General features: G+C 43.4%; 1 protein-coding gene across 2 annotated transcripts; it reads left to right on the top strand.

The window, feature by feature from the left end:
• Positions 1 to 35,082: 35,082 nt before the first annotated feature.
• FHL3 (four and a half LIM domains 3) lies at positions 35,083 to 143,333 on the top strand. 2 transcript variants are annotated; one of them, XM_073562409.1, is made up of 7 exons: positions 35,138 to 35,232; positions 43,516 to 43,605; positions 112,958 to 113,131; positions 116,215 to 116,389; positions 131,852 to 132,021; positions 132,168 to 132,354; positions 142,846 to 143,333. In XM_073562409.1, exons 2-7 carry the CDS (start codon positions 43,558 to 43,560, stop codon positions 142,995 to 142,997), a joined length of 906 nt encoding a protein of 301 aa, XP_073418510.1. In that variant the 5' UTR covers positions 35,138 to 35,232; positions 43,516 to 43,557; the 3' UTR covers positions 142,998 to 143,333. The 2 variants fall into 2 exon arrangements, with proteins under 2 accessions (XP_073418511.1, XP_073418510.1); XM_073562410.1 differs by lacking the exon at positions 43,516 to 43,605 and having other exon boundaries at positions 35,083 to 35,232.
• Positions 143,334 to 144,179: the final 846 nt, after the last annotated feature.

Here is a 144,179-nt window from a genome sequence, read left to right as displayed (position 1 = left end):
TCTGCTGGGCCAAAGGTGTTCCAGTCCGACGCTGATACCAAACATTAGTGTGTGAACAGACTCACTCCTGTTTCTGGCAGAGTTGGTCACACCCTGGCTAGTGTTTTCCTGATTGGAGGAAAGGTTAATTCTGCTTCTACTGTGCAAGTGCTGGAAGTGATTCCAAGACAGGTTCTCCTGCTGCTGTGGTGTGAGGCAGTGCTGGAGATGTCTCTCTTATCAGCTCAGTTCAATCAGCTGTCTTGACTTTAGTGCACTTTTACTGACTCTTTCGTTTTTCCAATGTTTTCATCTCGCTGTACTTCCATCAGGGGGCAAGGCTTGCATCTCTTTGCTAATACTTACAATACACTGAATTTGTAAACTTGAAGATGCAGTGCAGGCTCCGAACCTAGTGTCTGTTGAGCCCTAGTGCAGGATATATATATATATATATATATATATACACACACACATATATATATATATATACATATATATACACACACACACATACAGTGGGGCAAAAAAGTATTTAGTCAGTCAGCAATAGTGCAAGTTCCACCACTTAAAAAGATGAGAGGCGTCTGTAATTTACATCATAGGTAGACCTCAACTATGGGAGACAAACTGAGAAAAAAAAATCCAGAAAATCACATTGTCTGTTTTTTTTTCATTTTATTTACATATTATGGTGGAAAATAAGTATTTGGTCAGAAACAAGCAATCAAGATTTCTGGCTCTCACAGACCTGTAACTTCTTCTTTAAGAGTCTTCTCTTTCCTCCACTCATTACCTGTAGTAATGGCACCTGTTTAAACTTGTTATCAGTATAAAAAGACACCTGTGCACACCCTCAAACAGTCTGACTCCAAACTCCCCTATGGTGAAGACCAAAGAGCTGTCAAAGGACACCAGAAACAAAATTGTAGCCCTGCACCAGGCTGGGAAGACTGAATCTGCAATAGCCAACCAGCTTGGAGTGAAGAAATCAACTGTGGGAGCAATAATTAGAAAATGGAAGACATACAAGACCACTGATAATCTCCCTCGATCTGGTGCTCCACGCAAAATCCCACCCCGTGGGGTCAGAATGATCACAAGAACGGTGAGCAAAAATCCCAGAACCACGCGGGGGGACCTAGTGAATGAACTGCAGAGAGCTGGGACCAATGTAACAAGGCCTACCATAAGTAACACACTACGCCACCATGGACTCAGATCCTGCAGTGCCAGACGTGTCCCACTGCTTAAGCCTGTACATGTCCGGGCCCGTCTGAAGTTTGCTAGAGAGCATTTGGATGATCCAGAGGAGTTTTGGGAGAATGTCCTATGGTCTGATGAAACCAAACTGGAACTGTTTGGTAGAAACACAACTTGTCGTGTTTGGAGGAAAAAGAATACTGAGTTGCATCCATCAAACACCATACCTACTGTAAAGCATGGTGGTGGAAACATCATGCTTTGGGGCTGTTTCTCTGCAAAGGGGCCAGGACGACTGATCCGGGTACATGAAAGAATGAATGGGGCCATGTATCGTGAGATTTTGAGTGCAAACCTCCTTCCATCAGCAAGGGCATTGAAGATGAAACGTGGCTGGGTCTTTCAACATGACAATGATCCAAAGCACACCGCCAGGGCAACGAAGGAGTGGCTTCGTAAGAAGCATTTCAAGGTCCTGGAGTGGCCTAGCCAGTCTCCAGATCTCAACCCTATAGAAAACCTTTGGAGGGAGTTGAAAGTCCGTGTTGCCAAGCGAAAAGCCAAAAACATCACTGCTCTAGAGGAGATCTGCATGGAGGAATGGGCCAACATACCAACAACAGTGTGTGGCAACCTTGTGAAGACTTACAGAAAACGTTTGACCTCTGTCATTGCCAACAAAGGATATATCACAAAGTATTGAGATGAAATTTTGTTTCTGACCAAATACTTATTTTCCACCATAATATGCAAATAAAATAAAAAAAAACAGACAATGTGATTTTCTGGATTTTTTTTTCTCAGTTTGTCTCCCATAGTTGAGGTCTACCTATGATGTAAATTACAGACGCCTCTCATCTTTTTAAGTGGTGGAACTTGCACTATTGCTGACTGACTAAATACTTTTTTGCCCCACTGTATATATATATATATATATATATATACATATATATACAGAGAGAGAGATTGAAAAAGCAGCACGAAAAAAGACATTCCGGTGCATGCACCGAACCTCTAAATAGTCCTTCAAAGACGAAAGCAGCACACCATAAGAGTTTCAATAAAGTGCTATTTAATAGCCCATCAGGCTATGTGCCCATGCAGCAACATTTCAGTCCAGTAAGTGCGGACCTTTCTCAAGCATTACAATGGTGATAAGTGAATGCCTTTTAAAGCACACAAATTACAATAGTATTTTACAACAATTAGACAATAATCACTGTGCGTAATATAATCACAAGGACTATGTGATATAATCAAAAAGTGCAAAAATAGTGCAATGTGCAAAAATGCGGATCATAATAAAATTATTTACAGTCAGCATAAATCCTGTTAATGGACAGTAATTAATAATCAGCGGCAGCTGTAAATATAAAGGCAGATGTGACGCACCCCATTGATATCAATAGAAAACACGCCGAATGTCATCATTCCTAATGGCTCAGAGCGCAGGACCGGAAGTACCACATGAAAACACCGGTGTCCTGTCGCTCATGCGCAATGGCACTTCCACTACATCAACCCCATCTTGGATAAGGGAAGGTTTCAATGCGCATGTGCACATGCGCAATGCACAGCATACAGAAATACGTCATTACAAATACAGAAAAACTTACAGCGCTGCATCTCAATGATATAAATAAAGATAAATAAATACATGAAGTGCTTATTTAACCACTTATAGCGAAACAAGGGGAAAGGGTGGCAGAGTGTATCCAGAATATAGGAACACCTCCCATTAGCTGGGACAGGTAACCCATATCCAAATGGAGAAAAGCGTGGTGCACAACACACAAAATCTCACAAAGCTGGACATATACTCCAAGTCACCACAAGTTCAAACCCCAATATTAGCATATCCATAAAAAGCTTTTAATTTTTTAGAAAAAGTAAAAGAAAGAAAGCTGCGCATATAATCTTGTTTATTGAGCCATATAAATGTCAAAAAATGTATAGAAATAATACATTTCAAATAGATGGGGGAGTCATGTATTCCAAATTGTCTGCTGCCGCCGAAAAATCTGGAAAAATAAAAAATATTAATATTAATATCTTAATATTACACCAAAGGTAGGATGAAAAGACAAAAATCGCATCAAAAAAATAGACACCACAAAATTGATTTATAAAGTGATCTGTAATTTGTATTCAACATTCAATCCAAAAGGTTTCAATCTGTTCAACTTTTTCATCCACTCTAATTCCCTAATGTTTAGTAATTTTACTCGATCACTCCCTCTTCTCAGAGGAGGGATCTGATCTATAGTCATTAACCCTTTCTGTATGCTTAAGATCAAAAAAATATTTTCCAACTGGTAAATCTTGTCTCTTTTTTCTAATACTGTGTCTATGTTGATTCATCCTGACTTTTAATTCACACGTAGTTTCTCCTACTTAGTATAAATTGCATGGGCATCTTAGAAGATAGATGACAAACTCAGAAGAGCAAGTTAAAAAACGATTAATTTTAAACAATCTTTGGTTATGCGGATGCTGAAAGGAACTACCTTTGTCCATATTAGTACAATTTACACAATTCAAACAGGGAAAGGAACCAACCCTCAATTTACCTGTCAATGTAGTCTGAATGTCTTCCTTCTTAGGGCCTATATCAGAGTGGACTAAGATATCTTGAAAATTTCTGGCACGCTTGTAAGAAATCAATGGAGGGGATTCAAGTTCTCTAATTTCCGGATGGCACTTACCCAGCATCTGCCAATGCTTTTTAACAATGGCCACAATGTGACTACTTTCTTCACAAAATGTAGTGAATCATAGAATCATAGAATCGTAGAGTTGGAAGGGACCTCCTGAGCCATCTGGTCCAACCCCCTGCTCAAAGCAGGATTCACTAAATCATCCCAGTCAGATGTCTGTCCAGCCTCTGTTTGAAGACTTCCATTGAAGGAGAACTCACCACTTCTCGTGGCAGCTTGTTCCACTCATTGATCACTCTAACTGTCAAAAAGTTTTTTCTAATATCTAATCTGTGTCTCCTCCCCTTCAGTTTCATCCCATTGCTTCTAGTGATAAAAGGGATTCTATGTCTTTGTTCACTATTCCTCTTCTCACGACTTTTTTGGACAAGGAGATCACTACGTGTCAACCCCTTAGCCCTTAATTTACAACTCTCCAGTAAATTAGCAGGATATATATTTTTTCACCAAAAATGAAATTGGTGGATATATATATATATACAAACACACACACATACACAGTAGCATGTAACAGTTTGGGTATCCCTGGTCAAAATTACTGTTATTGTGAACAGTTTAGCAAGTTAAAGATGATATTATCTCTAAAAGGCCTAACATTGAAGATGATACAGTGTCATTTTTTTTCTTTTCTTTTCATTACAAAAAGGAAAATGGGCTGATGTTAAAGTTTGGGCACCCTTGGAGATAAATTTGAACAACGTTTCAGACCTTAATTAGCCTGGTAAGGTTATGGCTTGTTCACGATCATTGGTAGGAAAGGCCAGGAGATGCATATTTACCAGCTTTATAAAAACCTAGTCTCCTCTAACCTTGTGCCAAAAAATAGCAGCCATGGGTTCTTCTTAGCCGCTGCCTAGCACTCTAAAAGTGAAATTGGTGGATGTCCACAAAGCAGGAGAAGGCTGTAAGAAGGTAGTAAAGAGTTTTTAAGTTGCCCTTTCCTCAGTTCAAATTGCCATTAAGAAATTACAGTTAACAGGAACAATGGAGGTCAAGATAAGGTCTGGAAGACTAAGCAAAATTTCAGTGAGAGCTGCTCGCAGGATTGCTAGAAAGGCAACTCAGAGCAACCACTTCACTGCAAAAGACCTTCAGAAAGATTTAGCAGACTGTGGAGTTGTGGTACATTGTTCTACTGTTCAGAGCCACATGCATAAATATGGCCTTCCTGCAAGAGTCATTAGAAGAAAACCTCTCCATAAAAGAGTCAGAAGTATGCAAAAGAAGATCTAAACAAGCCTGTTGTATTTTGGAATCCCGTGAAATGATAAGATTAAAATAGAACTCTTTGGACATAATAATCAAAGGTACAGTATGTGTGGAGATAAAAGGTCATAGAATTTCAGGAAAAAAACATCTCAGAGTCTGGCTCAACAGGAATGGATTTTTCTTTTCTTTTTATTTTTCAAAAGAAAATATAGTGCGTACAAAAGAAAATTTTCATGGTCGACATGATCCAGTCACCACATTTCGACTGCACTAAGCAGTCTTACACATGACTAGTGGTCAAATAACATGCAGTCATTTATATATTCTTTTCCAAAGTATAACACAGATGTTCTTAATTCACTTAACATTGTTACATATGGCAAGCGATGTAACAAATACTAGAATAACATTACAAAACTGCAAATTTTTAGTGTCCATGAATTTATCCACAGTGCAAGTGAAAAAATTGTTATATATAAATAAAATCACACACAAAATTTTCTTATTTTAACATTTCACTATTGTATATGTTTTTCATAATTGTGGTGTGTGATTTTATTTATATATAACAATTTTTTCACTTGCACAGTTCAGGGAATGAAATGGTGATATTCTGTGAAGAATCTTCTGCTGTTTCTGCGACTAAACTGGACGAGCTGAGTAAGGCTACTTTCACACATCAGTTTTTTGCCGTCAGACAGGATCCGGCTATTTTTAGAAAAAACGGATCCGGCATAAATTTTGGAGAACTGTAGAAACGGATCCGTTTTTCTGCCGGATCCGTCTAGCAGGTTATATCTGTTTCCTGGGGGCTGGCCAATTGGATCTGAGCATGCGCAGACTTAAAAAAAACGGATCCGGTGGCTGGATCCGTCTTTTTCTGGATCCGGCGTATTCCGGCGCCCATAGACTTTCATTGTGGCAAAAAGCCGGAAGCGTCGGATCCGGCGCTTCCGGCTTTTTCGCCGGAGACAAAAAACGTTACAGTAGCCGTTTTTTCCAGACGCCGGAATGAGACAAGTAGCCGGATCCGGCAAAAAACGGATGAAACGCAATGCCATCCGGCGCGATCCGGCGCTAATGCAAGTCAATGGGGAAAAACTGGATCCGGCATTGCATTTTGCCGGATCCGGTTTTACAAAAAAAAGCCGGATCGCGCCTGACGGCAAAAAACTGATGTGTGAAAGAGGCCTTAAATTGTTTTGTTGAAGAGGAACCTGGCCTCTGACTGTCATTGTGTGGTGTTAAAGGAGGACTCCTGTCAGTGTGGAATGGATCCTGACTTGCAAGTGAGTGAACAAACGTGTGTTAATAGAGCAGAGAGCCAGGTTGTGCCAGTACTGCCACCCGCTGCCACTACTACCCCCCTGGCCTCCTCAAGAATTTGTCAAAATTTCATTGAATCCATTCTTCCCTCTACTTGTGAAATGATCCCCTTGCCATTGGGTGCAACACAACCCCAAAAAATGTTTGTTCTACCCCTATGCTTAATAGTTGGCGAGATGTTCTTTTAACAGAAACTTGATTCCAGCTCACCCAGTTGCTCTATGCTCATCCACCTGGGGCTCAGACACCACACGCTCCGCTCCCGAGTGCCGGTGGCAGTGCCGGATATTAAGATGCAAGACTTGCCCGAGTTTCTCGCATTTGTGATCCCGACCTCAGACTGTATACCCTTCCCCCACCCAGGGAAGACTGGAGTAGTAGTGTACCGTAATACACCAACCAGACTAACAAGGTAATATGAAGAGGAGTAATGAAAAATACCAACCGTACAAATATACTCACACTTACAACAGAGGAATGGAGGATGGGGTTAAACCAAAGTAGGAGAAGGAAGGGAATTGTCACTCATTCAAAATCTAGCAACAGTCACAGATATATCTACCAAACGCCTTCTCCAGCAACAACCACCAACAACCTCCAGCCATGCAGCATAAGCTCTGACAATCAGTGCTAGCCAGGGCCCAGATTATATAGGAGATGGGAGTGGCTAACAGTGCACAGCTGAGAGCCTTAAAGAAGGAGCTCTCAACCGAGCAGATTAACCTCCGCACTGCTAAAAGAAACGTACACCATTTAATATGAAGGTGAAGTGCTTCTAATCAGTGCAGCAGTAGGAGAAATCAGATGCTGTAGTCTTCTGTCTCTTCTCTATCATGGTAAACCCGTGACAGCTTCCTGTGGTATCAGCGTCGGAGAGCTCTTAGCTTGGGCTAGCGGCTGCTGGTACAAACTGTCAATCTTCAAGCGCTCACCACCCTCAATCACCAAAAAGCCAGGAGGGTGTGGAGACTGTATTCCATGAGAAAATCCCATATCTGACGGACAGAACTTGAGATACACAAACCATATCTGATGGCCCAGTCCTGGGAAATATTCCACAGTTTATCCTGCTCGATCTATTGCTGAGATGCTAGATTGGGAATCAACTATAGATGTTCCAGCAGTGAAAGGTTTAAGCTTAATTGCTTCTGACTGGATTACACAAACTGTACATCCTCTCACAAAGGCAAGTGACAAGAGCAGTTAAGAGATTTATGTAGGTTTAATGGAGCATAAGCAGGAGCTGAGTCATATCATTGAAAGAACCATTCTCACACATTTTATTACATATTAAGTAAGTCACAATTTACTCTTTAAATTACAACAGACATTAGTTAATCTGAAATCTATAGTCAATTACTATTTTACCAGTGTGATTGTTAATTGCACTTTTCCCAGAGCTCACACATAAGACATGTCAGACATCTTAGACAGAACAGGCAGACCTTTATGACACTCAGAAGTTTGGCAATAAGAGTCAAAGTCGATATTTTCATAGAAGAATTACCTATTCTTGCACTGAGCATACAGTACGCCTCTGCATAATCAATGAGAGTTGCAAGTGAGAGCAGTTAATGCTTTTCTTAAAGATGTTTTCCAGGCTTGGGATATCGATGACCTACCCTTAGGTCATCACCCAGCAACCTCATTGATCAGTTGTTGTCAGCTCTGGTGGCTGCCAGATGTAAAAAGTGAATAGAGTCAAACAACACAGCTTCAGTCAGTGTGCTGTTTTCGAGTACTGCTGCTATTCACTTTATTAGGAGCTGAGCAACAGAACCCGAGAATGGCCACTACGCAGGGGAAATGGAGCTGTGGTGTTTGGCTCTGTTCACTGTTTACATTCGGCCACCGCCTGGGTTAGCAGTGGTTAAATCCCACTTATCTTATATCGATGACTTATGCCATAGAGTCAGGAAATAACTTTTAACTTCTATTAATGTTTATGGCAAAGAACTCACCATGGGTTATGATTTTTTACCTTCCTCATTTTCATTAGGAGGAAATGAAGTTCTAACTTTTCCCTTCTCTCCTTTATATATTTTATAATAATAATCTTTATTTTTATATAGCACTAACATATTCCACAGCGCTTTACAGTTTGCACACATTATCATCACTGTCCCCGATGGGGCTCACAATCTACATTCCCTATCAGTATGTCTTTGGAATGTGGGAGGAAACCGGAGTACCCGGAGGAAACCCACGCAAACACAGGGAGAACATACAAACTCCTTGCAGATGTTGTCCTCCTTGGTGGTATTCGAACCCAGGACTCCAGCGCTGCAAGGCTGTAGTGCTATCCACTGAGCCACTTTTCCACTGTAATTATGATGTAACTGTACAAACTGTACATGTTCTATAATTTTTACATAGAATACAAGAATTGACACCCCACCCTCCAATCTATTTGATACCAGTCTCTTTTGGCTATTACAGGATTTAACAACCAGGACGAGTTATATCTAATCATAACCCTTACAGCAGATGCTACATCTGGGGTGCGTAACAGGGGAAGCTCCTGTAATAGAACTTTGATTTGTGTTAACTATTACACATGAGCAAACATGTTCGGAAAAGATTTGTCAATCTCAAATTTGACATGAACGTAGCACAATCGGATTTGTGTTTCCCGGTATTTTTCCTCAAAGCAGGCAAAATTCGGCCGCAGTTTGTTAAATTATCGCGTTTCCACTAATGGTTTTGATAGGGCTTTAGGCCCTTTTACATTTAGCGATGCACCAGCGATCCGACCAGCGATACGACCCGGTCAGGATCGCTGGTGCATCGCTAAATGATCGCTAGTGAGCTTTCACACAGAAAGATCTCACAGCGATGCAGCAGCGATGCAGCGCACGATACTCACCTTTCACACACAGCGATGAAGACGTCCTCCCGCACGTGTCGCTCGTCTCACACAGCAGGAAGCCCAGCAGGAAGCTGACGACAAGAAATGGAGCCGCCCGATCTCGCGCGATCAGCGATGGACAGCGGGGGAGCCGGTCGGAGGTAAGTATCACACATAGCGATATCGCTAGCAATATCGCTATAATGTCACAAAACCGGTGACGTTTTAGCGATATTGCTAGCGATATCGCTTAGTGTAAAACCCCCTTTAGGCTAGGATAGTTCTGCTGTATGATGAGCAGGGAGGATGTGTTTAATGAGGGGAGGGTGTGGGGAGAGGTGGGAGATTGAGATTAGCGGTAGACTGTAATTTTTTTTTTTTTTTAACTTAATGGGTGGAGAGTCCGGCAGCCAGTCAGGGCACAAAAACCATCCACAACATCAAGACACAAGAACTTATGTCATTAGCTGCTGAAGTCACATGTCCCTCTCCATATTAAAAGCAGACATGTTTTTTGGCGCCATTTTGTCAGTGTAACAGCATAGAGACACTTCTCCTGCTGCTGCTGCAAGTAGTCAGATAGTTAGATAAGCGGTTAATTGTCTGTTAGTTCAGCTAGATAGGATCCTGTGTGAAATCGAACTTCTAGCATCTAACTCGTTTTGCTAATAGTGTCGTGCAGGCAGGAGGCCACATTTCATAATCTAAATTGTTTGTGCTTTCTGCTAATAGTGTGGTCCAGACATCAGGCAACATTTCAGAATCTAAATTCTTTCTGCTAATAGTGTGGGCCAGCTAGGAGTCCACATTTCAGAATCTAAATCCTTTCTGCTAATAGTGTGGTCCAGGCACCATGCCACATTTCAGAATCAATATCCTTTCTGCTAGTAGTGTGGTCCAGACACCAGGCCACATTTCTGACTCTAAATAGTTTGTGTTAATAGCGTGGTCCAGCCAGGAGTCCACCTTTTAAAATATAAATAGTTTGTGGTAATAGTGTGGTCCAGCCACAAGTCTACATTTAAGAATCTAATATGTAGATGATCAGAATAGTGATGCTGATGATGGCATCATTAGCACTAACCATATTAGTAGCCATTTCAAAACTGTGCAGGAGGGTACAGTAAGGGTAGAGTTCCTTCATCTGTGCCCACTCTGCAAGCGTGATTTGCACCACGTCCGTACTGTGTTGGCTCAAGCTATGCAAAATGACATACTGTGATCCTACAAACAAATGGAGCAATTCGCTCAATAAATAAATATACTTTGACAAAAATTAGTATAAATAATCAATTGAAAGCTTTATTACCTCACAAATTTATAAATGGGTAACCATGACCCTAAACACAATACACAGGATGAGTGAAGAGGGGGAAGGAAAAGAACCAGATGCACCAGCAGGTTCACATAACACTCAAATGCACCAAAAGACAGGCACCAAGTAATATAACATCTAGTAAATGGTGATGTCACCACTAACAATGTATAAAGTCAAAAAGGATGGCATCCTGAATATGTAAAGACAGATGTTAGTACCATTCACCTGACATTTAATGTGCTAGTCATAGTACAGCAAGAGAGGAAAGATTTATCTTGCCCATGTGAGAAGGAGTGATGTGTGCGGCCATGTGCATCAGTTTGCCCCGATGTGCGTTTCGCGTGGCAGGCTTCTTCGGGGGGCAGTCATGACAAACTGCACCAGGGCTCGTTGCTGCTGCCACAGTCGCTGCATCTTGTGCAGAGTTGAATTCCACCATGTTGGCATATTGCCTATCAACTGGTTAACCTGTAGACCAAAAGACCTCTGTAGTGATGCAAGTCGATGACCCGTGGGGTGCAAATGGCGAAAGTGAGCACACAGCGACTGTGCTTTCTGCGGCAGCACATCCAAGCCATGATAGTGGAGGAGAAATTGCTGTACCACCAGGTTGAGAACGTGAGACATGCAAAGCACCTGTGTGATTTCGCCAGCATAGATCCACCACCAGGTTCACACTATTATCGCACATGGCTTTCTCTGCCTCCAGGTTCAGGAGACAGCTACTGCTCACACTCAGCCTGGATGGCTGTCCACAACTTTTGAGCTGTTTGACTGTGATTTCCAAGTCATATTAATTTAAACACCACCTGATTTTGGTGAGTCCTGGCTGTGCAGTACAGAGGTGGGCGGATTCTCTCTGCAGTGTGGGAAAGCGTGTCACATTAAGGAAGAGGTTGAGGGCACAAGTGGAGGCCCTGGAGGAGGTGGAGGAGGCAGAAGGGGTGGAAGACGTGTTAGATACAGAGGTTTGTCAAGGCGTAGATGAGGGCATCCCGCAAGCTTGCTACCATGGGGTAATGTTGGACTCTGATCTTGCCTTCAAAACACATATTCATGCCCTTTCTACTTCCTGCTGCCTACAGCTCAAAAATATTTCCCAGATTTGTACATTCCTTAATCAAGAGTCTGCAAAAAGCCTAGTCCATGTACTCATCATCTCCTGCCACAACTACTGCAAACTCCTACTTTGTGGCCTCCTCTCTAACAGTCTTGCACTCCCCTAATCTATCCTAAACTCTGCTGCCAGCCTAATCCACCTATACCCTGTAGTAGATCACCTCACTCTTATGTACACGGAGGTAGACACGGGAATGCTGTCTCTTTAAGATCTTCATTGGTTTATTATATGTGCCATAAACCAAGGTGAAGTAAAAATTAACACAGCCCTCTTGGCAAAACAGGAAAACAAAACAAAGTGGTCACACAAAGCACAGTCCTGGTGGTAGCTGGATTCCTCCCTCTCTTCGTTAGCAAAACATACAGTTAAGGATTAGCACAAACCCGAACACTTCTCTGGAGTGTTCATCTCCAGTCACACTGAACGCTGAACACCTCAGGAGGCCTTGAATTAAAACCCCAGACCACACCCTGTGGTGTAGATAAGGTGGACAACCTCCCACCCGCTCTATAGTTTTCCACAAAAACCAAGCCCTTAGGCTGGTTTCACACTTGTGTTTTTTTTGCGCTGTTTTTTAGCGCAAAAAAACGCATGCGTTTTTTTCCCCTATCTTTTACATGGGTGCGCATACACATGCGTTTGTACGCGTTTGTATGCGCATGCGTTTTTTTGTAGTGTGCGCTCGGGTGCATAAAAGGCATCCTGTTGCATTTTTTGTGCATCCGACTTGCCCCCCAAAAAACGCATGCGCACGCAATGCGTTTTTTTTATAGCAAAACACCCATTATAGTCTATGGGTGCGCATACATGCACATTGTAATGCGCACGTATGCGCAAAAAACGCATGCTTTTTTTAAAAAAAACGCACCAAAACACACAAAAAACACACACAAATGCATGATGCGTTTTTTTCATGCGTTTGTGTGCGCAAAAAACGCACAGCAAAAAACGCAAGTGTGAAAGTAGCCTTAAAATGGCCAATTAACCCCTCACAACACATAATGTGCTGGAGGAAACTTCTGGGTTCAAATCACTGAAGCTAATAGCCTCAGTGAAACATATCTCCCCTCCAGCACTTTGACTGTGATTTTGTCATAACCCCCACAATTCCCCAGCCTTTCCTCTCTGTCAATCCCTTCACTGGCCCTCCATTACTCAGAGACTCCAGTTCAAAACCCTAACCATGGCATACAAAGCCTTCCTCAAACTGTCAACCTCCAATCATCACAAGATCTTCTACTTTACTTTCCTCTTCGCTCCTCTTCCCACAGTCACATGCAAGATTTCTCCCAGTCATCCCCTCTACTCTGGAACGCTTTATCCTAACATATCAGACTCTCGCCTACCATGGAAACCTTCAAAAGGAACCTAAAGAACCACCTCTTCTGACAAGCCTACAACCTACAGCAACCAGAGTTCTACCATACCGCTGCATGACCAGCTCTACCCTCACCTATTGTATCCTCACCCATCCATTGTAGACAGTGAGCCTTCACATGCAGGGTCTTCTTTCCTCCTGTATCAGTCAGTGACAAGTATTGTTTAAGATTATTGTACTTGTTTTTATTATGAATACCCCTTTTCACACGTAAAGAACCATGGAAAAAATGGTGCTATAACAATAAATAATAATAATACCACTGTGCGGCTACCAAACAAAGAGAGTCGAGTTGCCTGTTCAAAAAAAGAAGTTGTTAAAATGCTGCATAATTATATTATTTCTACTCTGGGGAAATTGCTGCCACTTTAGTGGTGTGTGGCAATATTATTTTTCAATGAGGAGACTCTAAGTTGGGGCTCCATCTGGTGTGTTGCCTGTAGTGGAAGGGGTGTTGGAGTCCTCCTACGCCACTCTGCCTGCTTGACTGCTGCATATGGGTGACAGGGCGACTATGACTCCCTACTAACTGGACTGGTCTGCGGTGATGTATCACTCTGCCTGACTGTTTGCAGACATAAGAATGGTTTTGTGTACCGTGCTATTCTTTTATCCAGCGCTTAGAAGCCCATTATATATTAGGTCCTGATTTGGGGGTTGGTTATTATTATAATTTTTTTACCCTGTTAAGAAATGTGGCTTTACCTCTGATATTAGGGGGCCTATATTAGCAGCATACTTGCAGTATTACATATCTGCTTCTGTGATATTTTATTATCAGCAGCTAGTGGCTTTATTATTATCATGACCATCTTATATTGTGGGGACTACATTTGTTTCAGTCCCTTGGACTTTTTTAAGTGTTTTTAAACTGTGTGTTGAGTTTTTGGCTCTGTAAACAATAAACTATATTTTGCTATATATATTGGTATTCTGTGTCGTGATCCTAAAAAACTTTTTGCATTGTTCTTTCTACTGCGCTCTCGTGTATTTTCTACATGCAATTTAGTGATCCCAGTGGGGTTTATTTCCCCTGTCATTTAATGATGGTGCCCGCTTAATTACCTTATAAATCTGGGGAAATTGATGACACTTCAGTGGTGTCTGCCCCTAATTTTTGGAAATGTTTGGACTCCAAGTTGGGTCTCCTTTTTGTATGTTGCCTGAATTTGGCAGGGCTTTCAGAGCACCAGGCCTACACCTGTCACTCATCCACCTGTTACTGATCAATGTTGATAAACCATGGTATATTCTCCTCCATGCTGCCATGTCCTGATCTATCTGCTTTCATCCACAGGTACGTCTGAACCCGCTTAATCCAGAATACCCACTGCACCCCTGAATCGCGATGCATTCCTCACCCTCTGTTTTTTAACTGGTACATCTGTACTCTGTTTTTTCCCCTGACTTTAATTCCATGTATCATACTTCAAGCTTACTGTTTGCATATTGATATGCCCATGTGCCTCACACCTAGTATTATCCTTCCATCTTATTCTGCCTCTTTCTCCAGCTTTGATGCTAGTCAAATGTCCTATCAACTGCAATCTGTTAATTACTCCCTGCTGTGACCTGTCCTCCAGCCCCCTTCTCCTCCTCCCTCTCTCCGTCACCTGGCTTCATTTCATGGACATTTGAATGGTATAAGTTGAACCGAGCAGGTCAGATATGACCTTGGTCAGATGTGACATCATTTGAAGTGACATCTTTAAAGTGTTACATCAGAAATATACCAGATTGATAAACCATGGTATATTCTCCTTCATGCTGCCATGCCCTGATCCTTCTGCTTTCATCCATAGGTACAGTTGTGGCAAAAAGTATTGACACCCCTGCAATTCTGTCAGATAATACTCAGTTTCTTCCTGAAAATGATTGCAAACACAAATTCTTTGGTATTATTATCTTCATTTAATTTGTCTTAAATGAAAAAAACACAAAAGGGAATGAAGCAAAACATTGATCATTTCACAGAAAACTCCAAAAATGGGCCAGACAAAAGTATTGGCACCCTCTGCCTAATACTTGGTTGCACAACCTTTAGCCAAAATAACTGCGACCAACCGCTTCCCGTAACTATCAATGAGTTTCTTACAATGCTCTGCTGGAATTTTAGACCATTCTTCCTTGGCAAACTGCTCCAGGTCCCTGATATTTGAAGGGTGCCTTCTCCAAACTGCCATTTTTAGTTCTCTCCACAGGTGTTCTATGGGATTCAGGTCTGGACTCATTGCTGGCCACCTTAGAAGTCTCCAGTGCTTTCTCTCAAACCATTTTCTAGTGCTTTTTGAAGTGTGTTTTGGGTCATTGTCCTGCTGGAAGACCCATGACCTCTGAGGGAGACCCAACTTTCTCATACTGGGCCCTACATTATGCTGCAAAATTTGTTGGCAGTCTTCAGACTTCATAATGCCATGCACACGGTCAAGCAGTCCAGTGCCAGAGGCAGCAAAGCAACCCCAAAACATCAGGGAACCTCCGCCATGTTTAACTGTAGGGACCGTGTTTTTTTCTTTGAATGACTCCTTTTTTCTAGTGTAAACTCTATGTTGATGCCTTTGCCCAAAAAGCTCTACTTTTGTCTCATCTGACCAGAGAACATTCTTCCAAAACGTTTTAGGCTTTTTCAGGTAAGTTTTGGCAATCTCCAGCCTGGCTTTTTTATGTCTCGGGGTAAGAAGTGAGGTCTTCCTGGGTCTCCTACCATACAGTCCCTTTTCATTCAAAAGCCGACGGATAGTACGGGTTGACACTGTTGTACCCTTGGACTGCAGGGCAGCTTGAACTTGTTTGGATGTTAGTCGAGGTTCTTTATCCAACATCCGCACAATCTTGCGTTGAAATCTCTTGTCAATTTTTCTTTTCCGTCCACATCTAGGGAGGTTAGCCACAGTGCCATGGGCTTTAAACTTCTTGATGACACTGCGCACGATAGACACAGGAACATTCAGGTCTTTGGAGATGGACTTGTAGCCTTGAGGTAGCTCATGCTTCCTCACAATTTGGTTTCTCAAGTCCTCAGACAGTTCTTTGGTCTTCTTTCTTTTCTCCATGCTCAATGTGGTACACACAAGGACACAGGACAGAGGTTGAGTCAACTTTAATCCCTGTCAACTGGCTGCAAGTGTGATTTAGTTATTGCCAACACCTGTTAGGTGCCACAGGTAAATTACAGGTGCTGTTAATTACACAAATTAGAGAAGCATCACATGATTTTTCGAACAGTGCCAACACTTTTGTCCACCCTCTTTTTTATGTTTGGTGTGGAATTATATCCAATTTGGCTTTAGAACAATTCTTTTTGTGTTTTTTCATTTAAGACAAATTAAATGAAGATAATAATACCAAAGAATTTGTGTTTGCAATCATTTTCAGGAAGAAACTGAGTATTATCTGACAGAATTGCAGGGGTGTCAAAACTTTTGGCCACAACTGTACGTCTGAACCCGCTTAATCCAGAATACCCACTCCACCCCTGAGCCCCCATGCATTCCTCACCCTCTGTTTTTTAACTGGTACGTCTGAACCCGCTTAATCCAGAATACCCACTGCACCCCTGAACCCCCATGCATTCCTCACCGTCTGTATTTTAACTGGGACGTCTGTACTCTGTTTTTTCCCCTGACTTTAATTCCATGTATCATACTTCAAACTTACTGTATGCGTATTGATATGCCCATGTGTTATGAATGAGTCACCGAGGAGGAAAAAAACAAAAAGCAAGCTAAGCCCAGAAAACCGGAGAGGTTGGTAACTAGCGGATTGCAGACCCCTGATCCTATCCACAACAACTAGCAGTAGCCGTGGAGTGTGCCTACGGTGGTCCTAGACGCCTCGTCACGGCCGGAGAACTAAATAAGCCTAAAGAAAGAAAGGGAAAATCTAAACTGCCTCAGAGCAGACCCCAAAGCAATAGACAGTCCCCAACATGTATTGTCGGTGAAACAAGATGAAAACACAGACACAGATAGAAAGATAGGCTGAGCAAACGATGGGGCCCTCACTAACTAGAAAGGACAGGAAAGAAAAGTTGCTGTCTGCAATCATGCAAAAAACCCTGCCAAAAAAAAGTCCAACACATCTGATAGAAAAAGGCCCTGAAGTCGCTAGACTTCAAATCACTATATCAGCACTCAGGTATATTCTGAAGACAGAGCAAAAGAGAACAACTGATCAGAGACAAAATGGGGATTCAGCCCAGTCCCAGCCAGGGCTGGCTGAACACAAAAACTATGTAAACCAGACAAAAACTCATATGAACAATAGCAGAGAAAACTTAGCTTTAGGAAGGCAGGAGCCAAACTGGAAACCAGAAGCCACAGTCAGGAAAAATCACCAGCAAGAAACTAGGGAGTCGGCTGCCTTAAATCCAATCAGAAACTCCTGATGTCCAATCGCAGTCCTCTTCCTCAGGTGGCCGGTCTCTGCCATTTAGACCAGCTTCATTACCTCCCTTCACCAACAGAGGGAGTCCAGATAGAGAACTCACTACTCCTCTGTCAGCACAGCCAGCTCCATAACCCTCACCAGAAGCCAGAGGCAAACCCGAAAAATGAGCTTACCACACCCATGCTCCTCACACCTAGTATTATCCTTCCATCTTATTCTGCTTTTTTCTCCAGCTTTGATGCTAGTCAAATGTCCTAATAACTGCAATCTGTTAATTGCTTCCTGCTGTGAACTGTCCTCCAGCCCCCTTCTCCTCCTCCCTCTCTCCCTCACCTGGCTTCATTTCATGGACATTTGAATGGTATAAGTTGAACAGAGCAGGTCAGATATGACCTTGGTCAGATGTGACATCATTTGAAGTGACATCTTTAAAGTGTTACATGAGAAATATACCAGAAATAGTCCAGAAATCAGTCAGAAGGTAAGAAAAACCACTGCTTTCTAATTTGAATTGCCTTTCTTTTCTTACCCTGCTCTTTAACCATGCTCACATTTGCCATCACCGTTTTTGCTCCACTAATCTTCACTCTCCTTCGCTATCCCCAAACCCCTGCACCCTTGAACCAAATAACGATCTCCCCCTTTCTTACCCCCCATCTCGCTTCATCTGCAGACATAGTCCTTAACCTCAGACCTCTCCTACTAAAATACAATACAAGATGATCACTCTTCTTCACCCACCTGCTTTCCTTTTCTCTGCTTCTTCTCACTGCTGGTGACATATCCCGAAATCCTGGCCCCCCCCGCCTCATACATCCAACTAATCTTCACCCCTATCTTTCTCACATAAAGAGAAACTACCGCAATCCCTCACACTTAAAACCTGTGCCACTGACCCCCACCCTCCAGCACCCTTTCTCTGGAGCACTTTGGAATGCCCGCTCCGTCTGCAACAAGCTCCACATGATCCATGATCTCTTTACCTCCTGCAACCTTTCCTTCCTGGTCCTCACTGAGACCTGGCTGACATCCCCTGTCACAGCTTCCCCTGGCGCACTGAGTTATGGTGGCCTCCACTTTACCCATACTCCTCGTCCTGGCAACAGACATAGTGGAGGAGTGAGTTTCCTCTTTTCTAAAAACTGCTCCTTCAACACTATCCAGCCCCCACCCTCCCTTATCCTCCCTTCTTTCGAGGTTCACTCTGTCCATATCTACTCTCCCTCTAATCTCCAAATGACTGTCATATACCGACCACTGGGCTCAGCCACTGCCTTCATTGACCAATTCTCCACCTGGCTCCTCCACTTTCTCTCTGCTGACATCCCAACCATCATCATGGGGGACTTTAACATCCCCATTGACACCCACCAGCCAGCAGCCTCCAAACTCCTGTCACTTACCTCATCCTTTGGACTTACTCAGTGGTCCTCTTCACCCACCTCTGTTCCCTACCCAATCTCACAACCTCTCCCTTCCCGCTATCTGACCACCATCTACTCACCTCATCCTTGTCCTCCTCACCTGCCCCCATGTCCAGCCACAAGCACATCCTTGCAGAAACCTTGCACACCTAGACATTCACAGACTCTCAGACTCTCTCCTACCTCTTTCCTACATATCTTCACTCCCCAACACAGACAATGCCACCATTTTCTACAACGCCACCCTCACATCAGCCATAGACTCAGTCGCCCCTCTCATGCATGGCAAAAACACTTCGACAAGCATCCAGGATCGCGAAGCAGCGTTGGAAGAAAACACGCCTGCCAGACGACATCACTGCTTTCAAACAAGCTACACATGCATTCAAATCAGCCCTCAGACCTATTTCACAAACCTTGTATCGCCATTATCCCACAACCCAAAACAACTATTCAGCTCATTTATCTCTCTCCTCTGCCCACTGCCACCTCCAACTCACCTCATCTCTGCTGAGGACTTTGCCACCTACTTCAAAAACAAGATCGAACAAACAAGGCAAACCTTTACTGTCCCACTACCCCAACCACTCCACATACCAGACATCTGCCCTTCCCTAATAACCTCCCTCTCCAGCATCACTGAAGGAGAGCTTACTCATCTCCTTTCCAAATCACACCTCACAACCTGTGCACTTGACCCCATCCCTTCCCACCAGGTTCCTCAGCCTCACTAACATGATCTTTCCAGCCCTAACCCATCTCTTCAACTTATCCCTATCTTCTGGTACCTTCCCCTCTGCATTCAAACATGCCAGCATAACACCCATCCTCAAAAAATCAAACTTTGACCCAACTGCTATGCCCAGCTATCGCCCCATATCACTGCTCCCGTTTGCTTCCAAACTCCTTGAACAGCATGTCCATGCTCAACTTTCCTCCCACCTCTCCCTCCTTGACATCCTCCAATCTGGCTTCCACCCCCACCACTCCACTGACAGTTCCCTGAGCAAAATTACTAATGACTTACTCACAGCCAAAGCTAACAGACAGTTCTCCATCTTCCTCCTTCTCGACCTGTCCTCTGCCTTCGACACCGTCGACCACTGCCTACTGCTACAGATTCTTTCTTCCCTTGGCATCAAAGACCTTGTCCTGTCCTGGATTGCCTCATACCTTTCTGACCTCACATTCAATGTTTCCCACTCCCACACTACCTCCTCATCCCACCCTCTCTCTGTTGGAGTCCCCCAAGGCTCTGTCCTGGGGCCCCTACTTTTTTCCATCTATACTCTTGGCCTAGGACAACTCATAAAGTCCCATGGCTTCCAGTGCCATCTGTATGCAGACGACACTCAGATCTACCTTTCTGGCCCAGATGTCACCTCTCTGCTGTCCAGAATCTCGGCGTGTCTATCAGCCATATCCTCCTTTTTCACCTCTCGCTTCCTAAAACTCAATGTAGACAAAAGTGAACTCATTTTCTTTCCTCCATCTCGCATATGTTCCCTACCCGATCTATCTATTAGGGTAAACAGCATCACGCTCTCCCCCACACCTGAAATCCGCTGCCTCGGAGTAACTCTCGACTCTGCCCTGTCCTTCAAACCACACGTCCAAACTCTTGCCACCTCCTGTCGCCTCCAACTCAAAATTATTTCCAGAATCCGTCCCTTCCTCAGCCCTCAATCTACTAAAACTCTTGTACATGTCCTCATTATCTCACGCCTTGACTACTGCAACACTCTCCTCTGTGGCTTCCCTGCTAACTCTCTTGCACCACTCCAGTCTGTTCTCAACTCTGCTGCCTGACTAATCCACCTCTCTCCTCGCTACTCCCCTGTCTCTCCCCTCTGCAAGTCCCTCCACTGGCTCCCAATTCACCAACGAATCCAGTTCAAACTACTAACACTGACCTACAAAGCCATCCACAGCCTATCCCCTCCCTATATCTCTGAACTAATCTCCTAACATCTTCCCTCACGTAATCTTTGATCCTTCCAAGACCTCCTACTCTCCTCCACACTTATTCGTTTCTCACACAACCACCTCCAAGATTTCTCCCGAATATCTCCTATCCTCTGGAATTCCATGCCTCAACACGTCCGATTATCCACCACCCTCGGATCCTTCAAACGAAACCTGAAAACCCATCTCTTCAGGAAAGCTTACAGCGTGCAATAACCATTCTGCCGCTTCATCTTCACCCGAGCCGCCGCTTCAAAACCACCAGAGCCGCTGCACCCCCGACCTTCTGTCTCTTCCCCACTATCCCAAAGAATGTAAGTCCGCAAGGACAGGATTCTCTCCCCTGTGTACCAGTCTGTCATTATAAATTTGTTTACTGTTAACGATATCTATAACTTTGTATGTAACCCCCCTTCTCATGTACAGCACCATGGAATTAATGGCGCTATATAAATAATAATGTTTAAGCTAGAAATGTTGGTCCAAGGCCTGTCCCAGGCACCCATGCTGCGCAAATATACTATTTGTTACCTGGGTCAATTGATGGGTCACTTTTCCTGATGTCTGCCCCTAATCTGAATAGTTTTGTCAGCTTTTTGGCCGCCCCTGAAGGTGTTGTCTATGCATTTGGTTTTGCTACACACTGAATTCAATGGGTTTGGGTATGCTTGACGAACTGTTCAGCGAACATATTCGCCAAACATTGGGACGTTCGCCTAACCTGATCCGAACCATGAAAGGTTTACTTATCTCTAGTAACTATATGCTCACATCAGTGTACTTTTATGTAGGAAATGGAAAATGCCTTCTTTCTGCAATACCTGAAATTTGTTGCTACTGACTAGCGAATCCCCTGGCAAGTCCACATTTTCCATGAAGCTTTGATTATTCCAGTTTAATCCATCTTCTAATAAGCCATGTTACACAGATATTGTCTAATTAACTTTAAAGGAAAATATTTAGAATTGAGAGTCCTCAGTGGTTGATACCTTTTAATGGCTAACTGAAAAGATGGTAACAAATTGCAAGCTTTTGAGACTACTCAGGTCTCTTCATCAGGCATTGACTAATACAAAATCCAGAGAATCACATATTTTTGCACAACACAGCACAGAAAAAATGCAATAGATAAGACAAGTGATGTGAAGCAGAACTGTCATTATGGAGGAGTAATAGACAGTTATGGCCATAAATATTGGACCAGTCCATAGATAAGGAGTGAAAGTTTTATTGTCCTCTGATTGGGGTCTGGTAATTTGTTGTGTAATGCCCCCATAAGGTCTGAGGAGCAAATTCCTTAATTGATGTAAAAAAACATAAATCCATGCGACACATTCATTCCTGCATTAAGAGTGTCAAAGTTCGTCATGAGTTTGTACTCCCAGACTTTTCTGTCTCTCTGAGATGTGAAGTCACCTTTCAATGCCAGTAATTTTATGTCCATGGTGCTGTGATCAGGCATACAAAAATGTTTTGCCACAGGTAGATCCATTCTTTTTTCTCTTATTGTTTGGCGATGAGAATTCATCCTTGTTCTCAGTTGTTGCCCGGTCTCCCCCACATACAGACCCCAGTTGGACATTTAGTACAAATAATTAAGTACACCACATTAAATGTGATGCAGCTGAAAGTACCTGAGAACTTGTAGTCCTAATGTAAATTGGTACAAAAAGGGTGGGGGAACAAGAGGCGCAATAGTGCCCTATCACTAGTGACACTACGATGTGAGTGGTGTAATGCAGTTCCACTCACCTATTCCAGTTGTGTGACCCACAACTGGCTTGAAGACATAACACAGTATCAGCTGCTGCAGGACCTCCACCGACCACTCCAACGTGGAAAAACTGCCAGAGAATATGGGAAGCAAGGTGTGCCACAGTCCGCGCTGCTGAGTCCACAAAATCACCTGGGATGCAAGATGTTGTAACAAAGTACTTCTTTATTCCTTCCTACGCGTTTCGGTGCCCTTCCTGGCACCTTCCGCCGAAACGCGTAGGAAGGAATAAAGAAGTACTTTGTTACAACATCTTGCATCCCAGGTGATTTTGTGGACTCAGCAGCGCGGACTGTGGCACACCTTGCTTCCCATATTCTCTGGCAGTAATGTAAATTGGGGATCTTTATCTTGTCCGTGGTCATTATAAATGGACAGGTTTTGTATTCTTTCTGGTTGCAAGGAATGGTTCCTGCAGCTGTTGGAGAGGACAGGGAGCTTCTGAAAATGATGCTTCTTAGATTCGGGGGCTGCCTAAAACACAGTAGTGGGGGATCTGGAAAAATGGATTGTAATTGTGCATCTTTTTGTAGTAAAGGTTGTAATTTCCGTGCAGCTCCCCTTAGCACTTCCAGATTTGGACTGTAGGTGACTACTAGAGGCACCCGGTCATTTTCTTATTTAGCTTTGTAATGTAGCAGGTGATTCCATGACATGCTGGTGGCTCTTGTAATTTGGTTTTCAATTGTTCTTGGATGGTAACCCTGATTCAAAAAGGTCTTTTTGAGGCGACCAAGGTGTTAATTTCTATCCATGGGGTTGGAACATATGCGATTGTATCTGATGGCTTGGCGGTAGGTAATAGAGTTCTTTAAAAAAATATAAAACCTGGACAATAAAACTTTCACTCCTTAACTATGAACTGGTCCAATATTTATGGCCATAACTGTCTATCACTCCCCCATTATAATACTTCTGCTTCACGTCACTTGTCTTATCTATTGCATTTTTTCTGTGCTGTGTTGTGCATAAATATGTGATTCTTCGGATTTTGTGTTAGTCAATGCCTGATGAAGAGACCTGAGTAGTCTCGAAAGCTTGCAATGTGTCACCATCTTTTCAGTTAACCATTAAAAGGTATCAACCACTGAGGACTCTCAATTCTAAATATTTTTCTATCTACTGGCTAACATGGTACAAAGATATACATCTTTCCTGTCACTTTAAAGGAACACTCTAGGCAAAACGAATGCAATGTTTTACACCTACTGCAGAGCCTTGGGGAGGCAGTGCATGACACAGACTACAGAGAATACCAAGGATGGAATCCCTGCGTCACACATCGCCTGTGCACATCCTGGACAATTTATGACACAGCGCATTATTTTTGCCTCAAGCATTTTTTACTGAACATTTTCTTTGACTGTTGCAGAGTTTCACTAGGCTTATGCTAATGTAATGGTGACTATACTCTGAGATTTTGCAGGCGATGACAGTAATGTTTCTAATGTCATGTATACACTTGCATTCAGAGATCAGCATTTGTTTTTGCTTTCTATTTACTTTGGTAGAATGGAAAATAGTTTCAAAGGCTCCTTTCCAAGTTTTACGCCTTCCTATAAGAAAAGAAATGGGTTGAGTTTAAACTTGGCCCTACATGTGCACATATATGTATTGACAAATCATTTCTAAGTTGTTGGTTTCTCTTTATCACATAGCTATGTCATAGTTTCTTTGAGAAGGACTCATTCAGAAGTCAGTTATTTTCTAATATGAGAAAAGCTGTCTGAGTTTCATCACTGATTTGAACAAAGATTCATTGAAATGTTATCATTATCAGTAGAGTTGAGCAAAACAGGTCGGTCAAATTCATAAGTCGCCGACTTTCGCCGAAGTCGGGTTTCATGATACGAACCTTTTTCAGCCAATGATGGAGGACGCACACTGTGGGCAATGCGATGACATGGGCATCAGTCACCACCATCTTTGAGAAGGGCATAAAAGTGATTGGTTTGCTTTGTGTGGCGTCACAGGGACTATAAAAGGGTGTGCACGCCGACCGCCATCTTACTTCTGCCGATATTAGCATTAGGGATAGGTTGCAGCTGCTGATTCTGAATAAGGGAGAGCGTTAGGCTGGGAAGAAGAACCAAAAAACTGCTTCTGCTGTTAGCGATTTCCACTGTACAACACAACAGTTTGTGTGCAGTGACAGGGGAGGATATATTTTAGTGCATCAGCTCTGTTGGTTATTAGGCTGCCTTGTACTTTGTCATACACCAGCCAATTTCAGCCTGTTAAATTGAGGTGTAATCTATAGTGGGCCTGAGATAATAGTTCAGCCTCCTAAAATCTCTAGGGAGATTCAAATTCTCCACAATACTATATACACCTTGTACCTTGCTTTACAGTACCATATAGCTGGTGGTAATTTGGGTACATTTTTCCAAAAATGAGGAAGTATGGTGGAAGTGGGCGGGGGTTGCCAGCTGGTACTGATGGTGGTGGGGGTGGTGGTGCATCTGCTGGTAGTGGCAAAAGCACAACAGCACCTAAGGCAGGAGGTGTTGAGCCTGCATCATCGTCTGGCTCCACAAGGCCTCGAAGGCTCCCTTTTCTGGGAGTAGGTAAACCGCTTTTAAAGCCGGAGCTTCAGGAACAAGTTTTGGCTTACATTGCTGACACAGCCTCCAGCCCTATCGCCTCCTCTTCTGAAGTTTCAAAAAATAAAAGCACTGATTCGTCAGTGGAGGCTCCTGGTCAGGAACAACACCTTTCCTTGTGTCCTTCACCCCTATCAAAAGTGAAGGATGCGGCAGGCCACACTACAGATTACTCCATGGAGCTCTTTTCACATACAATGCCTGGGTTATCAAGTCAAATCGTGAATTCCCCAGTCCAAGTTGAATCGGACATAGAGTGCACTGATGCACAGCCACTGCAAGATTTTTCTGCTGGTACATTCACTCAGAGCGCTACATTGTCCTCGCAGTGTACTGAGTGAGAATCTGACCCTGATGAAACTCAGGTGCCCCTTCCCGCATACTATATCACCTTACACGGTGACACAGAGAAAGGTGCACATGAAATTGAAGAGGAGGTGATGGATGACCCAGGTGTTGACCCAGATTGGCATCCACTGGGGGAAGAGGGTGCCACAGGGGTTTCATGACCTTGTTGTGGACTGATTTTTCAAGTACCGCTCACACGACTGGTAATACTGCATCGATTGAAAGTGACAGGAGACAGCAGTTGTCAACTATGGTTACAAACTACTTCTCCTCCCATATCGATGTTCTCCCTCACAGGTCATTCCCCTTTGACTATTGGGCCTGTAAACTGGACACCTGGCCTGAATTGGCACAATATGCCTTACAGGAGCTCACTTGCCCTGCTGCTAGTGTGCTATCCGAAAGAGTCTTCAGTGCTGCTGGATCAATCCTGACAGAAAAAAGGACCCGTCTGTAGACCCAAAATGTTGATGATCTAACCTTCATTAAAATGAACCATGCATGGGTTTCAAAGGATTTTGTCCCACCTTCCCCTGCTGACACGTAGGTTGTCAGAAAAATGGCTCGCTTTTGTCCTCCTCTTCCTCGAACTTCTCCAATTCCTCCATTTGCAGCTGCTGAATGTCCAACATCAACATATGCCATTTTTGCAACCTCCCTAACTGGGCTGCCTCCCCCCCCAGGGCCGGGGTCACCACCTGGGGCATGCACCCGTGCAAGTGCCGTTGCCCTGGACAGGTGGGTGGGCCCACTCTTGGGCGACTGCACTGGCACAGGGTCCCTCATAGTACAATCAAGTGTCTCTGACGTTGGGGGTGCACACCCGCCATCAGACACACCGGCGTACTATGAGAGGCCCTGTGCCAGTACCGCAGCCCACGAGTGGGTCCCCCCGCTTGCTCAGGATCACAGCACTTGCAAAGTTGAAATACTTACCTCTCCCTGCTCCACCACCGTGACGTCTTCCGCGTTTCCTGACAGTGACATTCTGGTCAGAGAGAGCGATGACATCACGTCTGTACGCCCTCTGCCTAAACAGTCCAAGTGCAGAGAGATGGAAGATGGGGATGTCGAGGAGTCCAGACTAGTACAGGGATTCCCTAGCGAGGAGACTTATTTAATTGTTTTAAAGGTTGGGAGCAATTTTTGGGGAGCACTATATTCTGGAGAATGATATATGGGGCCCACCACACACTGGAGCATTCCAAAGGTGGACATCAGACACTGGAGCAGCATTTACAGGGCCCATTATACACTGGAGCATTAGAAATGGGGCCCATTATATATGGAGCATTATTTGGGCCCATAAGACAGTGGAGCTTCATCCATGGGGACCAACATATACTGTAGCAGTATGTGGAGCTCATCATATACTGTATCGAACATTATATGGGACCAATGATTCTGTATGGAGAAATATATGGGCCTTATTACTCTGTATAGCGCACTATACGGTGGCCATAATACTGTATGGAGTAATATACTGTCTGCTTTTGGAGCTATGGGCAGAGACACACTGGCAAATTTTTTGTCCTAGAATCGGATCGTAAAACTTGCCCTGGCCGGCACCTCTCCTGACCTGAACTTGACAGCTGCATAGTAATCCATCACGCTGTCATGCTCAGGTCAGGAGAGGTGCCGGCCAGGGCAAGTTTTACGATCCGATTCTTGGACAAAAAATTCGCCAGTGTGTCTCTGCCCTATTGGAGAATTTAAAATGGATATCAGTCATGTGATGTAAGAAGTGAAGTATTTTCATTGTACTATACCACTATTTCTCTGCCGTATCAGAGGATCATGAATTGTGGCATGTGTAAAAGGAGCCCATTGACACTCTTTGGCCCTGGGCTCACGAAAATCTGGAGCCAGCCCTACCCCCCAACCACAACTTAAGCCAAATAACCCCCAGTTTTCAATGCCTAACTATTATAAAGTAAATTAAGGTTGACAAGCTTAAGTAATAAGAATTGATGTTTTTGGCATTAAAATGGGCACTGTAGGTGTGTTTCCTGTCCTCCACTCACTGCCGACTTTTCTTCCCCATTGACTTGCATTGGGTTTCGTGTTTCAGTCGGCCTTCGACTTTTCACGATAATCTGCCGATTTCGTTTGACCCGACTTTTGCGAAAGTCGGGTTTCATGAAACCCGACTTGACCCGAAAAAAAGGCAAAGTCGCTCATCTCTAGTTATCTGAGTTTCATGGGAGATTAGTCCAAGTTTCATCACCTTTTCATTGGATGGGAAAAAAAAAAGTTTCTCCTGCTTCTCGTACCAAACAGTCTCGTACCATGCTGTCTGATTTTTTGAAGAACACATAGACTTTAATTGGCAATTTTGAACTGACGTTCTGATCAAAAAGGCTAGTTTCACACTAGCGTATGGAGGAGCTGTGGAGGGATGCGGACTTCCTCCGTGAAGCTCCGCCCCCTGCCACGCCTCCTCCATTCAGCTCCGCCTTCTTCGGCATGCGGCCTGCATACCCTATCTTTAGCATTGGGTACGCAAGTCATGACGATGTATGCAGATGCCTCCGCATGCATCGTTTTGACGGTGCAGTGACCTGCGCCGAACGCAACATATTGGATTTTGTTGCGGTCGCTGCACCGTCAAAACGACGCATGTGGAGGCATCCACATACATCGGCATGCATGCGTACCCTATGCTAAAGATAGGGTACGCAGGTCGCAGGCCAACGAAGGCGGAGCTGAACGGAGGAAGTGCGCATCCCTCCCCAGCTCCTCCATACGCTCCCCGAAGAAGCGGTATCTACACCGTGAAACGCGCGTTGGTGTACACAAGCCAGTGCCTCACTTACACCAGGACATAATGGGTATGTTCACATGAAGATATTTTCCCTCCTTTTTCTTATGGGCTTTGTGCAATATGTATGCAACATGTAACATGTGGAGTTAGTGGCTTCTTTGCCCTGATTGTTCAGCACTTGTTACTATGATTTGACAGCACTGGTCCTGTGGTGGTGTCTATTGCCTCAGCTGACATAATTTTATTCATAGACAACTGTGCATGATACTGGACTTTGGGCCAGCGGGGGCTGTACTCTGCACCATAGCACCATTGATTTACACTATTTGGGCTTAGTGCAATATGTTACAGGACTGATCATCATGGTCTAAAATTCCAGCAGAGCATTGTAAGAAACTCATTGATGGTTACCGGAAGCGGTTGGTCGCAGTTATTTTGGCTAAAGGTTGTGCAACCAAGTATTAGGCTGAGGGTACGAATACCTTTGTCTGGCCCATTTTTGGAATTTTGTGTGAAATGATCAATGTTTTGCTTTTTCCTTCATTCTCTTTTGTGTTTTTTCATTTAAGACAAATTAAATGAAGATAGTAATACCAAAGAATTTGTGTTTGCAATCATTTTCAGGAAGAAACTGAGTATTATCTGACAGAATTGCAGGGGTGTCAATACTTTTGGCCACAACTGTAATAAAGTTCTCTCCACATTATATTTGTGACTTCAGTTTGAGGTATATGTAGAATTGCAGGAACCGGGATGTCTTCACAGACAGAAGGCAGATCAAGAGTTAACAAATTTATTAACAGGGTTAAACTCCACGCAGGGAGAGGGGGAGTATGGGAGGTAAGGTATAGAGCAATGTGGGAATGGAAGGAATGAATGGGGAGAACAAGTATAAGGCGAATGTTCAAGGGAGCGTAAACTTATGAGTCTGTCTGCTTCTTGACTGCAGCGTCTCGGTCTCCAACGGTGGGCGCCGACACCAGCGGCACGTGACGTCCCGGAGTTGTCCTGAGTAGCCGAAGGTCCGGTTCTCGATGCAAGTGGGGAGTCACTGTTGTCCTAGGTGGGCTTCTGCTCCCACGGTTTACTCATATAGGGATCACTTCAATGGGTGATACTTCAAGAGCGTAGCTCTGCTCCGCGGTGTATGCGGGTGAGGAGTCGGGCAGTTCTGGCCTAGTCACCTGTCCTTGGCGGGATTGCACACACGCCGCAGTCACTGGTCTCGAGTGTGAGTCACCTCCAGGAACAGGAGACAGTGGAAGCTTAGCAGTCTGTCGTACCTGAACAGTGGACATGGTCACAGAGGATATGACAGGTGGGCCTGCGCTCACGCGATGCTCCACTGACAAGGCCTGCACCTCACCCTGCTGCGCGCTCAGTCTTCCCGCCCGGTCTCCTGTCCTTTTCCTGCGCACAGTCCTTTTTTTGATAGACCTGCCCCCTATGGTCCAGTGCAAAGGTCGGTCCGGGTCTGAAAGCTCTCCCCTGTGCAACACAGGTGACAGTCCCGACAGTTCTGGAACCAGCACAAGAGAGGTACACATGGTCAGGTTCATCTTCTTACATATACATCAATGGTACTTCTTGATGTACACCTCCATAGTAATTGTCTGATGTGCTGAATACCTCCAACCTGTACAGTGTAATACAATGGTTATAGAATTCCATTGTGAAACACCTACTCTAGCTTTACTAGTCCATACACCAAAATTATTGTTCAAAAGCAATGTGAACACACTCACACAGTGTGCAAGTCATTTCATAACCCATTAGTTTGAAATTCTTTATCAATTCTAAAAATGTGGAGAAAGGGTGGTTCTACTGTATATTGTTATGCGTATATTTTCAGACTTGTCCATTAATCATAATAAACCAAGACTCACAAAGAAAATTGACAGTACTGTGTCCAAATATACTTGGGGGACATGCCTAGCGTCACGGCTCAAATATACTCACCCTGTGGGCCATATTTGGTCTACGGGCCAGAGTTTGGCATATGTGTTCTAGGCCATGCAATGCTCTCTGGGAAATCAAACATGCAAATAGCCTCTTCACATAACTAAAGAATAGAGTGACTAGAGCTATCAGCTTTAAGTAACAGTCCTTTTAGGCTGGTTTCACACTAGCATTTTTTAGCGCTGCGCTTCGTGCGCGTCCATGCGCATGCGGCCTGCGCCCCTATCTTTAACATGGGTGCGCATGGTCTAGCGTATGCACGCATTTGTATGCGTTTTCGCATGCATTTTAAGAGTTAACATGGCTAGAAACTGGTTAAAACGCATGTGCATAAAGAAAGCAAACGCATACAAAACACATGATGCATTTTTTGTATGCGATTCTATTGCGCACGAAGCGCAGCACTAAAAAACGCTAATGTGAAACTAGCCTTAGTCAATATTAACTTCAAATCCTTAAAAGGGACAATCCCCATGTTTCCCTCCAGTAAAATAAAACACATACTCACATTCGGGGTGGTGATGCCATTTAGGCAGTGCTGGTACTAATCTCACCAAGGGCTCGCGTTACATAACAATCCCTGCAGCCAATCATTGTTGACTTCTTTCTCCCCTCCTTTGGACAAATTAAGACATTCAGATGTCATCCGGATGTCAATTGTCAGTTGGAGAGGAGAGTTACGGCAGTACTGTTTGACCGCTAGGATTGCATAACACTGTCACGCGAATCCTGGGGAGAGCAAGTGCTGACGCAGCTGGAACGGCACTAGACGTAAGTATAAGTTAATATTTTACTGGGGGAAACATAGGGATTGAGAAGGGGTTATCCAAGTAGTGGACAACTCCTTTAAAACTTGACTTGATATAGGACCAAACCATAATCCTATCTAATGTCATTTGAATTTACACCTACAAATAATACCAGTAAAGATTCAAGAACCGTCCTCCTCTGCATAAAGGCAATACATCAGCAAACAGTATAGAAGAATATTTTATTTTAAAGGAATTGTGAACGGTTCATTAAATCATAGGACGTACTGTATGTATGGGGATATAAATAATAGGTCACAGCATGCCATGTTTTGGGTTCTTCTTTTCCTCCAGATGGGCATTCAGCGTCAGCATTTCTATTAAAGAATAACTTATTTAATCTGGAAAAGCTTTTTTCACTGTACCATTACTAGCTGCCAGTGACATCAGTTGGATATTATGCAGGATCTGATTCATAGTAGCTGACTTTCTTGTAAAATAAGGAATTTTACTGAAGAGATCCTTCATTTCATCTTTTGCCCATAAAGTGCACTAAAATAATAAGTTTTTGGCCCAATTCATTATTGCATGTGCTCTGTTTTTGTCCAGTTTTTGCCTGTTTTTCATTTGCAGTTATTTCTTTTAATTTGTTTCTTTTTTTAGTCTATTTTATATTTTTCTTCTTTTTTTAGGCTTTCCAGATGTTTTTGCATGATTCATCATTTGGGATTTTTCCTAAAAGTTACAACATTTATTGCAAATGGAGTAATTTTATGTACTCCAGATATTCAGCCACAATTTGATAGCCAGTTTCCTAAACGTACGACTTTTTTTTCCACTTAAATGTCACAAAATTGGGAAAAGGTAAAAGCAAAAACCACTTTTGATTTTGTGATATGAATCTTCCCAGGGCATGCACTAAGTCTGCAGTCACACAGAGTAAATATTACATGCCGCTTGGAAAAAGGCAAGCGCCGAACGCGCGTAGGGACCCGGCAGCACGGCTTTGATCCTGGTAAATTGTGCTCCTCTAATATTTATGTATATAATTTTTATTGTAGCACCTTTCACTTTAGTTTTATGCGCTGCAGCACTTTCTGTAGTGTTTTGGCTAACTAGGTCTTTAGTATTAACCTCTTTTGCACAATAGCACTTTGTGCTTTGATTTATGCACTTCAGCACTTTTTCACATGGATGATATATCTATATATTTTATAAATAAGTTGACATTTTTGTGCATATCATTGCATACGTAATTTTAGCACTCCGTCACTTTATTCACACTTTTGTATTTTAAAAGGTGTTTGCAATAATTAATTCATTTATATATGAAATATTCCTTGGGCTTATTTACTTTATTACTCTGTCGTTGGACTTTATGCTAATATTTTTCAAACGTGCTCCATTTTATTCAGCCAATTTTATCCATGTTGCTTAAAATATTTTGTGTACTTTAATAAAACTTTGATACATTATATTTTATTTTGTCTTTATTGCACAACATTTTTATAGGATCTAGTCACACAGCGTAAATGCAGACTTTTCATTTTAGACTGAACGATCCCTTTAAAGGAGTTATCAGGGACTATTTTGTTTTTTCTCATGGGGCTAAAAGAACTGACAGGCATAGAATGGCTAACTACCTGCCTGTTCTGCATGTTGCCAACTGAGGATGACCACAGACTGCTGCGGCCAGTGACTCTGCTGATTCCCATCAGCAAAGCAGTTCTTCCTCTTCCGGACTATGACTGTATACGGCACGCTGATTGACAGTCGGCTTCCCTCAATTAGGCACAAGGGAGTCGGCTGTCAATCACCATGACATTGGCAGACATGCCCCGTCAACAGAGCAGGGCGAAAGAGAAGCAGCTGCTCCGTTAACATGATGTCATAGGAGGTTGCCGACTCACCGGCAGGAACAATCTGTGACCGCTCTGACCCTACAGAGCTTGGCGCTGGGCACAAGAGGCAGGTAATTAGTAGCTACTTGCCTGGAAATTCTTAGGTTCAAAGAAAATAACCCAAATTACCCCTTTAAGACTGTGTGCCCACGTAGCGATTTTTAAGCGTTTTTGCCGTGATTTTCGGCGCGAAAACGTTTAAAAATCGTGTACAGAACGCCCCCCAAGCATTCCTATGGCATTCCGCACATGCTGTGCTAATGCTGCGCTTTTTTCCGCGGCGGAATCGCATCGCGGAAAAAATCACAGCATGGTCATTCTTTTGTGCGGAATCGCAAAGAATTGCCGCGATTCCGCACCCTTAGGAATGCATGAGAATCGCTTACTTTCCGCATGTGGCTATGCCCACCATGCGGGAAGTTAAGCGTCTCATGTGCGGTTGGTACCCATGGTGTGGAGAAGAGGAGACTGTCCTCCAGGCCCTGGGTACCATACCCCTGTAAAAAAAGAATAAAAAATAAAAAATCGGGGTATATTTACCTTCCGGCATCCCGCGCTGCCATCCCGGGCCACAGCGTTCCCAGTAATGCCTTGCGGCAAGGCCCTGTGATGACGAGGTCTCGCGAGATCGCTATAGCAACGCGAGACTACGTCATCACAGGTCTCGCAAGATTTTTTATTCTTTTTTTACAGGGGTATGGTACCCAGGGCCTGGAGGACAGTCTCCTCTCTTCCACACCTTTTTTAGCATTTTAACATTCTATCTTTTACTACTGATGCCGCATAGGCGGCCTGAATAGTAAAAACCTGGTCACACTTGTCAAACACTATGTTTGACGAGTGTGACCAACCTGTCAATCACTTTCCAAGCGATGCTTCAAATCGCTTGGAAAGTGCTTGAATATTGCACGCGAAAATCGCGGCAAAATCGCGATCATAATCGCGATAATATCGCAGAGAAATCGCATGGAAAAAAACGCACGATTTCTGGGAAGGAGTCCGGTTTTTAGTGTCCGGAATATAACGCTACGTGGGCACATAGCCTAAAGGCATGTAAAACGTTCAAACAAACATCCATTTTTGTAAAAACACAGAGTGATTACACAGACAAGTTCCGATCTGTGCAGATTCACCTGTTTGCAAGTATTTCTATGCAGCCGCACATTCCGGTCCCGCGTGCCGGCGGCAGTGCCGGGTATTGATGCGAGTTTCTCGCATTGCACTCGCAAGTGTGACTCCGGCCTTAGACCGTATTAGAGTTGAGCAAAACACGTCGGTCAGATTCAAAAGTCGCCGACTTTCGCCAAAGTCGGGTTTCATGAAACGAAACCCCACCACAGTGTGAAGTCGGCCATGCGGTCGGCGACCCAAGCGCCAAAGTCGGGTTTCTCCGAATGCTTGCACGTGACTCTTTTCAGCCAATGAGAGAAGCGGAGCGGAGCTGGAGTGGGAGTGAGATGGAGAGGAAGAGAAGAGAGAGAGAAGAGAGAGATTTCGCCGCCTCTAGGGTTACATTTCATGCCAGGTGTGTTTACTGTCCTCCACTCACTGCCGACTTTTCTCCCCATTGACTTGCATTGGGTTTCGTGTTTCACAACTTTTCCCTACAGTCGGCTGATTTCGTTCGACTCGACTTTTGAGAAAGTGGGGTTTCATGAAACCCGACTCGACCCTAAAAAGGCAAAGTCGCTCATCTCTAGACCGTATTCATATCTGTGATGGAGGCTGCGCGCAGTAATATACGGGCGCTATATATCATACAATTCTGAACGCCATGACGGTAATCTGTCAGACGTTAGTCTGTGCTCACACCGGCTGCCATGTTGCTGTTTTACCTCAATGACAAAAAATAAAGCATGGCCACAAGTCGTCCCTACAGTAGTGGATAGGAGAGAAAACATCACACTTGTGTTTACTACTAGAACAACATGTAATCGCAATGTCGGAAAACTGCGGAACTCCAAGAGAAACCGCTGACCAGAAAGTGAGAAAAAGCCGCACTGTTTATAAAGCCGGCGGCGCTGTGTGTGGACAGGTAACAGACGGCAGGCTGCAGTCACCGCAGGAGCCAGGTACCAGGCCGCCCCGTGTCACTGCCCCGCCCCGGTCACTGGTGGGTGCGGCCTATGCTAATGAGCCGTACCTCAGGAATGAGGCCAGTCCTCCTCTGCTGTTAGTCATTTCCTCTGAGTGGCCGCTGCATTACACGCGTGTCTGGCTCCGGAGTCGCTCCACTTTCCTCACAGCCAGGAGAAGAGGTGAGTGCCAGTGCCTCAGACACAATGGAGTCTGCCTCACATTCCAGGGAGAGCCTACCTGGCTGGTGTGGGGGCCATTAGTCAGGGAGCTGCAGAACCTCTTTGTGTGTGGACTGATGGGGAGACATGTCTGTCCTCTGTCACAGTTCTGGGCTACTATTAGTCCAGATGATTTGTGTTGTCACCTGTGTTCTCTTTTCTTCTGCCTATATAGCGACAACCTATTCCGCAGCGCTGTACAGAGACTGTGATCACCACTGACCCGAGTTGCGATATTCACCTGTACCTGCCCTAACATGGACGGTGTGCTAGATGAGGGTCCCTGTATGTGCACCCTAAGTGGTGATGTAGCAGAGCTGGGTGGACTTGTTGTCGCTCTCCTGCCCAATGTGACATATGGCGGGTACAGACGTGCCTTCCTAGGTATCTGGCACGATGACCTTGGCATCCAGCAGCCAACGTGCTGTCGCATCTGCGCTGTTGGCTCTAATGATTCTGAGGTTCTGTGCCTCCCTGCAAACTCTGCTGTACTAGGCTGCCAGCTCCAGTTTCCCTCATTAAAGGGGTTCTCCCTCATTGCATGTGCCATAAATCTGATAAATGGGGGTCCCATCCTCTGCCATCTTGTCTCTAGCAATGGCCACTAATAGGATAGGCGACGGCTCGGGTGTGCTTGCTGTTTGTGACTTATATTGCCCAGTGAAGGTGGGCTAGTGTGATGCTGCCTCTGGCTTGTAGAATGGGTCAGGGGACCCCTGATCTCCCAGATTAGGAACCCCACCTATCAGACACTTATGGCATATGTAATTGACATTAAAAAGCTTCTTCTTTGCAAAGAAGTGATCTATTCTTGGGATAGGTAATAGCTTCATGATCAATAGGGGTCTGACCACTGGGACCCGCCTCAATCCACAGATCTTATCCCTGTTATAATGGAATCGTGTGCTCGTCCTGCACTGCATTCATTCTCTATGGGGCTGGTGAGCGCTGCTGGTCACTTTCTCTGGCAAGCCCCGTGGAGAATGAATGGCGCAGGAGTTGGGCATTCGAAGTGCCACGCCATTTTGTAAAAGGGTTAAAAGAGCCTTGTCTTGGATACAAATTCCCCAGGTCCCGGCGATCCAATCTCCACAGATCAGCCACCGATCACCTATTCTGTGGGTAGCTGATATTTTGTTTTAACCCAACAACCCCTTTACTGATGAATATCATTGTGTCACTATACCACTTTTACCTCCAGGGACTCTGCAATGAAAATTTTTATAGATCTCAAAGACAAGCAGCAGTAGTGAGTCGGATTTGTACAGCCAGGTGTATATTCTCATAGAAAGCCCTATACAAAGCTTCTTAATATTAACAAACGGGCAATCCCTGCATGTGTTTTCGTTGTCGAATATCCGCGAGACATGCAGCCACGTGGACTCGAACATACTTTTCGAGCACGCTGATGACACTTGGTTAGCACCCGAGCATGCACTGATAACACCTTATCCCAGCACATTCGCTCATCATAGTCCTCCTTACTACATAGAGAAGGAAAAGAAAGGGTGTAGACGTTGGCACTGCGTCTCCAGCATAAGCAGCCTGATGTGCCAGATGCTGGAAAAGTTTGAAGGTAATTGTAGGACTGAGTCATGTTGTAGATGTTGTATGCCCACAGGGGGAGCTCTTCGTAATGGAACTAAATGCTAAAGTCACTGCTCTTGCTGCCAAGACAATCACTTTAATGCTTTATTTCTTTTTCTTCTCTGTTGCTACTGACAAGTATAAACCAATCTGACAAGGATGACTAAGACAATTTCACAAAATGATCACACAGTAACTGTCCCATCCATAATAACCTCTGGTGGATGTGCCAATATCCGGGGTTCAGAGACGCAGCTCTGGCTGTTCTGCACTGAGAGGTTATTTCATGTAAATATTTGTAAGGTTTGTTTGTAATCTGATATAAATCTATTATTTCCTTTTTATTTTTTTATAGAGGTGACCTAAGTGTGATATCATCGTATGGCTGATTGAGGAAGAGTAACTTTTTTTTTTTTCTAGTTTCTTATGTCTATATCGGTTAACAATCCGTTTCCTCTCTTGTATATAACCTGTAGCTTTCAGGTCTATGGGCAGGAAATTGGCTGGCGCAGGAAGTGTATGTGGCCCTGTCTGTAATGTTTATCTCCACAGCACAAGTGGAGGAGTTGTGAGAGCTCGTTCCTCCAGGAGACAGAATGTATAATCCAAGCCATGTGTTCTAGCTCAATATTTGTATCATTACAGTATGTGGAGTTTTGTGTTAGAAACAAATGGACTACAGAACATAAGATTGTTATATCCGAAAAAACAAGTCCTTTTGGGGAGCGGAAACCTCAGACTCAAGGTTGGCTTACTGTATCGGTGTGGGTGAACACATCCATTACATGATTAGACATTTACAAGTTACGTTCAGCAGATCAGAAGACCATCCACCTTTTGTGGTCCCTGGATGTCAAGTTTTGGATGAACTGGTCAGAGGTAATGTCTTGTTTTAATGTATCTGAGGAAGGAGTTGGATCCACTCCGAAACGCGTAATACAAAAAAGAAAATCTCTTCATCTACCTGACTTTGGACATCTATCACTCACAGGCAGCCTCCAAAATATCTTGTTTTTTTTATCCCCGATTGTCAAACGTTAATTTCAATTCCAGCAGTATATATATGCGTACGACCAGCGGTAGCAGCTGTCTCTAGTGGACTTGCGCATCCTCTCCAGTGCTGTGACTGCTATGTTCAGGCTGCAGCTGTCTCTAGTGGACTCGTGCATCCTCTCCAGTGCTGTGACTGCTATGTTCAGGCTGCAGCTGTCTCTAGTGGACTCACGCATCCTCTCCAGTGCTGTGACTATGTTCAGGTCGCAGTTGCAGCTGTCTCTAGTGGACTCGCGCATCCTCTCCAGTGCTGTGACTGCTATGTTCAGGTCGCAGCTGCAGCTGTCTCTAGTGGACTCGCGCATCCTCTCCAGTGCTGTGACTGCTATGTTCAGGTCGCAGCTGTCTCTAGTGGACTCGCGCATCCTCTCCAGTGCTGTGCCTGCTATGTTCAGGTAGCAGCTGTCTCTAGTGGACTTGCGCATCTTCTCCAGTGCTGTGCCTGCTATGTTCAGGTAGCAGCTGTCTCTAGTGGACTCGCGCATCTTCTCCAGTGCTGTGACAGCTGCAACCTGAACATAGCAGTCTCTAGTGGACTCGCGCATCCTCTCCAGTGCTGTGACTGCTATGTTCAGGTTGCAGCTGTCTCTAGTGGATTCGCGCATCCTCTCCAGTGCTGTGACTGCTATGTTCAGGTCGCAGCTGCAGCTGTCTCTAGTGGACTCGCGCATCCTCTCCAGTGCTGTGACTGCTATGTTCAGGTCGCAGCTGTCTCTAGTGGACTCGCGCATCCTCTCCAGTGCTGTGCCTGCTATGTTCAGGTAGCAGCTGTCTCTAGTGGACTTGCGCATCTTCTCCAGTGCTGTGCCTGCTATGTTCAGGTAGCAGCTGTCTCTAGTGGACTCGCGCATCTTCTCCAGTGCTGTGACTGCTATGTTCAGGTCGCATCTGTAGCTGTCTCTAGTGGACTCACGCATCCTCTCCAGTGCTATGACTGCTATGTTCAGGTCGCAGCTGTCTCTAGTGGACTCACGCATCCTCTCCAGTGCTATGACTGCTATGTTCAGGTCGCAGCTGTTTCTAGTGGACTTGCGCATCTTCTCCAGTGCTGTGCCTGCTATGTTCAGGTAGCAGCTGTCTCTAGTGGACTCGCGCATCTTCTCCAGTGCTGTGACTGCTATGTTCAGGTCGCAGCTGCAGCTGTCTCTAGTGGACTCACGCATCCTCTCCAGTGCTATGACTGCTATGTTCAGGTCGCAGCTGTCTCTAGTGGACTCACGCATCCTCTCCAGTGCTATGACTGCTATGTTCAGGTCGCAGCTGTTTCTAGTGGACTTGCGCATCTTCTCCAGTGCTGTGACTGCTATGCACAGGTCGCAGCTGTCTCTAGTGTACTCACGCATCCTCTCCAGTGCTGTGACTGCTATGCACAGGTTGCAGCTGTTTCTAGTGGACTTGCGCATCCTCTCCAGTGCTGTGACTATGTTCAGGTCGCAGCTTCAGCTGTCTCTAGTGGACTCACGCATCCTCTCCAGTGCTATGACTGCTATGTTCAGGTCGCAGCTGTCTCTAGTGGACTCACGCATCCTCTCTATTTTTGTTTTACTATTTATTCTTCTGGCATTTTCCACTCAAAAGATGCCTTGTACTTTACAATACAGGTCAATAAAAAAGTTCAGAAGACACCCAGATGTTTTTTGGTTTCTTCATTATTCTATAGAGTAAAAAAAAAAAATTGACTGGAAAACAAAAGTAAAAAATACGAGAAAAACCTTCTGGAGAAAAAAAAACGATCATGAGAATGCTGGGAGCAGACGTACCAGTGACTTGCCTGCACAGTAGGAACATGAAGCCCATGCCCAGAGAAGGGTGAAATACTGAAGAGGAACGACTGCACTGGGACCGCGCAGGCGCGAGATTGCAGGCTGAAAACCCAACGTCACAGACACAGTGACACTGTGGGAGTGGGATGCGATTCACAGGATAATGAAGTATGGAGGTAGAGGTAGCCCTACCTGGAATAACTCATTTACATAAACTGATAAAAGATGATTTCTCAATAACACATTTGAGACATACAGCAAAGACTTTTTTCTGCAGTTTATGACCTATATACCCATAGTTTACATAGCTCAAAAGTGGTTACAGATTCCCTTTAAAAGATGTCCTGTGCACATACCCTTTTAGTAACTTCCTCTGGAGGTCTTTTTTTTCACACCGTGCGTATTTGCTGCGGAAAATTCTGAAACTGTGGGATTGTCATCTCTGTTAAAACATACTACTGTATTTGGCTTTCTCTGGCATTCTTATAGAAGTTAAATGGAGCGTAGGTTGAGCATGCGCACCTCCTCTCCGTTTAAGATGCCTGTTCCTGGAATCGCTGGCTGTCCCACAGTTGGACATCTAGTGTTCAGTAATTTATCCACTATTTGATGGATAGGGAATAACTCTAAGGGGAGTGTGTCACCAAGCTTTTCTAGCCTAGTCTAAGGGCAGTATAATGTAGGGGCAGATGTCATGTTGACCCCGAGATTCATGAGTTCCGTTTATCCCCACCACTGATTGGCAGCTTTCTGTGTACACTGTGCATAGGCAGATGGATGCCAATCAGTGATATGGACATTGTTATACAGAGCTCAACATTCAGAGAACTAAGGGTATGTGCACACGCTGCGGATTCCGCTGCGATTCCGCAGCGGTTTTGGCCGCTGCGGACCCGCAGCAGTTTTAGCTGTGGTGTACAGTACCATTCAAATGAATGGTAAAAAAAAAACGCTGTGTAGACGTTGCGGAAAAATCCGCGCGGATTTGCTGCGATTTTGAAACCGCAGAAACAATTGACATGTCAATTCTTCGGAATCCGCAGCAGGATCCTATCTCCACCATTGTGGAGATGGTGAATCCGCAGGACCAAACCGCAGATAATCCGCAGGTCTTTTGACCTGCGGTTTATCTGCGTTTTTTTGCAAAATCCGTGCGGATTGATCCGCAGCGTCTGCACACACCCTTATAGACCTGCAGCAGATAAAACAGTGGGGGGTTTTTGGGTGGGGGTGGGTTAATAAAACTATAGCAAGAAGTCAAGGATCTTTGGGATCGGGTTCTCTAGAATTGGGGTCTTTGTTCCTGCACTATGATACAGATAAGGCTGCAAAAATCTTGTGACAAATTCTCTTTTAGGGTGGTATATATTTGGGCAACTGGAACATTAATTCAAATTAACACCATTAATTCTGTGATTCTTTAGTGTTAAAACTTTCCCGTTCCTTATGTATGAAACGGGAATATGCACTGCAAAATACAGAATAGTATAAGGGCTCTTTATCTGCTCCCTTGTTTTTCATGATATGGGAAAGGTGATAAAGCAAGGAAGTGGATTATAGCTGACTAGAGAATTACATGGAGGAAACGTCATGACATCCATTATTTGCATTGTCCCATTTCCTTGTCAGTCAGGACTAATGTTTTTTCAGTGATGTCCTGTGCTTTTCTCAGCAGTTCTATACATGGCTTGTGTCAGCATCCAGGCCACCCAGGTATATTATAACGAGGTCAACCAGATCCCAGCATGGCCTCCATAGTATTGCCAGTATTTCATTGTGTGGCAGTCTGTTTTAGGTATTTAGTGAAAGTAAATATTTCTCTTCTCCATGAAATAACAATGCTTTACTTAGTCCGCATTGCGCCATTCCACTATCATTCTTCCTAGTAATTAATAAACAAGTTGACAACCGAGTTATTCCGTTCCTCTTGTCCATAGTCTGTTGCTTGCACACTCTATAGATTGCCATATCATGTCAGTCCAACCAACTAACTATTTGGTGTGCATGGGGCTCATGAGACACTTCTGCAATGGCAAATGTCAGGGAAAAGAATAATCAGGCTTGTTGGATTTCGCCATGAGTGATGATCTGGTGTTAGAGGAGTCTGGCAGTGACTTGTCTCCTTAACATCGGTTGGGATTAAAGAAAAAAAAAAACAAAAACTCTCCTTTCTAATGTTCTTCTGTGCCCAAAGTGATGCCTAATATAAGAACATACAAAAATGGGTGCACAGCCTAGGTAGCCACTACAGGGTGCTGCATCATGTATCAAAGAGCATGACATGAGGGAGAAAAAAGAAATGTACATATGATGCACACACCTAAAACCAGCTTTTATTGGTGTACAAGTATGTGTATACCAAAAGGTAGACATAATACATCATCTTTTATAATTATTGCTAGCAATGGCACATAGAATTAGTATAAGCCATGCATATAAAGGACACCATATAATACTCCATATAATCCTAAGGGATAAAGAAATGGTATGCTGTATGCCACGCCAGTGAGAGCAAGGCATACTCGAGATGAGCTAAAGAAAGATTGAAATCTACTATTAGGCCGGAGTTGCACTACCGTATAACACAGCCAAGTGCCAGGGGCGGGCTGGGCCGGGTGGCAGGAGGGCATATGCCCCCCGGGCCTGTGCCTAAGCAGCACAGCTGCACAGGGCCGCAGGAGGACCTGCAATGATTTTAATACATAGCGCACCTGTAGTGCGCTGTCATGTCATCCCGCCCGACATGCAGGCTGGGGAATGGGGCTGTACATGATGGAGGGGGTAAGTGGGGCTGTACATGATGGAAGGGGGAATGGGGCTGTACATGATGGAGGGGGGTGTGGGGCTGTACATGATGGCTGGGGGGTAAGGGGGACTGCACATGAATTGAATGGATAAGGGGGACTGCACATGAATTGAATGGATAAGGGGGACTGCACATGAATTGAATGGATAAGGGGGACTGCACATGATGAAGTGGGGGGGTAAGGGGGACTGCACATGATGAAGTGGGGGGGTAAGGGGGACTGCACATGATGAAGTGGGGGGGTAAGGGGGACTGCACATGATGAAGTGGGGGGTAAGGGGGACTGCACATGATGAAGTGGGGGGTAAGGGGGACTGCACATGATGAAGTGGAAGGGGGATAGGGGGCTGCAAATGATGAAGGGGCACTGCAGATGAAGTGAGGGGGTAATAGTGGACTGCAATGGATGAAGTAAGGGGACTTCAAATTAAAGTGGGGGGACTGCAAATGATGAAGTGGGGGAAGTACGGGGACTGCAAATGATAAATTCAGTGTTAGGGACGGGGCACAGCAATTTAATTGAAGGTGGGGGTGAGGAGAGAAAATGATGAATTGAAGGTGTGGCTGGGGAGAGCAAATGATGATCTATGGGGAGAACAAATAATGAATTTTGAGAGTGGGGGAGTAAATGATGTATTGAATGTGGGGTAGAGCACTTGATAATGAATAGAGGGTGGGAGAGAAAGACATGACAATGAATTGAGGCGGGAGGGGCATGTAAATATAATGAATCGGGGTTAGAGCAGGAGGTACATAGTGGGGGGCCTTGAGAATGAAGTGTCTGGTAATGAATTGGGGGAAAGAGTACAGGTGCTAATTAATTTATATATTAAATGGTGAAAGTGGCATTTATAGTTAGTGGGTGCACAGTGGTGGATTATAATTTTATATTTGGAATGGTGGGTTGCATAATAACCAATTATATGTTGATTGTGGTTGCACCTCTGTATTCAGATGTGTAGTGTAGAAGAAAGGGAAAAAGTGGGGAATGTGCTCTGGAAGTGGTGCTCTAGGTAACTGTGCTATTTTATGCAGACACGAGTCCTGGCTGGAAGAACTGATGGTGGTCTGTGCTGGATGAAAAAGAAAAGCAAAGATGAAGGACTTCAGCTTGAGATGTCACTGGTGAGTCAGTGTGTTACCTGTACACTGACATTATACACTGTATACTATATACAGAGCTCATGTGTATGTCACTGGCAGTGGTGATCACTGTATTACTTGTACACTGACACTATATACTATATACAGCAGTCCTGTGCATAATGTCACTGGTGATCGCTGTATTACCTGTACACTGACACTACAAACAGCTCCTGTGTATAATGTCACTGGTGATGCCTGTATTACCTGTACACTTACACTATATACAGAGCTCCTGTGTATAATGTCACTGGTGATCACTGTATATAGCATATTAGCATATAGTGTACAGGTAATACAGGCATCACCAGTGACATTATACACAGGAGCTCTGTATATAGTATATAGTGTACAGGTAATACAGAGCTCCTGTGTATAATGTCACTGGTGATGCCTGGATTACCTGTACACTTACACTATACACAGAGCTCCTGTGTATAATGTCACTGGTGATCCCTGTATTACCTGTACACTGACAGTAAATACAGAGTTCCTGTATATAATGGCACTTAGTATTGTGGATTTTTTTTAATTAATGATCAGTATTGTAGTATTCAGTCACTATGTGGTGGTAATATTTGGTCTGGCCAAGGTGTTGTGGTATTTCTTCCTTGTATGTGGTATTACTCGGTCACTATGTGGTGGTAATATGTGGTCTGGTCATGGTGTGACGATGTTTGTCCCTTGTATGTGGTATTAATGGTTGTTTAAAAAAAATGTAAATGTATGTGACTCATTCCCTTAAAGAAAAATACCTAAATATATATTTTTAATAGTGTAGAGTAGGGCCCGGCCGAAAGAGTCTACCGTGTCGTGGTATCGGCTTAAAAATTATTTTGGCCAGAACAAAAGCAGCTGGTTGTGAATGTGATCTGGTGTTTCATGGGAACTGTTAATATCTGATTGGTGAGGATGTGGTGGTGAAGTTGAGTTTTTCCAAGAGTGGGCGGTGGGACTGTGCATTCTCAAGGGAACCCAAAAATTTTGCCAGTATGGGGCCCAGAAATTCCTAGTGGAAGGCTTGCTCTGTCTCATAAGCTGCAGACCGCAGCTTCCTGAGACTTCAGTGTGCTCACGCAGGCATATCTCATGACGCTCTGCGGACCGGAAGAGAAAATGGAGGCTGCAATGCCGGGCATCAGGATGAGGTGAGTACAAACTTCATTATTTTTAATATGGAGAACTGGGGCCATCCTACTATATATATGGGGATAACTGGGACTGTCATACAATATATATATAGAGAGAGAGAGAACTGGGGCCATAATACTATATGTGATGAGAAATGGGGCCATCATACTAGATATGTGGGGAGAACTTGGGCCATCATACTAGATATGTGGGGAGAACTTGGGCCATCGCACTATATTTATGGTGGGGACAACAAAATCCCATAAATGTATGGCAATATGGAGACAGGGAACAACCCCGCTCCAACACCATATGCACAAGCTCAAAAACTAGTATAAATACCAGGAGAAGCAAAAGAGCACGCAGTTATTTTAATATAAAAATATCAAAATCTTTTTATTAAATACCAATAGTACAAAAACACATACAGAAGAAGTGCTCATGAATAAGTGTGGACAACAAATCCTATGAAAAATACCCCTCAACCTCCCCAAGATCATATCACCGGCAAGTGGCACGAATAGGAGTATAACACATGTCCTGTCTCATATTGAAGTGCCATATTGGCATCCACAGGCTAAATCCCTATAAATCAATGGCCAAATAAAGTGCAAACGCTGCCTGTTATGGTACACTTGTACTGTGCCCTTATAAGAAAAAATGCCCCAAAGACCGCCAAGAAAACAGGACCAGCAACTTACCAGGGAGGGGAAGGAGAGGAGTGCCCAGCATTGGAACCCCCGATGCGCGTTTCGCGACGTCCCCCGCCGCTTTATCAAGGAGGAGATAGTTGTAAGAGTCCCAGTAGGGCCTTAAAATAGCCCTTGAACCCAGTCACTTGACTGGTGTCCAACAATCACATGGCGCATGCGCCGTGGCGTCTGCAGGTCCTGCACTGCAGTCCGGCGTCAAGCACACGCGCCGGGTAAGGGCGGAGTACACTGTGCATACAGGCGCCGGCCACAGCGCGGAGCCGCAGACAGCATGGCGATGCGCGCGGCCATGTGAAAATGGTGGCTCATAAGGGCATCTACACATAACCCAGAATCAAAAGGCTATACACAGGCTATGATCACATAAGATTAACCTTAAATCGCCATGTTAGGCCATGCGTGGGTAGGGATATAAGCCGCCTAAATAAGCATGATGCAATAAATGTGCATTAGAACAATAGATGTAATATAGATCGCCTCAATAAGCATATAACAATACAATGGGTATATATTAAAATAATAAATACATCGGATAAGTAAATGGTTAACTCCATAAAACATATGCCACTAATACGGCAGCCTGTATCCCCACATACAAGTAAAGCATAAATATATTAACAATTAGCCAGATATGTAGTGGGTTTCACGGAGATGCTTGATTGTAGCAGTTGGTATATCAGATCCACAGTACAAGACTAGTTCAAGGCCAGACAAGGACTCGCTGGATAAAGACTGAAAACATAAAAGATGAATAAGACCAGTAAATAACAGATAAAAACAAAGAAAAATTAAAAAACATCCGCTGCTGAGCAGCATAGGAAATGTGAGGTCGTGCGGAAACAATAAAAAGGAGAAAAAAGGGGAATATCAAAGTATACTGTATATCCTCCCCTGTCAAAACATGAGAGGAAGCAAGGAAATATTGTAATAAGCCAGGGAGAGGATTTTTAATGTCAGCTCGCATAGGGGTCTATAGGAATGGAGTGAAGCTTAAAAACTCAGAGACCTCTAGGGCTAACGGTGTCCAACTCAACAATCCATTTCACCTTCATCTGCCTGAGGACTTTTTTATAGTCGCCACCCCTTATACCCATATGCAGTACATCGATCTCCCTAATTTGTAACATTCCCACATTGCAATTATGATATGCCCGGAAATGTCGGGAGATGGTTTTGAGGTCATTAGGGTCAGACATGGTCCTGGCTGCCCCAATGTCCCGCACATGTTCACGTACTCGCAACCTCAGCTCCCTGGTGGTGAGACCAACATAAATTTTAGGGCACGTACGTATAACATTGGACGCGCCACATGATATTCGTTGTTGGATCTTAAATTCCCTCATACAATCCGAGGAGCTGAAGGTGGAGCAGCGCAGGACATTGGCACAAGCCAGGCAGTGTCCACAAGAAAAAGATCCACTAATTGGACCATTGGACCCAAAAAATTTTTTGGAGTAGGCACATAGTGGCTCCGTACCAGAAGATCGCTCAAATTTTTCGAGCGATGTGGCGTCATGGTTGGGGACCACCCCAGGACGGGCCTCAGGGATGAATCTGTCTCCAAAACAGACCAGTGATTTTGTAAGATGGCGCGCATATTGCGCCATTCGTGGGTGTACGTAGAGATGAACCGTATAGGTCCATCTCTATTCTGTGCACCACCCTTTTTATTAGATTGGAGAAGGCCACTGTGCGGGGTACATCTTGCCCTGTTAGAGCCCCTCTTCACACACCTACGGCTGTACCCCCTCTTTAAAAAACGATCACTAAGGTCGTGGGCTTGTCTCTCGAAACGATCATCGGTAGAGCAGATGCGCCGCATGCGGAGAAACTGTCCGACCGGGATGGCCCTCACCGTGGCTGGATCATGGGCCGATGATGCATGTAACAAAGAATTTACGGAGGTGGGTATCCTGAAAACGTCCGTCTGGATACGGCGATGCGTGTCGACCTCCTGGTGGACGTCCAAGAAATCCACACTCCTGTCGTCTTACCTGTATGTCAGACGAATATTATAATTGTTATCATTCATAGACCTCATGAAATCATCGAGCTGGTCGACAGTACCATCCCACAAAAATAAAATGTCTTCTGGTACGGAGCCACTATGTGCCTACTCCAAAAAATTTTTTGGGGTCCAATGGTCCGATTAGTGGATCTTTTTCTTGTGGACACTGCCTTGCTTGCGCCAATGTCCTGCGCTGCTCCACCTTCAGCTCATCAGATGGTATGAGGGAATTTAAGATCCAACAACGGATATCATGTGGCACGTCCAATGTTATATATTATGCCACATGTCCGTGCCCTAAAATTTATGTTGGTCTCACTACCAGGGAGCTGAGGGTGCGAGTACGTGAACATGTGCGGGACATTGGGGCAGCCAGGACCGTGTCTGACCCTAATGACCTCAAAACCATCCCCCGACACTTCCGGGCATATCATAATTTCAATTCGGGAATGTTACAAATTAGGGAGATCGATGTACTGTATAAGGGGTGGCGACTATAAAAAAAGTCCTCGGGCAGATGGAGGTGAAATGGATTGTCGGGTTGGACACCATGAGCCCTAGAGGTCTCAATGAGTTTTTAAGCTTCACCCCATTCCTATAGACCCCTATGCGAGCTGACATTAAAAATCCTCTCCATGGCTTATTACAATATTTCCTTGCTTCCTCTCATGTTTTGACAGGGGAGGATATACAGTATACTTTGATATTCCCCTTTTTTCTCCTTTTTATTGTTTCCGCATGACCTCATATTTCCTATGCTGCTCAGCAGCGGATGTTTTTTAATTTTTCTTTGTTTTTATCTGTTATTTACTGGTCTTATTTATCTTTTATGTTTTCAGTCTTTATCCAGCGAGTCCTTGTCTGGCCTTGAACTAGTCTTGTACTGTGGATCTGATATACCAACTGCTACAATCAAGCATCTCTGTGAAACCCACTACACATCTGGCTAATTGTTAATATATCTATGCTTTACTTGTATGTGGGGATACAGGCTGCCATATTAGTGGCATATTTGAATTTGGGATGTTTTTTGGAGTTAACCATTTGCTTATCCGATGTATTTATTATTTTAGTATATACCCATTGTATTGTTATATGCTTATTGAGGCGATCTATATTACATCTGTTGTTCTAATGCACATTTATTGCATCATGCTTATTTAGGCGGCTTATATCCCTACCCACGCATGGCCTAACATGGCGATTTAAGGTTAATCTTATGTGATCATAGCCTGTGTATAGCCTTTAGATTCTGGGTTATGTGTAGATGCCCTTATGAGCCACCATTTTCACATGGCCGCGCGCATCGCCATGCTGTCTGTGGCTCCGCTGTGGCCGGCATCTGTATGCAGAGTGTACTTCGCCCTTACCCGGCGCGTGCGCACTGTGCTTGACGCCGGACTGCAGTGCAGGACCTGCAGACGCCATGGCACTTGCGGCGCATGAGCCAATGTGATTGTTGGACACCGGTCATGTGAATGGGTTCAAGGGCTATTTTAAGGCCCTACTGGGACTCTTACAACTATCTCCACCTTGATAAAGCGGCGGGGGATGTTGCAAAACGCGCGTCGGGGGTTCCAACGCTGGGCTCTCCTCCCCTTCCCCTCCCTGGTAAGTTGCTGGTCCTGTTTTCTTGGCGGTCTTTGGGGCATTTTTTCTTATGGTACTCTTGTACTGTGCCCTTATAGCAGGCAGCGTTTGCACTTTATTTGGCCATTGATTTATAGGGATTTAGCCTGTGGATGCCAATATGGCACTTCAATATGAGACAGGACATGTGTTATACTCCTATTCCTGCCACCTGCCGGTGATTTGATCTTGGGGAGGTTGAGGGGTGTTTTTCATAGGATTTGTTGTCCACACTTATTCATGAGCACTTCTTTTGTATGTGTTTTTTTTATTAAATACCAATAGTACAAAGATTTTGATATTTTTATATTAAAATGACTGCATGCTCTTTTGCTTCTCCTGGTATTTATATTTGTGGTGAGAACTGGGGCCATCGCACTGTACAGTTATGGCCAAAAGTATTGACACCCCTGCAATTTTGTCAGATAATACTCAGATTGTTCCTGAAAATGATTGCAATCACAAATTCTTTGGTATTATCTTAATTTAATTTGTCTTAAATGAAAAAACACAAAAGAGAATGAAACAAAAAGCAAAACATTGATCATTTCACACAAAACCCCCAAAAAAGGGCCAGCAAAAAGTATTGGCACCCTCAGCCTAATACTTGGTTGCACAACCTTTAGCGAAAATAACTGCGACCAACCGCTTCCGGTAACCATCAATGAGTTTCTTACAATGCTCTGCTGGAATTTTAGACCATTCTTCTTTGGCAAACTGCTCCAGGTCCCTGATATTTGAAGGGTGCCTTCTCCAAACTGCCATTTTTAGATATCTCCACAGGTATTCTATGGGATTCAGGTCTGGACTTATTGCTGGCCACCTTAGAAGTCTCCAGTGCTTTCTCTCAAACCATTTTTTGAAGTGTGTTTGGGTCATTGTCCTGCTGGAAGACCCATGACCTCTGAGGGAGACCCAGATTTCTCACACTGGGCCCTACATTATGCTGCAAAATTTGTTGGTAGTCTTCAGACTTCATAATGCCATGCACACGGTCAAGAAGTCCAGTGTCAGAGGCAGCAAAGCAACCCCAAAACATCAGGGAACCTCCGCCATGTTTGACTGTAGGGACCGTGTTTTTTTTTTTTTTTTTTTCTCCTGTAAACTCTGCTGATGCATTTGCCCAAAAAGCTCTACTCTTGTCTCATCTGACCAGAGAACATTCTTCCAAAACATTTTAGGCTTTTTCAGGTAAGTTTTGGCAAACTCCAGCCTGGCTTTTTTATGTCTTGGGGTAAGAAGTGGAGTCTTCCTGGGTCTCCTACCATACAGTCCCTTTTCATTCAGATGCCGACGGATAGTACGGGTTGACACTGTTGTACCCTCGACTGCAGGGCAGCTTGAACTTGTTTGGATGTTAGTCGAGGTTCTTTATCCAACGTCCGCACAATCTTGCGTTGAAATCTCTTGTCAATTTTTCTTTTCCGTCCACATCTAGGGAGGTTAGCCACAGTGCCATGGGCTTTAAACTTCTTGATGACACTGCGCACGGTAGACACAGGAACATTCAGATCTTTGGAGATGGACTTGTAACCTTGAGATTGCTCATGCTTCTTCACAATTTGGTTTCTCAAGTCCTCAGACAGTTCTTTGGTCTTCTTTCTTTTCTCCATGCTCAATGTGGTATACACAAGGACACAGGACAGAGATTGAGTCAACTTTAATCCATGTCAACTGGCTGCAAGTGTGATTTAGTTATTGCCAACACCTGTTAGGTGCCACAGGTAAGTTATAGGTGCTGTTAATTACACAAATTAGAGAAGCATCACATGATTTTTCGAACAGTGCCAATACTTTTGTCCATCCTCTTTTTTTATGTTTGGTGTGGAATTATATCCAATTTGGCTTTAGGACAATTCTTTTTGTGTTTTTTCACTTAAGACAAATTAAATGAAGATAATACCAAAGAATTTGTGTTTGCAATCATTTTCAGGAAGAAACTGAGTATTATCTGACAAAATTGTAGGGGTGTCAATACTTTTGGCCACAACTGTATATATCTCATATCTCTGTGGTAAGCTCTGTTCTGCTCCCATATTTCTGGGGTAAACTCAGTTCTGCTCCAAATCTCTGTAAGCTCGGTTCTCCTTCCTTATCTTTGTAGTAAGCTGGGTTCTGCTTCCATACCGCTGTAGTAAGCTCGGTTCTGCTCCCATATCTCTGTAGTATTCTCCGTTCTGATCCGTATCTCTGGAGTAATCTCAGTTCTGCTCCCATATCTCTGTAGTAAGCTCTGTTCTGCTCCCATATTTCTGTAGTAAGCTTGGTTCTGCTCCCATATCTCTGGAGCAAGCTCGGTTCTGTTCCCATATCTCTGGAGCAAGCTCGGTTCTGTTCCCAAATCTCTGGAGTAAGCTCCGTTCTGCTCCCAAACCTTTGGCATAAGCTCTATTTTGTTCCCATATCTCTGGAGTAAGCTCCATTCTGCTCCCAAATCTTTGGAGTAAGGCTGGTTTCACACTTGCGTTTTTTGCGCTGTTTTTTAGTGCAAAAAACATGCGTTTTTCCACTATACTTTAACATGGGTGCGCGTAGGTGCAAATACACATGCGTTTGTACGCGTTTGTATGCACATGCGTTTTTTTTGTAGTGTGCGCTCGGGCGCACAAAATGCATCCTGTTGCATTTTTTGTGCATCCGACTTGCCCCCAAAAATACGTTTTTTTTACAGCAAAACACCCATTATAGTCTAAGGGTTATGCGCAAAAAAAGCCTGCGTTTTTTAAAAAAAGCACCAAAACCGGCACACAAACGCATGATGCGTTTTTTTCATGCGTTTGTGTGCGCAAAAAACGCACTGCAAAAAAACGCAAGTGTGCAAGTGCTCCCATATTTCTGTAGTAAGCTCTGTTCTGCTCCCATATCTCTGCAGTAAGCTCTGTTCTGCTCCCATATTTCTGTAGTAAGCTCTGTTCTGCTCCCATATTTCTGTAGTAAGCTCTGTTCTGCTCCCATATCTCTGTAGTAAGCTGTGTTCTGCTCCCATATCTCTGTAGTAAGCTGTGTTCTGCTCCCATATCTCTGTAGTAAGCTGTGTTCTGCTCCCATATCTCTGTAGTAAGCTCTGTTCTGCTCCCATATCTCTGTAGTAAGCTCTGTTCTGCTCCCATATCTCTGTAGTAAGCTCTGTTCTGCTCCCATATCTCTGTAGTAAGCTCTGTTCTGTTCCCATATCTCTGTAGTAAGCTGTGTTCTGCTCCCATATCTCTGCAGTAAGCTGTGTTCTGTTCCCATATCTCTGTAGTAAGCTCGGTTCTGCTCCCATATCTCTGCAGTAAGCTGTGTTCTGTTCCCATATCTCTGTAGTAAGCTCGGTTTTGCTCCCATATCTATGCAGCAAGCTCCTTACTGTTCCCAAATCTATGTGCCATCCTAGTTTTAAATCCTGTTATCTTTGCTGCTTTAATGCAATGGCCAGAGATAAGAAGCCAGCGCAACTCGAGGGCCACTGCCTTGTGAGTGCCAGCCAGCCCCTGCCAAGTGCTATGCAATAAAGCCTCACATAGCACTCGGCCCAGTGTTACACTATGGGGCAGCTCAGATCTACGATTGTTCTCTCATGCCGAATTGGTATGAGAGATCAGTTGCAGCAAGACTCTGCTCACTCACACCCATACAAGTCTATGGGTGTGAGTGAAACATGGACTGCACCCGGCTATCACCCGAGTGCAGTGCGATATACTCCGGCAGCAGAGGAGATGGAGAAATTACTTTCTCCGTCTCCTCCACAGCTGTTCGCTGACACTCAGCTCACGATTGTAGCAGAGCTGGACCGAGTGTCATTAGTATATGGTGTGACTCCAGCCTTAGGTACAGCATGTAGAGCAATGCAGTAAATCTCAAATAATGTAATTAATAGTATTCTCAAATGGATGTAGCCAGATGTATCCAGTTATCCAACAATACACAAACAAAAAAGTGAACAGTAGGTATATCAAGATGCTTATAAGGTTATCGCCATATATGAAAAACGCTCATAGACTATTGCTAGCCAAAGCTGTAATAGCTAAAGTGCCTAGTTCCCGATGCTAACCAAAGTCTGCTTAGGAACAGAAAACATGTAGAGCGTCATCAGAGAAGGTGCTGCACCTACAGCGATATGCGTGGGGTGTCTGGGCTACAGGAGCCATGGGTGACATGTTTTCTGTTGCAAAAGTGTGCACATCACTAGTGTATTTCTTTTTTTTTTTCTCCCTCATGTTAAAGTAATGTCTATATGTGACCATGTGTCAAGATGACAGGCAGTGCTCATGGACAGATGGGAACCGAGCCATAATTGCTACAGTAGTGTCAGAAATGGAAAAGTGAATTTGTGGACTTGATGTGGATTACCTACTTGTCCACAGCGAGGATTTGCACACTAAGATTTAATTATACATTTTTATTTCACTATTGAGATCCACACTGAAAGTCTGCAGCATAGACATCCTGTGTGGACATACACTTAGTTGTCAATTTAGGCTAGTGCTTCACGGCAACCTTGGCTGCGACACATGTCATGTGGCCAAAGTTTGCTCGCTGTTGCTACTGCTGCTTTGCAGCATGATGGAAGTCAATATGGTTGCATTATGACCACCAACAATCAAGTCTCAAGAATTCGTACTCTATCACAGGGTTCCCCAACTCCAGTTCGCCCATCAACAGATCATGTTTTCAGGATTTCCTTTGTATTGCACAGGTGATAATTGCATCAGCTGTACAATACAAAGGAAATCCTGAAAACATGATCTGTTGATGGGCCTTGAGGACTGGAATTGGGGAACCCTAAGGAAATCCTGAAAACCTGATCTGTTGGTGGGCCTTTAGGACTGGAGATGCGGAACCCTGCTCTATCAGACTTTTTGCTATTTGCCTGTTAAGGTCGCAGTAAGACCCCATTGACTTGTAATGGGATGTGATTTAGCAGCAACATTTAATGATCTTTGGCCACTAGACATGTCATATCCAAACTTGCCCTGTACCAACTGCCTTATTCATATATTTTCAGGAGAAATATGGCACAGGACATCAAAGTACTCCAGGTTTTATGAAAGCCTAACCTTTCCAAAAAACGTATAACTCCATGATTATGTGTTTTGTTTTTTGTCTAGTTTTTGATGATAAGCATGTCTTTGAGTTTCTCCAAATTCTTCTTTTAATTTCTGCCTTTTTTCTTTCAGTCTGTTTTGTGTTCACCTGTTTTTTTTTTTTTTTTTTTTTCTCCCATATGTTTGTGGTCGATTCTTCAATTGCAAATTTTAAGTCGCTAAATTGTTGTACAAATGTACTCCTGTACACCCACGAAGGTTTGTGTGGCAGAAATTTTGGGGCGAATGCTAGACTTGGGTGCAGCATTCTAACAAAGCATGACACTTTTTGCTAGAAAAAGGTGCAAAAAAAAAAGTTCAAGTAGCAACATTCAGTAACCACATTGACAAATTCCACAAGACAAAATAAGTAAAGTGACTTAAAAAAAACTATTCTCACAAATGATGAATCATGCCCTATAATTAAGTACAAAGTTTCCCCATTCCGAAAACAATCTACGGTATTTGTTTTGGGTCTGGCTGGTTTCCAGTATGGAGTCCATCATTTTACTGAACAAAAAGGGCATACCACACTACACAATTTTCCAGTATTTCTGGTTGGATCTTTGGCAGTGCCTCCCATGCAGATGTGAGCAGCTCTGCTGTGGATTCTCCTAGCGTCTGGCTCGCAGCCAGTGGTTGGGCTTCCTCTTGGCTTCAGAACCCCGAAGCTTGAATCCACTGGAACGGAAGACGTCTTGTGACCACACTGCTCAATTCTCCCCTGCCAAAGACAAATGCAGTACAGAAGGAATGAAGACCGCATCTTTTGGTTGGACAGCTGCCTTAAAACCTTGTACACTGCCACACAATATGCATCAAACAAGAAGTGGCTTATGCGATCTTTTCTGTCCGTGCAAATTTTGGAGCACTTTCCAAATATTCTCAGTTATGCCATTTTTTTTTTTTTTTTTCCTGTCTCTTGACACACACACTCTTTATTTCACGTTCCAGTGTGAGACAACATACATAAGACATGACCAAACTTGATGTGGATTCCTTTGCGTGTACAGTACTTTAGTGAACCCAAAAAGAATTTTGTCACAGCCTCAAGTGTTATAATTCACCGTACAGCAGATCGGTCAGATAATTTGAACTGTAACTTGTACAGGATTAACCTGTCCTGGAAGGAAATCACAATCTGCTGACTGTTTCCAGGTAAGGCCTGTTTCACATTTCCGCTTTTTGACGCCAGTCAAAATCCGTCAATTTTAGAAAAAAACGTATCTGCCCCTTTTTTGGCAGATCCGTTCCCCCCCCCATAGACTTGCATTAGCGGCGGATTTTGACTGACTGTTGTCCGTCTCACCCGTTTTTTGACGGATCCATTAGAATTTTAGCGGCTGCCGGGCGGAGGAAACGGACTCTGAAAGTTTTTTCAGAGCGACAGTCCGCTATTTTGGATTGCCCATGCACGGCAGATTTGCTCTGGGAGGGATTTTAACCCCGAATAGCGTTCCGGAAAAGCCGTTAAAACAAAATTCTCTCTCTCGATTGACTTGCATGGCTCAAACTCTGGCATGCTGCGATTGCCTCCCCCCCCCCCCCACCAAATGGGCACAGTCCTACAAATTGAACATGTGTGACATGTACACAGCCCCATAACAAAACATGGGGACGGAGGGTTTTTGTCAAAACAACGGATAGCACTCGTCTGATTATCGGGGTTATCTGCACGAGCCCTAAAAGCCTCACTGGCATATATAACTATAAAATGTGGACGTATGCAGCCGGACTTGATGTATATTTAGCGGCACAATGTTAGCTGTCTCATCCTATTACGTCTTACATAGACATTTCAGATCATTGTGTGTAATTTTTTTCAGTAATAACTGCTTTATACACCTATTGAGAATAGCTTGCTGCCTGTCACTTTACACAATAAGCGACAAATGAGTGTGACTCTGAATCGCCAAGTACCATAATTACCTTCTCTGAATGACATACATGAAAGCAGCATTGAGAAAGCCTAAAGGTTGTTTCATACCTGAGAGGATTAACTCGTGCGGTCAGACTTCGGTAAGACTTCCTAGAAGTGTTGGGGAAGCAGATGACATGCTTAGAGTATATTGTTGTAGTGCTGAAACATGTCGTAGGTGACGAGAGATGGCTGTGTGTGCCTGAAAGCAGACTAGGAAATAAGTTATGAGTGACACATGTAGGTAAATACACATTACTGTCTGACTCATTCCAACTTCATAGAAGCCCATTTCTGTCCTTTAGTGTCCTGTACTTTGTCACTACACCTCCACTTGGCAGCTTATAAATATACCCGACTTCTTTAGGAAATAATCAGTGAAGCCACATTTTTTCTGGCCTTCATGAGACTATTTCCCATTGAAACCCTTTACATCTGCCTCTCCCAATGGCTACTTATAGAAAGTGTTACCTGCAGAGTAATGCAATCAAATAGACAATTGCCATTTCATTAGTGTCCTGTTTCTTATTAGTAATGCATAGCAGTTATGTATCAGACTTTTGCCTCCTGCATATGGCCATATTTCAGATTTGTACAGTGTGCTTCTGTAATACAACACCTATAGACTGCTCTGGACCTATACCCTGTGCTTCCAATCCAGAAGGAGCAACACACATTTTATCTATCTTTGCCATATCAAGCAGGCATTATCCTTATTCCATTTCTTTATTATCTTTTTTGCAGATTGTTTTCCTTACTGTAAAGCCATGAAAAGAAATTTGAGTACATTCACAGTTTTTGCTGGAGTAGATCTTTAGAGAGTCTGTCACTTTTGATCTTTCCCTGAAAGCAGTTGAAACATAAGTATGCGCATGGTCATGCAGATTACATGACCAACGAGGCCACATTTTAAATTTCCTCGCATTGTCATCCCAAACACTGGGAACAGTTGTGTTTTTTTTTTGTTTTTTTTTTTAATTGTGCAATATCCCGGGCATGCTACACTAAGCACTCCCCAATATTTCCCCTCTGATGGCTGTAGCATCCAACCAGACCGCTAGAGCTTTCTCTCAAAAGCTAACCGGAGAGGTTTGGGAGTGTTCAGAGTAGAGACCTCCTAATGGACACTTGCTCTGATAGACCTAGGGGGAACTAAGCTTGGATTCCCCAGACTTGCAGCCAACATAACCATACACATATGTATGGTTCAAACTGCTTCCATTATCGCCTATGTAACTGTCTAAAGCTTTATTTTAAAGGGAATGTGTCAGCATGTTTTATATGTAATATGAGAGTAGCAAGATATTGGGGCTGAGACCCTGATTCCAGCGATGCGTCACTTACAGGACTGTGTTGTTGGTTCAATTACATCAGTGTTTTATCAGCGGTAGGTTATCACTACAGGACTAGAGGCCCTTTTACATTTAGCGATGCACCAGCGATCCGACCCGGTCAGGATCGCTGGTGCATCGCTATATGATCGCTAGTGAGCTTTCACACAGAAAGATCTCACAGCGACGCAGCGGACGATACTCACCTTTCACACACAGCGATCCTGACTTCCGCCCGCCCGCCTCCAGCGTTGCTCGTCTTACACAGCAGGAAGCGCCTGACGAGAAATGGAGCCCGCCGATCTTGCGCGATCAGCGATGGACAGCGGGGGAGCCGGTCGGAGGTAAATATCACACATAGCGATATCGCTGCTGCGTCAGAAAACCAGTGACGTTTTAGCGATATTGCTAGCGATATCGCTATGTGTAAAAACCCCCTTAGGTGTCATGTGCCTCCTAGTCGGCCGCTTTATGTAACCAGGCCCCCGACACTATTTAGCTGGTTTCTGTCAATATACAGTGTACACAGAATGCTGCCAATCAGTTTAGTGTGTCGGGATACACAGAGCTCAGTATTCTTGCACTAGATCTGCAGCAAAGAAAACCGTGATTGTGTCAAAATAGCATGTAGACCAGCAAGGGATCATTGGGATCGGGGTCACAGCTACTACATCATGCTTCTCTCAGATTGTATAGCAAAAAACCTGGTGACTGGTTTCTAGTGATGAGCGAATGTGCTCAAATAAGGTCTTATCCAAACACGCTAAAGTCCTAATAATATTAGAGTATCTTCGGCGAGCTCAATGTTCAAGTAACTGTGGCTGCATGTCTCGTGGCTGTTCAATAGCCACAACACGTGCAGGGATTTCCTAACAATCAGCAATCCCTGTATGTGTTGCAGCCAGAGCGACCCAAACATAGTATTTGAGCACATCAAATATATTCTATTAGCACACGAGCGTACTCAGATCATAGAATGTTACAGATGGAAGGGAACTCCAGGGTCATTATGCTCAATACAGGAATCATTAAACTATCGCCATTATTAAACCATCACTGTCCAGCTTCTGTTTGAGGACTTCTGTTGAAGCAGAACTCACCACCTCTCGTAGCCACTCATTGATCACCCGCGCTGTCAAAAAGTTTTTTCTAATATCTAATCTGTATCTTCTCTCTTTTCAGTTTCATCCCATTGCTTCTCATGTTTCCATGTGCAGATGAGAAGGATGATCCCTCTACACTGTGACATCTCTTCAGATATTTGTAGACCACTATTAAATCTCTTCTTAACCTTCTTTTTTTCAGGGTAAACATTCCCAGATCCTTAACGCGTTCCTTGTAGGACATGCTTTGCAGTCCACACACCATTCTGGTATCTTTTCTCTGAACTTGTTCCAGTTTTTCAGTGTTTTTTTTTTTTTTTAATGTGGTGCCCAGAACTGGACACAGTATTCCAGATGAGGCCTAACCAAGGAGGAGTAAAGGGGGATAGTTAACATGATCTAGACCACTGGTTCCCAAACTCCAGTCCTCACGGACCCCCAACAGGTCATGTTTTCAGGATATCCAAAGTGTTACACATGTGAGAGAATTCCTGATGCCTTGACGATGCTTCAATCACCTATGAAATACTAAGGAAATCCTGAAAACATGACATGTTGGGGTCCGCGAGGACTGGAGTTTGGGAACCACTGATCTACAGTAGACTGATTGTTTTAAAGGGAATCTGTCACCTCATTTTTGGCCTATAATATGCGGCCACTGCCATCAGGGGCTTATCTTCAGCATTCGGTAAAGTTGTAGATAAGCCCTGATGTAACCTGAAAGAGAAGAAAAACGAGCTAGATTATACTCACCAGGGGATCCGGTGCGGTGGGTGTCGCGGTCCGGTGCCTCCCATCTTCTAGCGATGACGTCCTCCTTCTTACTTCTGCCGTGGCTCCTGTGCAGGCGTACTTTATCTGCCCTGTTGGGGGCAGAGCAGAGTACTGCAGTGTGCAGGTGCCGGACCTCTCTGACCTTTCCCGGCGCCTGCGCACTGCAGTACTTTACTCTGCCCTCAACAGGGCATATAAAGTATGCCTGCGCAGAAGCCGCGGCAGAAGTAATGAGGAGGACGTCATCGCTAGTAGATGGGAGGCACCGGACCGCGACACCCATCGGACCAGACTGGACCCCCTGGTGAGTATAATCTAACTAGGTTTTTCTTATCTTTCAGGTTACATCGGGGCTTATCTACAGCATTACAGAATACTGTAGATAAGCCCCTGATGGTGGTGGCCGCATCTTATAGGCCAAAAATGAGGTGACAGATTCCCTTTAATTTATCCGAGAACTGTTTGCTATTATTGCTGCTGCATCACATTGTTGACTCCTGCAGTCTGTGATCTGTTAGTATACCAAAGTCTTTTTCATGCATGCTGTTGCTTAATTCTATTCCTCCTATTCTGTAGATAAAAATTTTGTTTTTCTTCCCCAGCTGTAGAATCTTGCAATTCTCCCTGTTAAATACCATTCTATTAGCCACTGCCCATTGTTCAAGCTTATTTAGATCTTTCAGAATGCTTTCTCTGTCTTTTCTAGTGTTATCTATCCCTCCAGCTTTGACTCGTCTGAAAATTTGATTAGTTTACCTTCAGTTCCCTTATCTAGATCACTTATAAAAATGTTGAACACTGGGGCCAGGACAGAGGCTTGTTGTACCCCACTTGAAACACTCTTCCAATTGTATGTGCAACCATTTATCACCACTCCTTGAGTACGATCACTGAGCCAGTTATGAATCCACAAACTGTAGCCTTGTCAATTCTATACTTGGTCATTTTTTTTTTCAATAAGGATAGTATGAGATGCTTTATCAAATGTTTTGCTTTACTGAAGTTGAGATGTACTATATCTACCACATTTCTCTGATCTACCCAGTCAGTGATTCCATCATAGAAGGAAATTAGATTAGTCTGCCATGACTTGTTTGCTACAAACCAATGCTTGCTCTACTGTATTCTTGTTCAAGTACTTACATATTTTATCATCACTACGGGTTTCCTTTATTACCTGTTATAACTAGCATCCTGGCGCATATGACTCTTTGGTTCAAGTAAATGTCATTTGTTTGCATTGAGGTTATGCTGTAACTTTAATTCATACACTCATATATTATTTTTTTTTTTTTTTAAGAAATATGAAAAGTTTCTGGAAATCTCGCAGTACATTTTGTTCTTTTATATCCGGTAAAGTGGCTTCTACTTAATATTTTACAGTCCACTTGAGTATTAATAAATGGTCTCTGAATTCACTCCAACCCTCCGTGTTTATGTCCCGAGACAGCTGATTTGGCAACCGGCACCGTGGTCCCCTGCAGAGCCAAATCCTGTGACTTGTCTCACAACCAAGCATTATTTTTGAGCAGTAATGTCAGAGTGGCACATTCCTCAGTTTGTTTAAAAAAACAAAATGCCCAGAGTTGGATTTCTAAAGTAAATAATTGTGTATTCTCATCATGATTTGTTCCAAAAAGGATGTTTTTACTGTATACCATACTTGCGGCTCTTTTTGATATGTACATGCCACGCTATTGGCATAGGAAGTTTTCACTGTTGGAGAAAGTTTCAAACATTGGAGAAATGAGGTTGATATTGCTATGAGTTTTCTGTGTACTTTTTTAAAATTTTCTTTTGCAATATTGAAATTGCCCATTTTTATTCTATGGAATTCTCAAGTGTATCACATCAGGACTGATCATTTCATGGAGTTTGAAAGATTTTTACAATAACTTTTATGTTTACGTGTATACCATTAGAACAATATGTAATAAGTGTACCCTTCTGACAAAAACCGAGCACTTGCAAATTAAGGATGTCTGAAGTTGATGGCTTTAAACAGATGGTGGTCTCCTGTGTAATGACTAGAAAAATAGCAGTAATAAATGTCTGGAGTCCCAGTAAAGGTTACTCAAGGGCAGATGTTCTTTGTGGTCTGCAAATAAAGAGCTGTGTAACCGCATCTTGTCTTAATATGGCAAAGAATCTTTTGCTATTGTTGGATCATTGTATTTTCGTCACTGCTGTTTTCCACCTCTGCTGAAACATAACTTTCGTGTGGATGATGACTTAATTTACCTAGCTACACGGTAGCGTTATAGGCTTTACAATAGCTATATAAACTCCATGGAGGTTGAGTATCAAGTTGACATAAATGGAAATAGTGTCAGATTGGCTATACACGTTAATATAAGGTGGCCAAACCCCATTTCTGCAAGATTTGCCAACAGGTATGAGGACTAACACTGTAAGATGAGGAATCACCTAGTCCTTTCTTTTACAAGAGAAGCAGATACTTATGGCCCTTTTACACTTGGAGAAAAGTGGAAAACAACCTTGTTTCTGACTATTGACCCATATATGCATGCTTGTTGGTCAAGTAACTGGATTGACATCAGCAGATCATCCTGTGTAAATGGGGACTGGACTTTTAACCAGGGCTGTGGAGTCGGTAAGCCAAACCTGCGTCTCCGACTCCTCAATTTCCCTTACACCGACTCCGACATATATTGCTTATATTTAAGTGAAAAATGTATTTTTAGTACAATATGAACATCAGACATTTAATCATTTTTATGATACAATAATCAAGATATTTAGATAGAACATAATATATATTTATTGTAATACATCTTTAGAACACAAAACTGTAATAAAATGTAGTACACTATGTAATATTAATTACATATATACAGTACAGACCAAAAGTTTGGAGACACCTTCTCTTTCAAAGAGTTTTCTTTATTTTCATGACTATGAAAATTGTAGATTCTCTCTGAAGGCATCAAAACTATAAATTAACACATGTGGAATTATATAACTAATAAAGTGTGAAACAACTAAAAATGTCTTATATTTTATGTTCTTCAAAGTAGCCACCTTTTGCTTTGATTACTGCCTTGCACACTCTTGGCATTCTCTTGATGAGCTTCAAGAGGTAGTCACCGAAAATTGTCTTCCAACAGTCTTGAAGGAGTTCCAAGAGATGCTTAGGACTTGTTGGCCCTTTTGCCTTCACTCTGCAGTCCAGCTCACCCCAAACCTTCTGGATTGGGTTCAGGTCTCGTGACTGTGGAGGCCAGGTCATCTGCCGTAGCACCCCATCACTCTCCTTCTTGGCCAAACAGCCCTTACACAGCCTGGAGGTGTGTTTGGGGTCATTGTCCTGTTGAAAAATAAATGATGGTCCAACTAAACGCAAACCGGATGGCATAGCATGCCGCTGCAAGATGCTGTGGTAGCCATGCTGGTTCAGTATACCTTCAATTTTGAATAAATCCCCAACAGTGTCACCAGCAAAGCACCCCCACACCATCACACCTCCTCCTCCATGCTTCACCTTGGGAACCAGGCATGTAGAGTCCATCCATTCACCTTTTCTGCGTTGCACAAAGACACTGTAATTGGAACCAAAGATCTCAAATTTGGACTCATCAGACCAAAGCACAGATTTCCATTGGTCTAATGTCCATTCCTTGTGTTCTTTAGCACAAACAAGTCTCTTCTGCTTGTTTCCTGTCCTTAGCCGTGGTTTCCTAGCAGCTATTTTACCATGAAGGCCTGCTGCAGAAAGTCTCCTCTTAACAGTTGTTGTAGAGATGTGTCTGCTGCTAGAACTCTGTGTGGCAATGACCTGGTCTCTAATCTGAGCTACTGTTAACCTGCGATTTCTGAGGCTGGTGACTCGGATGAACTTATCCTCCGCAACAGAGGTGACTCTTGGTCTTCCTTTCCTGGGGCGGTCCTCATGTGAGCCAGTTTCTTTGTAGTGCTTGATGGTTTTTGCCACTGCACTTGGGGACACTTTCAAAGCTTTCCCAAATTTTCGGACTGACTGACCTTCATTTCTGAAAGTAATGATGGCCACTCGTTTTTCTTTACTTAGCTGCTTTTTTATTGCCATAATACAAATTCTAACAGTCTATTCAGTAGGACTATCGCCTGTGTATCCACCAGACTTCTGCACAACACAACTGATGGTCCCAACCCCATTTATAAGGTAAGAAATCCCACTTATTAAACCTGACAGGGCACACCTGTGAAGTGAAAACCATTTCCAGTGACTACCTCTTGAAGCTCATCAAGAGAATGCCAAGAGTGTGCAAAGCAGAAATCAAAGCAAAAGGTGGCTTCTATGAAGAACCTAGAATATAAGACATATTTTCAGTTGATTCACACTTATGTTAATTCTATAATTCCACATGTGTTAATTTATAGTTTTGATACCTTCAGAGTGAATCTACAAGTCATGAAAATTGAGAAAACTCTTTGAATGAGGTGTGTCCAAACTTTTGGTCTGTAGTGTGTGTGTGTGTGTGTGTGTGTGTGTGTGTGTGTGTGTGTGTGTGTGTGTGTGTGTGTGTGTATATATATATATATATATAAATGAGCCCCCTTAGCTCATGGGGATATATATATATATATCTCCCCATGAGCTAAGGGGGCTCATTTCTATCTCCAAACCAGGTGACATTTTGCATTATCTGCTATTTGACTGGAAAGGTCCCTTTTACAGTTCATGCACAAGGGCCTTTTTTTTTTTTTTCTCTGTCCTCGTCCCTCAACATCAGGCGCTATTGATTTAATAGTTTAAGAAACAGCTCTGATCTGGTTATAAATTTTTTTTTTTTTTTTGGGGGGGGGGGGGGGTTTCACCATCCAAAGAAATGACTTTACCACTACTGCAGTAAACGTCTAGCTATAATTGTATTCACTGCAGTGTTTAATTCCGGCACTCCGCACATAACTCTTTTATGTCAACTGTCAAAGAACCCTAACAGAATAAAACTTTCCATGTTTGGTTTTTTGTTTTTTTTTCCACATTATAATTCTGGTAATATATATTTATCTATAGTTAAGGTTTCATTTGAAGTGTGTGAATACCAAAGTACATGAAGTTATACCTATTGTTTGATAATGGCACTCTTATGTTTGTAGTGTATGATTGTCTTCTGAAACATTTCTTGTTGTATAAATAGCACTATATAAATGAGTAAAATAAAGTAAATACTAGCACTGCACCTGTTACTGGTGCAGTGATTGATAAAATAATGTTTAATTCATATGCAAATGAATAGGTTTTGGTACACCCTTGTTGTTGGCAAGAGTTTGGTGTATCATTGCGCCTCCTCAGTTGCACATCGGGGTGCCTTTCCTTGCTTCTGATTGACAGTGCTCTCTTCCCAGAGCAATCACTGAATGCTGCTGACATGTGGCTGCGCACCTACTCCTCTGACTCCTTTCTTCTTACTCCTCTTTCTGCAATTTCAGGTGTATTATTGTAGCTCGTTCTGGTAAGCAAGTAGTCAGAAGCAGGGGACGGCCCCCAATATGCAAATGAGGAGGCGCAATTATGCTCCGAAGTTTTGGCCATGCAAAGGGTGTACCGAAGTCTCCTGACTAGCATATGAATTAAGTTACTTTCTCACACTCTGTACCAGTGACATGTACACTGCTAGTAAGGTTGTTATAGGTGCTAAGTCCCCCAACAATACTGTATAGCCCATTTTTAAAATGCATTTTGGGGGTGACAGACTCCCTTTTAGGAAAACTTCTGTGGACCACATTTTGTTTGCAGAAACTTGGCTTTGTACAAGAGCCAGCCCAAAATATATTATTTATTCGGACTCCCATGACAGCACCACGAGAGAGGGGATCCGCCCCATAGGAACAGGAAACCTACAGATACAAAAGGGCGGTACCTCTCCCACGCATCAGTTGGTTTCCTGTTCCTGAGGGGACGGGATCCTACAGAAGAATGGGATCCCAGGCCGGCCAGCCGACACCGGTAGCGAGGGGGTCTCCTACCTCGGCTTGGTTCGGATTTTCTGGAAGACGCCACGGTGGCCCAGGATGGGTATCACGGCGGTGGCGTGGACAGCAGGGAGCGGCGTCCGGAGGATGGCCGTCTCCGGAATTAAGCCGCCGCCGGTAAGTATTTTCCCCCCCGGGATTCCCGGCTCCGGCGGCGCAGATAGGTTGCCAGCGCTGTGCAGAGGGCTGCGACCGGGCGCTGCTCCGGAGCTCCCGGGCGTCCCGCGGAGCTTCCGGCGTTTCCGGGGTAGCGGTGACGTCAGGGGGCGGGCGGAGGAGGCGCTTCCGGGTCAGCGCGCTACTGCGCATGCGCGGCGATCCCAAGATGGCGGCGCCCATCGGAAACACCGATGGCGCGCGGCGGGGCGCCAGCTGGGGTAGGGAGATCCATTAAGGGGGGGGAGGGGCGCGGCATGGAAACTGCTGACCGGAGGAGGGGTATTTAGGCGGGACCCGGGCAGGGTGCCTTGCCTTGGCCACATTACTACATGCAGCAGCAGTGGTGATGGAAAGCGATCGAGAGCAGCAGCGACAGAAGCAAGGGCAGCAGCGGCAGACATCACTGCCGCCCCTGGATGACCTTCGGCAGGTCAAACAGAAAAAGAAAGGGTCCCGTGACAGTAATGCGGGACGAAGTGACCAGTCCACTCGTAAAAGCTCCTCCAGGCAGACAGGAGCATCGGCTGAAAGAAATCCCCCTCGTTCTCCGGTACTTGATTGTGGCACTGGTAAGTGATCTTCGTGAAAATTCACTCAGTGACGGGACCCCCCTTCTGTGTTTTTCTTTTTCTAGGGAAAAAAAGCTACAAATAAAAATAAACATAGGGAATGCGCACTCTGTGCATGCCCATTACCAGACGCGTGCCTCAAAAGATTGTGCCCCCCCTGTATTCAGCAGACGGTGGCAGAAGAGTCGCCTGCAGTAGCGGCGAGTTTGAGAGACATTGTCAGGGTAGAAATGAGGGAAACCCTAAAGTCCTTGTCTCAGCCGCAAAGTCTAAGGGGCGAGGTCCCGGCGGAGTCTGATTCCTCAGCAGAGTGGAGAAAAAGCAGAGACTCCCAGGCTTCATCTCCCTCGTCCTCTTCAGGAGAAGAGGACTCGGGGCGATTTTGTCTGCCTCTTGACCGGGTAGACAAGCTGGTCAAAGCAGTCAGAGGGACAATGGAGGTAGAGGAGCCTAAGCCCCATTTATCCATGCAGGATGTCATGTTCGGTGGGCTGGAACAGAGGAAGCGGAGAGTCTTTCCGTTAAACCAAAAGATACAGGATCTGATCCACAGAGAGTGGAAAAGACCGGACAAAAGAGGGTCGCTACCACCAGCCCTCAAAAGTAGATACCCCTTCGACGATCCGGCAGTAAGTTCTTGGGACAGAACCCCCAAATTAGACGCTGCCATTGCGAAGGCATCAAAAAAATCCTCGCTCCCCTTTGAGGACATGGGATCCCTTAAAGATCCCTTAGACAGGAAAGCTGATACCTTCCTGAAAAACACCTGGGAGATGGCGGCCGGGTCCTTAAGACCAGCAGTGGCTTCAACGTGCACGGCCAGGTCCATGATGGTCTGGTTGGACCAGTTGGAGTCACAACTAAAGCAGGGTACATCAAGACAAACAATTCTTGGGGCCCTACCAACCATCCAAGAGGGAGCAGCTTTCCTAGCAGATGCCTCAGCGGATGCAATGAGAATGGCCGCCAGAGCAGCAGGTCTCTCTAACGCAGCTCGCAGAGCCCTGTGGCTAAAGTGCTGGCAGGGAGACATCCAGTCCAGAGCAAAGCTCTGTGCGATTCCATGTGAGGGCGAATACTTATTTGGAACTGTCCTAGACGAGCTGCTTGAAAAGGCGGGGGACGACAAGAAAAAGTTCCCAAACCTTTCATCAGCGTCCTACCGTCGCCCATTTGGTAGAAGGAGATTTGGCCAGGGGAGAAGGCGCAACTCTTCACCTGTTAGAGATCGACCCAGATGGGAAGACAGAAGGAGACGAGGTACGGGCTATATGTTTACACGCTCGTCAAGAGATCAAAAGAAACCAAATCAATGACTAGCGGTTCCCGTAGGGGGTAGACTGTCATCCTTCTTCCCGGCATGGTCGCAGATTACGAATAGTGACTGGGCGCGCAAGGTAATATCCACCGGGCTTAGGTTGGAATTTACCCAGATCCCGCGGGACACCTTTAAACTGACCCCCTTAAGATCTTCTCATCTTGAACAAGCGGCTTTAGAAGCGGAAGTCTTGAGCCTATGTCAGAAAAATGTTCTGGTAGAGGTCCCAGAGGCTGAAAGAGGAAGAGGGTTTTACTCTCCCCTGTTTCTAATCCAGAAACCTGATAACACATTCAGAACGATTATAAACCTTCGTTCCCTTAACGAATTTTTGATTAATCATAAATTCAAAATGGAGTCCATTAATACAACAATAAAAATATTGTTTAAAGGTTGTTTTATGGCAGTCATAGATTTGAAAGACGCGTACTATCACATACCTATCCATACAGACTTCCAGCAGTTCCTGAGGGTGGCAGTTTCAGTAGAGGGCACAGTACGTCATTTTCAGTATAGAGCCCTTCCCTTTGGTCTCTCAGCAGCACCCAGGGTTTTTACAAAATTAGTGGCCGAAGTTATGGCTCACTTACGAGAGGTTGACGTCTTAATCATTCCATATTTAGACGATTTCTTGATTGTAGGAAAATCGATGGGTCATTGTAAATCCCAGATAGAAAAAGCTAGATCCAGGTTAGAAAACCTAGGATGGATTTTAAACTACGAGAAATCCCGACTCCAGCCCTTAAAAATACAGAAATTTTTAGGATTGATACTAAATTCAGACACTCAGCGGTGCCTGCTACCACTAGATAAATTACAAAAGATACAGGAGCAGGTTCTTCGGGCAATGGATAATCCATCTATGACCCTCAGACAGGCCATGTCCCTGTTAGGTTCTCTAACTTCATGCATCCCAGCAGTAAGGTGGGCACAGTTCCATACCAGAACCCTTCAAAACGACGTCTTGATTAATAGCAGGGCCCTTGGAGGCTCCTTACAAGGTCGGATGTGTCTAAGCCCCTCAACTGTTACATCACTAAGATGGTGGCTTCAGAGCGAGAACCTAGCGTCAGGGGTGCCCTGGATAGCACAGATAACCCGTATTATAACCACAGACGCTAGTTCCTTTGGTTGGGGAGCCCATATGGGGGACATAGTGGTACAGGGCCAGTGGGATTCTAATTCTGAAATCTCATCCAACCAGAGAGAACTATTGGCGATAGAGCGAGCAGTCAAGAAACTCATCTACCTGCAGGGCCATCATGTGAGGATACACTCGGACAACCAGGTAGCGGTAGCATATGTCAACCACCAAGGTGGAACCCGCTCCAGCGCTCTGATGCAGATAACAGAACGGCTCCTCCAGATAGCAGAGAGAAATTGTCTATCTTTGACCGCGCTCCACATCAGCGGAAAGGACAATGTAAGAGCAGACTTTTTAAGCCGCAAGGCTCTAAGACAAGGAGAATGGGCTTTGAACAAAGACATTTACCGCCAGATTGTCCGCAGATGGGGCCAGCCAGAGGTAGACCTCTTTGCCACCAGAGAAAACAGATAAGAAAGATTGTTCTGCTCTCTGAACCCCAGGGAAAATCCCCTGGCGGTGGATGCCCTACTGATAAGATGGGACTTTTCTCTGGCATACGCCTTCCCACCATTGAATCTTCTTCCCCTGGTAGTCAGGAAGATCAGAGAGGATCAGGCAAGAGTCATACTGATTGCCCCCTTTTGGCCCAGGAGGACCTGGTTCGCGTGGTTGAGGACCATGTCGGTAGGCGATCCCTGGGTACTACCGAACCTTCCGGATCTCCTCTACCAGGGGCCAGTCAGCCACCCACAAGTAGCGAGACTTCATTTGACGGCGTGGTGTTTGAAAGGTCACTATTAAAAAATAGAGGGTTCTCCAAGAACTTAATTGACACCCTCCTAAGAAGCAGAAAATTAACCACCACTAATATTTATGCTAGGACCTGGAAACGCTTCCTATCCACCTTTCACTTTGACATCAGAGATGGAATTCCCACGAAACATATTCTGGAATTTCTCCAGAAAGGTTTCGAATTGGGTCTCTCCACAAGTACGCTAAAAGTACAGGTTTCAGCCTTAGGGGCCCTGTTTGCAGCTGATATTGCAAAAGATTATTGGGTAGCAAGGTTCATCAGAGCAGCGGCCAGATCGAGACCTATACACAAAGACAGATGCGTACCGTGGGACTTAAACTTAGTCCTTACAGCCATGACAGAAAGTCCGTTTGAACCTTTAGATTCCGCCTCACTAAAGATTATATCCCTTAAAACAGCATTCCTGGTAGCAATAACATCCGCACGTAGGGTGAGCGACATACAGGCACTCTCCAGATTGCCTCCTTACACAGAGTTCTTACAGGATAGAGTGATCCTAAGGCCAGATCCAGCATACCTTCCCAAGGTAGCAACACAATTCCACAGGACACAGGAGATAGTTCTGCCTTCCTTCCTCCCTAATCCAACCAACCCTAAAGAGCAGAAACTTCAGGCATTAGATATTAGGCGGTGCTTACTGACATATTTAGCAGCCACGGATCCTTGGAAGAAGAACGCATTATTCCTATCCTTCCAAGGTTCCAGAAAAGGATACAGAGTATCAAAACGCACATTAGCAAGGTGGATTAGGGAGGCTATCTCTCTTGCCTACACAGCAGGTGGCGGTCCGGCTCCACAGAACCTGAGGGCACATTCCACTCGGGCCATGGCATCATCCTGGGCAGAGAGATCTGGAGTATCAATTGATCAAATATGTAAGGCGGCCACCTGGTCATCTCCTTCCACCTTTTTTAACCACTATCGGTTAGACATGGGTGCCTCCTCAGACCTCACCTTCGGGCTAAGGGTGCTGCAGGCTGTAGTCCCTCCCTAAGTTAGTTTACATCTCTGTAATTCTCTCGTGGTGCTGTCATGGGAGTCCGAATAAAGTATTAAGTTACGTACCGGTAACGGTATTTTTCGGAAGCCCATGACAGCACCCTTAGTTCCCTCCCTTGTTCACATATAGGGGTGCACTCCTTAGAAGTTTGTTCATAGAATCACCTTATGTGGGAGATGGTATGAAATAATTCTGTTAAATAGGGTAGATATGTTGTATATATCATATGTTGTGTACTAACCATGGTAGCCTCTCAAGCTCTGTAATCCAACTGATGCGTGGGAGAGGTACCGCCCTTTTGTATCTGTAGGTTTCCTGTTCCTATGGGGCGGATCCCCTCTCTCGTGGTGCTGTCATGGGCTTCCGAAAAATACCGTTACCGGTACGTAACTTAATACTTTTTCCTATCTAAAGCCAATCTGGTGAAAAATGCACCTAGCAAATACTCTACTACTGTGCATCAGTCACAATTTAGCTTCTCATATTGCTTGTCTCAGCATTGCCCTCTCCGATCTGTTCTAAACAGCTCCACCAATCCTCCCCTTTGGGGGATCACATCATTGCCTCCAATCATCTTTACTACAGCAGGCACCCCATTTTTCCCCAATGCTGCTAGATCACTAGAAATCCAAACAATAGGAAAAATGTGTTCTCCACCCAGCAAAGCAGCTGACTCCAGGGAGAGGTCCAGCTGGCGACTCAGTGGCAACCCAGTGGCAGCATCTGCCCACCTAAATCTTTTAAAGGCAGGAAGCAAATCAGTCATCAGGGTTCGTGTTCTAGTCACAATGCTTACCCCATTTCCCTTTATTCTCATATTGATTACTGAGTGAGGTCTTTTTTGTGAATGACTAGACAAGTGAGGAAAGGAAAATCAAAACTACTTAGCACATTTCTAGATCAGAAAACTTACTTGGCCCTATTCAAATCCTTTGTAAATGTAGCATTGAGTAGATCCTTCCCTTTATAAACTAAAAGAATATCGAAAGCTCAGAGCTCTAGATCAAAATTTCATAGTTGTGTGTGTATTTGTGTACGGACTTCTTGATTTAGATCTGTAGGAATCCTACAAGACGATGATCAAGTTTGAAATGGAAAAATACAATAGCTGTATGGAGCACTCCCACTAAATCTGGACTAGCTCTAAAAGGCTAGACTGTGGCTTTATTGATCACTCCAATTAGCTCTTGACTATACTGGTATAGGTCAATACCATTCATTCCGTACTGTAGCTTTGAGTCACTCCTTTTTAGATGTAGACTATATAGCTGTATGGATTACTCCCACTAAATCTTGCCTGTAGCTGTATTGATCACTCCAATTAACTGTTGACTATAGCAGCATAGACCATTATCTGTAGACTATAGTTGTATGGATCACTCCCATTAGATCTAGACGATAGCTGTATAGATCGCACATTTAGATCTTGCTTGCAGATGTGTAGATCACGCCCATTTGATCCTTCGAGTGATATAATGCTACAGTATATTTTACATGCATTTCCTGCCTCAACTACTATAGTAAAACCCAATCCTCACCAGTGCAATTTCTTATGTATAACACACATCTTTCCAGGGGCTAGTGAATTAATGCTCAGTCATATACCCTTAGAAAAAGTAGACCATTTTCTCTTTTGTTGATCCTTGTGAAACACTTGAGTGCAGGCCATATGATACCTTCCCGTAGGATTTCCTGGCTTTGGCCGGGGTCACTCATGCGAGAAACCCACACGAGTCTCGCATCTCAATACCCGGCACTGCCGCCCGAAGCGCTCAGCTGCATAGAAATACTTGCAACCGCACACTCCGGTCACAAGTACCAGTGGCAGTGCTGGGTTTTGAGATGCGAGAGACTCGTGCAAGTTTCTCAAATGTGTGACCCTGGCCTTCCACCGATATCCTGTCCACTCCAGTACTGATGCCATGTAATGGGGTACTTGGAAGTGCTTAGACAAGCACTGAGCATGTGCAGTTCATACACACTGTCTGATCCACTCATGCTCAGTACATTTCCTCTACTGTGGTGCTAAAGGTAATAATTGGATATGAAGCCACCATATAAAGAGTTTTTTCTAAAATGGCCAATGTATTGGAAAACCCCTTTAATACAATTTATCTAACACTAATGTAGTTGTTTGCTTCTGTTAATTGTTAATGTTTTTCTTTCTTTTTCTTCTGATTGGCATTAGTTCTCAGAATATTTCCTTTTATATAGTACTAGCTGAAGAGCCCGCCACTGCCCGGGCATAGTAACTAGCTGCAGTTAGTTATAACAAATGATGAGAAAAAAAAAATATATATATATATCTATATCTCCCTGCCCACTCCACATAGCCACATTTACTATAATATCCCACATCATCTCGTCAGCTAGAGCTACCGGACTACTACCACTAATATCCCACATCATCCCGTCAGCCAGAGCCACCGGGCTACTACGACTAATATCCCACATCGTCCCGTCACAGCCACCGGACTACTACCCCTAATATCCCACATCATCCCGTCAGCCTGGGGTCAGAACCAGAGCACTGAGTGGAACAATCCTAACTTCTATACCGGGGATCCCTTTAAGAGAGGCCTGGCGTCAGAACCAGAGCGCTGAGTGGATTTGCCCTGACTTCCATACCAATGATCCCTTTAATAGAAGCCTGGTGTGAGAATCAGAGCGCTGAGGGATTTACCCTAACTTCCATACCGGAGATGCCTTTAAGAGAGGCCTGAGGTCAGTACCAGAGCAATTAAAGGTAATTGCCCTTATTTCCATACTGAGGATCCCTTTAAGAGAGGCCTGGGGTCAGTACCAAAGCACAGAGTGGATTTGCCCTAACTTCCATACCAATGATCCCTTTAAGAGGGAAGATGTGACTATGAGATGGAGGATGTGTGATGGGGATATGGGCACGGGAGGGGGGATTCATTTCTGTCATGTACTCACTGCTCCTTTGTGGGGGACAGACGATGGCTGAAGCTTATGTTCCCGGGGATGCTCGATTTCTCCCACCATGTCAGTGTCTGCTGAGGTGTTGTCAAGTGGGAAAACTTGCTCATTGCAACCAATCACAGCTCAGCTTCTTTTAACCAGCTCTGGTGAAATGAGAGATGCTTAGTGATTGGTTGCTATGAGCAACAGTTTTACTTGCAACCAGTCAGCTCAGCTTCTTTTGAACAGCTCTGGTGAAATGAAAGATGCTTCGTGATTGGTTGGTGATACACACTATAATATATATATATATATATATATATATATATATATATATATATATATATATATATATATATATATATATATATATATATATATATATATATATATAATATGATTTGAGTGACGTGCATCTGTTTGGGCCTCGCACCTGGGCACAACATTTGAGTGAAGCATACAGGTGTATCCTGTTTGCCATGGCCACAGAGAGCATACCAGCAGGCCTGTAGACAAGGACTTCCTAAAATAACATGAGCCAGCAGGTGGAAGAGGCTATTACTGCTGTAAGCACAATGACCTCAGGAAATCCCTGGCTCCCATCCCTCATGTCTGCATCGTATTAATACTTGTCTTATGTATAGAAATACACCAATTGTTTCACTACCAGCCCTGCAGAGCGTATAATCCAATTTTGGAACAGATAATGAAATTAAGACTGCTCTGACAGTAAGCATATTATTTAGGACCAGACTACTAGTGTAGCTCATATGCTTTAATTACATCTTAAACAAAATCTTAGTTGTAAATAAATAGCAAAAATTGTTTTACAATATCTTCCACCCATTAAATAGGCAGATTCACATGGACTCATAAAGTGTCTTAATAAAAAGTAACAAATGTTTCTTTAATGACAGATTAATCACAATTAATGCTCCGGCCTTATTTCTTCTGTGGAATGATCATTATTCTCGGAACACTAAATTTGAGTTTAATGCCTTGGACTAAAGTTAATGATATAATTGCCTAGCACTAGGATAAATCTCTCTAATATTAATAAATATTTTCCCTTCTTAGCTGGATACGGCAAAATAAATGTTAAGATTTTAATTGTTAAAAAAGAAAATCCTCCTTTATTTTCAAGCACTAGGAGTTCAAAGAAAGCACAGTGTAGAGTCTAGTGTGCTGTGGTTCATAGCGTACGTATTAGGAATGGAATAACTGTGCCATTTTTTAACATGTATGGTAATGTGTCTTGTATATGAAGCCTCAAAAACAGCACTGATCCAGCTTCTAGAGAGCCAGCAAGTAGGCGGTCTGCGGGGAGAAGTGTGCACATTAGTGCTACCCCAGAAGGCGAAAACTCTCTAGTGCCACCTATAGGTAACTACCCAGAAGGAAAACATCCGTGAGGCAGAAATTATGAAGCGTTATGACTTGTTTTGAGATTTGAAGGAAGATTTGGAAAGTATCCGCTTAGTTAGTTAGCCAAAACCCCCTAGAAAAACTCAGTGCGAACAAGCCCTATTGTTCGATTTACTGGTGTAAAATAACCTTTTTAATTGAGCGTTTGTTTTGCATCCATTGTGACAGAACAATTCCTTACATATGTGTATCCCTCTGTTGGATTCCTGTTTCCTTCAACATCTCCTCTTCCTCCATATACAGTTAGGTGAATATATATTTGGACAGAGACAACATTTTTCTAATTTTGGTTCTAGACATTACCACAATGAATTTTAAACAAAACAATTCAGATGCAGTTGAAGTTCAGACTTTGGAGCAGGGAGAATACTTGGCCTCAATAGACATCCAGGACGCATATCTGCATATTCCCATTTTTCCTCCTCATCAGAGGTTTCTATGCTTCGCCATCAGCGATCAACATTTTCAGTTTGTAGCGCTACCCTTTGGGCTAACCACAGCTCCCAGAGTGTTCACAAAGGTTATGGCAGTTGTCATGGCCATACTGCATTCTCGAGGCATAGTCGTCTTGCCTTATCTGGACGACCTCTTGGTCAAGGGCCCGTCAATACGAGCATCCGAGGAAAATGTCAACATCACGCTAGATACTCTTGCACGCTTAGGATGGTTGGTCAATGTGAAGAAGTCATCCCTTGTGCCAGCTCAGAGGATCTCCTTCCTAGGAATGATCTTCGACACTTGCCGAGGGTTGGTAATTCTCCCTCAGGAAAAGGCGCTTGCTCTCTGGCAGGGAGTCCGGAGACTTCGCCAGCCAGTCCCTCATACCATCCGATCTGGGATGAGGATTCTAGCGAAAATGGTGGCAGCAATGGAAGCAATACCATTCGCACAGTTCCATCTTCGCCCCCTGCAGCGCGCCCTCTTATCAGCCTGGGACAAGAATCCTTTCACTCTCAATCGGCGGTGCAGACTGTCCTCTCAAGTCAGGCCGTCGCTCAGATGGTGGATAACCAGTTCCTCTCTGGCCCAGGGGAAACCTTTCCCCCCAGATCATTGGCTGGTAATGACAACCGACGCCAGTCTCCTAGGCTTGGGAGCGGTGTTTCACCACCATACAACAGGGACGGTGGTCGCCACAGGAGGCACGCCTCCCGGTCAACTTATTGGAGATACGAGCAATTCGGCTGGCTCTGCAGAGGTTTCATCACTTTCTAGCAGACCGCCCTGTCCGGATTCAATCGGACAACGCCATGGCGGTGGCTTGCATCGTCAAGGGGGCACCCGCAGCAGAGCAACCATGAGCAAGATGGGGCACATTCTTCAGTGGGCTGAAGCAAATCACTCGGTGATTTCGGCTGTCCACATCCCGGGCGTGGAAAATTGGGCGGCAGTCTTTCTCAGCCGGCAGGGTCTTGCATCCAGAGAGTGGTCTTTACATCCCGAAGTTTTTCAGCAGATTTGTCAGCTGTGGGGAACCCCGGATGTGGACCTGATGGCGTCCAGAGTGAACGCCAAGGTGCCTACATATGTCACTCGAGCCCGGGACCCGCAGGCAGTCGCTGTGGTTCTGCCATGGAACCAGTTTCGCCTCACATATCTATTTCCCCTGCTGCCACTACTCCTGAGGGTCATCAAGACTGAAGGGGTTCCGGCGATTCCGCTGGCCCCATCGAGCGTGGTATGCAGATCTAATGCAGCTGCTCGCCAACGTTCCTTGGCGCCTGCCAGAGCGCCCAGATCTACTTTCTCAAGGGCCGATCTGCCATCCAAACTCAGGGGCCCTGTGTTTGACGGCATGGCCGTTGAATCTTGGATTCTAACCCAGGCAGGGTTCGGGAGCAAGGAGGTCGCTACAATGATTAGCGCCCGGAAGCCTGCTTCAGCACGAATTTACCACCACACCTGGAAGGTGTTCTTTGCTTGGTGTCGAGGCCGCTGTGTTTCTCCACTGAGATTCTCAATCCCCAACATCTTGGCCTTTCTCCAGTCGGGCCTAGACTCGGGCTTAGCCCCAAGTTCCCTCAGGAGACAAATATCGGCCTTATCCATCCTGTTCCAGGGCAGAATTGCTTCCAATCTGCAGGTGAAGATGTTCATCCAGGGAGTCTCCCAATTGGTACCTCCCTATAAGGCACCTATGGACGCCTGGGACCTTAACCTGGTCCTAAGTGTTCTGCAGGAAGCTCCATTTGAACCATTTCAGGATGTCTCATTGAGGTACCTTTACTGGAAGGTGGTGTTCCTAGTGGCCATCACTTCTATCGGGCGGGTTTCAGAGCTGGCGGCCCTATCCTGCCAAGCTCCGTTCCTCACTTTCCATAAGGATAAGGTGGTGCTCAGACCAGCCCCTCCTTTTCTGCTGAAAGTCGTGTCCTCATTTCACATTAATGAGGATGTTGTCTTGCCTTCATTTTGTCCAGCACCGGTGCACCGTGTGGAAAAGGCTCTTCACACGTTAGACCTGGTAAGAGCCCTCTGGAAGTACGTGTCGAGGATGGCACCCTTTCGTCAGACGGACACGCTGTTCATGCTCCCCGAAGGGCACAGGAAGGGATTCGCTGCCTCAAAATCGACCATAGCCAGATGGATTTGTTTGACTATTCAGGAGTCCTACCGCATTAGAGGCACGCCGATTCCAGCAGGGATCAGCACGCACTCTGCTTGGGCAGTGGGCGCCTCTTGGGCGCTTCGGCACCAGGCTTCGACAGAACAGGTTTGCAAAGCAGCAACCTGGTCCGGCCGGCACACATTTGCCAAACATTATAATATCCATTCTCAGGCCCTGGCGGATGCGAGCCTGGGTAGAAGGATTCTCCAAGCAGCGGTGGCGCACCTTTTAAACAAGAGGTGCATGTAGCTTGGATCGGTGAGTCAATCTCCCACCCAGGGACTGCTTTAGGATGTCCCACAGTATCTGTGTCCCCCAATGAGGCGAAGGAGAAACATGGATTTTTGTGATAACTCGCCGTAAAATCTTTTTCTCCGAGACGCTCATTGGGGGACACAGCATCCACCCTATTAGCCAGTTGGCTCTTGTTTTGTTTAAATTTATATGCATTTACTAATTTGATATAAGGGTGGTGTTTTTGGACATGTTGTACCTGTATTAAGGCTGATTTTGTTGTCTTCCTACTGCTTTGGCACCAAACTGATTTCCGCCCGCAATAGGGGCGAGGGTGTATACGGCGGAGGAAGAGCTAACCTCTTTTTTTCACTTAGTGTCAGCCTCCTAGCGGCAGAAGCATACACCCACAGTATCTGTGCCCCCAATGAGCGTCTCGGAGAAAAGGATTTTACGGTGAGTTATCACACAAATCCATGTTTCATAGACAGGTGTGGGCAATCCCTTCGTTATGTCACTCTCAATTAAGCAGATAAAGGCCTGGAGTGGATTTGAGGTGTGGTGCTTGCATTTGGAAGGTTTTGCTGTGAAGGAAACATGTGCGGTCCAAGGAGCTCTCCATGCAGGTGAAACAATCCTTAAGCTGCAAAAACAGAAAAAACCCATCCGAGAAATTGCTACAACATTAGGAGTGGCAAAATTTACAGTTTGGTACATCCTGAGAAAGAAAGAAAGCACTGGTGAACTCATCAATGCAAAAAGACCTGGGCGCCCACGGAAGACAGCAGTGTTGGATGATCGCAGAATAATCTCCATGGTGAAGAGAAACCCCTTCACAACAGCCAACCAAGTGAACAACACTCTACTGGAGGTAGGCGTATCAATATCCAAATCTACCATAAAGAGAAGACTGCATGAAAGTAAATACAGAGGGTTCACTGCACGGTGCAAGCCACTCGTAAGCATCAAGAATAAAAAGGCTAGACTGGACTTTGCTAAAAAACATCTAAAAAAGCCAGCACAGTTCTGGAAGAACATTCTTTGGACAGATGAAACCAAGATCAACCTCTACCAGAATGATGGAAAGAGAAAAGTATGGAAAAGGCGTGGTACAGCTCATGATCCAACTCATGATCCAAAGCATACCACATCATCTGTAAAACACGGTGGAGGCAGTGTGATGGCTTTAGCATGCACGGCTGCCAGTGGCACTTGGTCATTAGTGTTTATTGATGATGTGACACAGGACAGAAGCAGCCGAATGAATTCTGAGGTATTCAGAGCCGTGCTGTGTACTCAGATCCAGCCAAATGCAGCCAAACTGATTGGCCGTCATTTCATACTACAGATGGACAATGACCCAAAACATAAAGACAAAGCAACTCAGGAGGTTATTAAAGCAAAGAAGTGGAATATTTTTGAATGGCCAAGTCAGTCACCTGATCTCAACCTAATTGAGCATGCATTTCACTTGCTAAAGACTAAACTTCAGACAGAAAGGCCCACAGACAAACAGCAACTGAAAACCACCGCAGTGAAGGCCTGGCAGAGCATCAAAAAGGAGGAGAAACAGCGTCTGGTGATGTCCATGAGTTCAAGACTTCAGGCAGTCATTGCCAACAAAGGGTTTTCAACCAAGTACTAGAAATGAACATTTTATTTACAATTATTTGATCTGTCCAATAACTTTTGGTCCCTTTAAAAACAGGGTGGCACATGTTAAGGAGCTGAAACTCCGAAACCCTTCATCCAATTTTATTGTGGATACCCTCAAATGAAAGCTGAAAGTCTGAATTTCAACTGCATCTGAATGGTTTTGTTTAAAATTCATTGAGGTAATGTCTAGAAACAAAATTAGAAAAATGTTGTCTCTGTCCAAATATATATGGACCTAACTGTAAAAGAGTATTCTTCTCATTCTATAGTAAGGGAAACAAACACATGACCATGAGAACTAAATTTAGCCTGCTTGGCGTCTCGATGTTTTTTAATGGGCCACATTGAAGAAACCGACCATTGTGTGGTGTGTTGGGAAAAAAATGTATGAATGGTAGTGTGGTTTTTTTTTTTTTTTTTCTTTTTTTTGAAGATTTATACAGGGTTAGTCATTTCTAAATTGTGGATTTGAAAACTGACACCAAACATTTTGATTGGCCTTTTTGCTGCTACATATTGTACCTGCTATGCCCCGTTATGTAATGGTATGGTGGTGGTGCATTGCAGCTGTAACTACACCACAGACTTCAATTAATGCTGAATTAACCACTAGTGTTGAGCATTCCGATACCGCAAGTATCGGGTATCGGCCGATACTTGCTGTATCGGAATTCCGATACCGACTTCCGATATTTTTTCAATATCGGAATTCGGCATCGGAATCGGAAGTTCAGTTGATTGACGGCCTGACGTCATCATGATGCGCGGTGTGTGCGCATCATGATGCGCCGTCATTTCGGGCCTTCCGGGGGTCTCTGCCGGCCTGCCGGGGGGCTGTGCCGGCCTGCCGGGGGGCTGTGTGGACTGCCCGGGGTCTCTGCCGGCCTGCCGGGGGGCTGTGCCGGCCTGCCGGGGGGCTGTGCACCCTGTGGGGGTCTGTACCGGCCTGCCGGGGGGCTGTGCCGGCCTGCCGGGGGGCTGTGCTGATGTCCGGGGGTCTGTGCAAGCATCGTCCGATGGGACTACAAGTCCCATCGGGCGATGCCTGCTACCATGACAGTGATTGACACATTAGCCAATGATGGGACAGTAGTAGTCCCATCATCCGGCTAATGTGTTAAATGTTAAAAAAAAAAAAAAATACTACATACATACTACATGCTACATACATACTACATATATACTACATACATACTACATACATGCTACATACATGCTACATGCATGCTACATACATACTACATATATACTACATACATACTGCATGCTACATACATACTACATACATACTACATGCATGCTACATATATACTACATGCTACATACATACCACATACATACTACATGCATGCTACATATATACTACATGCATGCTACATACATACTACATATATACTACATGCATGCTACATACATACTACATGCTACATGCATGCTACATACATACTACATACATGCTACATATATACTACATACATACTACATATATACTACATGCATGCTACATATATACTACATGCATGCTACATATATACTACATGCATGCTACATATATACTACATGCATGCTACATATATACTACATACATACTACATATATACTACATACATACTACATATATACTACATACATGCTACATACATACTACATACATACTACATATATACTACATGCATGCTACATATATACTACATGCTACATACATACCACATACATACTACATACATGCTACATATATACTACATGCATGCTACATACATACTACATATATACTACATGCATGCTACATACATACTACATGCTACATGCATGCTACATACATACTACATACATACTACATGCTACATACATACCACATATATACTACATACATACAATACATTCATACAATACATACATAGACATACAGTACATATAACATAGAGTAACATACTTACCAATACTTGTCACATTGTTCCCCGAAGCCATTGTCTTTCCGGAATAAATATTAACATAACAAACCACAAAAATACTCACCCACGATCCGAAGCAGTCCACGAGTGTGTCCCACGACGATCTTGGGTAGAGAACGGCAGCATCAGATGATGCTGCCGTTCTCTACGGGCTGCAGGAATCCAATGACGGAAGGTAGGTATCCTTCCGCACTGTATTCCTCCGCCACTTAAAAAAAAAAAAAGTCCCTAGTCTCACTTTATGCCATTGCTGTGTGGGAAATTCCCACACAGCAATGGCATAAAGTGAGACTAGGGACTTTTTTTTTTTTTAAGTGGCGGAGGAATACAGTGCGGAAGGATACCTACCTTCCGTCATTGGATTCCTGCAGCCCGTAGAGAACGGCAGCATCAGCTGATGCTGCAGTTCTCTACCCAAGATCGTCGTGGGACACACTCGTGGACTGCTTCGGATCGTGGGTGAGTATTTTTGTGGTTTGTTATGTTAATATTTATTCCGTAGACGACAATGGCTTCGGGGAACAATGTGACAAGTATTGGTAAGTATGTTACTCTATGTTATATGTACTGTATGTCTATGTATGTATTGTATGAATGTATTGTATGTATGTAGTATATATGTGGTATGTATGTAGCATGTAGTATGTATGTAGTATGTATGTAGCATGCATGTAGCATGTAGTATGTATGTAGCATGCATGTAGTATATATGTAGTATGTATGTAGCATGCATGTAGTATATATGTAGCATGTATGTAGTATGTATGTGGTATGTATGTAGCATGTAGTATATATGTAGCATGCATGTAGTATATATGTAGTATGTATGTAGTATATATGTAGTATGTATGTAGTATATATGTAGCATGCATGTAGTATATATGTAGTATGTATGTAGTATATATGTAGCATGCATGTAGTATATATGTAGTATGTATGTAGCATGTATGTAGTATGTATGTAGCATGCATGTAGCATGTAGTATGTATGTAGCATGCATGTAGTATATATGTAGTATGTATGTAGCATGCATGTAGTATATATGTAGCATGCATGTAGTATGTATGTGGTATGTATGTAGTATATATGTAGTATGTATGTAGTATATATGTAGTATGTAGTATGTATGTAGCATGCATGTAGCATGTAGTATGTATGTAGCATGCATGTAGTATATATGTAGCATGCATGTAGCATATATGTAGTATGTATGTAGCATGCATGTAGTATATATGTAGCATGCATGTAGTATATATGTAGTATGTATGTAGTATATATGTAGCATGTATGTAGTATGTATGTAGCATGCATGTAGTATGTAGTATGTATGTAGCATGCATGTAGCATGTAGTATGTATGTAGCATGCATGTAGTATATATGTAGTATGTATGTAGCATGCATGTAGTATATATGTAGTATGTATGTAGTATATATGTAGTATGTATGTAGCATGTATGTAGTATGTATGTAGCATGCATGTAGCATGTAGTATGTATGTAGCATGCATGTAGTATATATGTAGTATGTATGTAGCATGCATGTAGTATGAATGTAGCATGTATGTAGTATGTAGTATGAATGTAGCATGTTATTTTTTTTTTTTTTTTTTTTTACATTTAACACATTAGCCGGATGATGGGACTACTACTGTCCCATCATTGGCTAATGTGTCAATCACTGTCATGGTAGCAGGCATCGCCCGATGGGACTTGTAGTCCCATCGGACGATGCCTGCACAGACCCCCGGAGCCTGCACAGACCACCGGCAGGCCGGCACAGCCCCCCGGCAGGCCGGCACAGCCCCCCGGAGCCTGCACAGACCACCGGCAGGCCGGCACAGACCACCGGAGCCTGCACAGACCCCCTGGCAGGCCGGCACAGCCCCCCGGCAGGCCGGCACAGCCCCCCGGCAGGCCGGCACAGCCCCCCGGAGCCTGCACAGACCACCGGCAGGCCGGCACAGACCACCGGAGCCTGCACAGACCCCCTGGCAGGCCGGCACAGCCCCCCGAAAGGCCCGTACAGACCCCAGAGAGGCTGTACAAGGGCAGGAAAGGGTTTTTCTTATTCCGATACCGGAAGTCCCATAGACTTGAATGGGACTTCCGGTATCGGAATCGGCGATACCGATACTTTTTTTAAAGATCGGCCGATACCATCCGATACGATACTTTGAAGTATCGGATGGTATCGCTCAACTCTATTAACCACACATTCTTTAAAGTGTCAAAAACGTGACAAAGGTCTGAATTAATCAGCCACCGGCATGAAACCCAATGAATGTAATGGTGATCTGTAGAATCCCACTTGTGTATAAACTCTTTTACGCAGGGCGTAAAAACAGCACGCTGTGCCTGTAATTCTATCCCTTACTGCTTTCTCTGGATATTGAAACGCAGGACCCCCTCCATCAGGAAATCGGCCTTTTAGTTTTATTGGAGAGCGGTGGAGAGATGCTGTGATGATCTGTTACCTCACCCTGTAAAAATGCTTTGTTCCAGAGAAAGTGGAAACTGAGGTTTGTGGTTTGACTGGCGTATGTGCTTCATCAGGACACTGCTATGGCAGCTGACTATTATATACAGATATACAGCCGTACATTGCATCGGACAAGCTACGGGGCTAAGTCTCCACTTGAAAAGAGACCCCCATATTCTTTTTCATCACTGTCCTAAGATGAGGACTAGCCCACAGTTAGAATAATTCAATACCGAACTAGCTGTACTTATTGTTACCTTCAGTAAATACTACTTCTAGGAATCTAATAACAAAGCTCACTGCAATCTTGGCTCATGGTATGCCTCCATGACTGGCATTGGTTAATGTAACAAAAACAGTTTTCTGTTCTCTTATTTGGGTGGGTTGGGTCTGTAATTAGGTGCCTCTGTCATCTGAGAGGGCGTCTGGGCTCTGACTGATGCTAGGCTTGTGGATCCCAAAACAGTAGCGTTGAATAGTAGGTATTTAGTCTGGCTTCGTCTTGTGGTCAATGATGTCATCTGGTTCATCCTGACACAGCTGGAACAGCAACCAAGCCTATGTAATTTGCTTTCTCAAGGATTTTCATTAACCCATTTGTGTCTGTTAGAAAGAGTTCAATCCTTGCAGACATTGCCTACAAAGTTTTTACTACAGCTTTTGGAGATCCCATCTTTTCTGGTCCTTTTCATTACATAGTATTGCTCGTGGTTTCTGGTAAGCCCAATTTTTGCAAGAAAACTGATGGATCTGAAACTGAGATTTAACACCCTGTCAGAAAATCCTTTCTGTAGGTTTATGAGGCAGGACGTAATAGAAGTCTCAGCCCATCAGTCAAGCAGCACAACAAATTTCTTTACTCGCTCATAAAAATTTAGAATCTACACTGGAATCTGCTTTTGTTAGATGGGCTGAGTGAGTTTATCATCCCGCTAACACCAGGGTTTGAGGTTGGCAGTTTGCCTGGCACATGCGTGGTCACTGGATTCGGTTACAAAGACTTCAACTGGAACTCTATGATCCTTAGTGAAAAAAGTACACTCGCCTAACCAATTCTTCTATTAGTGAATGTATCCCAATGCAAGCTTATGTAGTGTCAGAGATACTGTATGTCAAAGGATATATCCAACATACACCGCTGCTACCTCTCTGTAGCGTGGTGAAGTGAAGGTTTCAGTACACACTTAAAAGAGGGTATGCCCATCTCCAAAATCCTATTCCAGTAATAATAGTAGCAAATACCTCAAATTAGAAATGTAGTATAGTTCTTCTGATTCTCTAGGTCGCTTACCTCATGTGCTGGACTTTGCAGTAGAGTGATTACAACCACTAGCTACCTAAGCTACTGCAATGCCCTGCACATGGGGTATAGTGAATCAGAACTATACTACATCTCTAATTGGAGGTATTTGCTAATACTATTATTGTTACACCTACTACATATTGGGATAGGATCTTTTAGATTGGAACACTCCTTTAAAGAAAAATAGGATAGAAGTTTCGCTAGGATAGTGTGGGCCTCACACTTTTGATCCGAGCTGGGAATCTATCACAAACAGTTTGCCACTTGTATAGTATAAGAAAGCTGCAAATGGCACAAGACACACTTACAAAATAAAGTGTTTTGTGATCCAATTACTACATTTTTAAAAGGAACAAGAGAAGGGAGTGGAGTCTCCACAGACAGGTTTTCCATAACTTGTACCAGAAAATGAGGAAGCCAAGGCTTTCAGCTAGCATATAAGTGCTTTACTGGCATCAGGGATGATTGCAATACTTAACACTTTAACCCCTTACTGCCATCGGACAGTATAGTATGTCCGATGTCTGTATCCCCTGCTTTGATGTGGGCTGCGGCGGTAAGCCCACCTTAAAGTTAGGACATGTTAGCTGTTTTGAACAGCTGACATGTGCCCACAATAGGCACGGGTGGAATTGCGATCCTCCAAAGGCTATTAACTAGTTAAATGCTGCTGTAAAACTCTGACAGCGGCATTTAACAAGTGCATGCGGCTGGAAATACGCTCACCGGTGACCCCGCGTCATGTGTTCGCGGGTCACTGGTGTGTCGGCATGACAACCAGAGACCTCTATGGTGGTTGATGCTGGATTGCTTTGAGCGCCACCCTGTGGTCCCGGCGCTCATAGCAATGCAGTAATTTTTCTACATAGAGGTGATCTGAGCATTGCCTCTATGTAGCCGATCAGGCTATGGCAGCTTCTAGCCTCCCATAGAGACTAATGAAGCATGCCGAAAGTTAAAGAAAAATAATTTTTAATAATATAAAAAAAATAAAAGTTCAACTCACTCCCCCTTTTGTCCCATTCAAAATACAAAAATAATAAAAAAATCAAACGTGTATATTTGGTATCGCCGTGTTCAGAATCGCCCAATCAATAAAAAAAAGGATTAACTCAATTGCTAAATGGCATAGTGAGGAAAAAAAATCAAAATGCCAGAATTCTTTTTTTTTTTTTTTTTTTGTCGTCACCACATTAAATTAAAATGCAATAATGGGTGATCAAAAGACCGTATCTGCACCAAAATAGTATCATTAAAAAACGTCAGTTTGGCACACAAAAAGTAAGCCCTCACCCAACCCGAAATCACGGAAAATGGAGACGCTACGGGTAGTGGAAAAGACGTAAATTTTTTGTTAAAACAAAGTTTTTGGAATTTTTTTTCACCACTTAGATAAAAAAAAGAACCCAGATATGTTTGGTGTCTATTAACTCATAATGACCTGGAGAATCATAATAGCAGGTCAGGTTTAGCATTTATTAAACCTAGCAAAAAAGCCAAACAAAAAACAATTGTGGGATTGCACTTTTTTTGCAATTTCACCGCACTTTGAATTTTTTTCCCACCTTCTAGTACACGAAATGGTAAAACCAGTGGTGGTCAAAAGTACAACTCGTCCCGTAAAAAATAAGCCCTCACATGGCCATATTGACGTAAAAATAAAGTTATGGCTCTGGGAAGAAGGGGAGCGAAAAAGAAAATGCAAAACCAGAAACAGCTCCAGTCATAAAGGGGTTGAGACTTAAGATGTTTGCTTGCTGACATTTTTTTTGTTTAGATTCAAAGTCTATAACCCTCACTCCCCCCCACATATCTAGCCTTGTTTGTAGCTTTGACGTGAATGTGGGGGTGCTGTGGGTCACCATACCCCGGGTATACATAAAAAATATAATATTGCTGATTCTTTTTTTTTCTTAGCATGCTAACAGTGTCATTCATTGGATCCATGTAGTTTAGAGCCTGTTCACACTACGTTTTGCTGTGTGCTCATCTCTTTCCAGGGCTTCCTTCTCGAGCTTCAAAAAAACTGGATTCAGATATGCTTCTGATGAAGCCATTGTGTTCATAAGGCAAACAGAGTGGCACAAAGGTTGGGGATCCTGTAATGTTATCCTGGCTTCCAGCTCCCTGGATATATGCTCTAATCTCTAATCTTTGTAGCTCTTAAAACTGTGACCAGTCAGTGTGCTGCCACATGTCTCATGTCTGTGCTGACCTCTTCCAGCTGCACAGCTGTGCTGTCAATGTGGCATGTCCAGTTGGGGGATGGGATGGGGAACTAGCCCCATCTGCCATAAATAATGGTGACAATTGAATCATCCAGAGCATGCATAAAACCCCTCACTTAAAAAGTTCTTATTTCCTCTTATATATATTTTTTAACAGTGTCCGCATGCCAAGAGCAGTTAGTTTTACATACCATATTTTTGGCAAGCCGTATGCTGCATACACATCATTAAACATGACGGGGCTTATGAGGAATGGTTATAGAAGTCTGCTAGTCTGGAAATTATCATTCTGATTGTATCTCATTGTTCTGATCTGCTGAGCCGTACAGTGACTAATGTGAATTTACTGCTGCCTATTATTCCACTGTACAAGAATTTAGATTTGATTGCATCAAACAAGCCAGTCTAGATTGTAGTCCATGTGCTTCTCTTCATTGGATGGTTAAGATATAGAATAGCAGAGGAACTCTTTGGGACACCCAACAGGCATGTATTATCTCACTTGACATTTAGAACTAACTAGCTGAAGAGCCCGGCGTTGCCTGGGCATAGTAACCAACTGTGGTTAGTTATAACAAAGTATAATGATTATGTTGCACATAAAAACCATGTATCTAATCCTATTCTGTGTGATACTGACTGCTGAGCCATGTATCTAATCCTATCCTGTGTGATACTGGGCTCCCCCTGCAGTCTGTGTCAGAGGGTGGTCTGTGTTGGCACGGTAATAAATTGTGTTATTTCCAGCTGTACAGAAGGACAATAACACCATAGAAATGATAAGAATAATAGGCCTGTTACCACAACTGTCTACAAAGAAAATTGTTGCTGATAGCAACCAATCACAGCTAATTTTTCAACTTTTAAACAGCTATGGGACAGCGTGGCGAGTTTTGAGTGGCGACTTGTGTTTCGACTTTTATGTGGCGACGTTGGTGTATGTGTGGTGAAATGTGTGCTGAGGGTGGTATATGTGTTGAAGCACGTGGTAGTGTGTGGTGCATTTTGTGTGTGTTCTCATATCCCTGTGTGTGATGAGTATCCCATGTCAGGGCCCCACCTTAGCAACTGTATGGTATATACTCTTTGGCGCCATCGCTCTCATTCTTTAAGTCCCTCTTGTTCACATCTGGCAGCTGTCAATTTGCCTCCAACACTTTTCCTTTCACTTTTTCCCCATTATGTAGATAGGGGCAAAATTGTGTGGTGAATTGGAACGGGGTTAAAATTTTGCCTCACAACATAGCCTAGGACGCTCTCGGGGTCCAGACGTGTGACACTGCAAAATTTTGTGGCTGTAGGTACGAGGGTGCGGATGCCAATCCCGGACATACATACACACATACATACACACACATCCACATTGAGCTTTATATATTAGATTCCAGAACATATGCTTTTTTACATGAACTGGTCTAAGCTGTGCCCCTTTTTGAGAAGGCTTGCAAAGCAGACCCTAAAACTCGTATAAGTAATCTTGTATACCACATAATTTGGCACTTGCAGCTGTTTCTAATATTTTGACAAACTAAAATGTATAATGATGACATTAAAAACTTCATTATCATAGCATTGGAACATCTTTTGGTTACTAATTTTTTTCAGATTTGATGAACAGTATTACCTTCAAATAAGGGGTTGTCCAATGGGGGCGAAATTCTCGCCCTCATTGGCCAATTTATATATGTCTTTTTGGGAGAAAAAATATATCCATACAGTATGTAATCCTTTTATTGACAGGGTTTTATGGTGGGGAAGATTTATCGATGATGTTATCATTATCTGGTGTGGCTCCGTCGGTGAGTCTTCCCCAGCCTCCTTTCCTGACTTTATTGATTATATCAATAATATCTGTATGAATATAAAGTTTACACATCAGGTACATGGTATGGTTGCCACTTATCTTAATGTTACACTTATGGGTGATAGCTCCTTGGGGGTTATCCACACATCCCTGTTCAGAAAGACAACGAGTGGCAATGCGATTTTGCACGCAGATAGTTGTCACCCACCGCATGTCATACAAAATCTCCCATTGGGAGAGTTCATACGTGCAAAGAGAGCATGCTCTAATGCTTCATTATATAGTCATGAGAGTGAAGTGATTAAAAACAGACTCTATAAAAGAGGTTACAAAAAATGGATGATAAATAGAGCTGTTGGGCTGACATGAGATCTAGAAATTCTCTGCTGTCTGAAACCAATGGCAGTATTAATGGTGAAATCAAAATGAATATCCCCACTTTTTCAACTTCATATAGTTCAAATTATAAGGCTATTGTTAAGTTAAAGCATAAGCATTTGCCAATGTTATGACAAGATCCTGTTTTATCTAAAATTCTTTCTGCAGGATATAAATGTGTCCCAAGGAGTGTAAAAAAATTTGGGGCATTAGTTATCTCCATCGATATACACTTCCAGTTTTCATAAACCTACTTGGCTAGCATACAGTTAGGTCCATATATATTTGGACAGAGACAACATTTTTCTAATTTTGGTTCTAGACATTACCACAATGAATTTTAAACAAAACCGTTCAGATGCAGTTGAAGTTCAGACTTTCAGCTTTCATTTGAGGGTATCCACATTAAAATTGGATGAAGGGTTTAGGAGTTTCAGCTCCTTAGCCTGTGCCACCCTGTTTTTAAAGGGACCAAAAGTAATTGGACAGATTAAATAATTGTAAATAAAATGTTCATTTCTAGTACTTGGTTGAAAACCCTTTGTTGGCAATGACTGCCTGAAGTCTTGAACTCATGGACATCACCAGACGCTGTGTTTCCTCCTTTTTTTATGCTCTGCCAGGCCTTCACTGCGGTGGTTTTCAGTTGCTGGCTGTTTGTGGGCCTTTCTGCCTGAAGTTTAGTCTTTAACAAGTGAAATGCATGTTCAATTGGGTTGAGATCAGGTGACTGACTTGGCCATTCAAGAATATTCCACTTCTTTGCTTTAATAAACTCCTGGGTGGCTTTGGCTTTATTTTGGGTCATTGTCCATCATCTGTAGTATGAAACGACGACCAATCAGTTTGGCTGCATTTGGCTGGATCTGAGCACACAGTATGGCTCTGAATACCTCAGAATTCATTCGGCTGCTTCTGTCCTGTGTCACATCATCATTAAACACTAGTGACCCAGTGCCACTGGCAGACATGCATGCCCAAGCCATCACACTGCCGCCGCCGTGTTTTACAGATGATGTGGTATGCTTTGGATCATGAACTGTACCACGACTTTGCCATACTTTTCTCTTTCCATCATTCTGGTAGAGGTTGATCTTGGTTTCATCTGTTCAATTCAAACAATGTTCTTCCAGAACTGTGCTGGCTTTTTTAGATGTTTTTTTAGCAAAGTCCAGTCTAGCCTTTTTATTCTTGATGCTTATGAGTGGCTTGCACCGTGCAGTGAACTCTGTATTTACTTTCATGCAGTCTTCTCTTTATGGTAGATTTGGATATTGATACGGCTACCTCCTGGAGAGTGTTGTTCACTTGGTTGGCTGTTGTGAAGGGGTTTCTCTTCACCATGGAGACTATTCTGCGATCATCCACCACTGTTGTCTTCCGTGGGCACCCAGGTCTTTTTGCATAGATGAGTTCACCAGTGCTTTCTTTCTCAGGATATAACAAACTGTAGATTTTGCCACTCCTAGTGTTGTAGCAATTTCTCGGATGGGTTTTTTCTGTTTTTGCAGCTTAAGGATGGCTTGTTTCACCTGCATGGAGAGCTCCTTTGATCGCATGTTTCCTTCACAGCAAAACCTTCCAAATCCAAGCACCACACATCAAATCAACTCCAGGCCTTTTATCTGCTTAATTGAGAATGACATAACAAAGGGATTGCCCACACCTGTCCATGAAATAGCCTTGGAGTCAATTGTCCAATTACTTTTGGTCCCTTTTAAAAACAGGGTGGCACATGTAAAGGAGCTGAAACTCCTAAAACCTTCATCCAATTTGAATGTGGATACCCTCAAATGAAAGCTGAAAGTCTGAACTTCATCTGCATCTGAATTGTTTTGTTTAAAATTCATTGTGGTGATGTCTAGAACCAAAATTAGAAAAATGTTGTCTCTGTCCAAATATATATGGCCCTAACTGTATACTGGATGTTTTAGGTGTGGTGAGAGAACCTGTGGATTGTGTCCATATATAGGCAGGTCGGATAAATATGTTAACAATATCGCTTTAAAGGAATATAAGATAAAAACCTATATTAATTGCAATACCACGCACGTTGTCTATATGGCAACGTGTGTGGCATGCGATAAGTAATATAAAGGCTGCACTACAAGGAGTCTTAAGAAAAGGTTAAGCACATTACTGCCGCAAATCCTGACACTGCTGCCAGTGGAAGAAACATTTCAGGACTATCTAAACATTTTTTAGACCTGCACAAAGGTGATTTACGGAGTTTAAAAGTTAAAGGTATTGAGAGAGTAACTAAATCAATTAGAGGAGGTGACTGGGAGCGTGCACTCCGTTGACGGGAGGCTTTTGGATATTGGCTTTGAATGCACATTCTTCAGAAGGCCTTAATTATAAAAGTGATAGTCTATATTTTTACTAGATCGTTTTTTTCATACCTTTATACTGTGCTGCCAATATCTTGTCTCTTGTGCATATAATGAATGTTTTGTGTATCATTATCATTTAGGTTAAAAAAAAAAAAAAAAAAAAAAAAATTGTTCATTCACCATCAGTGTTTTTTTTTTTTTTTTTATTATTTCCGCTCAGCTATGCTACCGTAATTTGCGAGCACAGATTTCTAACTAATTTTAGTTATATGAAATATCTTCACACAACGTACGCATGTTAAATATGTACATATGCACTATTTGATGTGGGGTTTTTTTCATGTATTTAAAGGACTAATTTCCCTTTAGTTAATATGGGGTTAAATGGGGAGGTAGTTCTTTTTAATTAATCACGTGTTGCGATAGATATAAGGAATTGTTCACTCTATGTTTATATGCATTTTGAGGAAGGACTGTTATTACTGGGTCTGAAACGCATCAGCCCCATGGGGGGGGGGGGGTCCCCATGATGTTTTTTTTTAATCGCTGAAGATGTTTAAATAAAAATTTTTTAAAGAAAAAGGATTCCTGTGCCGGAAGTCTTCTATTTCTATATGTTTTACTAGTACTGTGAGATATGTCATGGTACACTTTTTTTTTTTTTTTTTTTTTTTTTTTATATGGCTGTTTTCTGTTGCTCTTGATTTTAGCTTTTTTGTTAGTAGTAGTAACAGATTTGATATTGATATGTCTGTGAGTGGACACACACTTTCAGTGTCCATATACACTGGAAGAAGAGGTCATCTGCTGAAACTGAAGAAAAGGCTTCACGCTATGACAGCCACAGGCCACGTTTTCGTGTTTCACATGAGGATGGATTTACCTATGGACAGGAGACATGTTTATTCTTTTGCCTACCAGCTATTTCAGATGTTGAGATGGTTTGATGACTTGCCTGAGTGATGGGCTGATGCAGACAGGGTGGTTCCTTTTGTCCTTGCTATTCTTTATTGTTCCGTGAGCAGACAGATCTTTTAACTTGTATTCCTGTCTCATACTCTCCTATCACTCACACATTACCTGAGGTGAGGTTGGAAAGGCTGGCATACCTCACAGGTTACTACACACAAAGCTGACTAATTGTTTCCATCACTATAGCCATAAATGAAAGGGGCCGTAATGTAATGGTTTCATTACTTTATTATGTACTGCAAAGTATCTGTATAACTGAAAGTCAGCACCCATTTAGTTGTGCTGATAACTATGTAATGATTCCAAGGAGCTTTTGTTCCTGACTATTGGTCCATGTAAACAGGTCAGCAAACAACCATCAAATGGATGGATCTGTAAGGAGATGGACATGCACATTCCTCCTTGAAGCTACAAGTGTTTTTTGGAATGTGAATTGTGACTTGTGTTAGTAATGCTGATAAAATGCTGTGTTTTGACTGTATACACAGGGAAAATTAACGGTTGGGACTAGCCCAGGGTGGGAGGGGCTAAGCTGAAGGGAAAAGAGCTTCCTGTAAGAATGTCAGAAAGGGCCCAGTGTGCGTAGAAGAAAGACCTATTGTCTAGTGGTGTGGTTCCCTATCTTTCTGACCTTGAAATCCACATTCAGCACTGAGAGAGGGTTGCGAGAGCCTTGAGAGCCACATTTAGCACTGAGAGAGAGGATTGCGAGCCACATCCAGTTCCCACCCCCTTCAAAGTAATGTCAACCAAAGCCCCCATTACAAGTATAATGATAATCAAAGCTTTTCCACAGAAATCACTCCAAAGCAGTACACTTAGATCCAGAGGTTCCCACAATGCCCCCTTTCAGTATTCTCCGATCAAGGACTCCCAACACACTGTTACATTCAGCTTTGAGCACCTCCTCTAACAGGTAGTACCATCCTCCTCCAGTGTACCATACCTAAAACATCTCTAATCCCCTAAGACCAGTATATGTGCATCCAGATTTGCTCTTCTGTGCAGGGCTACTCACAAAATTCACCATTTTGAGATGTTCTCTTCATACCTGTTTGCTAGACCTGGAGCTAATGCACCTAGCTGTCAGACAGTCACGAGCCACAATTCATGGGACCATGAGCCACGTGTGGCTCCAGAGCTACAGGTTGGGGACCCCTGGTCTAGTGTGACGCATGATGTGGGTGTCTTTAACACGAGGGAGGATTGAGACAGAGGAAAGCGAGATCCTGCTGCTTTGATAGCAGCCTTCCGCTCGTCTGCATTGTGCTCTGGTGTCTATCTTCCTCTTGACGATACCCCATAGCTCAATTTTTGTGTTTTTCCCATAGATTCTGTATGGGGTTGAGGTCAGGTGAGTTTGCTGGCCAATCAAGCACAGTGATACTGTTGTTTTTAAACCAGGTATTGGTACTTTTGGCAGTGTGGATAGGGGCCAAGTCCTGCTGGAAAATGAAATTTCCATCTCCAAAAAACTTGTCGGCAGAGGGAAGTATGGAGGGTTCTAAAATTTCCCGGTAGACGGCTGCGCTAACTTTTGTCTTGATAAAACACAATGGACCTACACCAGCAGATGTCATGGCTCCACAAACCATCATTGATTGTGGAAACTTCACACTAGACCTCAAGCAGCTTGGGTTGTGTGCCTCTCCACTCTTCCTCCAGAATCTGGGACCTTTTATTTCCAAATGAAATGCAAAATGTAGTTTAATCTGAAAGCAACACCTTGTACTACTGAGCAACAGTCCAGTTCTTTTCCTCCATGGCCCAGGTAAGAAGCTTCTGGTGTAGTCTATTGGTCATGATTGGCTTGACACAAGGAATGCGACACTTGTAGCCCATGTTCTGGATACGTCTGTGTGGTGGCTTATGAAGCAATGACTCCAGCAGCAGTCTACTCCTTGTGAATCTCCTCCAAATTTTTGAATGGCCTTTTCTTAACAATCTTTTCAAGACTGCAGTTATCCTGGTTGCTTGTGTGTCTTTTTCTTCCACATTTTTTCCTTCGACTCAACTTTCCATTAATATGCTTGAATACAGCACTCTGAACAGCCAGCTTCTTTAGCATTGACCTTTTGTGGCTTACCCTCCTTGTGGACTATGTCAGTGACTGCCTTCTGGACATCTGTTAACTTTTTGATATTCTAATTTAGTGAGAAGCACTTGTAGGTATTGGCAAAGTAGCTTCCCCAAGGGGAAAAGTATGCAGAACCGCAGGTTGAGTATAGGACTCTTACAAACTGGACTGTAGTACTGAGCTGGGTGATGGTGCAGTTTGTGGTAAAATGAAGTGGAACGGTAAAAATAGAATACAAGCTAATAAAGAGGAAAGAATTGAACTTGCATGGAAAATGTTACGTAAAGTTGTGTACCCGCTATCTTCTGTATATATTCCCTACCAAGTTCCCATTTAGTAGAAAGTTTTATATTTGAATGGTGGTCTCCCTCATTGAACTGTCCAACATCTAGTCCTGGCCAACTAGCCTGCATGGACATGGACAATAGCGCCCTCACAGCACAAATCCACACACCTAGCCAGGACCCATACTTTCATGTAATGTGCTAGTGCGCAAGAGAGTAATACCTCGCCTACTGCTACCGCTTCGATCCACATTATAGATCAAGCAGGATGGATCAGTTGTCAGAGGTCCTTTTTAAGAGTTCATTTTGGAAAACCTAACCCCTGTCTGCAGTTTGTGAAAAAAATTTAAAAATGCTTTATTCGCCCAACCTGGGTCCAGCTGAGTCTCCGCCACTGCTCCCAGTGTCTGTTACTGTTTGTAGAGCTGACGTCACGTTGACGGAGCTGAAGACTAAAACTGAATTTACTGGCTCTCCCCAAGTTGACTGCACAAACGGTTCAGAGCTCTGCTCAATTATTGACTGCATTGCTGTCAGTGACGATAGTTCTGCAGACAATTACAGGCATGGAGAGTAAGGGTATGTGCAGACATTGCGGATTTGCCTGCGGATTTTTCCGCACAGAATCCGCATCTCTTGCCAGAAAACGCATGTGCGGTTTTAGTGCAGATTTGATGCAGTTTTTCATGCGGATTTGTAAGCTAAATAAAGATGTTATTTAACAAAAAAAAGATTTGTGATGTCATTTCTGTCCAACCTCCTCTTTTTACATTTGTCCAACCTACACTCAATTACACACAGACAGATAGACAGATGATAATAGATATAGATATGGAATAGATAAATAGATATACTGTATATGTGTGAGGTAGCACTGTCATTCAAGGTTGGGGGACACTCGCTTGGCAGAAAATAAATCACATCTGGTATGGGTTTTCCATAAAACCATATCAGTCCGTGAGGTTTATTCACCATCATAAACCATAGCAGCAATATACCACAGCGTAGCGTCCATTATATAGCTTCACATTACAGCATAGCGTCCATTATACAGGCTATTTAGCCCCAGGGTTATCTCACCCACGTCAGGGTTCCCATATGGCTGTTTCTCCAGGCTGCAGACATCCACTCACTCCTCAGAGACTCTGACGCTGGCCGCCATTACACACACAGCCACTCCACAGGCTGTTAGCCAGGAGATCCTTCTCCTCACAGAATCTTCCAAACTGGACCAATCGGGTCCCAGCATTCACCTTGTGACCTACCCTGGCCACCTTATATGGTCCGTAGCCACGCCCACTGGGTCACATGGCTATGACCTCATCACAGGTCCTTCACACACTTACAAAGCCTTTTACTATAGGCGTTTTCAGACACACCCCTGGTTGGATTTGTAGGTAACCAGAACCCTCCCATCTCTCTAGTTACCTGAATACTTCTCCCATAGGGTATGTGCGGATTCCGCTGCGTTTCCGCAGCGTTTTTGGCCGCTGCGGACCCGCAGCAGTTCTAGCTGCGGTGTACAGTACCATTCAAATGAATGGTAAAAAAAAAACGCTGTGTAGACGTTGCGGAAAAATCCGTGCGGATTTGCTGCGGTTTTGAAACCGCAGAAAGAAGTAACATGTCAATTCTTTCTGCGGAATCCGCAGCGGGTTCCTATCTCCACCATTGTGGAGATGGTGAATCCGCAGGACCAAACCGCAGGCAAAACCGCAGATAATCCGCAGGTCTTTTGACCTGCGATTTATCTGCGGTTTTTGCAAAATCCGTGCGGATTAATCCGCAGCGGATTCCGCAGCGTCTGCACACACCCTAACACTTAGAAACAACACCTCAGCAATGATATTGCTGATCACACATATACAAGTCCATCTCAAAGCCACCCACTTTGATATACATAACTATCCTTCAGGATTCTGCCACTTATCCGTTCTCTTGGGACATCCACACAGCGCCCCCTAGTGGACACAGTGGTCATTATACCGCATATGGAATAGATAGATATGGAATAGATATATCCATATCCAGGTTTATTATTGAACAGTATGTTTTTATTAAAAAGAAATGGGGGGAAAAAAATGACGTGGGCTCCCACACAATTTTCTGCGCCAGAGGGGGAAAGCCGACAGCCGTAGGCCAATATTTGTAGCCTGGGAAGGGAGTAATACCCATGGCCCCTTCCCAGGCTATGAATATCAGCCCACAGCTGTCTGCATAGCCTTTACTGGCTATTAAAATAGGGGGACCCCCCCAAAAAAAAAATGACGTGGGGTCCCCCTATATTTTATAGCCAGAAAGGCTATGCATACGGCTGCGGGCTGATATTCATAACCTAGGAAGGGGCCATGGATGCTGGGCCCCCCCCGGGCTACAAGCACCAGCCCGCAGCCACCCCAGAAATGGCGCATATCTAAGATGCGCCAATTCTGGCACTTAGCACCTCTCTTCCCACTCCTGTGTAGCGGTGGGATATGGGGTAATAAGGGGTTAATGTCACCTTGCTATTGTAAGGTGACATTAAGCCCGGTTAATAATGGACAGTCGTCAATAAGACACCTATCCATTATTAATCTTATAGTTTGAAAGGGTTAAAAAACACATACATAAGAATAAAGTATTTTAATGAAATAAAACACAACACTGTTTTCATATTTTTATTTCACACCCAGATCCAAGCGACTCCCTCGGGCTCTCCTAAAACAAAAAAAAAAGTAAAAAAAGAAACCAAGTGTCCCTCGACGATTTCCCCTATAGAACAGTGACTTACTGCTCTATGGGGCCTCCCAGTGATGAACTGACAGGAGACACTGGCTGCGTGAGAATTGGGGATAGTGTTACGGGACTTCTTTCCCAGCGGCGGAGGGATACACAGTGGAGGATTACCTCCGCCTGTCATTTCATCGTGGGAGCCCCTGTAGAGCATTGACATCACCCAATGTCCGTGTTCTACACCGGAGATCATCGTAGGATCCTCATTATTAACTGGACTACGGCGGAAAGGCGAGTATAGGTTATTTTATTTTTATTAAAGGAGACGAGGGCTTCGGTGATTGGTAAGTATGTACTGTTATGTGTTGTATGTTATATGTATGTTCTGTATGTTATATGTTGTATGTTCTGTATGTGGGTTTTTTTTTTTTAAACATTCAACACATTAGCCGGATGATGGGACTACTACTGTCCCATCATTGGCTAATGTGTCACTCACTGACCGTGTAGCAGGCATAGCCCGATAGGACTTGTAGTCCCATCGGACGATTCCTGCATACAGACACACGCCCAGTCACCGCCCACACACCATACACGCACACTGTCTCCGCCCACACTTCCCCCTGCGGATCTGCAGCGTTTCATCCACAGCAAAACCGCAGATCTTTTTTAGACCTGCGGTTTTACTGTGGATGTGCCCGACTCAATGCAAGTCAATGGGTGCAGAAACGCTGCAGATCCACACAAAGAATTGACATGCTGCGGAAATGAACCTGCAGCCTTTATGCTGCGGATTTTTCCGCAGCATGTGCACAGGGTTTTTCATTTTAGATTGACTTTAATGGAATTGTACGACGCAGGAGATTCTGCTGCGGGTCCGCAGGGCCAAATCCGCTGCGGATCCGCAGTAGAATCCGCAACAACATGTGCACAACCCCTAAGGAGAAAACCGCTGCCTGTTTACAAACACCTGGAGAAGGCATAACACTATATGAACAATGTTAATTGATTGGATGAGACCAAAATAAAACTTTCTGGTTTAAATGAGAAGCGTCATGTTTGTTTTTAAAAAAAAAAAAAAAATTTACAGCATTAAAACCTTGAAACACTGTGGTGATGGTATCATGGTTTGGGTCTGTTTTGCTGCTTCGGGGCCCTGATGGGTTTCCATAATTGATGGATACTGAAGCGATTTTTTTTGTCCTCATGCCCCATCAGGCCCCTGGCCTACTACCGCTTCATTGATGATATTTTAATCATCTGGACGGAGTCTGAGCAACAGCTAAAGACGTTCCACGAACAGTTTAATCAATTTCATCCCACCATCAATTTAACACTCAACTACTCCAGTACCGAGATTAATTTTTTGGACACCATCATTAAGCTAAAAAACAATGAAATAGAGACATCCCTGTATCAGAAGCCAATCGACAGTCCAACATACCTTAAATGGGACAGTTTCCATCCAAAACACACAAAGAACTCTATTATCTATAGCCAAGCCATCAGATACAATCGTATATGTTCCAACCCCATGGATAGAGACAAACACCTTGGTCGCCTCAAAAAGACCTTTTTGAATCAGGGTTACCATCCAAGAACAATTGAAAACCAAATTACAAGAGCCACCAGATTGTCAAGGAATCACCTGCTACATTACAAAGCTAAAGAAGAAAATAACCGAGTGCCTCTAGTAGTCACCTACAACCCAAATCTGGAGGTGCTAAGGGGAGCTGCACGGAAATTACAACCTTTACTACAAAAAGATGCCCGATTAAAATCCATTTTTCCAGACCCCCCACTACTGTGTTTTAGGCAGCCCCCAAATTTAAGAAGCATCATTGTCAGAAGCTCCCTGTCCTCTCCAACAGCTGCAGGAACCTTTCCTTGCAACCAGAAAAAATGTAAAACCTGTCCATTTATAATGACCACGGACAAGATAAAGATCCCCAACTCACATCAGGACTACAAGATCCCAGGTACTTTCACCTGCATTACATCTAATGTGGTGTACTTAATTATTTGTACCAAATGTTGAAAGGTAACTTCACATCTCAGAGAGAGAGACGAGTTTGGGAGTACAAATTTATGACGAACTTTGACACTCTCAGTGCTGGAATGAATGTGTCGCATGGATTTATGTCTTTTTACATCAATTAAGGAATTTCCTTTTAAAACCTTGCGGGGCAACACAGAACTAGACCCCAATCAGAGGACCATAAAACATCCAGACTCCTTATCTATGAACTGGTCCAATGTTTATATTTGTTTGTCCCTCTCCCATATTGATAGTTCTGCTTCACGTCACTTGTCTTATCTATTGCATTTTTTCTAGGCTGTATTGTGCATAAATATGTGACTTCAGATTTTGTATTAGTCTAGCCTGATGAAGAGACCTGAGTAGTCTCGAAAGTTTGCAATGTGTTACCATCTTTTCAGTTAGCCATTAAAAGGTATCAACTACTGAGGACTCTCAATCCTGAATATTTTTCATAATTGATGGAAAAATTAATTCTGAATTATACCAACAAATTCTAAGGCTATGTGCACACGGTGCGGATTCTGCTGAGAATCCACAGCAGAACTGCAGGTGATGTACAGTACCATTCTAGCCTATGGAAAAATGAAACCGCTGTGCAGACGGTACGGATTTTTCCGTGCGGTTTTTGCTGCAGTTTCAAATTCTGCAGAAAGAACTGACATGTCATTCTTTTCTGCGGATTCCACTGCGGTTTACAATCTCCTCCATTGTGGAGGTGATAAACCGCAGGCTAATCCGCAGGTAAAACCGCAGGTCTTTTTGACCTGCGGATTTTGCAAAATCCACGCGGAAAAATCCGCAGGTGAATCCGCACCGTTTGCATATAGCCTTAAAGAAAATATTAGGACATCTGTCAATGAGCTGAACAGAATGGTGGTTATGCACAAGACAAAGACCCAAAACACACAAGTCATTTTACGAAACAATGGTAACAGAATAATAAAGTTAGTTTTGGAAATGGCAGAGTCAAAGTCTTGACCTCCGTTGTGTAGAAATGTTGAGGCAGGTCATGGGAGAAAATTCACCAACATAACAGCTGAAGGTGTTTTGTAGCAAAGAATGCCCTGAAATTCTTCCAAGCCGATGTGTAGGACTAATCCCCAATTATAGGAAGTGTTTAGCTTCAGTCATTGCTCCAGAGAGGGTTACTCCAGATACTAAAAGGAAAGGTCTGTATAGTTTCGCCACTCAGACATGTAGTATTAATAATTTTCCTCATTTGATATGACAGTTTAATAATTTTGACTTATTTGTTAGATTTGTTTTTTTTATCTACTTTTAGGAATCTGTAAAAATCTAATGCAATTTAAGTACAAATGTATGCACAAACTTGAAAGACTATGAAGGTTTCACAAACTTTTATGCACTACTATGCACTTTGCAAGAGAGGTATTTAATATACTTATACTTTTTTTTTGTTATAGCTTTGGATACGATTATGTATTTGTTATTAATATGCATGTTTTACGCAAAGGGAACCTGTCATCAGGATGTCCTCCCTAGCAAAGCTGCTGCCGCAACGTTATTCAGCCTGACAATCGCGAAACCATATAGAGAAAGAGGCATGTACACAGCAGGGATCACCGAAGAAATAATAGATAATTCTTTATTGGAACACCCGAACACACAAAAAAAAATTAAAAACAATCAAAACTGCAAAAATGCTTAAAGTGGTGCACAATGTGTACTTAAAGTATACATCCTAATTTCCATAAAACCAATCACTGCAGAGACTAAATAATGGATGCAGCGGGTGCTATTCTGCTGTTGAAATGAAATGAGAGATTACCCTAGAATGGAGGGGGGCAAAACACCACATACAACCTGTGTCACAGAAGCAAATGCCTGCATGGATAAAGACCAAGGACGCTCATGCAGTGTGAGTGGAGAGGCAGGGGCTCAGGAGAAATGCCCGACGCGTTACGCCAGTCATGCTGGCTTCATCAGGAGTAGTAGACAGAGTGTGAGCGGGTGGAATATAAATACCTGGGTTCAATTATGAGGGACGGGGAACAGCTGGGAGCCATCGGCATGTAAGGGAAGAAAGACCATGACCGGCGTTTAGCAAAGTTGGAAACAAAGTCCACACGATGATAATTTCGCCCCATCAAAATAAGACAAGGAAGAGTATATTATTAGTTAAAAAAACATGGTTTTTTAAGCAGATAGAACCAAGTTCATCTGCATATCAACAGAAATGGATCATTTTGAAAGAAATAATTTTATAATAAATCTTGTTAGTATACCCAGTTCTGAAATGGAGGAAACCCAGAACTAATATAGACACTAATGGAGTCCACTGGCTGAGTTGCCAAAGGAGAGGCCAAAAACAGGATACCAAGTTAGAAAACAAAAATAAAAATAAATTAAAAATGAGATAATGGAAAAATAGATGGAAATTTTATAGAAAATTGATGAAGAAAATAGATGAAAGATAATAAAAATATATAAGGGAAAAGTGTAAACAAAAAAAGGGGAGAGGAAAAAAATAAACAAATAAAGAGAAGACCAAATGTGGGAAAGTAATAAATGTACAAACTATAAAAAGGAGGGGGGGAGAAAAAAACAGGGAAAATTATCAATGAGGGACCGTGAATCAAATAGGGACCGTCCGACAAGCTGTAAAGAACCAATACTCGATTTAATAATGCAAGAGACAATACAATACAATAAAGTAGCAATAGAAAATCACAATACAAAAAAAATGTATTATATATGAGGGTTTCTGGAAACGGTGCAAGTCCATATGGTCCCAACGGCCAAGCGGGCGCTCTCAATGTATTGACATAAAATGAGAGCTACCAAGAAGGTTGTATGAAGAAAATGCACATGCCCGGGATAAAGGGTGTCCCGGCTGTTATTCAGCCTGACAATCACCTCACTGCCTTGTATCGCTGCCCCTCCACCTGTGATTGATGTTCACAGCCGACAAAGTGCATACACGGGTGTGAGGCTTTGCTGGCTGTGTGGATGAAGTAGAAAATCTCATTCACTTCATTCGTAAATAGAGTGGCGTCATTACAAGGCAGAGAGGAGGTTCCGTGCATGGTCGAAAAAGCCCATTGAACCAGTGTGTGGGGTTTTGTTTTTTTCCAAACTGTATTTTATTACAGTGTTGCTGTGGCTGTTGTGATTAGGTAAAGGGGCCCTGAACCGTCCCTAGGGCTGGGGCCCTAACTATTCCTTCCCCCAAAGGTATCTCTAAAGATGAGGTTTGGGCCACCAGCCTTACTGTTTTCCTGTTATTCCCTAAGCTGTGCCCTCCCCTAAGAGGCCTTGGACAGAAATACTAGTGTATTAAAATGCAAGACCCACAGTGATAACAGGGAGCAACAAACATACAAACACTCACCAAAGGTAAAGAGGTACACTCACTGGCCACTTTATTAGGTACACCATGCTAGTAAGGGGTTGGACCCCCTTTTGCCTTCAGAACTGCCTCAATTCTTCGTGGCAGAGATTCAACAAGGTGCTGGAAGCATTCCTCAGAGATTTTGGACCATATTGACATGATGGCATCACACAGTTGGCACAGATTTGTCGGCTGCACATCCCTGATGCGAATCTCCCGTTCCACCACATCCCAAAGATGCTCTATTGGATTGAGATCTGGTGACTGAGGAGGCCATTTGAGTACAGTAAACTCATTGTCATGTTCAAGAAACCAATCTGAGATGATTCGAGCTTTATGACATGGCGCATTATCCTGCTGAAAGTAGCCATCAGATGTTGGGTACATTGTGGTCATAAAGGGATGGACATGGTCAGCAACAATACTCAGGTGGGCTGTGGCGTTGCAACGATGCTCAATTGGTACCAAGGGGCCCAAAGAGTGCCCAGAAAAAATTCCCCACACCATGACACCACCACCACCAGCCTGAACCGTTGATACAAGGCAGGATGGATCCATGCTTTCATGTTGTTTAAGCCAAATTCTGACCCTACCATCCGAATGTCGCAGCAGAAATCGAGACTCATCAGACCAGGCAACGTTTTTCCAATCTTCTACTGTCCAATTTCGATGAGCTTGTGCAAATTGTAGCCTCAGTTTCCTGTTCTTAGCTGAGAGGAGTGGTACCCAGTGTGGTCTTCTGCTGCTGTAGCCCATCTGCCTCAAAGTTCGACGCACTGTGCGTTCAGAGATGCTCTTCTGCCTACCTTGGTTGTAACGGGTGGCAATTTGAGTCACTGTTGCCTTTCTATCAGCTCGAACCAGTCTGCCCATTCTCCTCTGACCTCTGGCATCAACATGGCATTTCCGGCCACAGAACTGCCGCTCACTGGATTTTTTTTCTTTTTCGGACCATTCTCTGTAAACCCTAGAGATGGTTGTGCGTGAAAATCCCAGTAGATCAGCAGTTTCTGAAATTCTCAGACCAGCCCTTCTGGCACCAACAATCATGCCACGTTCAAAGGCACTCAAATCACCTTTCTTCCCCATACTGATGCTCGGTTTGAACTGCAGGAGATTGTCTTGACCATGTCTACATGCCTAAATGCACTGAGTTGCCGCCATGTGATTGGCTGATTAGAAATTAAGTCTTAACACACAGTTGGACAGGTGTACCTAATAAAGTGGCCAGTGAGTGTATATAGGGAAGGATAGGCATGTGCCAACCAAATGGGAATAGAACAAAGAGAAAAGCATACACCCAAAAACAGCACACAACAGTCTCCAATTCAGCACAGCGTCTCCCCCCTACTCTGGAACTCTCTATCCCAACATATCAGACTCTCGCCTACCATAGAAACCTTAAAAAAAAAAAAAAAAGCCTGAAGACCTACCTCTTCAGATAAGCTTACAACCTGCAGTAACCACCAATCCACCAAACTGCTGCACGATCAGCTCTATCCTCACCTACTGTATCCTCACCCATCCCTTGTAGATTGTGAGCACTCGCAGGCAGGGTCCTCTCTCCTCCTGTACCACTCGTGACTTGTATCGTTTAAGATTACTGTACTTGTTTTTTATTATGTATACCCCTCCTCACCTTTAAAGCGTCATGGAATAAATGGCACTATAATAATAAATATTAATAATATGAAACCAACGCTTCGGCTAAATGGAAGATCTGCGATTCACAATACGTAGTGAGTTTCTAACCCCAGATCTCCCAGGAGGACAGGACCCTCTCATGACAGTTGCCTGAGTTTTATAGTTGACTTATTAAGAATAAATTAAAATACTGAAATATGTCGCATCATCGATTTTTATATGGAAAATCTGATGACGGGTTCACTTTAAGGTACAAAAAATAGTAAATGTTTGTGCAGCACCTCTGGAAAAAGATGAATTCTAAATTGAATCATAATAAAGTATTTCCAGTTACTTATATTGTGCGCAGCACACAGATTATAATTGTACTCATCAGTCTCTGTTCCTGGTGGGTAACTAATCTCCAAGTTTGAGCCAATTTCGGTGGAAATGTATTACACTTTAAGTTTGGATTTTTCCTAGGAAGGCCCCCATATACATTACAATCATTCGGTTGACAATCTCCTGTCTAGACTCAAATGTTAGGCTCAGCCGAGTACGCCAGTGTTCTCCGCGCAGAGCAAAAGGATCAGCCATCGTAATGCTAACATTCTGATCGTTTTCCTTCCTTACACCATCTATTGGGAGGCCACCACCATAAACATTAGTCTGTCGGTCAGTTGGCTGGTTTGGACGACTTTTTAGTTTTGTATGGGGTCCTTAAGACGCTATTCACCTGTTTTTATATCTGTTGACAACTACATATCGCTAGTAACATGAGAATTCTGGACCCTTCTACTACTAATGGAAATAAAAATAAAGTGCAAAAATGTTATGTCATTGCCTAACGCTATTCGCCTTTAGAACTAGCGGCAAGAAAAGGTTCCAAGAAAAATATATTATTGGCAATTAACCAGAATAGACGTCACTGCTGCAGAAAGATTCATGGATCCTCCGGGATATTTGCACTTTGGCTGCATTTTTTCTCAGTTCTAAAATCTCAAACTGGAGCTTTTTCTATCTGCAGATGCATGCAATATTTGGAAGAGATTATATCTTTTTCCTCCCCCTTCTGCTCTCTCCTTTATTAGCATTTTCACAAAAACTTTGGTTATATGTATGGTCATTTTACAAGTTTACAATTATATATTTATTCACAATACTTGTATCCCAAAACACGATTTGTGTATACAGTGGGGGGAAAAAGTATTCAGCCACCAATTGTGCTAAGTATTTGGTCACCTAAAAACATGCAAGTTTTCTGTCTCTCACAGACCTGTAACTTTTTCTTTAAGAGGCTCATCTGTCCTCCACTCATTACCTGTTGTAATGGCACCTGTTTGAACTTATCAGTATAAAAGACACCTGTCCACAACCTCAGTCGCACTCCAAACTCCACTATGATGAAGACCAAAGAGCTGTTGAAGGACACCAGAAACAAAATTGTAGCCCTGCACCAGGTTGGGAAGACAGAATCTGCAATAGGCAAGCAGCTTGGTGTGACGAAATCAACTGTGGGAGCAATAATAAGCAAATGTAAGACATACAAGACCACTGATAATCTCCCTCGATCTGGGGCTCCACGCAAGAACTCACCCCATGGAGTTAAAATGATCACAGGAACAGTGAGCAAAAATCCCAGAACCACACTGGTGGACCTAGTGAATGACCTGCATAGAGCTGGGACCATCAGAACAAAGGCTACCATCAGTAACACTACGCAACCAGGGACTTGGATCCTGCAGTGACAGACGTGTCTCCCTGCTTAAGCCAGTACATGTCCGGGCCCGTCTGAAGTTTTCTAGAGAGCATTTGGATTATCCAGAAGAGTATTTGGCCTACAGGCATTCAAACGACTGGTATGTTGGCAATCTGTGACCAATCAGTGTTCTTATCGTGCTGCTGGTCAGTCTGTGTAAACGGAACCTTGGATAATAAGTTGTCAGACCTTTATATAATTCAATGGGGCTCTGTCTGTGGGGACACTGATGTAACCAAACAAGAGAAAGCTGCCAGGCCCATTTTTAATGTATAATTACTTGAGCAGTAGGTTATATCCTCAAGCAGCAGTCCCCCTTCCCTGCCACCCCCCAAAAAATACAGACCTCTCACAGTGAAATGGGACAATGCAAAATTTGGGCACCATACATGGTTAGCACGTAGTAGGTCCTCCTTTTGCAAGTATTACAGCTTGTAAATGCTTTTTGTAGCCAGCCACAAGTCTTTCAATTCTTGTTTGATGAATTTTCATCCATTCTTCCTTAGAAAATTCTTCCAGTTCTGTGAGATTCCTGGGTCGTCTTGCATGCACTGCTTTTTTGAGGTCTAGCCACAGATTTTCAATGATATTCAGATCACGGGGCTGTGAGGACTATTGTAAAACCTTCAGCTTGTGCCTTTTTGAGGTAGTCTATTGTGGATTTTAACATGTGTTTAGGATCATTATCCAGTTGTAGAAGCCATCCCCTTTTCAACTTCAGCTTTTTTACAGATGGTGTTTTGTTTGCATCAAGAATTTGTTGAAATTTCATTGAATCCATTCTTCCCTTTTACCTGTGAAATGATCCCCTGTTCTTTGTGAGTGATAACGTAATTTGCAGGAGCTTTTATCGCCAGCCCCTGTAATTCTCACACACGTGCAGCACAGTTGGGCAGCGTTACTGCACCTCTGGAGCCGGGTGTACGCTTCCCGATTTCTGAGGCGCACTGCACATGACCGGAAGCCATCTTCTAAACTTCCGATCATGCGCAATGATCCTCCTGAAGCTGGGTGTACGTTTTCCTGCTTCAGAGGCGCACTGTGCATGTTATGAAGTTTAGAAGATGGCTTCCGGTGATGCGCAGAGCGCCTCTGAAGCTGGGAAGCGTACTCCCGGCTGCATAGGTGCAGTGACACTGCTGAAATGTGCGGCACATGTGTGCGAGATTTACACGAGTGATGATGATGCCGTTCGTACAAATTATCACTCCCACAGAGGTGTGATAACATGGAAAGAGGGCTGAGAAGTCTTGGGCAACTAACGCCCAATCAACTCGTCAAAACAATAATTAGCATAACAAACGGGGACAATATAAATGCTCCTTTTTTTAAAAAAAAAAAAAAATTAAACCAAACATTTGTACAGAAACGTTATTAAGGGATGTTTAGGCAGGGAATTTACTCATAAATGGATGCTGCTGTGTTGGGGGGCATAAGGGGGCCTAAGTTCCCTTTTAATTACATTTCGAACTGAGGAAAGGGTAACTTGAAAACTATTTGCTATCTTCTTACAGCCTTCTCCTGCTTTGTGGTCCTCCACCATTTTCATTTTCAGAGTTTTTTTGGCACAAAGTTAGAGGAAGCTGGGTTTCTATAAAGCTGGGAAATTTGCATTACCTGGACTTTGGTACTGCTCTTCCCAGTAGAAGACTTTAGATTGTTGTGTCAAGTCACCACTGCAGTCAGCTTTGCAGCTGCTCATCAATATTCCGGCAGAGTGGACATCAGTGGAGCCATCACTTGGCATAATAATGTCAAATGAGCGCCGTGAGATTCTGGATCAACATCGCTGGGACTGGAGAGTAAATGTTTCATATTTTACTAAGGGGACTTGGACAGCCCCTTCTAATGTCTAAGTAGTGGAAAAGCAATTTAAGATATGACCACTCTGTAAGGGGTACTTCACACATAGCGAGATCACTGAAATGTCACAGGTTTTGTGACGCAATAGCGACCTCGCCAGTGATCTCGCTACGTGTGACACATAGCGGCGACCCCCCCCCCCCCCCCCCGCTGTGTATCGCTGATCATGCTCCAATGTCCAAGCCATTTTTTGATCGTTGGTGTCCGGCTAGCCAGCATGCATCGCTGTGGTTGATGCCATAACAACGACGAGCAACCTCGTTGGCGACTCAGAACTCAGGGACACAGGCGTGATTTTGCTTTGTCTTTTCAACGCCCCCTCAGCTCTGATTGGTGGTCTCAAATTAGGATCTTTGTAGTGTTTCCTTTTACATGTCCGCTATCAATTATAGGCAATCATAACATTTAACATGTACAGCTATAATAATCGTGTCCCTGTGTCAGTGACTGTGGATCCACGAATAAACAGCGCACTAGTGACCCAGACAGGGACGCTGAAGCAAACCGCATACTGATAGTGCAGTAGTGGCCACCAATCAGAGCAGAGGGGGGTGGAAAAGGCAACGCTGAAGCACGCCTATCGAGGTCTGAGTCATCAGAATAGCTGCTGTGTGACAAGGTCACAACGACCGCCGAGGTCGTTATATGGATCGCTGTATCGTTGCTGCGTCATTGAGTAGATCTGTCTGTTTGACAGCTTACTAGCGACCATGTAGCGATGTACCAGCAATCCTTACCAGGTCGTATCGTTGTCGGGATCGCTGGAGCGTCGCTATGTGTAACGGGACCCTAAGACTAACATGTCGGATATCCTGGCAGCTGGTGATTAAAACAAAGCTGCATCCTAGGGAGAGCAGAAGTAGATTCAGTTCGTCAACCATGGCTCATACTCCCTCAGACTGCTGGTCTTACCACCAGAGGCACGCATACCGCAGGTTGAGAAAAAATGCAATCACATAACCAGTAAAAATGGTCAGTATAATCCACTACGAAATGGGCAGTATGCTTTTTGGCTTAATAAGGGTGCCATATGCCACCCTACTAGTAACTGAAAATAATGAGAAAATCTAGACTTTAAACAAGCATCTACCAGCACTTAGTGGACCTGACTGATCATGTTGTGTATATGACCTCATTGTTTCAGGGAGAAAAAGAGCTTGATGTTTTTTTGCAACTCTTTCTGGGAAGTTACACTCCAAATATTGTCCCATTAGTTGAGCTGTTTTTACCTGTCAGGAATTCTAACACGGAGTTTAATTGCAACATGGTGACATCATGCTTCTCTTTTTACCATTTGATGAAAGCGGGGAGTGAATGTTATGTTCTGCCTCTCAATAATAACCTGGAGTCAGGTATGCAGACTAATCTTACAAAGGTAAAAATAAAAAGATGTGTGTGATGAAGTTCTGCATTACCTTCTAAAAGGCTAAGGGGTGTTTAAATGCCCGGTAAGGACTTATGGACTTGGAAGAGAGCTGGGCCAGAGATCCGTTCTGTATGAACATACATTCTGACATTGAAGTCATCCTTGTATTTCCAGCCATTTAGGAAAAATGCCTGGCAGGCCATGGCCTCCATAGCACAATCATATGTCTGCTGAGAGTGGAAACGGGGCAGTCTGTTGACCACCAGGGAATTTGCATCTTGAGAGATTTCAAAATGGACAGTGCCAGATAATCTCTTCTTCTGTCACTAACACATAGAGCTTTGCTACAGCCTATGGCTTCTCTACTTGGCCCAATATCGGAATGTCCTACTGTGATTCTGTAGTAGTCTGGGTTAGGCCGGTTTCACATTAGCGTTCGGCTGAGCTGCGGAGGGCTGCGTACTTCCTCTGTTAAGCTCCACTTCCGCACTTCTTCCGTTTAGCTCCCCCTACTTCTGCATGCGTCCTGTGTACCTATCTTTAACATTGGGTACGCAGGACATGTGGATGTATGCGGATGCGTCGTTTTGACGTGCCCGCCGAATGCACAGACGCGCAGCGTAGTAAGTGACCACCTACATCATGCTGCGCTCAGATTAAGTGGAAAAAAAAACTGGTTTATGATAAAAAATGACTTGATTGAGAATTTAAGGTCTAGGTTCACCTACAGTGTGATTCCTAAGGTCATTTCTGTAGTAGCTAAATAGCATGTATGAAGTATTGATGCGCATTAATATGGAAATCTGTGCAATAACATTTTGATGACTATCTCAATGTCTTGAATGGAGTAACTAATTTGAAGTGCATTAGGAAATGAACACTCACTTTAAAAGGGTTTCATTTTGGAAGACATTTCGTATTTGTGACATTGTTGGTGTGTGTTTAGACCATTGTGACAATGGTATCGTTTTAGGTAAATTGGTCACCAATTTTTATGGTTAATTACTATTCGTTTATTCATACATTGCAATCTAAGAACGAAAAGTTGTGGAATTCTGAAAATCACAGAATGGATAAATATGTTGATGTGCAAATGAAAAAATGTAAATTAAGTTTTTAAAACATCTCAATCTATTTAGTATCAAGACGGAACACTACATGCACTGACACGCCTTGGCACTATTAGTTAGGTTATTAATGGTGGTCTGAGAAATGTTGTGCCACACTGAATGCATGTTGGCATCTAGGTCATCAAGATCTGCCGCTGGCAGCTCCCTTTGCAATGTAGTTAATGAGTTTCTTGCTAAATCTGTTCAATCAGTAATCGGCTGCAAATTTTCAAATGCACAACATATCATACGTGAATTGCTATTTATGGCTTTTATTAATTGCGGTTCAAAATTTTCATAATGTGATCTGCAACTGAATTTGTTGTGGACTTTCTGCTGCAGGAAATATATTATGGCTACATAATTTTGCATTTGTTCTCATTGCTTAGTATGGCACACAATGTAAAGATGGAGTTAAATTCTGTCCTTTTTATCTGGTTTCATATGTGACTTTCATATTGGCCACACCTGTTACTTGCCACATGTGAGTTTGAATGAGCATCACATGCTTGAGACAAAGTTGTTTACCCACAATTTTGGAAAGGTACCCTTTTCAAAAGTGCCAACACTTTTGGCCATGACTGTATACTTAGGTCACTTTTAAATCGGAAAAACAGCAACTGTGTGACACCGCACAAAAAACTTCCACATGCATGCCATAAAGCAAGCTGAAGTGCAATATATGCTTTCACCTTTAGTGACTTTATAGTGCAAGAAATGTTTTATTCTGCTGACCAAAAAGGGAAAGGGCCTAGGTGTGTTTGATTTCCAGTTCTGCTCCTGGTATGTGCTCTCAGATAAGACTCTGGTTTGTGTACATAACATTGAGCAAGACAGATATATTTTTATGGACTGCTTTTCCATCCTTTTATATAAATAACCTGCACTGATAAAGAGCCAATGAATCACTGCACCATGATGGCCAAGATATGCCAGCAGCAGAACAAACATTATTTAAAGGGGACCCATTATCTGATTTAAGCTGCCACAATTGCAAGCAGGTATACTTTTCTATTAAATGCTCTGGTGTTGGAGAGAAAATATAGTTCAGTGTTCCAACCACTGACCATATTGAAGACTATAGTAATCTGGCTATACCCCGCCAGCTCTTTCTCAGTGTTGCTCAGGGTGATTGACCGGTCTTTGCCTCATGTGCACATAGGGAAAGACCTGTCAATCACATGCAACAGCGTTGGAAGAAGCCTGCCAGGGATGACATTGGACTACTTTGGTCTCTGGTTATGGTTCATAACCAGTACCTTTTTAAGGCGTTGTCCGCTAATGGGACAACCCCTTCTCAATCTGAATGTTTGTTTGCCCCTGTGAAAATAAAAGCACTTCTTATTCTCGCCTCCCGTGCTGGTCCTGTTGCAGTAGTGTCGGCACTCGCATTCCCAGAACTCAGGGACTGGTGGCAGTGTAGTGTCCTGGTGGTGTTGGGAACCCTGACAGTGACAGATTGGCGGTTTGTGTGTACTCCCGGCCTGGGACTTGTGATACACATACCGCTCTCAATGCAGAGTGCCCCATAGCGAGTACGTGACAAGGCAGCCATTCTGGGGACTACTTACCCTCTGTGCAGTTCCCTGACTGACTTGAGGGTAAGGAGGCGCCAGAGAGCTGTAAGTTCTTAACTGGAACAAAAGTTAGGCTTTCATGACAGTGATTTTATAATTTTTTTAGTCAGGTGTGTGAATAATAGAATTACGGTACATAAAGAGGGTTTCAGTGAGCCAAGTGATTGTTATAATAAAAGTGAAGTTGGGCCTCCTAGGCGCTATACTAGCCTACAAGCTTCTGGGAAGACTTTCCACAAGATTGTTCAGTGTGTCTGGCAGTTGGTTAGCACCAACTGCAACTTTCAGCAAATGACCATTTGTCAGGTTAGGCAGTATTGTTGGATGAGAGTTAGTCTGGTAATTGGCATTTAAATTCTTCCCATAGGTGTTTAATGTGGTTGAGGTCAGGGTTTTGTGCTGACCACTGAAGCTCTTCCATACCAAATTCTCCCAAATATGCTTTGAGCTGGGACACGTTCATACATTAAACAGAAAAGCTTCTTCCTAATGTATGTGACTGAGAAGGTTTCCAGTTATTGGGAGGTGTGCCCGCTTTCTGTAATCAGATGGGACTATCCTCAGTAAGGAATGTAGCACCTCTATTGAAGTGTGTATTAGAAAGAGATGGAGAATTTGGAAAATAATCAAATATGATGGCTTGATCTTATTTGTTCTTTGTTTTGCTTTCATCTTTTCAAGAACCAGCCCCCCAAAAAAATGAGTGACCCATTTGACTGTGATAGCTGTAAGGAGTCTCTCTACGGAAGGAAGTACATCCAAATGGAAGAAGGTCCTTACTGTATACCGTGTTATGACAGCCTGTTTGCGAACACATGTGATGAGTGTAAAGAGCTTATTGGCCACGATTCAAGGGTAGGTCAACCTTGTCAAGAAATGTGTTTTTTTTTTTAACTTGTTATCTAAACTTTCATGTTTTCATAAGAAATTTGTGCAGAAAGGCTTTCACTGCTAGATACCGCTATAAGTTTACTATAATGATGATCCTGTTTGGCCATGTGTAAAAAAACATTCCTCCATCCTTGAGAATAAAGCAAATTTGTAATCTATTCTGTTATTTCTAAACACTGTTTTTCGGTGATTCCTTTGTATCCCCGTTCATACTGCACCCACACACAAATGATACACCGTTTGAAAGGTAACTTGCCCACTTCAGCAAGAAAATAGCCAAACAAACCACACATCCACGATTTGATCACAAAATACAGTTTAAACATTAATTTTCATAAACCTGCAGTAAGGAAAAATGACCTGCAGGTGGCAACACAGTACCCCAAAGCGCACTACCAACACATTTGTAAACATGCACTGCTTTTTCGCTGATTACTTCACCCCACTCACATGATTCACCATTTGAAAGGTAAACTTGCTCCCTTCAGCAAGAAAACAGCCAAGCACACCACACATTCACAATTTTATATATATAAATACCTGTCTGTGTTCATCAGCTCAAGAAATACATTTACATTTGACCAGATTGCCTTTGCTGAAATCGCCTGCGCCCCCAACGACCAATGTGCAAAAATTTTGCACGGGCCAAGCTAGTAACAATTAAATTGCAAAGCTACTTGTTTTTACAAGCTCTTTGCAAATTTCTCCTTATTTCATGAGGAGAATCACACTTTGGTGCTGAACTGGGGAGGCTTAATACTATCTGACTTTATTTACTAAGTTAGAAAATTGATGTCCAAACATTTGCGACAAGTGAAGAACCCTTTTAAGACTGACAACAGTGAAAATAGAAATGTGTGTAGTCAGAATGGAGCCAGCCAAAATGCGACCTGAGTAAAAGAAACGTATTGTTCATTATCACTACATGCAAGTGGTGATCTCGATGAAAAGTCTGCTATAATGAAACAGTGGAACTTAACATTTTTCTCTAGCAGTAAGAATAATTTAAGGGTACAAATGTTTTTCTCAGCTATTCAATAGAACATGTTTTATGAAAATGTTCATTAAATTACCAGCTTGTTTAGTGGCATTTAGTTAGTGTCCAGACACCAGTTAGATGCCAGGTTCTTTCATTATTTAGACATTTGAAAACTCAGTTCTGTAAAACTGCAGTGAGGTCTTGATCTTGCAGTCATAATATGGATTCTAAGATTCAGACATTTTTTGACTGCAGCCTCAGACCAGCTTTACACATCCGGACCGACCATGGGTCTCCTGACCTGCACTCGATAGCCTCAAAGAATCCCAAGAAGACCGATTTTGGGCAAGATGTTTAAAAAAACAAAAAAAAAACAACCTTTCGGGTCCAATAATTGACCTGCAGCTATTGGGTTAATATGCAGGTTAATAGTGTTTGTGCCCGACAGCAGTACTGAAATGAACCTTTTTTTTTTTTTCCCTGGGAGCTGCCGACTTTATCATGCTGGCACGCCCGAAGCATTTAATGACCGCTGACAGGACGAAGAGCGGCAGCTGTAAGCCCGACCTGGCACTGACTGACAGCCAGTAGTGCATCAGGGTAGAGCCCTCTGTCAGTCACAGTGCTAGGGCGTGCTACAGCTGCCACTCTGTCCTGTGAATGCCTGTATAATTTTAAATCTGGCCTCTCCTGGGAAAAATAAAGTTAATTTTCTCCACACTTTCAGTACGACTGTCTATCACCTTCATAACGCTATAAACCTCCAGATCAACCCTATATCTGCAGGTTAATAGTTATCCGACATGACAGGCGCCATTTAATAAAAAAGTATAGCTCCTGCCAAAAACTTTGGATTGATTCTTCAACAATTCTTAAAATAAAGCCTTTATTTCAACACAATGTGAAAGTAAATTAAAAAAGTTGTCGTTTTCCTGCTCTTTTTTATGTGGTGCTATATAACAGAGAGGCAGAATATATCTTTAAAGTGAACTCGTAAGCAGGATTTTGCTCAGTAACCTACAGACACTGTCAGGTCGCCGCCGTTATATTGCTTAAAATGATCCCCTGGTTGCAGAAATCAGTCTTGTGGTTGTTTAATCTTTGTTTTCAAATAATGAGATTCTCATGCTTCAGGGTGGGCCTGAGGGGGGGTGGCTTTATGTGGTGCTCTCTGGTCTCATCTTTATTATTGTGGTTTAAATGACAGGTCACTCATACTTCAGTGACCTGCCTCCTACTTTAAATATTGCAGTTAATATTGTGAGCGTTGAAAATAAAAAATTACCTCCAGCAAAATGGCGCCTGCGCATTCGTAGTAGCATCTTTGGGAAAGAAAATGTCTCCATCTGCGCAAGTACCACCACCAGTTGGTGGGGCTTGCAGAGATTTACATGCATCACTTGCTGATAGATGCTACTTGATCATGCTGCACCATTTTGTTGGAGCACAAATAAATTTGTCTCCAGCAAAATGGCAGCGCATGCACTGTAGAATCTATCTGCAAGCCATATATGCTACTGTGCAGGAGCCTGCGCCATTGAGGTAAAAAAATAAATTTTTTCAAAGCCAAGATTAACTGCAATTTTAAAATGGGAGGCAGGTCACTGAAGGATAAGTGACCTGTCATTTAAGCCACAATAAAGAAGATGAAACCAAAGAGCACCACATAAAGAGAGGCCTGTCACAGAGCACCAGAATCTCATTATCTGAAAACTTAAAACAAAGATTAAACAACCACAAGACGGATTTCTGCAATCCAGGTATTATTTTAATCAGTGTAACGGCGCCGACCTGACAATGCCTACAGTGCTGTGCAAATTAATTGGGACAAAGCATTTTTCTAAGTAAAATTGTAATTGTAAGTTAAAATTGTTTTGAACAGGCACTCACCCTCTGACTGGTAACTAACTTACGATTTTACTTAATAAAATGCTTTGTCCCAATTAATTTGCACAGCACTGTATAGTTTACTGAGCACAATCCTGCTGACAGGTTTTATTTAAGTATACTTAAATGTTTTCTAGTGACATGCTGCATTATAACCATGGGACATATCTATGAATTATAGGAACTCTACTATGAAGATCGTCATTACCATGAAAACTGTTTTCGGTGCTTCCGATGTGAACGGTCACTGGCTGATGAGCCCTTTACGTGCCAAAATGAAGAACTGCTGTGTAATGATTGTTACTGCAGTGAATTCTCCTCCAAGTGTGTCAGCTGTGATAAAACCGTCATGCCAGGTACTCGGCAATGAGAAACATTCCATTTTCCTTTGTCACCGAAAATAAAATACAAGGTGTTCAAATAGGTTTGACTAATAAAGCCGCACTAAACACCAATACTGTAAACATAATTGTGACAGAATATGCGATTGTGAAAGTCTGTTTAGTCTACATAGCATATTCTCACATCTTAAAATGCATTCCATTGCTTTATTGGCACCTTGATCTCTACGTTGCCTTTTAAAGGAGTATTTCTATCCCAGACGTTAATGATACACCACACGAGAGGTGGACATTTTTTAACAATAGTGAAATTTGGAAAACCTCATTAAAGGGAATAGATCACCAGGGTTATGCCACCTAATTTGAGAGCATACAGAGACCGTAAATCCAGCGATGTCACTTACCAGATCCTTGCTGTAGTTTTCATAAAATCACTGTTTTATCAGCAGGAGATTATCACTAGAGGACTAATAAACCTACTGCCATGTAGTACTCATATTTAAGAGCTCTGTATAAAACAGCCCCACCGCTGATTGGCAGCTTTCTAACCAAGCAGAGTGTACACAGAAAGCTGATGAGTTGGCATGTATTCAAAAATGGAGTGGCGTCTGTCATGCATACCCATACTACTCCATTCAGTCCAGGCCAACATGAGACCGAACTATGATTATTCTAGTAATGGGTTCTAGTTCTGGGCAAAACACAGGCTATCAGATTTATGTACTGTTGTTTTATGGCTTATGGTGTCTTTTTTCACAGTATGGAGGAGTCTGTTACTATATTCTTTAATAGTACTTTTCAACAGAGAGCGGGAAAAATACTTGGCATCTGATTTAAATACAAACTATAAAAATCTCGGGAATTTCACAAGAATAAGGAAATAAATGAATGTTCAGAATTCCTTGGCATTGGTAGTGTGTGAGCCAAATTGTTGGCAAGTGTTTGACAGTGTTGTGACATTTGCTTGTGACATGCCTGGAACTTCTTTCCTATCCAATATTACTATTAATGACTTAGAGATGCTGTTAAAAGTGGCAAGTTTTTGCTCTTTAATTCCCGAAGATTTCTTGAGTACCGTATTTTTAAGATTAGAAGAAGCACTTTTTAGTAAGAAATACTCTTGCTAAAAAGAATTTGAATCTCATAGTCCGGAGATTCCTGTGATGGAGAACGCAGACATCGTGCTCTTCCCAATCACAGAATGAACTACTTTCCCTCTTCCGTGCCCTACTCTGATTTATGTGATCAGTGCAGAGCAGGAGAGGTATCCATGCATGTCCTGAGCAGTTGAAGAACCTTCCACCCAACCAGCACCAGGTCCTCTCAGGTCATGGGATCAGTCACATGCCTGGAAGGAACTGCAAGATGTGGTATGTTTATATGTGTGTGTCTGTAGCAGAGATGTGTGTGTGTGTGTGTGTGTGTGTATGTAAATGTGGCTGTAGTAGAGCTTTGTGTGTATGTAAATGTGGCTGTGGTAGAGCTCTGTATGCGTATATAAAGGTGGCTGTAGTAGAGCTCTGTGTGTATGTAAAGGTGGCTGTAGTAGAGCTCTGTGTGTATGTAAAGGTGGCTGTAGTAGAGCTCTGTGTGTATGTAAAGGTGGCTGTAGTAGAGCTCTGTGTGTATGTAAATGTGGCTGTAGTAGAGCTCTGTATGCGTATGTAAAGGTGGCTGTCGTAGAGCTCTGTATGCGTATGTAAAGGTGGCTGTCGTAGAGCTCTGTATGCGTATGTAAAGGTGGCTGTCGTAGAGCTCTGTATGCGTATGTAAAGGTGGCTGTCGTAGAGCTCTGTATGCGTATGTAAAGGTGGCTGTCGTAGAGCTCTGTATGCGTATGTAAAGGTGGCTGTCGTAGAGCTCTGTATGCGTATGTAAAGGTGGCTGTCGTAGAGCTCTGTATGCGTATGTAAAGGTGGCTGTCGTAGAGCTCTGTATGCGTATGTAAAGGTGGCTGCCGTAGAGCTCTGTATGCGTATGTAAAGGTGGCTGTCGTAGAGCTCTGTTTGCGTATGTAAAGGTGGCTGTAGCCGAATGGGCAGCACAGTGGCTCAGTGGATAGCACTGCAGCCTTGCAGCGCTGGAGTCCTGGGTTCGAATCCCACCAAAGACAACATCTGCAAGGAGTTTGTATGTTCTCCCCATGTTTGCGTGGGTTTCCTCCGGGTACTCCGGTTTCCTCCCACATTGTGAGCCCCAGAATGCTGTAGATAAGCCCCTGATGGCTGTGGCTGCAGCTGATAGGCCGAAAATTAGGTGACAGATTCCCTTTAACACTTAAACAGAAAAAAACAAGGCTTCAATGGGCTAAGGAAAAGCAATCGTAGACTGTGGATGACCGGATGAAAGTCATATTCAGTGATGAATCGTGAATCTGCATTGGGCAAAGTGATGATGCTGGAACTTTTGTTTGGTGCTGTTCCAATGAGATTTATAAAGATGACTGCCTGAAGAGAACATGCAAGTTTCCACAGTCATTGATTATATGGGGCTACATGTAAGGTAAAGGCATATCTTCAATAATTACACAAGTTTATCCATCCATGGGATATTTTGGACACTTTTCTTATCCCATCAATTGAAAGGCTGTTTGGGGATGATGAAATCATTTTTCAAAATAATGCATCCTGCCATAGAGCAAAAACTGTGAAAACATTCCTTGAAAAAAGACACACAAGGTCAATGTCATGGCCTGCAAATAGTGCGGATCTCAATCCAATTGAAAATCTTTGGTGGAAGTTGAAGAAAATGGTCCATGACAAGGCTCCAACCTGCAAAGCTGATCTGGCTACAGCAATCAGAGAAAGTTGGAGCCAGATTGATGAAGAGTACTGTTTGACACTCATTTTTGACAGAGGTTGTAGAAAGAATACAGTGAGCTCCGTTGTAAGAGCCGATGATCCTGACCCATGTGGTGACGTCACTGCTGTGTACACTCTAAAATAACGGAAGCAGGCGGAGCATTTTTTATAATCTCCAGGCTCTGATTAGTCGGGTCGACTATCAGAATCCTCTTCACCTTAGAATTGGGTGGCTACAGATTTAAAAAAATCTTTAAAAGGGGTTGTACCAAGTTTCAAAATTGTCTCTTATCCTTGAAATAGGGGATAATTTCCCGATCGCTGGGGGTCTGACTGCTGAGAACCCCATGTGACAGGAGTGACAGTCTATTTATATGCGCTGCTGCACTATTCATTCTCCATGAGCCGGCTGGAGATACCTGATCACTGCACTTGATTGGTCTTTGGCGCTCCAATCAAGAATGAAAGGGCACTGCAGTGATCAACCACTGCTCCCTTCATAGTCTGAGACTGCCAGAAATGGCTGAGTACTGTTCCTAGCTATTCTGGGCAGTCCTGTAGACAATGAATGTAGGGGAGGTTGCAGCTGACCCGGTTACTGGGATCTCTTGGGGTCCCAACAGTCAGAGCCTCAGTAATTGGTACACTATCTCATCTTGTTTAGATAAGAGAATTTGCTATTTTGGCTATAACCCTTTAATTACTTTGATTTGCTTATGCTTTCCCCTCTCCTGTCCATCTTTATTATGTCCTTTATTTTCTCTGATTTTCAGTGCAGCCATGTAGTGTATGTCTCTACCACTGAGTGGTCACTGTGAGGAGGGGAGAACCATTGCTGTGCAGGAAATCCAGATGGTTCCTGCAAGTAAAAGCAAGTTCCAGCAGTCCTGCAAAAGCAACACATCCGCACCAGACCTGCATTTATGGTGTTCGGGAGGCTGAGAAGATGGCAGCCCACAGGCACCTGACCCGGCCTTGCACTGTAATAAAGAGCAGGAGATAAAGCTGGAGTTTATCTAAAGAGTGATTTCCACCCCCCCCCCCCCCCCACAACACCGGTCTGTCATAATTGTAGATGAAGCGTGCAGGAGAGCAGTTGCTGGGGAGGAGTCGAGGTATACTGACATGCTGTGTTAGGGAGCAGAGGAAAGCCGTTCTGTGTCTGGCCGCTTCGGTGTGCAGAAGTCTCATGCGGGGCTTATTCTAGCTTACCTGCAGCTTGAGGCGAAAAATGAAATGGCTCCTACTACTACTGTCTTTCCCTAACTTAAAGGGGAAACCCTTTTGCCCAATTTATGCTGCCCAAACCACGGGCAGCATAAATCAGAGCCTAGCCGCATGATTGCAGCCAGCTATATTTTTCTCTGAACCATAGCTGGAGGTGAGAGTTGAGACAAGTGCGCTGCCTCTCGGCCAGATCTTCCCTGCAGTACTAGTGGTGGTTAATTAGGTCTCTGCCACGTGTACATATGGAGAGACCTGCAATCACCAGGAGCAATGCTGGGAAAAACCATCCGGGGACAGCGCTGAACTAGTCTCCTCTCCGGATATGGTCCCTGGAGTATCTTTAGCATATATTTTCTCTGAAATATTGAGTGTTTCAGAGAAAAACATACCGGCTGCAGTTGTGCAGCCGGGCTCTGATCCAAACTGCCCGTGGTTCGGCCAGCATATGAATCAGGTGGTAGGTTCCCTTTAAATTTAACATCATAATAATGACTTTTGTTTCTATAGCACCAGCATATTCCCCAGCACTTTACGTTTTAGAGGGGACTTGTACAGACAATAAAGAAATTACAGCATAACACGTAAATCAGCATATACCTAGAGGAGTGAGGGCCCTGCTGCTCGCAAGCTTACAGTGTAAGGAAATAGGGGAGACGCTCAAGGTGAATGTTAAAAATTGCTTGTGTTGTACGGTCCGGCCATCAATATAATGAGTAGGAGATTCACATAACGCTGCAAGCACCAGTCACCAGCCAGTATGTGTACAAGTACAGATACAGAAGGCTATTAAGTATACAGCTCTGGCAAAAATTAAGAGACTACTGCACAGTTTTATAAAAATCAGCTTCTCTACATGTCTGACAGCCATTCCATTCCAGTGTCAGTTGAATTCCAACCAGAGAACACCTCATTCTACTTAATATGCTTCTGATTAGGTGATCACCTGAACCAAATCTTTAACAAAGGAAAGTATAAAAAACCTGCTGTGGTGTTCACAATCCTCTTGCAATAGGACAAGCTGGATGGCAAAACAAGTGCTAGTAATATCCCGAGAGTAATAGGAATGAAAAAATAACTTTTAGCCATGCCAAAGGAGTTGAAAAGAAAAGTCTTGAGTGAGGAAAAGGGCTCAATTCTGGCTTTACTAGCAGAGGGATAGAGTGAGCGTCATGTTGCCTCCATAATTAAAATTTCTAAGACGGCAGTACATTACAACAAGGGGTCAAGCAGCAGACATTGGGGACAACAAAGCTACAGACCGGCAGAGGGTGAAAACGATTCTCAACTGTCCCGGATGACCGTCATCTTATTCGAATGTCACTCAGCAACCACAGGATGACATCAAGTGACCTACAAAAGGAATGGTAAATGACAGCTGGGGTGAAGTTCACGGCAAGATCAGTTCGTAACAGGCTCCTAGAGGCAGGGCTCAAGTCAGGTAAAGCTAGAAAAAAGCCTTTCATCAATGAGAAGCAAAGGAGAGCCAGGCTGAAGTTTGCCAATGACCATAAGGATTGGACCATAGAGGACTTGGAGTAAGGTAATCTTCTCTGAGTCTAACTTTCAGCTTTGCCCAACACCTGGTCACCTAATGGTTAGACTGAGACCTGGAGAGGCGTACAAGGCACAATGTCTTGTACCCACTGTGAAATTTGGTGGAGGATCGGTGATGATCTTGGGATGCTTCAGCATGGCTGGAATTGGGCATGTTAATCTTTGTGAAGGATGTATGAATCAAGCCGCATACAAGGTTCTCCTGGAAAAACAGTTGATTCCTTTTGCTCAAGCAATGTTCCCCAACTCTGAGGACTGTTTTTCTAGCAGGACAATGCGCCATGCCACACAGCTTGGTCAATCAATGTGTGGACCACCTCAAATCCCTGTCATGGCCAGCCCAATCTCCAGACCTTCATGAACCCTATTGAAAACCTCTGGAATGTAATCAAGAGGAAGATGGATAGTCACAAGCCATCAAACAAAGAAGAACTGCTTACATTTTTGTACCAGGAGTGGCATAAGGCCAACCAAAAGCAGTGTGAAAGACTGGTGGAAAACATGCCAAGACACCTGAAAGCTGTGATTAAAAATCATGGTTATTACACAAAATATTTATTTCTGAACGCTTCCTGAGTTAAAACGTTAGTATTGTTGTTTCTAAATTATTATGAACTTGTTTTCTTAGCATTATTTGAGGTCTGCAAGCACTGCATTTTTTTATTATTTTGACCATTTCTCATTTTCTGAAAATAAATACAAAATTTATTGCTTGGAAATTCGAAGACAGTAGTTTACAGAATAAAAGAGCAATTTATATTTTACTCAAAAATATACATATAAAGAGAAAAAAAGACAAACTAAAAATTTTGCAGTGGTCTCTTAATTTTTGCCAGAGCTTTATGAACGGTGGTGACGCTACTAGGGACCGGAATTGGAAGAAAATGTTGTATGGGCAAAACGATAAGTGAGGTGAGATGATGAGCCAGTCTAAAGAAATGTGCTTTTAGGTCGCACTTAAAACTCTGGTTATAGGGAACTAAAACAAATTTTCCTGGGTAGTGCATTCCAAAGAATTGGCGCAGCTCTCGAGAAGTCTTAGACGGGAGTGGGAGGTTTGGATTATTGAGGAAGATAGTCTTGGGTCATTAGCATAATGGAGGGCATGGGTAGAGTGATAGAGTTGAGGGAGGAGATGCAGGGTGATGCAGAACCGTGGAGAGCTTTATGGGCTTTGCTGTCTCCTAACTCGGGCCCTATCGGGTTTTTTTTTCATGATAACCTTATTTACAGGCAGTATTCATCCATCATTTGCCATTTTTCCATTAACATAACTGTATAGAAGTGTGTTTACACTTCCGATGTACACAAAGGACACTAGCTTCCTTTTTTTCTCAGCAATTCAGGGCCTTTTTATACAGGACTAAGCGCCACCGAGAACAATGATCTTTTGGGCATCCCAAAATATCATTTCACCAGACTGAGTCTTTTGCTTGTTCATCGGGTGGACAGTATCCTATTTACACTGCACGGTTATCGTAATGCAATCATTCCTAGGATAGCTCATTCATGATGATTGTGCAGTGTAAACAGACCTTAACTCAGTTCTGCACAAGCTATATATACCCCATCCCTCCATTTACAGAGGGTAAGGAAAGTATTCAGACTCCTTAAAATATTTCACTCTGTTTCATTGCAGCCGTTTGGTAAGTTCAAAAAAGTTCATTTTTTTTCTCATTAATGTACACTCTGCACTCCATCTTGACTGAAAAAAACAGAAATGTAGACATTTTTGCAAATTTATTAAAGGAAAAACTGAAATATCACATGGTCATAAGTATTCAGACCCTTTGCTCAGTATTGAGTAGAAGCACCCTTTTGAGCTAGTACAGCCATAAGTCGTCTTGGGAATGATGAAACAAGTTTTTCACACCTGGATTTGGGGATCCTCTGCCATTCTTCCTTGCAGATCCTCTCCAGTTCTGTCAGGTTAGATGGTGAAAGTTGGTGGACAGCCATTCTCGGGTCTCTCCAGAGATGCTCAGTTGGGTTTAGGTCAGGTTTCTGGCTGGGCCAGTCAAGAATGGTCACAGAGTTGTTCTGAAACCACTCCTTTGTTATTTTAATTGTGTACTTAGGGTCATTGTCTGTTGGAAGGTGAACCTTCGGCCAAGTCTGAGGTCCAGAGCACTCTGGAAGAGGTTTTCATACAATATATCTCTGTACTTGGCTGCATTCATGTTTCCTTCAATTGCAACCAGTTGTCCTGTCTCTGCAGCTGAAAAACACCCTCATAGCATGATGCTGCCACCACCATGTTTCACTGTTGGGATTGTATTGTGTGATGAGCAGTGCCTGGTTTTCTGCACACATACGGCTTAGAATTATCGCCAAAAATTTCTATCTTCGTCTCATCAGACCAGAGAATCTTATTTCTCATAGTCTTTTAGCAAACTCTATGCAGGTTTTCATATGTCTTCTACTGAGGAGAGGCTTCCGTCGGGTCACTCTGCCATAAAGGCCCGACTGGTTGAGGGCTGCAGTCGTAGTTGACTTTGTGGAACTTTCTCCTATCTCCCTACTGCATCTGCGGAGCTCAGCCACAGTGATCTTGGGGTTCTTCTTTACGTCTCTCACCAAGGCTTTTCTCCCATGATTGCTCAGTTTGGCTGGATGGTGAGGTCTAGGGAAGAGTTCTGGTGGTCCCAAACTTCGTCCATTTAAGGCTGAGTTCACACGTTGCATTTTTTTCGCGTTTCCGCGGCGGTTTTAACCGCACGATTTTGCCGCAAAAACACAAAAAATAAGCATCCCATGCATTCCTATGGGATTCCGCAATGCTGTGCTAATGCTGCGGTTTTTACCGCGGCTGAATCGCTTCACGGTAAAAACTGCAGCATGCTCATTAATTTTGCGAAATCGCAGCGATCCCGCACCCATAGGAATGCATTGTTCTGCTTACTTTCCGCATGTGGCTGTGCACAACATGCGAAAAGTAAGCAGAACAATTGCGGATGGTACCCAAGGTCCGGAGGAAAGGAGACTGTCCTCCGGGCTTTGGGTACCATATCCCTGTGAAAAAATAGAATTTAAAAAAAAAATATTGTTATTCTCACCTTCCGACGTCCCGCGCAGCCATCCCACCTCTCTCCACGCTCTCGTTCCCAGTAATCCTTTGCGAAAATGCCCGCGATAGCGTCCGTTCTCGCGAGATCACGAAGTCTCGTGGTCATTCGCGCGACGTCATCGCGAATCACCGCGAGACGTTGCGATCCCGCGAGAACGTACGTCATCGCGGGCATTTTCGCAAAGGATTACTGGGAACGGCTGCGTGGGACGTCGGAAGGTAAGAATAACACCATTTTTATTTTTTTTTTACATTTTATCTTTTACTACTGATGCTGCATAGGCGGCCTCAGTAGTAAAAAGTTGGTCACACTTGTCAAACACTATGTTTGACGCGTGTGACCAACCTGTCAATCAGTTCTCCAAGCGATGCAACAGATCGCTTGGAAAACGCTAGCATTTTGCAAGCTAATTACGGTAATATCCCCGAGAGTTCTGCTACGTGTGAACTTAGCCTTAGGATTATGGAGGCCACTGTGCTTTTAGGAACCTTGAGTACTGCAGAAATTCTTTTGTAACCTTGACCAGATATGTGCCTTGCCACAATTCTGTGTCTGAGCTCCTTGGACAGTTTCTTTGACCTCATGATTCTCTTTTGGTCTGGCGTGCATAGCGAGCTGTGAGGTCTAAAGGTACTGTCACACTTAGCGATGTACCAGCGATCCCGACCAGCGATATGACGTGGTCAGGATCGCTGGTACATCGCTAAGTGGTCACTAGTGAGCTGCCACACAGGCAGATCTCACCAGCGACGTCACAGGGGTCGGGGGTCACTACTTATCTGTCAGACGAGGCGATCCTGACGTCCTCCTGCCCGCGTCCACATGTCGCTCGTCTCCACAGCAGGAAGCTGACGAGGAGAAACAGTCCAGGACGTTTTCGTGCGATCAGCGATGGACAGCGGGGGAGCCGGTCGGAGGCAAGTATCACATGTAGCGATATCGCTATAACGTCACAAAAACCAGTGACGTTATAGCGATATTGCTAGCGATATCGCTTAGTGTGACAGGCCCTTTATATAGACAGGACTTGATTTGTAAAGGCACACGCCTATCAGTTTAATTAAACACAGCTGGACTCCAATGAAGGAGTAGAACCATCTCAAGGAGGATCACCAGGAAATGGATAGCATGTGACTTAAATGAGTGTCTGAGCAAAGGGTCTGAATACTTATGACCATGTGATATTTCAGTTTTTCTTTTTTAATAAATTTGCAAAAATTTCTACATTTTGGTTTGTTTTTTTTCAGTCAAGATGGAGTGCAGAGTGTACATTGATGAGAAAAAAAATGACTTTTTTGAATTTACCAAATGGCTGCAGTGAAACAGTGAAAAATTTAAAGGGGCCTGAATACTTTCCCCACTGTACAAATCTCACAAATTCATCCACATACAATAAATTAAATTACATATTTCCCATGCTCCACAGCCCATATCCAAAAGCATTAAAAGCTACATATATACATTGATACCTCATATACAAGCTATATGAAAGCCCCAAATGTAGAAATATCACATACACAATCTATACAGTACTCGCACTGTATATAAGTACTCAGTATATACAGTACCCATGTAGTACGTAGGTATATACAGTACCCACAGTGTGTGTGTATGTGTGTGTGTGTGTATCTATATATATATATATATATATATATATATATATATATATATATATATATATATATATATATATATATATATATATACACACATATACACACACGGTACATACAATACTCACACAGTGTCTATATATCATCTATGGTATATAGTAATGCACAGTACATAGTATATACAGTATAGACACATGCATCATATATACAGTAGTCTATACAGTACAGAGTATATAGACACATACATACCAATCAAATCACTTTATTTCACATACACAGGGCATCAGCGTAGGCACGGGAGCAATGTGCTGGAAGACGGACTTCCAGCACATTGCTCCCGTGCCTATGCCGATGCCCTGTGTATGTGAAATAAAGTGATTTGATTCTTATGAACAGTGAGTGCCATCCTGCTTTCTCTCTTCTCTACAATGATATGTTCTGTTTTTTCGTTATGGGATTGAGCACCCGTTCCAAGTGGGATTAAGGTGTTTTTTATTTAATGTGGAGAAAAATACATGTACGGACATTTAGGGTAATCTTCCCACACAACGGTGTCGGATATGTTTTCTCAAACCGTGGACAGACACATACATACACCACACACACATACAGTACACTGTGTGTGTGTGTGTGTGTGTGTGTGTATATGTATAAACATATATATAATATAATGTACATTTATGTGCGCTTCATGAGCTCAGAGGTTTCTTGGCTTCTCAATTTTCTGCAACTTCCCTGTTTGGGACAGAAGTGATGCAAGGCTGTCCAGAGATATCCCCCTACATGGCTCCACCAACCTCCATACCATCCTTATGCAAGCTAATTCAATGACAATCCTGAAGTGTTGTGCACGTGATCAGTAAATTTCCTTGAGTATTTGCAGTGCGTTTTTTTTTTTTTTTTTTTTTTTCTGCAGCGTTTTTCACCCATTGACTTCAACTGAGTCAGTCAAATCCGCAGCAAAAACGCAGGTATAAAAATGTTTATGGATTTGCTGAGTTTTTATTTGCGTTTTTACCGGCTTCCTATGGTGTTTCCCACTCTGTCATCTGTGTGACTGTGTTGGAGACATCGTCACAGTAGTTCTTATCGGCAGTAACGCTGCAGGTTAGACCGTCAGAGCGCTGCATGGTCATGCTGTCAGAGATGTCAGCGAGACACCGCAGCTGTGACTCTGACCCGCAGCGGTGACCTGCGGTAAAAAGCTTACCACTGGTCAGCAGGCATGGCTCTGATAACAGTGACAGCAGATGCCGCTGATGGGAGATGTAGTGTCGTCAGCCGGCGCCCGTGCTCAGTTTAAACAAAAGTAAAATAATTACATACATATTCAAATAAAAAGCCCATTATACTCACCTAACTCCAAATCCCTGATGCCCTCGTCTCCTAGAAATAATCAAAATTAGTAAACCAACATATACTCACCTGTCCGCCGTAGTCCACGCAATCTCGTGTATAGGACAGTCACATCAGGAGATGTAGCTGCTCTACCCGGCCACTGGCGATACACTGTGGAAGTGATTACCACCTGTCGGTGTATCACTGAGCTGCTGTGAGAGCGTTCATCGAGGTTCATCAGCTGATCAGCTCCGCTGCTCTCACAACACTAAGTGAGAGTTTTCTCATGGTAGCTCAGCGATGCACTGCGAGAGCAATTACCTCCTGTCAGTGTATCACCGGCAGTCTTGGAGAACAGTCATGTCAGTGACTGCTGTCAGTCATCAGGATCGTCGTGGGACATTATGGATTATCTTCTCTGCTGACAGATGAGGAATATTGTGGTTTATTTTATTTTTGTTGCAGGAGACGTTGGCTTCTGTGGATTAGGCGTTCGGTAAGTATGGCTTAAGTGTGTCTTATAGGCGCTTCTCCATTACTACTCTGTGGGCCTGATGTCGCCTGACAATGCAAAGTGGACATCAACCCCACAAATATGAACCCCTCTTGCCACTGCTACAAGGCAAGTGGGAAGAGCGAGGCTAAGCGCCAGATTTGGTGCATCTTATAGATGCACCTTTTCTGGGGTGGCTGAGAGCTGATGTTTTTAGTTTGGGAGGGGCCAATATCCATGGCCACCTCCTAGGCTATTAATATCAGCCCACAGTTGTCTGCCTAGCCTTGGCTGGTTAGATTTTATAGGGGGACCCTAGGTCAATTTTTTTCTGGGGTCCCCCTGTAAACTAGCCAGTAAAGACTACGCAATCAGCTGTGAGTTGATATTAGCCTGGGAACCTTTATGGCTATTGGCTCCTTCCCAGAATATTAACATCAGCCCTCATCCGTCGGCTTTCCCTCTGCTGTTTGGTTACAGCCTATGTTAGTTCTGTTAACGCTTCTGCATAGGCTGGTGACTGTTTGTGTACACTTATCGGCTTGGTAATGAGGGTGTCGGGCTGACACCTTTTCATTTCTAAGCCTAGGGTTAGGTGTCAATGACATCTGCTGACACCGAGCCCTAATACCATTACTCTGATGGGCACTACATATGAATGAAAAAGGTGGTGTTGAACCAAGAAATTGCATCACAAAACATTATTATTTTTTTTTTTTTTTTTTTATAGATCTTAATTAAGCTCAAAAAAGCCTTCATTGCTGTACAAAAACACGTCCAATACGCGCTTTTTTTGCCACAGCATTTTTCCTGCCAAGACATGCAGAAATTTTTCCTAGCAAGTACTCAACGTGCGCATGTAGCTTTATGCTGATTTCTATGGACCTTACAATTCTGCAAGAGTTCCATCTTTTCCCCCAGGATTTCCTAACACTTGAATGTCTGTACGAGCTGCCTGACTCCCCCCGCAAGCATCTCATAGACGGAAACAGACTGTTACATTTTTCTTTTTTTACTTATTTACACCCAAAGGGCTCATACCCATCAGCATGAATAAAATCGGTCCGATGTTTTTCTTGAAAACGCAAACATGTGTCATGCAATTACAATGCAGTTTTTCTCACCTAGCATCCATCTGAAATTTTAATTACTAGCTGATGGCTAGGGGCAGGTGTTTCTAGTCTTTATTGGTTATTAAAATGACATGGGGGGGCTATAATTAACCAGCCAAGGCTAGGCAGACAGCTTTGAGTTGATCTTAATAATTTAGAAAGGGGCCATGGATATTGGCCCCCCTCCCACATCCATAAGATGCACCAATTCTGGCAATTAGCCTCCACTCTTCACAGTTGGCCTAGGGCAGTGACAAGTGGAGTAATAGTATTGGGGTTGATGTCAGCTTTGTATTGGCAGGTGACAAAAAGCCCAGGGGTTAGTAATGGAGAGCCATCTATAAGACGCCCTCATTACTAACCCCACAGTCATTGTAAATAAAAAAAAAAAAAACACCCAGAAAAAGTCTATTAATTGAAAGACAATGATAGGCTTTTTTTTTTTTCAAATAAAGGTATGGTATGTCCCCTGTAAAGGATAAAAAAATAATAAACAACCATAATCCTTGCCTGTCCGACGAGATGATAATCCAGTGGTCACGCCCTGCTACATCTAGGTGGCATGCTAAATGTTGTGATGGTGCAAGTTTTTAGCCTGCCATCCAGCAAAGACACTAAGCTGTGCATGATAATGCAGCAATCAGTGTCTTACAGTGACGTGAATTAATTGAGCGGAGTTCTTAGCCGATGAAACTCCGTTCACCTCACTTTACATCACCACTATGTCGTGAGAATGTTCTTTAATTATTAGCCAAATCTATGAACATGAAAATACACACCTCAGCACTTATGTATGTGGTTGACATCTTTCTATCATATGTTTTCTGACTGGTCACACAGTGAATGCACTGAACTCGGTTGATGAAATGTTGGGTTTTTTAGGAGATGTGTAAAAATTGGATGGCATACACATGGTCCTTGTGATTTTTATTTTTTTTTCTTGTACCCATTGACTTGGATTGGAAAGTCTCGTCCGATATATGCGACAAATCAAAGAATGCTAAGAAATTTTTTTTTTTCCTCAGTCCGAGTTGAGAAAAAAATTGCAGATGAGCAGAATAACATTAATCAGTGCATTTAGTGTTGTGTTTTTTTTTTTGTTTTTTTTTTTCTTTATCGGATTGCACTCGTCTGCTCTTCTCACAAATGAGTATGAACCCTAAGTCTTATTTCACCCTAAACCAGTAATTTACAAGTTTAACAATTCTACACATTCATGATCATTGTGCTAGAGGAGAGTATGATTGTTCAGTGTCTTTCTAGCTATAGCCAGAGTAAATCCTGTGATGACAGTTATTAGTATTGGATTACATGTTTGCTTTTTCACTTAAAGGGAAACTGTCACCTCATTTTTGCCCTATGAGATGCGGCCACTGCCATCAGGGGCTTATCTACAGCATTCTGTAATGCTGTAGATAAGCCCCCCCAATGTAACCTGAAAGATAAGAAAAACGAGTTAGATTATACTCACCCGGGGGTCCGGTCCGATGGGTGTTGCAGTCCGGTCTGGCGCCTCCACTCCTTCTTACTTCTGCTGCGGTTCCTGCGCAGGCGTACTTCATCTGCCCTGTTGAGGGCAGAGTAAAGTACTGCAGTGCACTGGACCTCTGACCTTTCCCGACACCTGCGCACTGCAGCACTCTGCTTTGCCCCCAACAGGGCAGATAAAGTACGCCTGTGCAGGAGCCGCGGCAGAAGTGAGGAGGAGGACGTCATCATTAGAAGATAGGAGGCACCGGACCGCGACACCCATGGGATCGGACCCCCGGGTGAGTATAATCTAACTAGTTTTTCTTATCTTTCAGGTTACATTGGGAGCTTATCTACAGCATTACAGAATGCTGTAGATAATCCCCTGATGGCGGTGGCTACATCTCATATCGGAAAAATGAGATGACAGATTCCCTTTAACTAGGTTGAGATCCCTTATCTATTTTTGTCTTTTTGTGCGGCTTTCCTTTTTCTGTGTTCTTCGGGATTAGATGCAGCACTTGTCAGTGTGTGCCTTGGCTCTGCACTGAAGTCTTCTTAGGACAGCAGTAATAGGATTAAAGGCTTCTTCAGGCTATAAATATTTAAAATATTTTAAGCCCATGTGGACTTTTCCTAGAAAACAGATAATTATGCTTCCCTGACTGGTGTTTACAGAAGAGCAAAGAACGAAAAGAAATGGGTCTGAAATGAAAAATTTTAAGAGTAGTTTCAGCCATAATGAATTACGTACGTAAAAATACTTGTGAGCATGAATGTTCATCTTGCTTTTTCCTGCAGGATCACGCAAATTGGAATATAATGGACAGACTTGGCATGAGCACTGTTTCATATGTAATAGCTGTAAGCAACCGATCGGCTCTCGCTCATTTATTCCTGATAACCAGGCCCATTATTGCATCCCATGTTATGAGAGCAAGTTTGCCCCACGTTGTACACATTGTAAGAAGGTAAGAGAAAGCGACACAAACACAAACCTGCTACTAGACCTTTACTATATATCCAATGCCAAGAATTATCTGGATTGATTTTGTGACTCACTTGGATAACTGCCTTCAATTTCACTAATAATTAACGCAGTCCTTTTACTTTGCAGTCATTGACCAAAGGTGGCGTAACCTACCGGGATGAGCCATGGCACAAAGAATGTTTTGTCTGTACTGGGTGTAAAACGCAGTTGGCTGGTCAACAATTTACTTCGCAGGATGAGAAGCCTTATTGTATCAAGTGTTTCGGAAATTTATATGCCAAGAAATGCTTTGGATGCACTAAACCTATCACAGGTATATTATTTTGCTTTGATTTGTAATATGTAAAAGATAAATTAATAAGTTATGTATTGTTAAATGGGTGTTTTACCGGTATCCTGCCATGTCCATTAAAGGGAATCTGTCAGCAGGTTCTTGCCATGTAATCTTAGAGCAGAATAATATAGGGGCAGAGAGCCTCATTCCAAGGATGTCACTTGCTCAGCTATAGTTTCAATACAATACTGTGTTGTATCAGCAAAAGATTATCTATGCAGGACTAGATGTCTCGTGCCAGGTAGTCCAGCTAATATGTGTAAACCTGACCCACCATTGATTCGTATCTTACTGACAATGTATTGTGTACACGGAAGCTGCCAATCATACAACAGTGGTCAGAATGCTGAGCTGTGTATCTTCAGCAGAGATTCTAAACTATGCCAAGCAGTTCTGTATGTACAGTGGCTTGCAAAAGTATTCACTCCCTTGGCTTTTTACCTGTTTTGTTACATAACCTGTGTTCAAATATTTTTGCAATCTTTGTAAACCAATTGTGTGTGATGAATCCGCACTAAATAGTCTAAATTGGTGAAGTGAGAAAAATAATAGGCATAAATAAAATTTATGGGATCGAATAACTAAAAATTGATGTATGCATATGTATTCACCCCTTTTGCAATGAAGTTTGCAACACCATTAAGTAAGAGGCACCACTAACTAAACACCTAAACACCATCAAGACCAAGGACATCTCCAAACAAGCCAGAGACAAAGTTGTTAAGAAATCAGGGTTGGGTTATTTAAAAAACATAAAATAAAAAATCCCAATCTCTGATGATCCCCTGGAGCACCATCAAATCCACTATCAAATAGAACAAGGTAGCACAACAAATATGCCAATAGAGGGCCACCTACTAAAACTCCTAGCCTGAGCAAGGAGGGCATTAATCAAAGAGGCAGCATATAGACCAAAGGTAACCCTGAAGGAGCTGCAGCGTTCCAAAGCAGAGACTGGAGTATCTGTCTGTATGACCACAATAAGCCATACACTCCATAGTGGTGTCCTTTATGGAAAGAGTGGACAGAAAAAAGCCATTGCTTGCACACAAAAATTGTAAGGCTTGTTTAGAGTTTGCCAAAAGACGTGGGAGACTCCCCAAATGAATGTAGGAAGGTGCTGTGGTCAGATGAGGCAAACATTTTATTTTTTGGCCACCAATGTAAACGCTATGTTTGGCGCCAAATTAACACTGCCAGAGAATACTATCCCCACAGTGAAACATGGTGGTAGCAGCATCATACTGTACAGATGTTGTTCGTGAGCAGGTACAGGGAAAATGGTCAGAGATGAGTGGAAGACAGATGGTGCAAAATACAGGGATTTTCTTGAGCAAAACCTATTTGTCTAGGACGCAGTTTCACTTTCAACTAGACAATGACTCAAAGCATACTGCTAAAGCAACACTCGAGTGGTTTAAAGGGAAACGTGTAAATGTTTTGGAGTGGCCTAGTCAAAGGCAAGCTCTTAATCCAATTGAGAATCTGTGGTCAGACTTGAAGATTACTCTTCACCAGGGGAAACCATCTAACTTGATGTTTAGCTGGAGTAGTTTTGCCTTGGAATGGGCAAAAATCCCAGTGGAAAGCTCATATACACTTATCCAAAGCAACTTGCAGCTGTAGTTGCCACAAAAGGAGGCTCTACAAAGTACTGACTTTATGGGGGTGAAAACTTATATTTGTCCTATTTGTTGTTTGGTTCACATTAAAAGGAAAAACAAATTTTCACAGTTGTAGGCATGTTTTATATGAACTGATGCAAACCCTTTAAAAAAAAACAATTAAATTCCATGTTGTGAGGTAGTAAAACATAAAAAATGCTTGGTGGGGGAGGCTCTAGCTACTGTAATCATGCTATCTGCCCTACATCATGCTGCTGTCAGATTCCATACAGAAAGCTGCTGACTGATTCCCTTTAAATACATGCTGAGCTTGATATTTCGGCCCATGTGTGCTTGAGAAGTTTGTGCATTGTTTGCATAGCTTGTTACTAAGTGGTGAGAACAGAGCGAGTGAGGAGAAAGTAGTCAGAGGAATATTTCCTACGTGTGAGGAGGTTGAGTTCTACAATTATCATCCACAATTTATATCTGAATATGATTGTATTTTTGCTTCATTAAGTACCTTACTCTCACCAATGTACAACAATTTGGACGTCACTTTTCTCTACCTGCCTTTGTTCCTTCATAGTCTGCATTGATGTACATGTATATGTTCTTAACTCAAGTCTCCTCTATTTTCTATACAATATATGGACAAATTGTTGGCTAATAATATAGCTGGTCCCAACTTTGCAGGTAAACCAGTTTCCATCTCTTTTGGGAAAACATTCTACAAGATTTTGAAGTGTCTGTGGGAAATTTTGTCCATTCATCCAGAAAAGCATTTGTGAGGTCAGACACTGATGTTGGATTAGAGAGCCTGACTCTTTCCTTTTTTGTCTATGCCAAATGCATTTGGCGGGGTTGAGGTTAGGGCTCTGTGTGGACACATCAAATTCTTCCATATCAAACTTAACTGTGCTTTTATAAACCTTTTTTTTTTTTTTTTTTTTTTTTTTTGTGCTGTGGAATAGTCATATGGACCAACCCTAGACCCCCATATCTCTAGGTCCCATCATTCTAGGCATTTGTAAACCCAGACTCCTGTACTAGATTGCCAGATAGCAAAGGGTGATTTTATACTGCCCAGAACAAGTTTCCACTGCTCCAGAGACCCGTGGTAGCATGCTTCACAGCACTTCATTCAACACTTGGCATTGTGCTTGGTGGTGTAAGGCTTGCAGGCAGCTGGAATTCTGCATTTATGGAGTCAGCATAACTTTAGAAGGTCTCCACTTTATGGCCCAGTTGCTGTATAGTTGCTAAACCCTTCCACTTTTTAATAATACCACTCAGAGTTGATGGAATATTTAGAAAGGAAGACCTTTTATGAGCCGACTTGTTACAATGGTAGTATTACAGTAGCACGTCAGATTTCAGCGAGCTCTTTTTAGTAAAAGCCATTCTCTCATTATTCTGCCTTCAGGCACGCTGACACGATGTGCAATCCAGCATACAGCATAAACCACAGCTCTGTCTTCCAAAATAAGCAGACTGTTCTCTGTAGTCTAACTTGTTTATTTGTGAAGAGTATAGAACATGCGTGGTAAAACAGATATGCTTTAAGCGGATAACGAATTCAAGTTGGAGAATTAAGATGGAGGACAGGTAAACATGTGCATCCTATGATATACGCAGAAGCAAAATCGCCCTTCATCCCAGAATGCATTGCTTCTTTCCCACAAAGCACTGCTTCAATCCCATAGTGCATTGCTTCTGTTAAAGGCAAAGACTATATAATGCTATCAAAGACGCTGCTATAAATTCAGCCACCAATAGATGGTGCTATAATTAACCCAGCACAAAATACAAACATATTGCTTTATTCAGAGCACATAACACAAACAGACTGCTCTATATCATAGGGCAGAACACTCCCTGCTTGGCATCAACTGATGCAACTTACAGGCTCTTTAGGCGAAAGCAATAGGATTAGCTCCACAACTGGTCTGAGGAATAGTTTACTCTCCACAGCCTTCCACACTTTGACCTCAACCTTGCGCACCTCATCATCTTTGCTTGGGAACACCTTAGTGATGAGGCCTAGTGGCAACTCATTTCGGTGTGACTGGTTGTCTTTCATGAGCACAATATCACCGGGTTTGATGTTTGGCTTGTCGATCTGCCACTTCTTCCTAGGCTATAATGTGGAGAGGTATTGCTTTCTCCATCTGTCCCAGAAAGTTTGGAGAGACTTTGAAATTGTCCCCATTGACATCTGTAGAGGTCCTTGTTGAATTCTCCCAGTAGAGCGCTAGGAGTGTCGGATTTCTGAGTAACATGGTGGGAGTGAGGATGGTTGGATCTTCAGTATCACTGGAGAGTGCAGTCAATGGTCTGGCATTTATGATGGCCGAAACTTCTGCCAAGAATATAGTCAAACCTTCATGTGTGAGTCTTGTGCTACCTTCTTGCAAGAAGATATTCTAAGATGTTCACTCGGGTATCTTTCCACACTGGTAATGTCTAGGTTGGAAGGAATTTGGAGTTCTTTCACTGCTCCTATGAAACTTGTGCCTCTGTCAGAGCGAATGTGTTTCACGGTGTCTCTGATGGCAATGAAGCGTCGGAGTGCAATTATGAAACTTGATGTGTCCATGGATTCAATCACTTCGATGTTGACCGCTCTGATGGACATGCAGGTAAACATAACTGCCCAGCGTTTTGCGTTGGCTTGGACTCTTCTAGTATGCCGTGCAACCACAGACCACAGCCTGAATACATCCAGGCCAACGTTGGTAAAGGGAGGATCCATACTAACTCTGTCTGATGGGAGATTGGCCATCTTTGGGCTTTGAGTCGCGCCGCGGAGTTTGCGACAAGTCACACAGTTGAAGATGAGTTTACTCACACATCTCTTTGCTCCGACTATCCATAGTCCAGCAGTTCATATTTTCCCTTCGGTAAACAATCGGCCCTGATGTTTCACCAAAACATGATGGTGCTGTACGAGCAGAGTAGTCACATGATGATGGCCAGGAATTATTACAGGGTGTTTTTCCACGAATTCCACCTTGGCTTTCTGAAGACGACCTCCAATTCGTATCAGCTCGTTTTGGTCAATTATTGGATCAAGCTTTTTCAAGACGCTGTCTCTAGAAATGGGTTGACCTTTGTTGAGGTTGTCTATTTCTTTGGCATAACACTCGTGTTGCATGGCACGAATTATCGTGTTTTTGGCACTTTTCAGGTTCGGAGCGGTAAATGCGTGTTTGCAATGGTGCCAACCCTTACAAGACTTCTGACTGGTGGGTAAGCGTTGCCTCTGGGGTTTAAATGGTAGAGGGGCCATCCAACTCTTTGACTCCTCTTACCATCTCCCTATCCATGATGTCCAAAAACAGTCTGTCTTCTATGGACATTGCTACCTTGTTGTCCTCTCTTGTTCTGTGGAAAACTGTGCACCCTATGTGATCTTGGTCGCTGTCACATGAGTGGTCTTCACAGGAAGGATCAGCTAATGGACAAGGTAGAGGAGCATTGTGTGGCAACTCTTTTACCAGGAAGCTACTCTTACATGGCTGGAAGAGAGACGGACATCCATTTTCAAGAGTATTGGTAAGCATGCTGTCAACTAAGGCCGGCTTGTGTGCTCCTCCTAGGCAGACGTCCCCTATGATGACCCATCCAAGGTCGTGCCTCTGTGCGTACTGAGCATTCCTGGAGCTGTTTATACATTCTCTAGCCTTGTGGACTTGCAGTATATCTCTTCCCAGAAGTAGAGCTATTGGGGTGGATCTAGTTCAGGTATCAGGTGGGCTATACGCTTTAGATGGGGGTGATATGTCGCCACCTCCTGTGAAGGTATTTCTGACCTGTTGTCAGGAATCTGGTTGCACTCCAGGATGGTTGGTAGTGATAGGCAGATCTGGCCATCTATGGACTCCACTTTGTATCTGGTTGCTTTTCTTCCCGCCGTCTCAACGGTACCTGAACATGTTCTCAGGGTGTAGGGAGAACCAGGGCCTACAATGCTGAAGTTGTCAAAGAAGATGGACCTGGCTAGAGACCTGTTACTTTGGTCATCCAGGATTGCATAAATCTTGAAGGCTTTGTCCTTGCGGCCTGCAGGATAAACTCGGACAAGGCAAATTTTTGAACAGGACCTTCCTCCTGTGAGTCCTCTACAGATCTCAGTACATTTAGACCTGACATCCGGGGTGTTTTCGTCAGTGTCCTTCTGCTTTCCATCATGCTTCTCTGCTTGTGACAACACTCATGGAGGTGATCCAGGGTGCAAGGCTGTATTGTGATCCGTGCTGCTGCATTCTGCACATTTCACGCTAGCTTCACAGTTCCTGGCGAAGTGAGAGGTTGCGGCACAACATTTGAAGCAGATGTTGTTCTCCTTGAGGAAACTGTTATGAATGGGTCACCGAGGAGAAAAAAACAAAACAAGCTAAGCCACAGAAAACCAGAGTGGTTGGTAACTATGCAGATTGCAGATCCCTGATCTTACCACACAACTAGCAGTAGCCGTGGAGCGTGCCTACGATGAACCTAGACGCCTCGTCACGGCTGGAGGACTACATAAGCCTAAAGCAAGAAAAGGGAAAACTAACTGTCCCAGAGCAGATCCCAAAGGAATAGACAGCCCCCACACATGTATTGACGGTGAAACAAGATGAAGGCACAAACACAGGCAGGAAAATAGGCTGAGCAAATGATGGGGCCCAAACTAACTAGACAGGAAAGGGAAGACACTGCAACCTGCAAAAAACCCTACAAAATAATGTCCAACACTTCTGATAGCAAAATTAAGCCTGAAATCACTAGACTTCTCCCACTATATCAGCACTCTGAAATATTCTGAGACAGAGCTAAAAGAGACCGAACTAGTAAGGGACAAAAAGCCAATTGGCAAAATACTGATAAGAGTGGAAATTCAGCTCAGCCGGGGCTGGCAGACCACACAAAACTGAATAGACCAACAAAATGAAGTGTGAACATTAGCAGAAAAACTTCGCCTCAGATGACTGGAACAGAGCTGAAAACCAAGAGCTGACAAGCCAGAAGGAATCACCAGCAACTGAATAGGGCGTCGGCTGTCTTAAATCCAATCTGAGAATCCTGAGATCCAATCATCATCCTCATTCTCAGGTGGCAGATCTCCACCGATCAAACCAGCCGCACCACCTCCCGTCACCACCAGAGGGAGTCCAGAAGGGGAACTCACAACTGGTGAACCCGAGAATGAACTCGCAACAGGAAACCTTTACGATCCAAGACTTCTCCCTGAAGGCTCTGCATTTTAGTAGAGGATGTGGTTTCTTGTGTAGAGGACAATATTTACTGACATTCTGAGGTTTGCTCTCATCTGGAGGGGTCTTATTCACCTTGTGAGGAGGGCCTGTGGAATCCATGTTAGTTTTGTGGACTGCCACGGGTGTCTTACCGGGTTTGACACCAGTGGCAGTGGAACACGACAGAGTAAAATCAAAGCCAAGGTCATTTCTAATCCTAGATTGTTTGGTGACAAAATCAACAAATACACTGAAAGGAGGAAATGATACATTATGATTGTGTTTATACTCTGAACCACATGTAATCCACTTTTCTTGTAGGTTGTAAGGAAGTTTCTGTACTATCAGATTGACACCCCCTAGCGGTATCTAAGAATGCCAATCCAGGCAAGTCTCCTTCAGCGGGGCAACCTGCAACTCATTCAACAAATCTCTGTCTAAGCTTTAGATATACTTTATTTCCTATCTTAGGAAAATCTTTAATTCTTTTATATAAAGCATTCTCTATGACTTCTACTGCCCCATAGCATTCGAGTCTTTCCCACACCTTATGTAGGGCTGTGCGAGGATGCTTTACATTAATGTCTCTGTCTTTTGGCATGCTCGACTGACTCGCTTCCGAGCCTCTTTACCAGGAGATCTAACTCCTCACCACAAGAAAGGTCCAGACCATGAATGGCATTCCGGAACGAGGCTCGCCATGACCGATAGTTCTCGGGTTTGTCAGTTCTTGGCAGGCAAGGAACTTTGCAAGGTTTTGATGGCTGTCAGTGCTGGCACAAGCCGGTGTGTGATAGTTATGTCTAGTGTGTGGTGCATCACCATACCTGTAAGACGCTTGTGACTCCGGATACTCTATGCAGGACCTTGTTGAAGGTGTCTATTTAAGGCGGGATGGCAGCTGTACCTTCTTTTCAGTGGAACGGTAGCTGTAGTCGACATCTCTGTGCTGGACGTCTCCTCGCCTATGGTAGTGAAGCTCGGGGTTGGATCGCTGGTAATCGGAATGGGCTGATTGATATGATGCACCAGGGCTCTCATCTACGCCGGAATGTTGACGGACGTACTTTGCGACGCGTTGTGCTGGATCTTGCTGCTCTAGATCTGGTCCAAGAATGCTGCTGTGTCTCTCAGAATCAGGATCTTTCATAGCTTCCAAATACTCTGCTTTAGCTATTGCAGCTGCTGTCTCTTTGTCTGCCGCAAGTCTTTCTAGCTCTGCTTGCAAACGAGCGGTTTCTGCGTCTTGATCTGCTTGTCTCAGCTTTAGATGCATCTCTCGTTCGGTGAAGGAGGATCTCGCTTTGGCTGCTTCGACCTCGGCGCAAGCGACAGCAGCTAGCTCTGCTAAGGACGACCTGCTGGAGCTTGCTCGTGACCTTGTTTTGAGTCAAGATGTACTTTTCCGAGACATTGTGCGTTTAGCTGAGTGTTGCTTAGTATATTGGTGGGAAATAGTCTATGTATAGCAGCTTCCGCGTGGCGGGGAAGATGTAGCTCTTCTTGACGGGCTGCGGTAGCATTATGCGGCTGTATGGCGACTGCTGTGATACCCGTAAGCGGAGCAGTGTGGGTGTTAGCGGTCCCGTACAGTCTATGCAATCACCGCGTGCGACCGGCGGTCCTTTACTGAGCCCTGGGCTTGTCTCCTGCGGCTGTACGGCGGCTGCTGTAGTACCCGTGTGCGGAGCAGTCTGGGTGATAGCGGTCCCTTACAGCCTGAATTCACTGTCGCTGGTGTATGGCAATCTGTTTTACTGGCCCTGGACTTGTCTCCTGCAGCTGTATGGCGGCTGCTGTAGAACCCGTATGCAGAGCAGTCTGGGTGATAGCGGTCCCTTACAGCCTGAATTCACTATCACAGGCATCTGGCATCTGTTTTACTATTCTTCCTTCAGACACGCTGACACGATGTGCAATCCAGCATACAGCATAAACCACAGCTCTGTCTTCCAAAATAAGCAGACTGTTCTCTGTAGTCTAACTTGTTTATTTGTGAAGAGTATAGAACATGCGCGGTAAAACAGATATGCTTTAAGCGGATAACGAATTCAAGTTGGAGAATTAAGATGGAGGACAGGTAAACATGTGCATCCTATGATATACACAGAAGCAAAATGGCCCTTCATCCCAGAATGCATTGCTTCCTTCCCACAAAGCACTTCTTCAATCTCATAGTGCATTGCTTCTGTTAAAGGCACAGACTATATAATGCTATCAGACACTGCTATAAATTCAGCCATCACTAGATGTGCTATAATTAATTAACCCAGCACAAAATACAAACATATTGCTTTATTCAGAGCACATAACACAAACAGACTGCCCTATATCAGAGGGCAGAACACTCATAAATATTTGTGCAAGCAGGCTGCATGGCTGAATTCTGGATTTTGTACACCCTTGGGAACGGGAATGAATGAAAAACCCTTAATAAATGGTTGCCGTGTTTCCCAATATTTTTGTCCTTATAGTGCAAGTCATACCACTAAATGCTCTCTTACACATTAAACCCTTAACAACTGCCAGGACGCATTAAAACAGCGGTTAAGAGGCCTTATTCCTTCATCCCCGGTTTAAAACCGCGATCGGAAATAAGCGTATAAGGCAGCCGCAGTTCCCGCGGATGTCAGTTGTACATGACAGCCAACGCCCTGCGGTATTGGCCCCAGCCGGTATTGAAGCCAATCGGGACCTTGGTAATCCCTTAAATACCACTGTCGATCGCAACAGCGGTATTTTATTACAAAGAGGGTTACAAGACCCCTTTAGTAACTATGGAACCATGCGATGAGAATTGCGGGTGCTGATAATTGCCATGGTACCCTAAGGTCATGTGATGACCACAGGGTACGGTGGCCTGTGCGATCCACCTATAAGCTGGGTATCGCAGGCTGTCAAATGTCTCACTGACAGTCTCATGCACTGCATGAATTTTCATCTATCTATCTTTTTTCATAGTGTTCCCCCTCCACCATGTTTTGTGCCTAATTTTTTAGTCTTTAAATCAGAAAGTTAAGTTTTTAAATTTTCAAAATTTCCGATATTTTCAGAAAGAAATGCAAGTCATATCGAACAAATTTTACCACGATCATGAAGCACAATATGTCACGAAAAAACAGTTTCAGAATCACTGGGATCCGTAGAGGCATTCCAGAGTTATTACCACATAAGGTGAAAATTTGGCCTGGTTATTAAGGTTAAAATTGACTTTGTCACTAATGGATTAAAGTCACCTAAAACATCTGATTTTGGTAGGACCCGGTGATTATTCAATGTCTGAGTGCCTGCTGACTACACCCTGACAGATGTCAGCATGAAGATGGCTCTTTTTTTTTTTTTTTTTTTTGTCCCTGGAGATGAGCTGAAGTCAGAGTTGTAGGCAACCGCTTTCTTCCTTCTCCTCCTTGAGAAAACATGCAAGCTCAGCGAAGCGTTCATGTGTATGTGGGAGTAAAAAAAGAAAAAACTGTCCACTAATAATAGGCCCCTTTTAGGCAATTCAGTGAGCTCTTTAGACATGCACCAAATATAATCACAACACATGTTCCCTATATTAAAAGTTCAAGATACTTTTTTATTTTTGTACAAGTTTATTTATTTTTTCTGTTTGATTCTTTTAGGTTTTGGAGGTGGCAAGTATGTCTCCTTTGAAGACAAGCACTGGCATCACAGCTGCTTTAACTGCTCCCGTTGCTCATGTTCCCTAGTAGGAAAAGGATTTATTCCCGATAACGAGGACATTCTGTGTCGTGACTGCAACAGTGACCTATAAATTTTCCCGAGCGGGCACCAATATGTACCCCTTTGTCTTGAATCAACTAGCCTATGGAGCAATAGGCTACTCTCCCTAATATGCTTGTGGACTGCACAGTAACTGTGTCCTTACGACAGCTTTTGACACTCTATTACTTGTCTGCATTGCTTACTTTTTCCGTTGCTGGAGTACATCTGTTTGTTCACTTTGGATTTTGCAGGAAACAGTGGATATTTTTCAGTAGTTAACAAACCTTCAGCTTTGTAATTTATATATTCGGGAATATTGTATAAAAAAAAACAAACTAAAGCAAAATGATTGTATAATAAAAAAATAAAATCATCTTCAGGCTGACGTTTTGGTATAGCTTTTTGGTAATGCACATTTTCTATTATATGTAAAGTTTACTATTAAAACAAACTTGATCTGTAGTGTGAGGAATCTGCTTTAACAAATGTATTCATGGCTGTTAGTCTCCTTTTAAATAGCACATCCCTTTACTTTATGTATGCCACAGATGCACATTTAGAGAGGTAGTCCACCTTGAGAACTCGAGGGCAGTAACAATCTTTTGTCATGTCTGTTTTGCACCACATGCAAATAAAGTCCGTGGAGCCTCATTTAAGAGTCTCAAACACGGGACTAGCCAGATCTTCCTCCAGGGAAGGACCCAGCCAAGGAGTGGCTCCTTTCGGAAACCACCATTACCACCATATTAAGTGGCCCTTTAAGCCAATATCCAGCTCTTTACGAGTTTACAGATATGACAAGGGAAATACCAAGGCCAGGTATCCATCCACAGACAGCTGTTTCGGGGTGTTGCCCCTCATCTGTGTGGAGTAAGATTCTGGCTAGGTGGGAGCAATGCCTAGTAGACCAACATCACGAAACAATCACTGACCTCAGGGAGACCAGTCAAAGAGAACACTGCAGCAGCCGCAAAGGCGCTCAATCAGTGAAATCCTAGGTGCATTGCTCCCTGGGAAATACAAATATGCAAATAAAGTCCGTGGAGCCTCATTTAAGAGTCTCAAACACGGGACTAGTCAGACCTTCCTCCAGGGAAGGACCCAGCCAAGGAGTGGCTCCTTTCGGAAACCACCATTGTTTTGCACCACAAGCATTTATAAGACAAATGTACTTTTGTATTGCTTGCAAGTTTCCTAAAATGGGGATGCCCAGTAACTGGTTTCATAATTT

The sequence above is a fragment of the Dendrobates tinctorius genome, unplaced genomic scaffold, assembly GCF_039654945.1.
Source record: "Dendrobates tinctorius isolate UK_male_01 unplaced genomic scaffold, ASM3965494v1 ptg000015l, whole genome shotgun sequence".
In the NCBI taxonomy this organism is placed as follows: domain Eukaryota; kingdom Metazoa; phylum Chordata; class Amphibia; order Anura; family Dendrobatidae; genus Dendrobates; species Dendrobates tinctorius.
Note: the sequence above shows the minus strand (reverse complement) of the source record. Positions and strands in the feature narration are given on the sequence as shown.

Coding starts and splice junctions, on each gene's coding strand:
- FHL3 (XM_073562409.1), top strand. CDS start 43,558: ATGAAAAAGAAAAGCAAAGATGAAGGACTTCAGCTTGAGATGTCACTG. Junction 132,022..132,167: donor GTTGTACACATTGTAAGAAG/GTAAGAGAAAGC, acceptor TTTACTTTGCAG/TCATTGACCAAAGGTGGCGT. Junction 132,355..142,845: donor ATGCACTAAACCTATCACAG/GTATATTATTTT, acceptor TGATTCTTTTAG/GTTTTGGAGGTGGCAAGTAT.